Source organism: Leptinotarsa decemlineata, unplaced genomic scaffold (assembly GCF_025532065.1).
Source record: "Leptinotarsa decemlineata unplaced genomic scaffold, Ldec_3_MD MMD2_tig00000576_RagTag_RagTag, whole genome shotgun sequence".
Classification (NCBI taxonomy): Eukaryota; Metazoa; Arthropoda; class Insecta; order Coleoptera; family Chrysomelidae; genus Leptinotarsa; species Leptinotarsa decemlineata.
In genome coordinates this window covers 6,064,656-6,208,834 of record NW_027412551.1, presented here as the reverse complement: position 1 = coordinate 6,208,834, position 144,179 = coordinate 6,064,656, and the positions used below count along the sequence as shown (strand labels likewise).

The window sequence follows — 144,179 nt, the reverse complement described above, 5'->3', positions numbered from 1 at the left end:
TTTCTCTACTCAATTCGTATTCCAAACATTTGTTATGGAATTGAATCAGATATCATTCACATGATTTCTACACAATATACTGAATGAAAGGTAAAGATTTCACTCACATGGGCTCAGGGCTCTCAGTACCAATCTGAATAATATCATATATAATATGAAAAAGTGTGTTTTCTCATAATCTAATGATTCTATAATAAACCGATGTAGGTCCTCATACTGTTTCCAGTGGATAGACCAACCAATAGAAAAACGGCTTCGAATTACCTACAGTGTTCCAAAACATTTCACAATACTTGAAACTTTCTGGAATGTTTCACAATGATATGGGATATTCATTCCAGATTATTCCCAAACATTCCAGAATATTCGAGTATGTTCTGGAAAGCTCAATACTCTTGAATGTTCTGGACTATTTCAGTAAATTCTGGAAAACAAAACTTCAAATTCCTGTATCTTCAGAAGCACGACTTCCAACTGAAAGCAGACGTCGTCTGACGAACTTCATGTTTCCGAGCATTTCAGACAATTTCCGAACACTCCAGGAGGTACTAAAATGGTTCTATTCGACATACAAAAAGCTTTTGATAAGGTCTAGTATGCATGCCTTATCTGAAAGCTTATACAGAAACAAACAGATAAATTCGAGTCAAAGTCATCAACTCATTTTCTAGCCCCCTAACAACCGAATACAGGGTTCTCCATGGCTCCATATTAGCCCCCGTACTATTTCTAGTCTACGTCCACGATGCTCCCACGTACAAGAGAATACTGCAATATGCAGATGACACTATACTATTCACCTCCGCTCCTAACACCAGACAATTACAAAGACAAACAAAATACATGATGAACCACTTTACACTCTCGTGCAATAAGTGGCGGATCAAAATCAACCCGACAGAAACCCAGACAATCCTCTCTAGACATCCAAATAACTCAAACCGACCCCAACTTAACGCCAATAACTGGAACCTCAGGCTTCTAGGAGAACCCCTCCCGCTCCAAGACTCGGTGACCTACCTAGGGGGTTATCTTCACGAGAACCATCAACTGGAAAGCCGACCTGAGAGATATCCTTGACAGAGTCAGATCAATTGAAATACTGGCCACCCCCTGGACGCCCCGCGGGGGTCCAAGGAAGATCCCCAGGAAAAAGTACCCATTTCCCCTGCCAGGCTCCTAGGAGCCCTGGAGGATATCCCGGAGCGGTTCCAGTACATCCTTGAAGAGTTTTGAAGAGTTCTCGCTGGCGATCAGGTAAAAGACAGCTCACGGCCAGAGGAGTGGACTGGAAATAAATATTTCTACCTATTCCACCCAACCCATTATATCCCGAACCAATCAACAAATCACCCGGACAACCTCACCAAGGATAACCCAACCCATACATAAAAACAGTAATGCCCAAGGAACGAGAGAAGACCTACTAATCCGACCAAGACAGTGCAAAAGCACTGTAACCATACCTAAATACCCAACAGTAAGTACTAGATTAGGCTACAAACAAAAACAATTATTTTTTTTTAATTAACACAGCCCCTGAAAAAGCACAAGTCTACAGCAGGGCACCACATGAAACACATGTAATACTAACTTACTAACATTAAGAGAAAATAAACGTATTCGTAAAATCTTATGGAATGACCTACAATACCTTCAAATAGAACTTGTTGGTAGGCACTATTTCTGTTTTAATTTACTCATTGAAATATTTTTGTTCAAATATTCTTAGTGTTCTTGATCATTACAACAAATCAATTCACTTCTCCATAGATTTTAAGTCTTTTATTACCTTCTCAGGCAATGAAAACTCAAATTAATGACCAGAACATAATAATGTGAATGTTCCATAGTCAACTGAAATTTTCACGATGTTCCTGAAGGCTCCAAACTATTCCTGAACAATTCAGCACATTCCAAATTATTTCGAACGTTTCTAGAATGTTCTGGAATATTATGGAATGCTTTCGAAATATCGCGAATTTTTTGGACTGTTCTAGAACTTCTAGTCCTTCAAATTGAAACGAAAATCTTCTTTATGAATAAGCTGTTGTGACATTGCGAAGGAAAAAATGTGAGCATATTAATTCTGCCACATTTGCGACCATGCTATGATATTATTTCATAATCGGAGTTCAAAATAGTTCAGTAGTCATTGCGTCGTCTACATTTTTCAATTTTACATTAATTTGAAGGCCAGTGGATTCAATTTTAGTTCCACAGAGCTTTTTCACAGTAAAGCCCAATTTTCCGTTTTCCGAACATTGAATCCAAACGCGCCGTATGATTCTTTAACTCCACTGACCACGATTCGTTAACGAACAGTAACCGCCAGTCACAGATCTGAATTATGGCTAACTCTGTTGTGCGAACTATAATCAATTAATTAGGATCGCACGGTTTGATCAATCGCTGGTGCATAAACAGCGCGTTGCTGCAATATACAGCAGATGTACAAACCACACTGTTTTCAAATTAACTCCCAACATACGTTAGGTTAGCTGTGACCGCTCTGAAATGTGGATATAGGGTTATAGATAGACTTGCCTGCACATAACCCCGAAATTAAGAAGGGTGATGTGTTTTGCGCCATGACTGTTACATTCGATTATCTCTTCTTGGCACGTTGTCTCTCTCTCTTTCTCTCTCTAATTCGATTGCCAATTGAGTAGTTACAATGCATTTTCATATATTATACCCAACGAAAACAATATGAGAAAAATATGTGTTTTGAAAATTATTATTTTTTGGCTTACACTCTTGACTTACAAGTCAAGTCAAATTCTCGCTATATAGAATTATTAATTGAATTAACATAATAAAACAACTGACCGTACAGACGTACATAATTTCAATATCAGAAATGAAGGGCCTTCAGAACGGAATATTTTAGATGGTCATTTGACTACCAAATATATTCTATGTGCAATTATGTTCTGAATATGATAATAGCACAAAATGTTGAAAAAATCGGACAACTTTTCAAAGAATATCTTCTTGAATCTCAAATTTATAAGAATGTTTTTTTAGTTTTTTAGTTTTTTTTTTCGTTTTGTATTATTACACACGTCTGTTTAGGGTTGAGTGGAAAGATATTTTATGCTGTGTTTACCCAACAGAAACTAAACTTCGCCCTTCATTTCTATATGAAAACTTAAATTTTAAAATTCATTGAATTCTTTCGGATGTGGAAATAATAAAGACGATTTTTTTCAACCGTAGTTTGCGCTGGTTAGGACCTATCCCCCGAAGCCTCGATGCATTCGGGAGGGCGCGTCAGCATTATCAACCAACGACCACCCCCGTACCGTGGGGTTAGTGATCATTGGGTCCGAGAATCATGTACCCTGAGCAAGCGCAGTGAGCCAAGAATGACAGCCTTCTGCATCTGTCCGGCTAAGATTTCTGCCTTAGTGCGGCAGGCCGGTTTGATTTTATGATTCGAGAGTAGGCATCATTCCATCAAGGACTCCAATATTCAGAACAACCATTTTGATATAGTGCTCTCGATAGAGTCTGCGGAGTTCGAAGAGAAAATCTCTTTGTCTCCTCTTTTCGGATGATATTCGTCTCGCCAGGAGCTGAAAACTCCACGACAAATATCGTGCCGTAGATGGTTATCTAGTACTCTTAGGGCCGCGTTATGTCGATGGATATTGGCCGAGACCGCATATGCTGGACATCCTGATAGCAAGTGTATTAAGGTCTCGGACGCCTCGCGGTATGCCCTGCACCTTGTATCAGAAACCTCTATTTCCATCACGCGACTGCGGTAGACCAAGGTGATGGATACACCATCTTGGCAAGCCATAATAGACCCCACAGTTTTCGACTTCAGCCTACTCGATCTGACCAAGTAGTCTGAGATAAATTGTAGACCTTCAGCATTTCAGAAAATGATTTGAAGATGAAGGGATTGCATAAGATGAGCAAGAAACCGATATTACACTTGTGCCAGCGTTTTTTTCATTTCTCAAAGCAGTTCTGATATGCACTTGTTGGTATGTCTGTGAGTTCTCTGAGCGATTCGGTTTTTATCGTCTCAATCGTCGCAAAACGCCGTCCTTTCATGAGTATCATCAATCTTGGGAACATAACGAAGTCGCAGGGGGCCAAATCTGGTGAATGAGGTAGCTGAAGCATGATGACGATGTGGCTTTTGACCAACAAATTACAAACAAGCAATGAAGAGTGAGCAGGTGTATTATCGTGATCCACAAGCCATGAATTGTTTTTCCACAATACCAGATGTTACCTTTGAGATAATACTGCTTATTGACCGTGCGACTATGTGGCAATAACTAGTGATGCACAACGCCATGGTAATCGAATCAAACGGTGAGCAACACTTTGACATTTGATCGGACTTGGCCTGCTTTTTTGGACTTGGTTCTCCTGGGACGATTAGACTATGGTTTCGATGTCAGAACCATATACTCCTGATAGTTACTAGTAATCACCCTTTCAAGAAAATCTGAATCGCCGTTGACGTCATTCAATAATTCCTGAGCGATGTTCATGCGACGGTTCTTCTGGTCAAAATTCAGCAGTTTTGGATCAAACAACATTCACCTTCTTGACCTTCTGTGAAAGGCTTTTACCACTTGTCAACATTTTTCTGAATCAGAGTACAATAACCGTTTTGTAGCAGAAAATCACCGAACACGCAGAACATTCTAACTTGTATGCCTCTCTCCAACAAACTAAATATGCCAATCAGCTGAAACTATGAACATAGGTTCGATATGAAAAAATAAAAAATCGCCAATTGAATGTACCTAGCCCGCAATATCCTTATTTTCTGAACAGTCGATATTTTATAATAATAATTTTGTCAAATTCTGATTTCAATCTCAGAATTAGTTTGGAGTCAGAATTCACAATTTTTCTCTTAAATATAAGAAAAGCAGCTATAATAGTCGTATAAATATATTTTACCAAAAGATACATCGATTCACAATTGAACTTAACGAATAAACCATCACCCGTTTTCCAATCTGGATATAAACAAATATTTTTTGATAAAATCACCATTTTCCTGAAAATCGCGAAAAACAATTTTTTTTTGAGATTTTTGACCTTTGACCTCAAATAAATTTTTTTCCAGGCATCCCAATCATTCGGAATTTCAAAATCTTATTTTTAACAATGTTTTGAACAATTACACGCATTTGCAGCTTGTTGTAAATTTATGTACCTTCACTCTTATTTTTTAGTCTAATTTGACCGGAATATAAATGAATAACACTGCTTTCGCCTGGCTCGTTCGAGTTGACTGACAAATTCCCATCCAATCTCTCGGGCCTTGCGTATTTTCGGGTACCACGTTTTTTTCCACCCATGTCAATAGCAGTTTCTTACATAAAATTGATTTGTGACTTTCTTCACCTTCGTTGAAGGTACCTACTACCTAATTATTTCTAAATAAAAATTGGTAGTTGTGAACGTACCTTTGTTTGAGTGAATTTTATCAAAGGTCATTATTACTAGTTACAAGCACGGAGTTGCTATCGAATTGTATGATGTTTGTAATGAAAAGATAAACTGAAGAAAACTAAGTATAATGAGTGAAAAAAGCTAGGTATGAATCTGAACTTTTTCATTGATTAATCAATTTAACACAATATTCATGATTACGACAAATTCACCGACTGATTGGATATTTTGTATTACCCAGTAACTTTTCAGTGTGTGGACATGTACACATTTTAAACGATAAAACTTGGTTCACTTACCTTTGAATATTTTTTGAAACATCTTTTGATATAAAACAAATTTGTCTTTGCTCCTCTTTACCATCGAAACCCTGCATTATACAGGGTGTAGCATGAGTACGTTAGAATAGAAACGTATTCCCGAGACAATTTCAAGAAAAAAATTCATATAAACTTGTGGCCGGAAATGCTTCATTTCGGAGATACAGGGTGTTGAAATCAAATTCTTTGGTTTTTTAAAAATTACTTTTGCAAAAAATAAGTTATTTGCACGACATTTGGTACTAGGGTTTTTATGACGTAGAAAATCATAATTTCGTTTCAATTTCCATGTTACATCTAGAGGGCGCTGCGTACGCTGTCATTATTTATTTCGAATTCCCCTAACTTCTTTGACAGTAAACTTTTGGTACTTTTCATGAAAACACAGCTTTTCAAAGTGGGAAAGGTACACTTCCCCAGCAACGCTGAAAGTGATCGTTTTCGAGATATTTACAATTCTCTACATCGATTATTTATCATCTATAATATATTATTATCTATATCGATTATTTAGCTTCTAGGGCGCTAAATGCTGGGAACAACAGAAATCAAGTATGTGGTAGATCTCGTCAATTCAAACAAATTTTTGTTAAATAAATGTTCATCGAAAAATAATTTGTTTTCGAAATAGTAATTAATAAAATTTTTCAAATCATGGTTGATTTTTGTCACAAGTTTTTTTCAATTTCAGTTATTTGTATCTCTGAAACGATTAACTTCTCGATAAACATTCTATGAGCAAATTTCATTTATTTTGACGAGGTTCATCACAGACTTAGGTTCAGTAATGTTCTCAGCAACTTCACATAGCGCCCTAGGAGCTAAATAATGTGCATCGATATAGAAAATTGTAAATATTTCAAAAACGATCACCTCTTGCGTTGTTGAAGAAGTGTACATTTTCCACATGGGAAAGGTGTGGGAATTGGGTTTTTTTATGAAGATTACCAAAAGTTCACTGTCAATTTGAAATAAAAAATGACAGTGTACGCAGCGCCCTTTGGATGTTACATGGAAATTATTACGAAATTATGATTTCACAAGTCAAAAAAAGAACATGGTTATCAAATTCCGTGAAAATTACGTATTTTTTGCAAAAGTTATTTTCAAAAAACGAACAAAAAATTCAATTTCAACACCCTGTATCTCCGAAACGAAGCATTTCCGGAAACAAGTTTTTAAAGACATTTTTCTTGAAATTGTCTCAGGAATACGTCAGCCTGTAAAAGAACTAAATAAACAAAAATCTGGTCAAACCGTCCTCTCGAACCGTTCAAGCAACTCCTGTTTATTTATAATTGTAAACTACGTATTACTCGTTTCCGCGACAATAAATCACGACTGGCCATATTTAGTTTACACATATACACACTTACATGCTTACTAGACACCCGAAATGAGTTTGTTTAGGGCTTTCATGCATGATTTATCCCGCACCTCTTGTCATTCGGGCAGTAGGTCTCGAAAATTTATGAATTCGGCTAGACGTGTCAGCAAAAACGAGAAAGGGTTCAGGATTTTTGTTTGTCATGAGTTTTATAAATTACCTCTCATACACTCACTGCTACTGGGTTTTATTCGATAAAAAGGGTCTCCTGCGGCTTCCAATCGATTGGGTTTAGAGAAGAAAAGACGGACTTGATATTTACCAGCGGATTAAGTTGACTGTGGGGTGTATTTATAGATAAGTAGTCGGCACTAATATTGAATGATATCTCATAGACTACTGTAAACAACATTGCCTCGTTCAATAAAAATATTTTTTGTGTCACTAAACTTTCATTTTTTGTCTCTTGAAGCTTCCGTTCAGTGGCGCCTGTGATATATTCGTCTATGGAATATGCAAACCAGATTATAAAAAATTGAATTGGTACACTTTTGTATCTTACTCCATATTGTTCGATTTCTGTGAGAAATAAATTCATTGAGGTCAATATTATGAAATTTCAGGCGTGATTCAGTCTAAATGTTTCGATTTTTTTTAACGATAACGATCAAAATATTCTGTTCATTCCATAAAAATTACTTTATTGGTCCAATTATCAGTCTTTAGATTTTGGATAACAATTTATTTGCGTCAACAACGTTCTAGAATGACTAAAAAGGGTCATAACTGCTGACGAATCATCGATCAATCAATCGTCCCAATAAAAGAGCCCAGAAGAAACAAGATCAATCCTGGCGTAGTGCATCAAAAGTTCTTGCCACATGGTGTACGGTCAATAAAGAGTATAATCTTGAAGTTATGCGCCGCTTGCGAAAATCAATACTAAGAAAACATTCGGTATGATGAAAAAACAATTGAGAGCGTTTGTATCACCACAGTGCACCTGCTTACTCGACATTGCTTGTTTCTAATTTTTTTTACCAAAAACAACACTGCAATCATGATTCAGCCACCTTATTCACCAGATTTGACACCCTACGAATTTTTTCTGTTCCGAAGATTGTAGAGATCCATGAAAAAATGGCGTTTTGCGATGATTGAGGAGATACAAACCGAATCGCTGAGAGAGCTCGAGGTCATACCAAAAAGTGCATATCAGAACTGCTTCCAGAATTAGGAATAACTGAAATTGCTCTTAATTCAAAAGTAGCTATTTTTCTCGCTAGTCACCCCAAATTGTCAATTTTCATAAACAAGTAGCAAACATTCGGGAGTATTTGAAAACATTTCAGATCATTCCAGAATAATCCAGAATGTTGTTGTCATAGTCTCGATCACTTTGTGAAATTCCGGGTTATCCTGATCATTATAGAACGATCAAGGAATGTATATGGTATAGTTGCTATCTTCTTCAGTGAAGAAGGTTACCTACTGTTTTCATCAGAATGGCTTGCTTTCGAAGACAAAGGAGCTGGTAGTTTCGCGATCAATGATCAGATTATTCTGAATCAAGAGACTTTTATGGTGTGGTATCTCTCTTTCACCTATACATAAACAATGTTTTCGTTACCATCTTAAAGACGTGCTTTTGAAGATACAATCTAGAATAATTGAGGGTATTCGAGATCACACCACAATAATCTAGAATACGTCAGTACATTCTCGAATATTCGGAGATAGCTTGTTCGAGTGATGAGCTATTGAAGAAAATAACTTTTGTCTATTTTCCTAATTTTCACTGCGTAACAGTTACTTGAAAATAGTAATAAACCGAAACCGGTTTATTAGACCATTCAAATAATAAACTGAGTAGAAATTAAACAAAAGTTATCTTTTTCATTCTATATTTGGAGATAGTCTGGAAAGTTTTGGAATATCCCAAATCATTGTGAAACGATTGGGAGTTATATGAGCGGTAGCCTCCTTGTCTCGATCTGAGAATTTGATTTTCATTTTTATTTGAAATGCGTGCTTTCGAAGATTGGAAGCGCTTGAAAGCTTAAGAACAGTTCAGAATATTCGAGATTCTGTCTCTTTATCTGTAGAGTAGGGAGGGTGAGTGTAGGCCCACAGCACTAAGGCCACATGTGACCCATTGTATATCCTCCCGACGAGTTGTCCTCCTAGGTCATTGTCCAACTTGTCCTTTCCAGGAAGGTGGACAGGTCAATAGGAGACATTTCCTTTATATCGGCAGGTGGAGGCCAAGACTCGCCGAACACACACTCTTATTGACGATAACTCTGGACACTCGCATAGGTCATGCCTGACAGTTTCATCTTCTTGTTCACGCATCCTGTCTGAACATGTGTCCACAAGCCGCATATTATGGGGCTAGTAGACTTAGTTGACAGTGGCCAGTCAGAAACCCTACTGTTGAGTGTAGATTTTTCCTAGTTATCGCCAGATACTTCTTCGGCGACATCTTCCCAGGGTCGCTCAGGGCGATCCTGGGCGATTACATCCTTTGGTTCCATCCCATCTCTTTAGGGATTGAGCATGGGTGTGACGTTTGGCTATTTCTGCAATTGTAGAAGTCATCAGGCCGTAGATGCAACAATATTAGAGATTATTGGAGAGCATTCCAAATGAAAATATACCGAAACACACTGTAATGTTGTGGAATGTTCTGAAATCGTCTGGAAGATTAGGGAACATCCTAAAATGAAGCGAGTAATAGAAATGTTATGGAACATTGTAGACCATTCGAAGCATTTTTTGTATAGCTGGAGCTACCCATCAAAGTTTTTTGATTTGAAGCATATTTATTTCAGTTGAAACACGATATAATATCAACTTTCTGAGCGAAGCAAGTATTCCAGTTAGTTACAATAATAATTCTGTTCATGATGAGAATTGTAGCTCAGTGTGTAATATTCATTGGTACCGAGGAAGCTACGGTGTTAGCGAATCGCGTCTGGAAATGAATATGTTTGTGAAAATTGTGTAATTACCAACATTATTAATTATAATTACACAATTTCCATAATGAATCTTGTTTAACACGCGTTTCGCTACACGATGGCTTCATCAGTTGGACTGGTACATCACACTAAATTTTGACATCATTAAGTTTGATATTTGTCCATTATTTTCTGCATGTTGTGGTCAACGTTGAGATAGTGATTGTTCTCTAAAGATGGAAACCATAGGTGGAATTGATTTTCTTCAGATGTTCGAAGATCCTAGTTTTGAAATTAATTTCTGTTCAAACTCTTGGACATGATCCACATGCTAGTTTGTCGATCCTGTTATCTTTGTTCATTAATGACTTGTTGTTTTTTATGATGATCCCGCGAATCTTCGCCCGATCTCTCTCATTCCAACTATAGGAAAAGTTATCGAAAATACGTCTGACAATTTTCATACAACACCACAATATTTCAAGGGAAAGCCAGTTTGGTTTCCTGAGCAATAAAAACACGCACGATGCCATCTTTTCGTTTCTTTATGATATTTACTCAAAGTTTAATTCTGATAGTGTAGCAGCTGCGGTCTTTTGTGATCTTTCTAAGGCGTTTGATTGCGTTGATTATAAGATCTTGCTAGGAAAAATTCACCAATACGGCTGCAGATAAATGACGCTCAAATGGTTTGAATCCTACCTTTCAGGAAGGAATCAAATGGTAAGGAAAACAGGACTTTCAGAAAAAAAAAAGGTAATTTTGTATGGTGCCCAACAAGGATCAGTTTTGGGACCCATCTTATTCTTATTATATGTCAATTCCATTGCAAATTTGAGCATTTCTGGAAATTTCACTTTTTTTGCTGATGACACGACTATATTGTGTAACAATAAAAACTCAAATGATTAACACAATGCAATATCTACTGATATGAAAAGAAACAAGGATTTAGATGTGCTCTTGATGACCTGTCATTCGGCGATAACTTAGTGATCAAGTTATCAAGAACGAGACTCAATCTAAATCTCTAGGTATTCACATTGACAACAAACTCAAATTTATTGAGCATATTTAACAACTTAAGAGAAAAATTTATTCTTGATTTTGGGAATCAAAACTGCCAGAACGGTGTATTACGCCCTCGTTGAATCCCACCTACGTTATGGAATACTGTTTTGGGGAGTATGCAAGTCATCAGCACTTCTCTCTGTATTAATACTGCAGTATTAGTATTATCAGGTATATGTGTAAAATTAAACCTCGTGATTCAAGCAGACACAAATTCGCTGAGCAAAAGATTTTAACAGTGATTGCTTTGTTCATTTTGAAAACGGTTTGCCTCATTTACAAAAATATGTCTCTATTTGAGACTTCATGCCATTCTTATAGCACCTGTTCTACCGCGTTGAAATTGCCAATTCCTTTAACAAATTTGGTCAGGATTTCTATTTATTACAATGTGGTCAAGATGTTTAATCACTTGCCACCAGATATAAGACAGGCAAATTTCACCAACGAAATGTTTAGAATAAGAGTAAAACCATTTTTGGCTGATAGACCCTATTATAAACTGCAAGAGTTCTATATTGACAAATTTACGTGACAAAATGTGCATATTTGATTTCAGGTTATATAAGATGTTTGTTCATATTCTTGTTTGGATATAAATGTTTGTTTGTCTGGTTCAATATATATATATATATATATATATATATATATATATATATATATATATATATATATATATATATATATATATATATATATATATATATATGTTTATGTCTATTATATAAGTGTTGATAATATTTAAAAAAAAGTCTGTACACATCCATGTTGAGACAAAATTTCGATGTTGAACTATATACATATAGTGTATGTTCTAACTTTACTTTTTTGTTGGTGTTTTTATATTCACATTTTATATTTCTATACTTACATTTGTATGTATTTTTCACAAGCTTTGTCCACAAGATTTATTCTTAACGACAATAAAGTATATTATTATTATTATTATCATGTTCAACTAAGGAGTTACCAGACTCATATACTATATAAAAAGAACAACAAGTCAAAAACAGATAAAAATAACAAATACGGGGTTTACAGAATCACATGTGGATCGTGTCTAAAAAATATTACAGGAAGGATTTCAAGAAACTTCAAAATGAAAAACGATGAATCTGAAAAAAACCAAATTCCACCTATGCTCGAACCTTTTGAAGAACAATCACAATTTCAACATGGACTTTGACACAATACATACAGATAATGAAAGACAGAAATTAAACCAGCTTGAATCTGGGGAAATCAATAAACGTCAACATTAAAATTTCCTTTCAAACGACCAACATGAAGTTATTCACTCACACTTTAAATTACCTGTTTTCCTAGAAATACTCTTGTACTGTGATTGTTTCCCAGAATCTACCTGTTTCATCAGAATTTTACATTTATCTAATTAAGTTTTGAGATTACTTGAAATTACCATTTTAACTGATGGAGCTACCGTGTGGCGAAACGATTCTCCAATAATATGGCTATTATTGGTAATTTTCACCAAGTTACAGGGCTAATGAAACAATAATAATGATTATTTGAATAAAATGAACTCAAACAAAAATATATTCTCAACTATCAATTTCAATCATTGAATAGGTCAGTTCAGAAGCTTGAATTTATTTTCTCACGCAATACTTCAGATTTTTACATATTTATTTCAATTAAATGGCTTTCGTATGGAAATACGTTGAATAGTTTTTAGATTATCGTATTCAGACAGACGGAAAAACAAACACAGTGAGGTTCTTCATATTAAGTATATGTTTTGAATTCTTTTCTTTGGTACTACTAATATTATTGCAATTTTCCAAGGAATTTTTCGTTTTTCGGGAATAGAATACAGCCCATATTAAACTAGGATAATATATTTTTCTGATACTTTCACGGAAAGTGACTTGGCACATTTGATTCCACCAAGAGCTGGACATATAAGAAATTCGCAACAAACTGTGGCTGCTCATTGTTTTGAGGTTCAATTCAGTGTACCTAGAACTTCACTGTTTGATAACTCTTTCATTTGAAGAATTGCGTTCGAGTGGAATAAACTTCCTGGGAATGTTTTTCCAAATGGAGTTGATCATCATCGATTCAAATCCAATGTGAATCGAGACTTTCGCACAAGCATAGCTCTGAGAGCGCTTTAACGATTTTTATGTAGTGCTTGTGTTTTGTCATTGAAAGAAATATATGAATAAAGTATAATTTTCAGTATATTTCAGAAGTTATAGTAACTGAAAATAAATTGAATGAGAAAAACCTGAAATATTTTTTTCAATTACTTAACGTACGCCTATAGTGTATGAAAGCTCATGAATTCAAAAAATCACTACAGACTACAGGATGGCATCATTTCAGCAGTTTTTCGTTTAAACTTATCATATCTTCATACCTTTACCGTACAAATTCAAAATAACTGTTGACAGAATTGGGTTGAATTAATATCCATGACCTGCTTCTTCAACAATAACCAGTGATCTCGAACTCTGTCCTTTTTCTCTTAAACCCTCTGCAGAAATAACCATTTTCCAACAAATTCCCTTCACCGTACCACAGAGATATCGTTCAACCATAAATTTCCACAATAAATATAAGACTGAAGTTCCCCAAGCAATATATCACTTAAGTATCGCGTGTCGTGAGAGTATTTTGTAGAAAATTTTCTGAATACAAAGTTCAGGTTGAGTTAGAACATTTCCAAGGCCGTATCACGTCTTCGCATAGATGGACACTATGATGGATAGAGCTGGCTGAGACAAAGAAGTAATCTTGAGAGCTGAATGTAACCATTCATCTTGGTGACCACGGACTGTCTACGTTTCAAACAGATCTCTATTTATCTGCGAGTTAAGTCGGTTAAAAGTACGTTGCCGCTCCAGTGAATTGGTAAATGTGAGGTTGGACGAGAAGAACCTGCCAGGAAATCGATTGCAAATGGGACTTTCTTGTACAGGGGTTGTCACTAAAGGTCAGATTTCTTGACTTTTTTTTTTATTTTTGATTCGATTTGTTGACACTCAAGTTGTCTCTGAGGGTAATTCGTTTCAGATTAAACACAGCAAAAGTTTGATTCGCCAGTATCTGATGGAAAATTTGTTCGATGTAATATGAGAAGTAGCAGCAAAGTATTTCAATTAGCCAGGGCGATACATCGAAGAAGGGTACTATTTCCATCATAATTAATAGCAGATAGATATACAACTTGTCGACAAAGGGTGTCATGTATATAAATACATGTAATGTTAAAAATATATAAAATGTTTTTTCTCTTCAAAGACTATATACTATTCAAAAATAAAGTGAAGATTAAAAATTACAGACAAAAAAACAATCAAAAATATCAAAGATGACAAAAAACAACACACTTTTAAAATAACATGACATAAATCTTAATATTCATCGTGATATACCGAATGATTAGAATTTGTATGAAAAATACTCTTCCAAACCGTAGAAGCACTTTCCCACAACAAGGTACTTTACTGATTTTCAAAATTTTTTAAGTTCATTAATTGATGTAATATATTTTGGTAGATGATCATATATTTTTGTCTTCTTCTATAGATTTGAGACTGACTAGTCAAAGATGTTGTTGGCAGTGGAAAGGCAAGTTTTTTATCACTACGCGTAGACCTTTCTGTATGGCTTTCAAACTTTTCTTTATGTTTGTGAAGTACGCAGACAATATCTAGGATGAATATTGCAAATATTGTTGATATTCTATTTCTGTAGAAAAGTTGCCTACACGAGTCACGCATCTTCAATTTGAATATTCTCAAAGCTCTTTTCTGGATAACGAATATACTCTGCATCAAAATCTAGCTACGTGAGTCCCAGAACGGAATTCCATACCAAAGATGAGTCTCCATTAGTGAATAGTAAGCATTTATTGCTGCTGAAAATCCGATATAGGTTCACGAGATATGACATTTATGGCAAAGTAACTAGAAGATAATTTCTTTTTTAAAGCAGTAATTTGCGTATCAAATTTTGAGTTACTGTCGATGTCGATATACGAAGAAATTTAGTTACAGGCTTACTTTCAATCATGTGTTTACCTAGTACCTATTGCTTGTTCTAAGTCCCACTTGAATGTTATCAGATTTGTTTTAGAAACATTTAGCGATAGCATATCCGATTCACACCATTTTTTTATTTTTTATAAATGTGAGTGGACAGACCGAGTCAAAGTATCAGGATCTTTATTACGCCAAAGTACCGTAGTGTCGTCCGCAAACAAGGTAAATGCTCCAGATATATCAGATATCAAGTGGGCCATATCGTTAATATAAAGCAAGAATTAAAGAAGATTGGTAGATGAAAACGAATAACTTTTGGAAATAGTTTTCATTGTGAACAAAATGATAAATATTTTTGGGAGAGAATGGTTTCGGCATCCTTCTTCTCCATCTTTTTCATTGTACAAAGACGGAGTATTTGGGAGCCAAAATTTGATTTTCTCAAAGATCAATCTCTTTTCGAAATATACCTCTTTCAATTCAAATGAAAATTGTGTTCGAATAAGAAGTAAAAAATAACAATTTGTGGTATTTCGGGTAACGTAAGATACGTATCATTTTACAGTTTATAGAACTTTTCTGCCTAGTTTCTCAGCTGAGTTCGATTCGAATTTGGCCAGATATAATAAATTATAAATTCAAAATGGCGGAGAGTTGAAAAATTTTAATTTCGTCAAGTTCACATCGATTGGGCTGAGAATTGGCATGAATATGTCTTCCACTACTCTTTACTCATGAAAGAATTTGAAAAAAATTTTTTGTCGAACATAGCCAAGGTTCGTAAATAACGAGAAAAATGTATCACATCCAAATGAGGTTTTGACAATTTTCATGATTTTCCACCACTTCATTTGAAAAATAATCTATCCTAGCTCAATGAGGAGCCAGGATAATCTCTTTTCAAAACTTTCCAGCTTTTTAGCATGTTAGGTTTGTTGGCGAGAGACATAAAAGTTAAAAGTGTTTTGCGGGTTCGGCGATTTTCTGCTATCGAAAAAATAGATCAAAGAATTTGCATTATATTTTGTGTTAAACACTCGAAATGTTGACAGTGGCATGCGGTGATCGTTATCCGAGTCATAAATATGTTTATAAGTGGTACAAGCTTTTTATCGAATCGGGAGGATTTGACTGACGACATTCGCCGATGAAAATGTCAAGGTAGTGAAGAAAATTGTTATGGAGAATCGCTTGTGCATCTCTCAGGAATTGTTGTTGTTAAAAGGGTCATAACTGGTGACGAATCATGAGTATATGTTTATTATATCGAAACCAAAGTCCAATCGTTCCAATGGAAGAGCCTAAGAGACGCAAGATCCTAAGAGACGCAAATCCTTGACATTTGATCGAACACAAGTTCGATCAAATGTGCGAGAAGCAATAGGAAAATAAAATGGTATTGTGGGAAAACAATTCGAAGTTTTTGCATCACGATAATGCATCTACCCCCTCGTCATTGCTTGTCCATGACAACACCGTAATCATGCCTTAGCCACCGTATTCACCAGATTTGACCCTCTGCGACTTTTTTCTGTTCCAAAGATTGAAGAGACTGATGGAACGGCTGCGTTTTGCGTTGATTGGTGAGATGAAAATCGAATCGCTGAAAGGGCATACCAAAAAGTACATATCAAAAATGCTTCAAAGATTGGCAAAATGCTGGCACTAGTATATTATATTTGGACGGAAAGACTCTGGGGAGGACAAATAGAAATTGAAGAATGAGTGAAATATTATTTGACAAAAAGGGAAATTCACCTTATTTTTTTAACTGACCTTGTATACTCAAAATGGAGAATGCGCAGAAATTAGAGATGTCGTAAGGGAACTTCCACACTGACTCAATTTTAAAAATGTATAATTAAAACGTTGCAGCGGTTTCTTGTTTACTTGAAATTGAGAACTATATTAATATAATGCGTTATTTTGGGTTACAAATTTGATGGGCAATTACCAGTGAAAATAACCTAATAATTTGAGCCCTATGTTGGTAGTGAAAAATTAAAAAACCAATGTTGCGTTTTGAAGAAAATGAAACTAAATTTTCGACAAAAAAAATCACTAATGAAATTCCTTCCCACATCTGAAATACATCCAGGATGCCAAATTTAATGATACTCTGAAGTCGCTATTTAGGAACTCTTGCAATATCTTTTCTGAAAGAAATACTAAAAATAATTTTGAGGAAATATGTTCGATCTGAAAGGAAATTCTGGAAAAATTTAAAAATATAAAAATCCAGAGCTCCAAAAAAATAGATTATAATACGGAATATATCAATAATAATAATAATAATAATAATAATAGTAATAGTAGCCTGTAAAGTCGTCAGGAGTTCGGATCCCCAACTCTGCGTGGTCCGTGACTATGAGAGAGCAGGAATTGGAGCATTTCTCTTTAGGGCAGCTGCCCAAGCAGCTGATGAACTCGGTGACCACAACTCATCGAGTTGGAACTTGTTCAGCAAAAAGCTCAGATAAAAGCCGCAGAGATCACCTTACTTCTGCGGAAACACTGAACCCCTCAGTTTCCGACTTCAGGTTCCTGACACAAGGTGCAGGGCCTGCCGCGAGGCGCCCAAGACCCTAATGCACTTGCTATCAGCATGTCCAGCATATGCGGTCTCGGCCTATATCCATCGACATAATTCGGCCCTAAGAGTGCTATATTACCATCTACGACACTCTTACGGTATTGACGAGACACCGGTGTTGCCCTACGCTCCAGGGGATAGTGAATTCGTTGTGGGGAACGAGAAGTGCCGAATTCATTGGAACTATTCTTTCCCCACCCTCAGGCTCATACAAGCTGATAAGCCTGATATGGTCCTTCTCGACCACCAGAGCGAAACGGTATTTGTCGTGGAGTTTTCAGCTTCTGGCGAGACGAGTATCGTCAGAAAAGAGAAGGAAAAACGGATTAAATATCGAGGTTTTCTCTTCGAACTCCGCAGACTCTAACCAGATCACTCTGTCAAGATGGTTGTTCTGATTATTGGAATCCTTGGTGGAATGATGTCCTCTCTACTCTCGAATCTTAAAATCATACCGGCTTGCCGCACTAAGGCAGAAATCTTAGCCGCACAGATGCAGAAGGCTGTCATTATTGGCTCACTGCGCTGGCTCAGGGCACATGATTCTCGGACCCAATGATCACTTACCCCACGGTGTTGGGAGTGGTCATTGGTTGATGATGCTGGCGTGCCCTCCCGAATGTATCGGGGCTTCGGGGAATAGAGCCTGACAAGCGCACACTACGGTGAAGAAAAAACAAATATTACACTTGTTGAACACTGTATAGATATATAGTATATAGTATATAGATAAATAAATAGATATAGTATATAGATAAATAAATAAGTACCATTCTGATCATTCCCATATTGATTTTAATTCAAGAGCCACCGGTAGACAGCTGTTTCAGCCTATTGAGCATCGTCAGTACCGAGCAGGCGGTCCTCGATTGAAGACAAAATGTGAAAAACCAAGAAAATAGAAATAACGTAAACGCAAGCGAGACATAAGTGGAACCACCTATTGGTGTGACACCCAAGTCAACTTGCCAAGTTTTTATGTCAGTGTTGGTGGTTTGACCAATCAACTGACAACTGAGTTGGCAGAAATTTGGGAAGCTAACCTAAACTTTTGTCTTCAATCGAGGACCACCTACCCGGTACAGATGATGCCCGAAGGCTGAAACAGCTGTCTACCGGTGGCTCTTGAATTGAAATCAACATGGGAATGATCAGAATGGTACTTAGTTAATTATCTTTTGATTTTCATGGGATTATTTTCGAACAGTTTGAATGCATTAACCTTTCTCGATTTTATATATATATATATATATATATATATATATATATATATATCAATTTTATCGAGAGCTACTATCAAAACTCGCCAACAGTGTAGCAGTTTCTTTCATTGAATAAATTTTTTCAATTTTCTTTCAAATATGCAGATATTCATTGAGTCATTGATAGAAACATTTAGCTTGTTATACAGTTTGAGTCTAAGGTATAGGTTACTCTTCTGATATAGAGAGGTTCGGCGAGGATTCGCTATCAGCAACCCTCTAGCTCTAGTTGTGTATGGATGGTCTTGTTGGTTTGCGGTAAATTTTTCTATATTCTCATAAACGTAAAGACACATCTCATATATATACAGAACAGCAACTGTATTTCCAGCCTTCTAAATGAGCTTCCGTCATTAGGTATTATTCTGACCACGCGCGTTTGTAAAATAAATACTCTTTCAGCAGAGGAGCTCATATCCCAATTCAAGATTTCATAGCGCAATTAACAGTCAATAGTTGCATAATACAGATTTAGGAGAACCTCTCTTCCACAGTGATTCGACATAAATCTCAATGCTTAACAGTTCTTTCGTAGTTTATCACATAGTGAATCTATATGAGGACTCCAATTGAACTTATGATCTAGAATCAGACTTAGCATTTTTGTTTCTGGGTTGGATGTCACCTATAGTTGGCTACATATTTTAAGAGTTCCGCTGGTGTTTTGCATTGTGAATTTTACTAATGCTGTTTGGCATATTTAGTGCTAAATGGTTTTCATCAACTCATTTCATTATTTTCTCATAGATGGATTCTGTTGTTTTTGCAAGTGCTATTGAACACGATGAGTGAACAAAACATTTGTATCGTCTGCATATGCAACTCTATGTACCTTCGAAAAATTATTTAGGTATTGTATCAAGTCGTTCGCATAAATAAGAAAAAACAGTGGTCCGAGTATAGACCCCTGTAGAACTCTTTGCTTGCAACTGACTGTGAATACCTTGGATCATCACTGTTTGTGACCTGTTGTCTAGAACCCCATAGCGATGCATTTTCTGGATTAGTACATAGTGATCAACACAGTCAGATGCCCTAGAAAAATCGATGAACAAACCACAAATTTGTGGTTTGTTATCTAAAGCTATTACTACGTGTTCTACGAAATCATACAAAGCTATTTCCGTGATTTCATTTTGCATGAAATCATGCTGGTTTGTCAAAAGTAGTTCATTTTTGAGGAATATTTATTTCGTATAACTCGAATATACTAGAGAGAAGACTTACTCCTCTATAGTTCTCATAGCTATTTGAGTGTCATTTTTTGAAGATTAGGGTAACGATTGCAAATTTGAATTTTTCAGGAAACATTCCTCGTTCCATGGAAAGATTTGTCAGATAGGTCAAGGGGTACACTATTTTTTCCATGCATTTTTTCAGAAGATTGTTTAAGACCTGATCATATCATATGGTCCAAATCACATCAAGTTTGGGCACAGTGCGACTATATTTTCCATAAAATTGATATCATATTCTCTTTGTTCTTTTGCTTTCGTTAAATGACTAATAAAATTGTAAGCCATGTCAACACATGGCTACCCACAACATAAATACCCGTAGAAGGAAGAAATTCAGTTTGACGTCATGCTTCAGACCACTCTGTAGAAAACATAATCGAATTTCATCTCTTGAAATCTGTGATAGTTTGTGATGAAAGCAGCGCTAAATTTCACTCGAGTTGAAATGGAATCTTCTTTCAAAGTTCATTAATTATTCTCCTCACTCATGAACGTAAAAGATCTCTAGAATATTAATCATACTATTAGTCTCATACATTCATAAAACTGAAGCGAGTTTCAACCGAACTCATCAAAGCCCTCTTTGTGGTTCGTAAACAAGCATAAACTTATTCTGAGATATTGAAACATGGTGCTTGCCCTGAAAAATTGGTGCAATTAGCACAACTATTTTTAGCCATACTCTGCTCCACAGACTCATCAGTCATTACTTTGACTTTCAATTATATGTGATAATTACTCTATAAACAGCTTTTGTTTATGTCTGCCGCTACACATTCGTTAATGAGTTTGAACTTTCGGAATTTTACTGATGGAATTTAATGATGAAGTCATGTGTTTTACGTAGAAATACAGTGTTATATTATTCTTTCCATGGCAATATTGCCAAAGTTGTTTAAAAATCGTTTTTCTGGTGTATACAAGCACTGAATTATTTTTGGACGTCTTAAAAATTAATTCATGAAATTCATCGATACAAAAATATTTTCAAAAATATATTGGTGTTTCGTAGATATTTCAATTATTCTTATGAATACAGAGCTGTAATCAAGATAGTTTCGACACGTGATGCACCGTTTGGAAACTTTGGTGTAGTATTGAATATTACTGGAGTTTCATTCCAACACCAAACCGTTAATTCTAACACCTCCACACGTGTTTCAATCACCAACTGATCATCTTCAAGTTTAATCTTTCTCTTGAAGATGATCCCTTGATGACTGAAACACGTGTCGAGGTGTTGAAAATAACGATTTGGTGTTTGGATGAAAAGGTTGTCGTTGTCATGAATGTTTCGGTTTCATAAGGGACTCCTCTCTTGAGGAGACAACTCAGTTGTTTCGTGGCTGCACCACCAAACCTTTTTTTAGGTTTAGTTTTTGGATAAGGAGTTGGAGAGTTGAGAAGCTCTCGCTTCTGATCTAAATTTACAGGGAGATCAGTTGGAATCATAAGCTTGACATCCATCTCCTTCGAAGACTCAGCGTCAGAAAGAATTCATAAGTTGACTCTGTCCATAAAAGTCCCACGAGAAGCTAGGGAAAGGCGGTCAATCACGGCAGAGCCCCGCATTACCTTGACAAGGCGATGCTACGACAAGAGGGCTCCCGGTATCTCGAAGGTTCCATAAAGACAGATCTCAGTGACTCAGTATCGGCACGGATATACAGACCTTAGGATTGAGCCATCGTTGGGATGCAATTCAGTTAGGGAATAACAGAATCACAAGTGATTTCATCATTCCCGTATCAAGCGGGGTTACGTGGAAGCAGACATCCGATGGCCGGTTTGGTCAACCCCTACATCCCAAACCAATGCACTCGCCAAAAATAGCATGCACAATGAACAAAGACACAAGATGAACAAGGACAGCTAACCCGCCATATCTTACCTATAGTAAGTGGGAATACTTGAAGACTAGTTATAAATCAAATAATCTGAAGGTAAGTCTTCACTTACCTACACAGTAGGTTCATGAACTGACATCTATCAGAAAACAACTACTTCCCTGGCTAATAACACAAAGAACGTTGGATTATATCCGACAGGTGTCACTGTCCTATATCAACTCGAAGTCGTTTTCTGTCCCTTCATGTTGTTATCCATGGGAAATGTTGTTTTCTGATAAGGGTCAGTCCATGAACCTACTGTGTAGGTAAGCGAAGACTGGCCTGACCGAATTGTTCCTTTAGATGATTTGATGAATGTATTTGTTTGTATTTCGGACTGCACTGATATATGAGAATTCTCCTTCAACAATCTGTATTTGAATTTAAAAAGTTGTAACAAAAATACATTAACACCTTTCGAATACGATAAATAAACGGCAGTCTATCTCTAGCAATCTGAAACTGAAAATTATGTTCAATATTGAAAAATAGATCTGAGGAGTGGCTCCCATAGATTTTTCGGAAATATTCCTGAAAATTATGGAGGCAGAACTTTCAAAAAGCCCATCTCTCCCATTACATAGGCGAGAAAGGGTTTATTATTTATTGTTGTTTTTTGAGAACGACACCAAAAAAACTCAAATAAAAACATTACTGGCAGTGTTCAACAAACATTTTTTGAAAAGAAAAATCTTTCCTACGAAAGTTATACGTTTTTTACGGGCAAACTAATGTCTTTCGAAATAATGACACAATTTGTGACGGATCTCAAAAATACAGCACGGTCTTGAGAATTTGGTGACTTAAAGGAAAGCTTCGTTGAAGCTAATTTCACTTGTGGTGAAGTTTTGTACGCTGTCTTTTCAAATTATAAGGTGAATTTTCATTTTTCTCAAAAAATATTCATTTAATCACCAACTCCAATTTTGTCCCCTTCGAAGTAGTCCCCTTCAGAAGCAGCTCTGATATGTCCTTCAGCTCTTTCAGAGATTCAGTTTTCATAACCTCAATCGTCGCAAAACGCCTTCCTTTCATGGGTTTCTTCAATCTTGGGAACAGATAAAAGTCGCAAGGGGTCTAATCTGGTTAATACGGTGGTTAATGCATGGTTACGGTGTTGGTTCAGGCCACCAAAAATTTTGTATTGCTTTTCGCAAGCGGTGCATAACTTCGTAATACTACTACTTTCTGACCGTACGACCATGTGGCGCCTAGTTCACATGTTAATCGAAGGAAACAGTGAACAACCTCTTGACATTTGATCAAGTTTTCTGGGCTTTTCCATTGGGACGGTTGGACTTTGGTTTCGATGTTATAACCATATACCCATGATTCGTTATCAGTTATGACTTCATCAAACAAGTCTGTATCTCCGTTGACATCCTTCAACAATTCCTGAACGATGCTCATGCGACGGTCAATATTTAGCAATTTTGGAACGAACTTTGCTGCCACACGCATCATTTCCGAAGAAATTGCATGGCATGTGTCAACTGATATGCTGACATCCACAGCAACTTCTTTAATAGTGATTCAACGACTCTCCACGATTTTCTTCAGTTTCTCGACATTTTCATCGGTTGTTGATGTGCTGGGCGTCCAGAATGAGCGTCATATATTTTTTTGACCTTCTGTAAAGGGCATGTATCGATTGTTAACCTTTTTCTGAGTCAGAGGACAATAATCGTACGTTACCGTCAACATTTCAATTATTTTTGAGCACAAAACATTTCCAACTTTTATGCCTGTCACCAACAAACTAAACACGCTAAACAGCTGAAACTGTGAACATATGTTCCAAACAAGTACACCAACATAAGAAAATATAAAATCGCTAATCGAATGTTCGTACCTCGCGAAATTTGAACCATGGTTTTTCGACAGTCTACGTATATCAGTCGAGAATCAGAAACAACAGTTTGATATCATTACCCAATGAAGCTTTCCGTATAACTAATCCTAGGAAAGTACAATCAGTAAAACAGTGCTTGAGTCTCAATTCTACTAACAAAAGACAACAACAAACCCGACAAATCAGGGGGTTGTCTATTATAGTTCAATTTACATTTTTTGACATATTTACTTGCTGTGCCGTACTTCCGGATTTACCGACAATGCCCACGACTTTCGATTGTTAAATAGGACATCCTATATATGTTTACTTATTTCGATCGAGAATGACATTCTGAATCCAACAATACTTCACTTGTCAATATTTGACAGATAAAATCATTTTTTTTCCAATTTTATTTTTTGATCTAGAATGCCATGGATCGTGTAAATCGCTTCATTCTTGATCAAGTAACATTTGAAAACTACGACTTGAGGTTATGACTTCACAGTCGTTTTAAGAATTATTCAAAAGTCGCAAATATGAATTTTTCCAGTTAACTTGATTTTCTCAAATGGAAAGGGGGTGGCTCGTCGGCTTTTCGAGAAAGATCATTTTCTTACGAATAATTTGATACCACCTTAGAGAATCACCCGGTATAGTAGCATGTTTCATTTAAATTTCAAGAGTGAAAATATTCAAGGGGCTTGTAGATTCTGAAACGAACAAACGTAATGATTCATGATTTGCGTCCCTGTCAATGAATGACGTATCAATGAAATTCAACCTAGACAGTAGAGCCAAAGCCAATTTGATATCACTAGATGAATTGCGAACTATAAATTTCAACCTTGAAATGACTATAATGAATGAAATCCATTTGAAATAATTCACAAATGATAATGTGTCTTGCCAGTATGAAAACTAGTCAAATATCTTGTAATTTTTTGTAGTTGAATAGTTATCAATTCATTCTTGGTTCACAAATATTCATGTAAATGAATTTATCAAAACGGATTGATGTTAATAATAGGCACGATCAAATTTATGAACCAAATAAATATATAAAGTTTCTAAAAATTCATGAAGATAGATTCATGAGTTTAGGTTGTCTGAAAGGGAAATATCAAATTACATTAAATGAAAATGCGATACCTGTCGTTCATCCCCCTAAAATTTCTTCAGTTGATTTAGAATAAAAAATCATTCTGAAAATTCATGGTCCTTCAGAGTGGGTCAATTCAGTGGTTATCGTTGAAAAACTAATGGTTCTTTACGTATCTGCTTCGATACAGCTGATTTGAACCGTATAATGAAACGTAAATATTTTCGACTGCCTACTATCTGTACCTTCAGTATATCATTTATTGGATTTTGTATTTCGATTAGCTCAAGAAGCGTACAATAAAAGTTTTGTAGTATTTTTGATTTCAAGATGTCGATATATATGTAGATGATATGAGCTGTTTGTTCAAAATATAAGGTGAATTTCAATTTAAAAAAATTTATTCATTCATCATATATGCCGATTCTATTTTTTTTCGTTAGAAGTAATCACCTATATATATATAGATAGTTCGTTTCTTTTTTCATGTGGTAACATTGCTATATTCTAAACCGTAACAGATACGAAGACGATTGAATGGGAAGAAAATTAATTGTCATCGGAAAGAATACAATTGTCGAAGAAAATTTACGTGGACTCTCGCCTTTCTCGAGTTATATGCGGAAAATGCTGTTTTTCTTTTTCTTTTTCGAATGGAATTGTTATTTCGGAGATTATAGAAAATGGAAAAGGAAAATGTTATTGTGTCGAAGTGTACTATGACGATGTAATGATAAGTATTTGATAATACGTTTCGTGTCAACATGGCCAACATCAACTTTTTTTTCAATTCGGACCTGCCTTTTTTATCACAGATAATGATAAAGCGATAAATTCATGATCTAAGGGTATATCACATTCGTAATTTTTATAGCGTTTCATTAAAAATAACTACCATCATCAGTGAAAACAATTTTAAACTACGGTCCTGTCGTTACTTCTTTTGTTAATTGTTCCGATTTCTTCAAAATATAATAATAAATATTCAATAAAACGTTTCGTGTCAACATGGCCACCATCAACTTTTTTTTAAATTCGGACCTGTTACAGATATTGATAAATCAATAAATTCATGATTCGAGGGTATATCACATTCATATTTTCCATAGCGTTTCATTTAATATAAGTACCATCATCAGTGAAAACAATTTTTGATTACGGTCCTGGTTAACGACAGGACCGTAATGTTTCGGTTTCTTCAAAATATAATACAGGCAACCCAATAAATTTGACAGGTAGTTACCCTAACACAATGAAAATTCGTACTTTTTCGATTTGGAAAATTTTGTATTGCCGTAATCCTTCTTTCAAGGCTTATTTCTTCCTCAAAAATTATAATTCATAATATTGTTATAATTCTCAATCCTGAAAGTAACTTAAATATCAGTTTGTGTCAAAATTTGATTGTTGTATAACTTGGTATGATCAAATATCATCTCAGTACATTTACGTTCTTAAACACGTAGGCTTTGCTTGGTTTCTATATATGACAGAAAAAATTAATGCGTTATTGATATATGTTGAGAACTGTCAGACGTTTATGAACATATCAAAGAAGTATTCAAATGATGAAAGAACTGATATGCTATTAGGTTATGCAAAATCAAATATAAATCCTCTTTTGGCAGAAATATGTATTTTGAGCTATACTCGAATCGTCGTATTCCGAACATCCAAATGTTTAGACGATTAGAAAGAAATTTGAGGGACTATGATGCATTTGACAGAAAGAAAACAAGAGAATGTGTGGTTACTGGAAGTGTGAGGAATCAAATGAATGTTTTGGATAAGCAAATATTACCACATAAAAATGTACATAGTGAGAACGTCTTTTTTTAAACTTAGGATTGGCCAATTACAAAAGTTATGCTAATAAAGATTGTTCTTTACGAGAAATTGCCCACAAATTGGGGATTTTGTTGAAATCTATCAGAACTATTTTGGAAAAAAACAAGTATAAATGCTACAGGATACGCAAAGTTCATCACCTCAAAGAAAATAATATGGACGGACGAATCAAAATTCACCAACAATGGTTGGTTTAACAGAAATATCCATTATAGGTGGAATATTTACATAGGAAAACCAATTTCCAAAAAAGCTTCGGAATAAATGTTTGGTAAGGAATTGTGGGACCAAATATCCTTAGCCCATTTTCTTACGATGATCATTAGAATAGTGAAATGTATCTTCATTTCTTATTCAGATGAATTGCTACTGCCGTTTTATCGAATATTTCTTATTACATCGTTACAGTACACTTTCGGATACAATAACATTTCCCTTTTCCATTTTTTGGCAGCATTTTTTGTTTTCCCCGTATAACTTGAGAAGGGCGAGGATCCCCGTAAATTTTCGTCGACTATTGTGTTTTTCCCGATGACATTTACCTTTTTTCCCATTTAATCGTCTTCGTATCTGTTGTGGTTTAGAATATAGCAATGTTATCACATCATAACAGAAACGGCCTGTAGATATAATACACTTATGCCACTGGTTTTTCCAGTCCACGAAACAGTTCTTATATGCACTCTTTGGTATGTCCCTGGGCTTTCTGAACGATTCAGTTCTTATCTCCTCAATCGTCGCAAAACGTCATCCTTTCATGAATCTTTCCAATTTTGAGAACAAGAAAAAGTCACAGAAGTGAATATCAGGTGAATACGGTGGCTGAGGAATGACAACGGTATTGTTTTGGCAAAAAAATTAGAAACAAGCTAGGATCGAGTGAGCAGGTGTATTATCGTGGTGCAAGTGGCGCAAAACCCCAACATATTCCTTCTTATTGACCGTAGAACCATGTGGCAAAATGAACAATGTCACAGTAATTGAGAAAAACAGTGAGCAAAACCTTGACATTTGATCGAACCTGGCCTGCTCATTTTCGTTCTTGGCTCTCCTGGACTCTCCACTGAGATCAGTGGAGAGTCCAGGAGAGCCACATTATTTGGTGAAGAACATTATACTTATGATTGGAAAAGAGAAGTCTGACTGATATAAATTGGTTTGGCTTCACTGCACGAACACCAGGATGATATTTCCAATACAATGAAGGATGTAGAAGTCTTGGACATATACATAAGAAATTACAAGAGAAAATTATCTCTGAAGGTGTTATAAAGAATTTATATATCAAACATATTATGTTTTGTTTTGTTCGGTTCTGTTTTTTCCGTTAATCAGCTATCGCCCCCATACGGACAACTCTCAGAAGTTGAGAAACTTGTGCGAGCTAAGGACTAACGAGGTCTTACCTTTTAACGTGTGATTCCTAACACATTATGAGAATATTATTATGTACGACCTATAATAAATTTGATTGATGAAAATTCGAATATGATTTCTTTCAATAATAATATTTTCATTTGGATGCGCAACACTCCGTATATGGATGGAATTACATCAAGAACTCCCAAAGTTATCCGGAAGTCCTCCTCATTTCCACAACCATGTCATCGTCAATGTCCTGACGACTTTCGCTTCGAACGAGGAGAATGAGGGAGCAGAAAAAGAAAAATTCACCATGTTTTTTATCTTGGTCGATTCGCTATTCAAAGGCCGTGCACAAGAACATGTTTGGAATACAAAGCTCGAAGAGAATATTACCAGATATAGACCGCAGCTCAGAAGTTCACAGCTTTTCATCACGTCCTCTATTCATGTGTCGGCTGATCACGAGATCCCTTGTACTCTGAAAAGGCCAGTTCGGGTGGGTTGATGCGATAGAGTTTTTCTGAAATCTGCGGTAATGATAATTGGTTCGTTTTGCGTGACAGGAAAAAATCACAGTGAGTAGAGCATCGGAAGGAGACAAACGTAATTTCTGGGAGCCAGCGAAACAAATTTCAATAATTTGAGACATTACTAGTCAATACCTATTTTCCTAAATTTTGAATACAGCCTTTGTTACTTGCTGATAACTATGCAAGTGAAAAAAATCTTCGCAACTAGCTTAGTAATTTTTGAGATCATGTATTACAAATAAACATACAAAAACGAATACTTTTCATAAAATTAGTTTGAATAGAAGCAAATTAAAAGGAGCGTTTTTATTTGACACAACACTGAATTCAATTATGTTCGAAAAGCTTTGTTTTGTAGCTTTGCAGCTTTTCAAATGAAATAATAATAATAATAATGATAATATTAAGATTTTAGGATTCTTTCGAATCTTAAAATCATACCGGCTTGCCGCACTAAAGCAGAAATCTTAGCCACACAGATGCAGAAGGCTGTCATTCTTGGCTCACTACGCTTGCTCAGGGCACATGATTCTCGGACCGAACGATCACTTACCTCACGGTGTGGGGAGTGGTCATTGGTTGATCATGCTGGCGCGCCCTCCCGAATGTATCGGGGCTTCGGGGGATAGGGCGTGACCAGCGCACACTACGGCGAAAAAAAATAATAATAATAAGCCACACACTTGCAGAAGGCTGTCATTCTTGGCTCACTGCGCTTGCTCAGGGCACATGCTTCTCGGGCTCAATGATCACTTACCTCACGGTGTGGGGAGCGGTCATTGGTTGATAATGCAAGCGCGCTCTCCCGAATGTATCGGGGCTTCGAGGGATAGGGCCTGACCAGCGCACACTACGGGAGAAAAAATAATAATAATAAGTTTATATACCAAAAAAATGTTACTACATAATCAACACTAGAATTGATTGTTATTGAGATGTAAATAAACATTGAATTCCCACTAAAACCAAAATTGCGTGTGGGATTTGCACAATTAAATTTATGTATTTTTTTTCATATTTACAATATACAATGGTTTGAATTGGTCCCACTTTGTTAATTTTTATATTGATTCTTAACATTTTGACACTTGTTTTAGATATGTTATATTATAAAAACCAATGCACCTGACTACGATGAATTTTACAGTATACGAGAACAGTAAACAAACAGTTTGTGAATTATTAGAATTGACAAACTATATTGATCCATATAAAATTTATTATAATATATATTTTTTTATATTTACAATATACAATGGTTTGAATTGGTCTCACTTTGTTAATTTTTACATTGATTCTTAACATTTTGACACTTGATTTAGAAATGTTATATTAAAAAAACCAATGCACCTGACTACGATAAAGTTAACAATATACGAGAACAGTAAACAAACAGTTTGTGAATTATTAGAATTGACAAACTATATTGATCCATATAAAATCAAAATATGGATCGATATAATTTGTCAGTTCTAATAATTCACGAATTGTTTGTTTACTGTTTTTGTTGATTATTAACTTTAATCACAATTATGTTTCTCTGATATAACAATAATTATAAGGAGAGGAAGGTTTCGACTTTCTACTTCTCCATCCTTATACAAAAATAAAATGTGGGAATCCTTCAAAGAAAGCAGATAATTTCAAAATAAAGTCTTTACCAAGATATGTAGATCATGCAAAGACGTAACTTTCAGACATATGTCTAAAAATACCCATTTCGAAACAACTACTTCCATATAAACACTGAAATACACGAAAAAAACTGCCACGACGATTGTTCAGAGCACAAACTGAATAGAAAAAAGTGTTTTTTGTTAAATTCAATTTTCATATAAAAGTAGTTGTTCTGTTTTTCATTTCATTTAACTCAATTGTTATATTGAGGAAGTTGTTTCTAGAGGGTTTTTTCTTTCAGTTTTATGTCTGAAAGTTAAAATTACTTCTTTGCTTAATTTTCACATCTTTCTAAACAGTTCATTTCGAAATAATTAGCTTTATTTCCTTCTTTGGAAGATACCCACATTTTTTTGTATGAAGATGAAAATGTAGAAAGTCAGAATTTTTTTTCCCAAAAATTATTGTCTCCCAAAAATATACTTCTTTCAATTTAAACAGAATTCTAATGGCCGGGATAAAATCAAATGAGTGAATAATGAATGTCATTACGTACTGTCCTTGATGTCATGAGTAGATTTGACTCTTTTGTGACACGAATTCATGGCTACTAGTAGTATCAAATTGATTTTTAGTGAACCCTAACCTTCAAAAGTCAAGTGTGAAGACTTCACAGCTGGAGGAATATTAGTTTGTGGGAGAGAACATTTTGAGTGAAGGAACTTTTGTTAGTTTGAAGAAAATGGATAAGAAGGAATTACGTGTGCTGCTGAAGCATTGCTTTTTGGCGATTCTGTTGAAGACAAGGCTTGGCTTGATGAACATTATTCGGAAAACCGTTCGTTGAGAAGTGATTTGCTGAGTTTCAACGAGATAAATTGAGCGTGTTGGACATATCTTGCATGAATATTTGGGTATGCGAAAGTTCTGTTAAAAGTTGGTGCCATGAAGCGAGCTGAAAATCAACCAAAAACAACTATGAGTTCATGATTTTGAGCAGTGTTTGAAGCTGTTCCACCATGAAAAAACTCGAATGTATGCATACAGTGTGTAAAAGCCAAATAGGATAAATTCATTATTTCGGTTACCATACATATTTTAACAAAATCCCAAAACATGTTATATTTAAATCATAATTTGACATACTTCAACGGAAAAATGCTACCCCTACCTTCAACCCCTCGTCGTATGACAGGTACAACCCCCAGTTTTCTTGATGAGGAGTATATGCTTGTGATATATCGTTTGAAACGTCGCTTTGTTCTCTATTGAAAAATCTTATCGCTTTCAAGTTCACTGCAACAATTAGGATAAAATAAATCAAAATTATGTGGTTACCGAAATTTGATAAAATACACTCAAAACTTATTGCAATATACTCAAAACTTATTTCATGTTGAGGTATTGTAAATACCAAAGTGAGCAAAAACTATAGCAATGTTCTTTATAGATGGTATCTTTTAAACAACTGTAAATCATTTCCGTGGCAACGTTAGTTTAAAACGCCTTATCAACTTGTTTTGTATGTTACAACATCAGTTGTCAGTATTTAATTGAATTTTAAGTTCGTTGATTTCAAGTCTGACGAATGGTTAGGTTAACAGAAATGAATAAAATAACAATTTTACAAATGATTGGTTACGGAAATAAAATCCGAACACAACAGGAAGCAGCTCGCCCATTTCATGAGAAATTTCATAATTTACCGCCCATATCTCAAAGACAATAAGCAAAATAGAGAAGAGTTTCTCTAACTTGGTGATGTGGGGCAGATAAAAAAGCAGCTGCCAATGCAATGAGTGATTAACTCAAATTAGATAGGATGCCTGGGTTTGAGGAAAACCCACATATATCGAGTAGACAGGCATCCACTACATTCAATGTTAGCCATACATCGATAGTAAATAAGTTAGAAAAAAAATAAAATGCATCCCTATAAAATGATACTTACTCAGGAGCTCATGAAAGACAATTTTGATCGAAGAACTTATTTTTGTGAACAAATGATGGACATGTTGGATTACAATATCATCCAATCAGAAGACGTTATGTTTTCTGATGAGTGTACTTTGTCTCTTAATGGTCATGCTTATCGGTAAAATTGCCACTACTGGTCAATGAAAAATCCTCACTGCATGAGAGAAGAACACTCGCAATACCCTCAGAAGGTTAATGTTTGAGCAGGGATCGTAGAAAACTATATCACTGGTCCTTTTTCCATCAAGGGCAACTTGAATGGCGATATTTATTTGGACTACTTCTAAATGATTCCATGTTTAGCAAATTTATATCCTGATCCAGGAAATACTCAAGTTCCAGTGAATACGATATGGTTTTAGCAGGATAGAGCACAACCATATTACTGAGTTGATGTTCTCGAATATTTCCCAATCGGTGGATAGGGAGGCGAGGATCGATTGAATGGCCGGCGCGATCACCTGATCTTTCATCAACAGATTTTTATGGGGATATGTGAAAAGTTATGTGTACAATACTGAACCTGCTGATTCGAATGACTTAATAGAATGCTTGCAATCAAGTTGGCCACGCCTGATACGCCAAATACTGTTAGAAAACATGTTTATTTCAGATGAGGATGTTGCCAAGACGTTCGCGGTGATTATTTTGAACATCTACTTCGTTAACATTCATAGTTCTTTTTCGTATTCTCCATTTCATTACGTTTCGTATTATATTTTAGTTTTTGAGTGTATTTCATCGAATTTCAGCAACCACGTGATTAACATTTATTTTATTTTATCGGTAACACAAGTCAATGAAAACGATGGCAGACGTGAATGAATTGAGCTTCGAATTGTTTCCGCATATATCGTATTCTCCAGATGTGGACCCCAGCGACTTTTTCCTGTTCTCATACCGCAAGAGAGTGCTCACTGAAAACAAATCAGGGTCGATGAAGAGGTTATCGTCAAAACTGAGGCCTGTTTTGAGGCTCAAGACAAATCGTGGTATGAAAATGGTATCGAAAAATTGTGTGACCGCTTTAATCGTTATATGGCCCTCGAAGGCAATTTTATTGAATGACGAAATCAAATTTTATCAATTTTTTTTTCTATGTTGGCCTACGAACTTCTCAGCTTAAATGTTATTTTGATTTACAATAGCTTCCTCAAATGTTTTCAAACTGAAAACACTTCAAAAAGCTTTTGTACAAATACATTGCAGAAAAAATCAGTGCTTTGCCTTATGGTGTTATCAAAAAACGATGCTGATGAGGTGGTAAGACAAGTGACTTGACCCGAAACTTTGAAGTGCACAATTGAGGACTATAGTGTTCTATGTGAGTAACATTTTATATTTATATTATATTTATATTTATATCGATATCATATTGTGAAGAATTTCTATGAATGATATCTGTTTCAATTCCATAACGAATTTATTCAGTACACACTGAATGGAGAAAATTGACTTCCGTAAAATTGAATATTCATGTGAGAGTAGTTATTTTGGGTTTCTTTCTTTCAGTATGTATCTGGAAAACACTTTTGTGTATACCCTACTTATCTTTATGAATCGTTTTAATTTTAATATTTTTTCTTCCTGTCTCTTAATTTTAACATTTTGTGTAGAATGATGGAGAAACAAAAAGTCATAATGATTTTTCCTAAATGATGTTCACACTGTTGTGAGATTTTCATATAAACATTTTACAAAACTTCAAAATGTGTTCATTTTTCTTTCAGTTGTATTTATACCGATATAATTTTGAACTCAAGAAAAAATATTGGATAGTAAATCATGTATGTGAAAATCTCATAAGGGAGTGTTTTTCATGCCTTTATCATGGATTCCTTCAAACAAATAGTTGCTATAGGTTTGAGTTGTCGCTGAATAAACTTTCAGAATAGAAAAGTATAGAAAAAAACTCCAACCAAAACTCATTTTCATCAGATTAGAGCGAAGTCATTATCGACTTACTGCAAGAAAAAAATGATTTAAGCCGGCACGCAACGTATATGTGTGGAAAATTACAAAGTCATTCAACGAAATTAATTGGACCCTTTATATTTCGAACTGTGAAAGGCTAAAGGGAAATAAATGAAAATGTGTCCCATGGTGCTGCTGACGATTGAGTGACGGACGTAAATGTATTATCATTATTGTGTATAGTTTAAAGCTTTTACGAGTAATGTAAAGTGCCGCGGAGGGCATATTTGCCCTTTATAAGTTTAGCAATTTGTGTTTTTTGTTCCATTTGGTTAATCACTTTTTGTATCGCATTTGATGAAATGAAATTTCAGTGTTGGTTATAAGTTCATATGACGATGGAAATTTATTAGGAGTATATTATTCAATGAGCCTTGCTCATGAAAATGAAATTTGTTGACATGTGTCGAAGGCGAGAATATTATAAATTAAAAGGGAGAAATTCATTCTTGAGAAAGTAAGGTTTTGCTTCTCTACTTCTCCAGTTTCACTGTAGGAATCAGAGAAAGGAAGAAAGCAATTAATTTCAGAATAAACTGTACACAAAGATGTGTAGTTCATGCAAAGAAGTGACTTCCAGACATACATTGAAAGAAAAATAGGTAAAAAAATTATGTTGAAAGGTTTAATTAAAAAAAAGAAAATAGTGATGTACATAACGTATTAGACTTTAAAAATCAAATCGGAAAGTCACCATTGTCCTCAACAATCTACGATATTGATCAGATAAAACAATAATGAAATCATTAGCGTAACCTGAGTGAATATATGAATACTTTGCCCAATGATTTTATAGTTTTTTATCTGATCAATACCATTGAGGAGTGTGATGTGAACCTAGAACCTAGAACCTAGAACCTTCCAAAGTATTCTTTATATTTTTGTATATTATCTACATCATTGTTACTTATTTTCAATAAAACTGTTTAGAATAAAAACATTTTTTTACTTATTTTATTTTCAAGTTTTCAGTTATCAATTCAGTTACTCAATTCTTCTCATCCTGTTCAGTTCCTCAGTATTACAAGGTAATATGTAATCCGCCATTTTGAGTGAGCGCACTAAAGGAGCTAGGTACCTAAAATAGAGTCACTGTCCAGAACCCTCCTGTGGGGTAGCGAAAGCATGTATAAAGACATCCATAAACTCATGGATGCAAGTCGAATCGATAGATTGGTGGAATGAGCTCCCTAGAATGAGGCTGACGAAAGAGTTCATAAAGAAACCATCGCTCAGATTCACGAAAGGCCTGCTAAACCACAACCGTTGCGTTGTGAGGGTAGCCTTACCTGATTTTTTCATGAACTTTTCCCAGGGAGCTAGTGATAATCTTGTTACACCCACTTAGTACACTCAGTTATGAGGTATCGAAATCGCAACATTTCGATAAATCTCACGTAAACCTCTGTAGGAAGCGGGAAGTATCAGATTGAATGCTGGAATGAGGCTCTGTTGGGTAGAGGGCCATTAGTTGACACCAACGGGGGCGCCTCCCATTGGCCTGTCATGAGTTTATGAGGTGTGTTTCACCCTGTGGACGTCCTGGGGCTCGATATTGAAATCTCATCCTGCTGATCTTCCTCTTTCCTTTACCAACCCTCCCAACCACTCCCGTTTGTGGCAGAGATGTAAATATTTTATATATACTCTGTACATTGGACCTAAGAAAAATAGGCAATAAAGAATTTTTGGTTTGTGGTTGGTTGTAAGGGTAGAGGTGGGTCTACTAACGGGGCATAGCTGGCTCAGCAAACATATGAGCACTATGGGTCTGATAGAAGAAACCCAATGCAGGTTCTGTCAAGAAGAGAAAGAAACCGCACTGCAAGTGTTTTGTGAATGTGGAGCGATAACAAGGTTGAGATACGCAAGATGCGGGGAAGAAAAACCGTAGGCTGCCAGCTATATGGAGGGGTCAGTGTCAAGGCTATGGAGTCTCATCAAAGAGATCAAGCTAGACAATAAGCTCTAACAACCAAGGAGCATCACAATAGAACTGAAAAGGTCGCAGTTATTCAGGCAATGGGCTAGCTCCTCGAAAATCTAATCTGATCTGATCCACCATTTTGTGGCTGCGATCATCTTAAACTCGCATTTTTTCTAAATATTCCACTATTCTACTATACAGGGTGTTAATTAAGGATGTACCATAAATCCAACAGACGATTCTTTAGGTAATTTTAGAATGAAATGTTCATATTAACATGGGTCCGCAAATCCTTCGTTCTCAAGATACAGGGTGTTAAAATAAAAAATAAAAAAAAGTTATTCGTAAATATCTTGAATACCCTTTACCTAATTTTGTTGAAATGTGGCAATAGTATTCATAACAGTGAGGAGCTGATTTAGCCCGAACGTGCTTCAATTTATTAGGTCCAGTGGCGTCTCGAGCGGGATTTGAACGAATATTTTTGACTTAAAAATGTACGCCACTGACTTTTGTGCAATTTTTAATACTTTTTTGGATTAGGCAATTAGAAATACAACTTTTTTGTATCTTGAATTGTTTTCGTATCTTGCTTACTTTTAAAGAAAAAAAAGTAGACCTAATTGCATATCCCTGGACCTCACAAGGACTAATATGCGGAATTGTTTCCAATGGAAATTATTATTTTTACAATTTTTCATTACTGATTATGTAACAATAACAACAAATATTGAATAACATTAACATCTAGACTAACGAATTGCACTAAATTAAGTGTTGGAAATGACCTTCTTCGGCTTCAATACATCATTGAATTTCGCACTCTTCTGAAAATACCATAAATAATAATCAAGGGTTGCCTTGGAAAACGATTGCATCAGCATTTAATAAACAACTTGAGAGTTGTTGTCAACTTCATAAGCTTTTAATTCAAAATTGTCATAGAAAGTGTGTTTAGTGGTTATTTTTCCAACCATTTTTGTAAAACATGGTTCAATTTACTAACAGTGAAATGACAGCTATGCATTTCTGTTATGGAATGGCTCACGGAAACTCGAATGCTGCAAGACGCAATTACCATGAAAGATTTCCTCAGCGTGTAGTGCCTAATAGAAAAATTTTTTCATTGCAGCTGAAACAGGCAGCTTTAAAAGATCGACGGTTGTCATTGAGAGGCCTGCAACGGTACGAACAGTTCAAATTGAAGAAGCTGTTTTAAATGAGATTGAAGTAAATCCTCATACCAGTACTCGGAAAATAGCTGAAGAACTGAATATTACCCATGTCACAGTGTGGCAGATTTTAAGAGCCCAGCAGCTAGATCCCTATCACATGCAACGTGTGCAAGCTCTATTGCCCAGAGATTTGCCTGGAGGAGAAATCCAGGTTTCCTGAGTCGAATATTGTTTACAGATGAAGCTTGTTTTTCTCGCAAATCAATTATTAACTTCCACAATAATCACATTTGGGCCGAAAATAATCCACACGCCTTGATAAAAAATAATTTTCAAGAACAGTTTTCTTTCAATATTTGGGTTGGAATAGTCGGTGACCATCTCATTGGGCCTCACTTTGTCCCACCTAGACTTAATGGAAAACAATACCGAAGTTTTTAGAATTTGTTTTACCTGGACTTTTAGAAGAAATTCCAGTCATGGTAAGATTCTGTATGTGGTACATGTACGATGGTGCTTCACCACACTTTAGTGTAGTGGCATGGCAAGTTTTGGATGGAAATTACCATAATCGCTGGACTAGAAGAGCATGCCCACACCCATGATCACCTCGCTCTAAATGAATCCCTTAGATTATTTCCTTTGGGGACACCTTAAAGCGTTGGTATACAAAACTGCTATTCAAAGTGAAGAGGATTTACGGAATAAAATGATTAATTCATGTGACATAATAAAACATACGCAAGGTATTTTCAGAAGAGTGCAAAATTCAATGATGCGGCGGCTAGACGGTTGTATTGAAGCCGAAGGAGGTCATTTCCAACACTCAATTTATTGCAATTCGTTAGTCTAGGTGTTAATGTTATTTAATATTTGTTGTTATTGTTACATAATTAGTAACGAAAAATTGTAAAAATAATAATTTCCGAATTTTCCTATATTATTCCTTGTGAGGTCCAGGGATATGCAATCAGGTCGACTTTTTTTTCTTAAAAACTAAGCAAATAGTACGAAAAAAATTCAAGAGACAAAAAAGTTGTATTTCTAATTGCCGAATCCAAAGTAATAATGAAAATTGCACAAAAGTCAGTAGCGTACTTTTTTAAGTCAAAAATATTCGTTCAAATCCCGCTCGAGACGCCACTGGACTCAATAAATTGAATCACTCTCAGGTTGAATCAACTCCTTAATGTTATGAATACCATTGCCAAATTACAACAAAATTAGGTAAAGGATATTTAAGATATTTACGAATAACTTTTTTTTTATTTTCATTTTAATAGCCTGTATCTTGAGAACGAAGAATTTGCGGACCCATGTTTATATGAACATTTCGTCTTAAAATCACCTAAAAAATCGTCTGTTGAATTTATGGTACATACTTAATTAACACCCTGTATAAGCCCTATCATTCAATACCCATATTGAGGTAGTTGTGAAAAAATATTTATTTCGCCATTTTGTAGATGCGGCCATCTTGGATTTACAATGATACAGAATATATTGAATTGTATTTTCATCAAAACTGAATGTTTGTACCAAGTATCGGATCAATCTGTCAACATAAAGGGAGTCAGACTTCAATTACTAACAAATAAACAGGGCAAGCTAAATAAAAGTATGTAATAGAAACCCTCTCGAAGCAAGGTTATTTTGAAAGTATTTTTTCTTTCGTGTAATATCCTACTTCTTCTATCATTTACTGAGAATATTTTTCCAAAACTTTCATCTCGACAAATATAACTCATAACAAAATCACTTTTCATTTCAGATCTCGTTAATCTCAAAAATATACATAATTATTCTCCAGTCTGTTATTACATATCGTAAATAATTTGCATTTCAATCGGAATGTCGTTAACCTGCAATATAGCGCTCAAGATTATTACTTTGATTAGAGATTGCGAATTCATTATCATCACAACAACTAGAAATGAGGATAAGTAATAACGAATTGCTTTTCAGCACCTAGCTATTACATAAATTCAGCATGTGGATATTGAAGCTTAACACGATATGTTTGGATATATAGGTACCGTGTGTATATCAGCCAGATGAAATCAATTTGATAATAATTCAATGAAGGCGTTTTGAGAAATTACTCAGACTCGTCGACTGGTATTAATTAAAGGTTGCGCATTTTTCTCAAAAAATATTTATACAGGGTATTTCATGTAACAGATACCAGCTTTCTATTTTGATGACAATACCCGGTAAATCATTATGTTTCTGAATTTATGGTAAACATTATCCTCATGAAAGTATTGGATTTTAAAAATATGATACAACCCATTCCTCAACTTACTCCTCATCAGCTCAAAAATTGTTTTATTGGCTTTGACAATTTTTATGTTTTTCTTGATTTTTGTGCCTATTCCTGAAATCTTTCTGTTTCTCAGAAACTCAATTACAATTGCAAAAGTGGGTCATCTGAACTGAAATTATACAGGAACACAAATTGGAGCCATGTTTCAAGGTGAAACAAATGAATGAAATTTTCAACCTGAATATTTTTTTTCAAAAAGTCCTACATCATAGGGAAACGATAGAAAATCTTTTTTAATTTTCTATTTTCTCAATTTGTGAAAGATACATTGCGGAATGTAACAATGAAAATAGAAATAATCTGCAATATTTTTTGATGTGGAACATCTATAGCCGTGCTTACAACCGATTGCTACCGTGGCAGCGCATGCCGTGGCAATGGGTTACCATGCGCAAGCGACTGCGCGATTCTCTTTCCATTAGCTTTGCTTTATGCACTGAGCTCGGACACTCATAAATGGCTTTCCCATAATATACATAACCTGTGTTTTACTATATCAATGATTTTTTTGAATAATTAAAAATAAAATAAGTTCGACAGTGATAATTAAGAGAGTGAAAGTAAGCAAGCTTCGGCAAATAAAGCAAAATCACACTACGATACATTATCAAGTCATCAGTAGATTATTTATATTTTTATATTTCATAATTGAAGAGTGCATTTATCTGTGCATTAAGCATATAATATGGGTAGAAAGTCATTTTAAGTTCAATCAGGTTGGAGTCTAGTCAAAAAGCTCCTTGCAGCTTACAAAAAGCTGCAAGGAGCTTTTTGTAAGTAGGACAAATGGGTTCATGACTAAGAGGTGGTGGCGGTATGAAAGTCCTCAAACATCAGTACCGCCCTTCACGGTGTACCCCTACCTGGCTGGGATGGGTTGGATGAAAAATTGTTCACCCATTAACGGAGGACATGAGGCCATCATTCGACAGAGTGTCGGGTCCTTCTATATCGGGAGGGGGTCGTCTACAGTATAATCAATAGCTTTTCTATCTAACGGGTTTTCGTGAGTTTCTGCGAAATCAAAAACTCGCCGATTTTTTGATTGAATGGACTGCTTGATGGAAGGCAGCTGCAAATCTCTGCAGATAACTTCATTCCGTACGAACCACGGAGCATTCACAATCCCGTGTTAGGAATCACACGTTGAAAGGAAAGACCTCGTTAGTCCTTAGCTCACACAAGTTTCGACTTTTGAGGGTTGTCGTTCGTAGGGATGCGATAGCTGGTTAACGAAAAAAGCATATTTTTTAAATCATTGATTGAATAATATATAGATTGTTTGTTGAAAAGTTAGTATTGACCATTATTATATGGAACATCCTGAATATAAAGTTCTAGTTGAATAAAATATGAAACTGAAAATACCAATCAACGTGTTCCAGGATTTTTTGAACACGTTCTCATTTTATTTATCATCGAGTTCATTCCATTTGGCAGTATATTAGACACATATATATTCTGAATTATTTCATTGTACGGGGGTGCTCTAAAAAGTTTCCGACCCAACAAAGATATGAGACATCTCTGTGCCCCTTCAAATCAGCGTTTTTCCCTGCAAAATATTAGTTCACGAACGTGTTTACCTCTCAATTTGACGAAGTAACTTGGAGCTAGATCTGGTAGGTGATGCGGAAGGTCAAGCAGTTCAAACCGTAATCCGTGGATTTTTGCCATGGCAACCGCTTAGGTTAAAGACGGTGTGTTGTCTTGGATTCTCTTTTTCTGATAATGTAGTTGCAATTTCTGCCTTCAGCTACGCCAATAAAACGTTGAAAATGTTAATTGGAACACATTTTTGTTCTAACAGCAAATTCGGCACCCAACACCCGGCTAGCTTTCTCATACCTACATGTTGATTTATTATGTAACAAAGATATTCTTTCGATATATTCCTATCCTCTGCTATCTCTCACTTCAATTTGTCGGTCGTCTAGCATCATTTGGTGGACTTTGACGACGTTTCTGTCGGTAGTAGTAATTTTTGGACGTCCCGAACTTTCATCATCACCAAGCTCTTACGTCCACTTTCAAATTCATCTGTCCGAAGTATCACTGCGGTAAATGATGGTGCAGAGTCCCCAAACACAGAATCCAAATCATCTGTGATTTGCTTTGGCGTATTGCCTTTTAAAAACAAATATTTATTGACAGCTCAATACTCGATTTTGTCCATTTTCATAAAAACACTCACTCAAACGATTGTTACATAACAACTGCGCGTCCAAAATGGCTGAAACTTCGACGAGTAACTGTCAACAAATGAATAACAAAACTCATTAGCTTTTATTATTTACCAGTGATGCTATCTTCATGTTGGGGTCTGAAACTTTTCAAACCATCCTCGTATTTTCTTGAGAACAGAACTCATCCCCGAAGAGCAGTTAGTGTTCCGGGAGAGACGTAATAAGAACTTCCACAGATAGTCTGACTGGTCCACGGGGTGTAGGAGTTTTTTCACCAGGGAATGAATTCCGTCGTAGGCCTTCTGAACATATAGAAAGCCTTTAACACAGACTTAGTGAAAGGCTTTATTAGTAGAAATGTGGAGAATTATTGATACGCAGATAATAATTGGGATTCAGAGATATTTGAGTATAGCTGGAAATACATATCAATACTCTTTCATTTACTACGTTTTGAATTTTCATGAATTGCATCTAGTTCAATTTCCAGTGAATTCGTTTGTTGCACAAATTCAGAGGAAATTTCTGTGTAATTCAATGTTCATGATGAAAAGTAGTTGTTTTAGATGGTTTGACACTCAATATTTTAGATATAACTAGAGTAGTATTTTTTTCAATGAGCATAAGAATGCGGGCAATTTTGTAACTCCTCCAGTTCCGTGTTAGACTTGTTTTCAAATAAGATGGTTGCTTTCGAGATTTTGCTTCAAACATAAAACATCTTACCGAATAGTCCACGCAGGCAATCTTTGATAAATAAATAGTAGAAACTTGATTTTGTATCTCATTTTCGAAACTTTATTCTTCGTATATCCCTTTCAGTGGAAGAGCTTCATTAAGCAAGAGCCGAGTCGATCCCTCTACGAAACCCTTCTTTACTTGGAAGGATCGATCGCAGCTTGAGAAATGGTTCTTATGCAGATGATGTGAAACAATTTCTTTCTTATGAATCAGTAGAGAGTTGTCTTGAAAATCTGGAGAAGAAAATTGGATTGGATAATTTAGGAAATACTTGCTACATGAAAAGCATTTTACAAGTGTTGTTCATGACGAAGAATTTCAAGAACGAAGTTTTAATGATGAACGAGAACGGGAATGTTCCCTACTTATTCATCAAACTCAAACACCTGTTCATGCAGCTGCAGTTTCGTAAGAATATATCATCTTTCTCTCCAACCGATTTCCTGGAGTCTTTGAAGTCCACTAGATACTCGTTAGGACAACAAGAGGATTGTTCGGAATTCTTAAGGTTCTTGTTGAATACTCTTCGTGAGCAAAACAATAGCAAAATCAATACTCCTGACCGCTCTGGATTGAATGATTCCATACAGTCCATCTCATCTTGTGTTAGTAAATCTTTTTCTGAAAAAGTCGTCACTTGTTTACTTTGCAGTAAATGCTCAAGAGGTAGTGAAAGCTTATGTGAATTTCTGGAACTTCATCTAGCGTTTCCTAATATGACTAATAACCAGTCCGTGCAAAGTGTATTGTTTAATCATCTGAAAATGGAATTTTCAACAGATGATGATCGACTGTATTGCCAAACATGCACCAAACTAACTGACTGTTATAAAAATAAGTATAGCTGAAGCACCAGTCAATCTCATATCTTCAAACAAGAGTCAAACTCTGACGGAAGCAAGAAACTCTTTCGAACGTTCGAAATAGATGAACATTTCAATCTAGCAGACCACTATTATGATATTCATGCAGTCATTGTTCACTCTGGTTCTGGCATTGAATTTAGTCATTATTACGCCTTGGTCAAAGATGAAACGGACTGGTTTAAGTTTGACGATAGTCGTGTCAGGAAGTGTTCTGGCGATGTATTGAATCTATTGTAGCCTCTGGAGACACCCTACATTTTGTTTTATCAGATAGAAGACATTGGCAGATCAAAATCTTCAGACAATGTGGTGCTGCAGATTTTTCCGGGTTTTCCTGCAGCTGAAAAAGCAAATGCGCCACTGAAATCAATGAAGTCGCCCTGGAGCGCCATTTGATTTTTATTGTTGTTTTTATTTTTATCGTTGTTTTATCAAAACTTGACAACTATCAAATATGTCACTTTTAATGACAGTTATAAATTACGTACTCACCTCGATACTCCCAACGATCATAGATCGGACCATCGTATCAGACTAAAAAACGTAGCGTTCTTGAAATGAATAGTCACAGTGCTACAGATTTTTTCTGGCTCAGAAGGAGTCTTCTAATATTTTATATGAGTTTATTAGTCGGTACTCTGAAGGGATAAATTGTATCAAAATTTTATAGTGCTCTACCGAAAGCTAGTATTAGAGTTAGCGTAGAACACAGGTTAGCTCAGTGGAGACGAATGGTGCGTGTTCCCTAAATAGTTCAACTGATGCGGCCTGATTTTTTGAAAGGGGCAGATTGTTCATATTACACGACTATACGAACTACACATACTAATACCTAGCCCTCTAAGTAATAGGGATTGAAACAAGTCTAATTTATTCATATAAACCAGTTATATTGAAAATGACTGAATTTTTTCTGAGGAAATAAAACAAGCACTACAGGAAAATCCTTGAGGCGCTTTAGAGCGGTGCCTGTGCAAAAGTATTGCACAGGCACCGCATTGGATTTGAATCGCTGGAGATTAAATCCATTTTGAAAAACTTTCTCAGGTAGTTTATTCCACATACGCCGTTCCCCAAATGAAAGAGTTCTTAAACAGTGAAGTTTGAGGTTTACTGAGTTGAACCTCAAAACAATGAGCAGCCACAGTCTGTCGCGAATTTCTGATATGCACCGCTCTTGGTGGAATCAAATGTGCCAAGTCACTTGAACACTTCCCTTGAAAGTGTCAATAGCAGAGAGACAAATCTCCAACCTTCCTTCGATGTTCCAGACTATCAAGGTTGCAAGTGATGTTTGCATCTCCAATGAGGCGTATGACTCTTTTCTTCAAAGAAGGTCTGATCTGGGCTTTATAAAGCATCAAAAGTTGCTGAGGTGTGTACAGTTTTCTGGTTCGGAACAGTGTTCCAAGCTTTTGGGAAGCAGCCTTTGCAACTTCAGCGACATGATTGTGCCGAAACATATTGGTGTCCAATCCCCAATAAACTTATCGAAGCAGTAAGCGGAATTATCTGACCTGACATTACTATATCCGGTTCGGAAACACTTATCTCTTTGGAGAAAACTGATGCCTGGATTTTGGTCAAAGGCCTCAGAAATATCAAACGCAACAACTCTTGACTCTCCATATTTCTTGATTGCATTATTCCAAATATGGGTGACATACGATAGAAGATCGCCTGTTGATCTTTGTTTCCGAAAGCCATATTGATGATTGCTCCAGATGTTGACACCTTCCAAAATAACCAGGCTGGTGGCGAAATAAGATGTCATCCAATTCATCAGCTTCTTCCTTTCGATTGCAATCTGGGAGGGTGGAACTGTTCTTCACCAGCTTCCAGGCAGTAGTAGGAACTGTCAGGCATTCAAATTTCTGAATTTTCTTGCTCACGATATCCAACAGCATAGGGGATAGAGAGAACGCTTTGACACTAGAATAATGTACAAGCTACTATTTTATCCAAACCTTTTATTGAGGGTGGCCTCAAAGTCTGATTTCAGCTTTGTATTTCCTTTGAACGAGGAAATAACATCTGAACCAACTCAATAGTTGTCAAAAATGAAATACGGCAATGTAATTCCTAATCATATTAATGAATAATAATCCAACACTCAATACATAAACACCCATAAAACCAATTTTTCCCCATAAACCACAACAAAATTGAATAAACATTACAGCTATAGTTCCACCACGATACAAGTGAAACTCAATTATAATCAATGAATATTTAAAAAAAAACATGTTTCATTGCTTCTCAAACAAATGTTTTCTGGTATTTTTTTTGAAAGTGTGAATTAATGAAGAAAACTCTGGTAGAGGTGAATTATCTTTTATAAGTCTTTATTGTGTGCAGGAATATGATGCATATTTTTCCTCCGAAGATTGACGTTATCTACATCTATCCTAATATAACTTTCCTATATAAATATTCAGGATTTTTTAATTTAAGTATTTTATAGCAGAAAGTGAGAGCGTGTAATTTTCGTCTGCTATACATACCCAACCATCCCGCGTCCTTCAGCTTATGGGAAATTCTTTCTCTCCTCCTTATGTGATACATCATTCGAACACAACAATTTGAACTTTTTGAATTCGACGTATGTCACTACAATATATACATTCACCATATATAATGTCACAGTGATTGAAATGAGACAATTTCATAGTATCGCTCAATAGTTTCTTCACTTTTAAACTTGAGTATATTCTTTGCTGATATACTATCTGCATTTGACTCAAAGCTTCATGTTTCTGAGTATCGTTACTCAATAATACAGCAGAATACTTGTTACAATTCACAAATGAAAGATGATCATTAGAAAGATTGAGGAGGATTTCTAAATCACGATTGATTTTTATATTAGCTTCTCTCAAATTTGAAAACAATGCACAATGAATTTGCGTGTCATCAGCAAACATGTGATAATTGCAATATGTCAGATTACTATGAAAATTGGAAGTATACAATGTATATAAAAATGGTCCCAATACAGTACCTTGTGGAACCATTTGATGAACCACTATGCTATTTGATATTTTGCTTCCTATTTCAAAGCACTGAGTTCGGTTTGATAAATATGATTTGAGAAAAGAACAAGCAGAAGTACTCAAACCAATAAAATGTAAAATTGCAGTTAATATTTGATGATTTAACGTGTCTAATGCCCTAGAATGGTCAATCGATACCAAAACACTCATCACATTTTAATCCAAGGCATACAAAATATCATATGTTTCAGATGCTGAAGCTGTGGAACAGCTGTAATCAGATCTGAAACCAGACTGATTTGGTGGTAATATGACATATATTTCTATATGCACTCTGATCTGTTTTTCAATTATTTTTTCCAATACTTTAGACAAAATAGGTAATATACTTATGCTCCTCATCTGTAACAATTCAGTGGTTTGGAAAGTTCACTATTAAAGGTGTTTCACTTCACAATAGCTCCTTTGAGCAGAAATAATATAAGCTACATGCTTATCAAGGTACTATTTGAAAAGCGTAGCGATGAAATCGTTTCTCAGTATGTGAGTGATGATCTATATTGTACGTAAAACTGGAAAAATTTTCAAATCATTGCATCGAGCCCCTAATACATACCACACAACCTGATCTGAATTGAAATATTTTTGCAGTAACAAATAAAACAAAAATTCAATAAATTAAATAATTTTATTAAATTATGTTTCGAACAAGCATTAAGATATCATTATTTACAGTATAGTGCTTTGGAATCATGACGAAAATACATTTTCAAACTATGTACATACTATTTACAAATTATTACGACTTAATTAAGATATAGGAATCAGAATCTCAAAAATTGGATGATATCAGACTCAAACGTTTTACCATAGACGAAGTCGATAACATTGATACATATCTGACATCTATGCATTATATCCTTAAAATCTATAAAATCGTTGTAAAAGAAATATTCACTAGAAGTTTCAAAATTCAACAATATGTTACCCAATTCACAACCTTATGAAAACAATATCATCATTAAAAATATAAGCTACATAAAAAGTATTGTGGAAAAATATCGATATTATTGGAAACTGTTAATTATTAACTAACGATGTCTTGAAATCACATTTCTTCATTTCAACAATGATGATGTCCATATTTTTCAGTACAATTTTCTTATTTTCGATAGTGGTAGAAGTATATCTCACCACTGTTGATCTTTGAAATAAAATATTGTTGTTTTAATTTCTGCAAAGCGATCCATATTAATACAAAATCAAAAAAGTGATAAATTATTAAATCATTTTAAATGCCAAATATCAATATTCATGTACCGAGAAATAAATAGATTTGTTGATCGTTAATAACCCTTGATATTTCAATTCATAGAATTTTTTATTCTATATTTAGTTAAAGTTGAAATTCCTAGAAAATGTCATCATAAAAAAGCACCATTTCAATAGTTCACAAGTTTCTTTTTTTCCTTCGCTGAAAGAATCACAGAACGAAGACAATAAGAATCAAGCAAAATTTTGCTAGTATTATCGCTAGTGATATCGTCAACAGAATGAATGCATATGAAGATCAGAAATTCGAAAGAATTTTTGTGGTCTGAATTTTTCAAAAAATATTCCAATGATGTTTGAAGTAACTTCCAGTAAAGACAAACAAACTTGATTAATTCACTGGTTCCAGCTTGGAGTAATCGATCTTTTGGACGACTAAACAATGTGAGCAAATGGAATTGCTTTCAAAGCAATAAGGATGACGTTTCTGAAAAACCATGGGAGCACACATAATCGAATGCTTTGGATACATTTGAGGCTGCACATATGTCGATGTTAAGCATCATGATATCATCGATTCGTCAGTGAACTTGTTTAAACAGGGAAACGAATGAAAGTAATTCTGAAGCCAATCTTTGTGTTAATTGAATACCTAATAACTTGTACCTCATAGGTACTCAATGGTTAGACCCAGCCTTCCCTCAGTTAGCAACAATTGATAGAAGATATCTAACTTATACCTCATAAGTACTCAATGGTTAGACCTAGCCTTCCCTCAGTTAGGAACAATTTATAGACGATATTTGAAGTTGCCCGTGAGTAAAATGATTTGGAACGATGATTGAGGAGATGAATGGTTTTGACTAAATTTTTCTTAGTTCCACGTAGTTAACGATCTCAATGTTGGAAGCCCAATCCATTATGACAAAAATAGGTGACTAAACTGAAGAAGGCCAATGTTACTGATTAATTGCCGAATAATCTGAGAGATATATTTCTCCAAGTGGAGAGAAAATTAAAGGAAAATGTTGGAATACTGATCATTTTAGGTTGATAGTTGTTTTATTAGTAAATCTTCAAAAATTATCTATGGATGGTCTACTCGTGTTCCTCGAAGAAATGAAACTAACTGAAGCTTTTTCACATAGAAAATTATCGTTCAAGATTCTAATCAATTAAAGAAATTAAAAAAAAAACTAACTATTACAGTTCATAGTATGATTTTCACTATAAAGGGATACAAAAACAGCGACACGTATTTCGCTTTACAATAGCTTCCTCAAACATAAACTGAGAGTTACTTCTAAATCACAACCATTTTATACTTTTACCTTTTACCTACTCGTCTGCCTAAATAATGAATCTACCTGAAAAGGTCAGGTATGAATTCATTAACTAAATCAATAAATTTTTCGAAAGTATACCTGTAAATACTCAACCTGTTAGAGAGCAAACGAGCAAACTGAATTGAATAATTCGACATTATTGAATCTGTTCATTTGCAGATAAAAATGGTTACATTTACAGGTATACTTTCAAAAAATTTATTGATATAGTTAATTAATTCATATCTGACCTTTTCAGGTAGATTCATTATTCATGCAGACGAGTAGGTAATAGGTTAGAATATAAAAGGGTTGTAATTTAGAAATAACTCAGTTTACGCTCGAGGAAGCTATCGTATAGCGTTTTTTAATGTGGATTTTCATCAAGTATCGGCCAGTTCTATTCAATTAATTAAAGAAATACATAGGAAAAATAACTCCAGTTACCCTGAACCAGTCTTTGATTCTGAAAAAACAATCATTAGCGAAAAAATCGTCTAGAAAGTATTCATTGAACAAAAAATGACTACTGACGTAGCCTATTTTGTTGATAAAAAAATTATTGAAATTCAAAATCGCCCAGTGTTGAAAGTAAATTATATTTAGTTAATCAAATCAACAAATTTCACAAACTACACTTAAACGATTTGATCTCCACTAACTTTATTGAAAATAATCATAACATGTTTCGCTAAAACATTAGCTTTTTTAGTTAGTGGAGATCAAATCGTTTAAGTGTAGTTTGTGAAATTACTATGGATCTTCATCAAGTAACGGCCGAATCAATCAGCAAATCAACAAATACAACTTATGTGAATAGTTATAAAAAAATGGACATCAATCACTATGAGAATTTCATTTTGAATATTATCAGGATGTATAGTATCTCTCAACAAACTTAAGTAAACAAAACCCGTATTTTACACATTTCACCTATCTATACTATCATATAAAATGGTAAACTTATTCACATTTTTTACACCTATTGTAATAAGCTCATCAAGCGAAAATATTTCCAAAAACATTGATATATCAAGACTAATATGAAATTTGGTAGTAGTCCGTTAGTACTGGTAGAAATCTTTTCAAAGAATTGTATAGAATTTTTAGATGGATTTAAAAAATACTTATTTGTTAAATAGATCATTACTGTTGTCAATTCTTCAAAATGTAGTACATTTCAAACATTCGTCGAATCCCAGCATTTCATCGCTCGTAGTGATTCAGGAGAATATTGAACTTGAAAAATCAGAGCCCAACTGACGATAGGTGTTAAATCAGAACAAATTTTTTGAAACGTACTATACCTGCCAGTACTTTCAAGCTACCGGGATAATAAATACGAGATTCGTTATAAATAGTCAGCCATTTCTCCATAAATAATTAACAATCTGTTGAACAAACCGCTTTCAGTCCGCTGGAATAAATTAGACTTATTCACGAAAATATCACAATCACAGTTCCCTTAGTAAAATAGGGATGACGGGCCTTCTGCTATTCTCCGGTTGCAGTGAATTCGCCTCGATTTCTTGTTACTTCGTGGCAAACTGTAAAAAATGAAAAGTATGTTAAAAACCGAGTTTAAGTTTATGGAACATATAACAGGTAGAATAATGCAACTAAGTACATATTTGTTTCGGTGACAGAAAATGGTTGGAAGATCTTCTTGTAGTTAACAGTGAGTTCCTCAGAAAGAAGTCTGCAATTAAAAATCAGCAATTTGCTGAGTAACCTGGGAGAATTTGAGCATTTTTGACGAATAATTTAACCCACATGGTGTATATAAAGGGGGTATTACCTCGAAAAGTGTTAATATATTCTCCAGCTGTATTACTAAATGTGATGAATGAATAAATTGAAACACATTTTTTTGAGTAGTTACTAAAAAAATTCAGCATCTATTCAGATAATGAAAAAAGTCAGTTCAATTAATAGTGAAAGCATATTTTTTTTACACCACCACTTGTTTATTATACATTTAAATTGAATAGAAGGGGTATAATTTTAAAAAAGGTTACTTCTTGAGAAAGGAAGTTCTGATTTCCAAAAGTAGAAAACCAAAACCTTTCATTTCCAAACATTTATAATACTTGTCAGACATAATAAAAAAATCTTTATGTCAGCTCAGAAGACAAATAATACTCCACAATTTGAATGAATTTTATATCAACTTTGAATATTTTCCGTAAACATTAGAATATATTATCAATATGAGGGTATCACTTCGATCTTGCTGGATATCATGTTTATACTATATTTTCATTTCATGAAACAGGATGTGATACAATACTTTTTCATATGTATCAAGTGAAAACAATTCTTTTTGGATGTTCCGAAGTCAATAAATGAATAACATTTTGTAGGCAAACAGTTCATGAAATTTGATCAGAAATTTCCAAGTGCTTTGCCTTCAGTTACTAAGCAAACAACTGTTGAAAAAATGTCATGAAATCATCTCGTTATCATTAATACACTCGGGCTTTATATAAACTATTTTCCAGGATATTACCAAGTGACAGTCAATGAAGCGAAATGTTAATTGAATGAAAGTTGCTTCTAATTTATTATTATACTTCAAAATGAACAAAAAATATATAACAACTATTGAAAACATTTTCATATTTCTGAAATATTTTTGCGAGGTGATTGAGTATTTGAATGAAAGTGCTGGAAATCACAATATCTATAACTTTATTATACAATCCTCTCTAACAAACATTTCGAATACTTTTAGGAATAGTAGATATTTCATTGAATCAAGTCGATTGGATCAGTTAATTATTATTGTATTTAGTAATTGTGAACTGAAACTGACAAAGGCTAAATGATGCCAGAATTTCGGTATCAGTTAATGGAAAATGTCAATAACTCACTTGATCAACGTGTATTTCATGGGAAGTATATAACATTCAAAGTAATCAAATAATTGTAACAAAGAGTTCAATGGACAGGTCTCTCCATTCGTAATAATAGAATATATAACTTTACAGCAATTGTTGCTGAACTATGATATTTGTTCAGTTTTCAGCATTGTCGGGTTACTTGATGTATATGACGTGATAGAAAAAGATTCGAACTTCAGTAAAAATTACACATGTTGTGAAAAAATTTGATGCAATAATCTATTGCTCTTCGAAAACGTAGAGTTTCTGGCAGAATTCAACGGTAGATATTCAAATCTCGCTATTTTCGAGCCAGATCGCAGTGTCAGACGAAAACCCAGACATGAAAACCTGCAGAACACGGCTAATAGACCCGAAAATATTGGACAATATGTCAGACGTGAAAGCTTACACACCATGATCGAACTTGTAGGTCACCCTGATAACTGCGTGAATTCAATGTATTTTTCACGTTCTTCATCATTAATTTGTCGTATTTTATAATTTTGCCATAAAAAGAGCAAAGAATTCCAAAAATGGAGGCCAAAATATGTCTTCGTCTTCAAAACTGGAAAAATTACCTATAGATGTGAAAGAAGTTTCGAAAGATAAGTATGTATGTAATAGACAGGCTGCCTGTCCTTGTTCATCTATCACTGCTTGAATCACTGTTCATACTGTTTTTGGCGAGTGCATTGGCTTGGGATGTAGGGGTTGAGCAAACCGGCCATCGGATGCCTGCTTCTACGTAGCCCCGCTGGATACGGGAATGGCAGAATCACTTGTGGTTCTGTTATTCCCTAACTGAATGGCATCCCAACGATGTCTTAATCCTAAGGTATGTGTATCCGTGCCGAGAGGATGAATTACACTGGGCCTATCAGCTGTCTGTATGGAACCTTCGGGATACCAGGCGCCCTCTCGTCGTAGTATCGCCTTGTCACGGTAAAGCGGGGCTTTGCCGTGATTGAACTCCTTTCCCTAGCTACTCGTGGGACTTTTATCGACAGAGTAAACTCAAAAATTCTTTCTGACGCTGAGTCTATAGAGGAGATGGATGTCGAGTTTACGACTCCAACTAACCTCCATGTAAATTTAGTTCAGAAGCGAGAGCTTCTCAACTCTCCAACTTCTGATCCAATAACTAAACCCAAAAAAAGGTTTGGTGGTGCAGCCAGAAAACGACTGAGTCGTCTCCTCAAGGTACCTTATGGAACCGCCTTGCGGCGTACGCAGAATCTGTGTTACGTGGAGAAACAAACCCCCCATGAGCAGATTAGCAAATGTTTGTGCTCACGTTTGTGCTCAAGTGATGATTCATCGAAACCAGAGGCGAAAAAACCTGCACGGTTGAATCTAAGGCATCGTCAGGTATAGCTGACGTGCAAAAACCCTCATATGGGAATGTTGTCGCGGATATCAAAGTGGAAATCTTGCACTTTGACTATCCGACTACCTCATTAATGATGAAACAGCAGAGCATATACTTTTTCCGGGGAACGAATCAGGTTTGTAGAGTTCGGCAGAGGCGTACCCTCACCACCTGACCTAAAAGACCACTCATCATACAAACTATTCGGTTTCGTTGAGAAGCTGGGTTTATTTGGTCGAGTGTGAATAGGTGTGAGTCACAATAAACCCTTGCGGGTTGCGGTGGACCTAACCTAACCTATGTGTGCAATGTGCGATGGACAAAATTATAGGATATGGCAATTTACTGAAAAAATATAATGAATTCACATAGTAACTTATCGGGTGAACTGGAAATTTGTCCTTTTTACACCTACATAAAGTCTCCATTATCAGGTTTTCAGATTGGGGAAGGTGAAAATCACCAAACAGTGATAATGACAACTGGAACCTCTGGTGTTTGGGAAAAGTGTTTTTTTAATATAATCTTTCACTAGCGATATTCCAAAATGAATTCTCGTTAATAATCAGACGAAATCGCGATAATAACTTCATAGTAATACTTCGTGAAAATGGTCAGTTATGTAACGATTTCCTAAACGAACGGATGCATAAATAATAAACAAACAGATCCGCAACGCTCGCGTAACCTCATCAATCATGAACGATAAATCAGCAACATTTTGCCCCTCTTTCCTTTCCAACGACCGACAAAGCATTCCTCGTTATTTGCCATATTCTCTATTCAGCTCCCTTCGTACAGGGCAAGTAAATAATGAGGGAAGGTCATCCATCGAATTTCCTGTGCGCTGCAGTTTTGCCAACCGCATTCATTATGGCTCATTGTATAAAGTGTAGATAAACGCAGGCTCACCGATTCGTATCATTGACGCTCACAAAGGGTGTTTTTGACGTGATAACGATCTGGTACGTTACGCCATATGGGAAATTATGGTGGTAGAAAACAGAAAACTGCGACCAGGGAAGGACTGAGGCAACCAACTCAATATCAGATCAGTTTCATTCATCTATAAGTTTGTCATTGAATTGAGTAGTCCAGCTGCAAGAGAACTTGGCCCTAGCATAGCAATAAGAAGACGAATACTGAGTTCTATCAGGTACACCGTAAAATATCAATATTTCATGTTTGAGTTATTAATATTTTAGGATTAAACAAACGGAACCGCAATGAGCAGTAGCAAAATCACACATAGAAAATTTAGAATGACGGGCCATAGAGGAAGCGGCTGCGAGGAAATGACTGAGTCGTCTCCTCAAGAGCGGGGTACCTTATAAAACCGCCTTGCACCAAATTCTTAAGCTACGTACGCAAAATCTGTCTCAGGTGGGGAAACAAACCCCCAATGAGCAGGTTAGCAAACGTTTGCGCTCAAGTGGTGATTCACCAAAACCAGAGGCGCCCTTCACGGTTGAATCTAAGGCATCGTGAAAAAACCCTCATATGGGAAGGTTGTCGCGGGTATCAAGGTGGGAATCTTGCAACTTGACTATCCGACTACCTCATTAACGATGAAACAGCAGAGCATATACTTTGTGCCTGCTCCGGTGGGGACCCAATCAGGTTTTTAGAGTTCAGCAGAGCCGTACTCGGCCGTGCCGTACTCTTACCGTCTGACCTGAAAGACCACTCGAGTGTAAATAGATGTGAGCCACTCACTTTGGACCTAACCTAACCTAACCTAACCTAACCTAGTAGTATGGCAAAATGGTGAGGAGACACTTAACAATCTTCTATTACATCTAAACTCTCTCGACCCAAAAATCCAATTCACAATGGAGCGAGAAACCCAAGGAACTTTATCCTTTTTGGTATGTTGTACAAATGTACAGAAAACCAGCACACACAGATAGGAACCTGAACAAAAACTCTTATCACTAGCCACAACAGAGGGGTAACTAAAACGTTGGTTGGGAGAGCACGACGTTTCTATGAACCTGAAAGTCTTCTTGAAGAGTTCAATTACCTTCAATGCCTTCAAAGGGAACGGGTGCAGAAAAGGAGGATTCGAGCGGGCCATATGACCTATGCGAGAAAACTACATAATGACCACAGAGAGACTGGTCAAAAAAAAAAAAGTTTCCTTCCTTATCGAAGAATCTTAGAGAAATAGGCCAGAAGAAACTATCATATAAATTCCAAGGTCAACTAAGCACCCCAAGAGAACCTTTAGCAACATCGGACGTGTAGCAGCGGATTTTTTGTACCTGCAATAAGAACCACGAAAAGAAACGTAGGTACCCGTTTCTCTGAACACACCGCCAAATCAGCTGTAGCCGAACAGGCTCTCGACAAAGAGGGCACTGACATTATCTCATTCAAAAATACAGTAACACTAGATAAAACTCAAAATTAACATCCAAGGGTATGTTGAGAGGCATTAGAAATTAAAAAACACAGGTACAATTTCATTATAAAAAAAGAAGTAATAAACATCGATAAAGATTGGGTGTCCTTAGAGGCACAAACAAGGTCAGGTGATCCATTAAAAGAAACCAGAGAATTCACAATTTTTATTGAGAATGTGTTTTTTCTCACGGAACTTTAAAAATAAAATAAATGACAAATCGCTAGTGAGAAATTCTATGGATGAAGATGAGTTTATTATGCAAAATAATATTCAAGACAGATTTCAGTGCGATATTTTATATGTGGCCCAACGTGGTGAAGAACTGCCATCTATCTTACATCACATCAATAATTGACTTTTTACTATTGACTCTATTCAGCGACGTGTTCGAAATGCAAGGAAAGGAGAAAATGCATAAAGTCCCAATCAATCCACAAGTTTCCGTATATTTTAGTAATACATTTAAAAAGATTCTCTCCAACGGAAACTAGAGGCAAATTGAATGATGTCATCGAATTTCCTCTAGAAGGATTGGATATGGACAATTTTGCAGCAGAAAATGTGGCTACTTGTTATAATCTATATGCACTTTTAAATCACAGTGGGACTACTAACAGAGGACATTATACAGCATACTGCAGACACCCGTATACTAGCGCGTGGCACAAATACAACGATTCACACGTGTCACCAATTCCACCAAAGTCGCTTGTGAGTGGAGAAGCATACGTCCTCTTTTATGTAAAGGATGGAACAAAATCGCGCCTTTAAGATAACCGAGAGAAAGTTTAACTTTTAGTTTCTTCAATTTTGTAATTTTTTTTATCGTGGTGTTATATAATTGTCTCTATTATTGTGTAATTTCAAATATGCTATTTGTTGTAAAATTATATCACTTAAAAAAAAAAAATCAGCTTTAGAAAAAATACAATGATATCGAAAGACATGTACAAAACGGAAATGAATTAAGTTAAATTGAAGTTGGATTCGTATGATTTCTCCTGATACACTGTAAAATAAATGTATTCATTTACAATACGATACAATGTATACATCTTTATACAATAATAATCTTGCTTCTTCCAAAGTGGGGTAGAATCCACTTGGGCGTGTGTCGCCTGTTTTGTGCTTTTTCTACCCCACTTGAGTACTTCTGTAATAATATTGTTATATGCATATATTATGGTAGAAACAATGGTGCCACATTTGGTGTCACTGCTGACCAAAAAGGCAGACTTGCAAAAGATTCAGTGGAAATTTTGGCGATATAAAACAAAATCCAAATTATTTTGTCTCTACTTGAGTCCTGTCCTGAAAGCATTTGTTAGATAGTAAATACCCCTTTGTGCCACCAGAATTTTACCAAAATAAAAAAGGTTACTATTACTCATTGAGTCTAGATTATATGGATGGCAACGGGGTGAACTTCATAAGGGGAAAAACGATATTACATTTGCATGCCTTATTTGATTTTTGAATTAGATTTGAATAAATTCAAATTGTAGGGTAAAGAAGCAGAATGAGTTATTTCTACCTAATTTCAATTCCTGGTTATAACTGCGATTATTATCGAAGCAGAATACTCCTTGGTATATTTTTTCAGCAATTTATGTCAAATGAAGTTAAAAATCAATGAATAATGATCTATTCGAAATTTATTTCGAATAGATCAATTCAATTCAATCAATCTTATAGAAGGGCAGAGTTGTAAAGTCAGAATTTAAATTTTCCGTGATAAATAAAAGATACTTTCTTCTTGATATATTCGAAAAATTATATGATTCGTTCTGAAAAATACTCAAAGTTGCAGTTGAATGACTATTTTGGAAAAAAGTTGATCTTTCCGGCTGTTTCTTCAAATGATGTTTCACAGTGTTACGGATTTTTTTATGAAATTTCCATAGACAGGATAGACTTCTTCAAAAACAGTTGATAAATTATTAGGAACGTTCCATTAGCAATTTTCTAAATTCTCAAATTTTCACAAAAGCTTTATCCCAGATTGTACGAAGTGTTATTCAAAAATTCTTTACGAAACTGGACACATTTTTCGAATATTTTTGAAACTGAAAATAAGAACGAAAATAATTGAAATATTAAGAAAGAAAAGAAGTATAAATAAATTTCATTAGTATGTTCTCAAATGTTCCTTACTTCATTTACAAATGTACTTAATGTTCAGCTTATTAAATCTAGGAAGAGACCTGAGAATTCTCTCTCTCTCTCTCTCTCTCTCTCTCTATCTCTCTTTGTCGCACCCACTCTCTTTTAACAATTGGACGTTGATGGGCAAGACCATAAAATAATTAAGAAAGCTCCTCCTGCATTTGATAAGCTGTAATGGAGAAGAAACTCGAAGTAGGATTTATTTGTTACAAACATGGGTTCTCAGAGAAAAACGAGTATCTAAAAATTATTTTGTTCGAACAAAATATGTGACTCAAAGGTATGCTTTCGAAAAATGAATTGAATGGAAATTGTTAGCTCACAATTGTCTCACACACCCAGAAAGATCACAATTTATTATTGTATATGCGTCTAGTCCAACACAGAAACACTCGTTGTGTCGGACATTTTATGAAAACCCTCAATAACTAACCTCTCATTGTGCTTTAATTCTATGGAATACAAAATAGGATTACCGATAAAAAAGGGTGAGCATGAATGTTTTGCCCTTTTGTAATACTGTTAATAAAAGTATGAAATATAAGTGACTGCAGTATATAATAGTATTAGCAGTACAATAGCTCGAGGGGAGCGAACAACGCGATTGAAATTTTTATTTGGTTTGTGAAGCGAATCAAGGCAAACATCGAAAGGTAAACAAACCGATATGAAATATTCTCCAAAGTCCCATTTTCTTATTTCATTGCTCAGGAATATACATTTACTTATTCAATATGGATGGCTATCGTCGTAAAAATATTTCTTGAATATCATTAATGTGGTTTAGTTATTCGTAAAAAACGACTTTCAAACTGGGAAATGAAATAGCATCGCCCGCCATATTGGAGCAATGTTTTCTCTAACCTTTTTTCTAGTTGAATTCAATTATTTCTGGATATATCATCATTTTAGTGGTCTTTTGATAGTTATTTCCTAAGAGAGAACATGCATTAACAATAATCTGCCATCAGAAATAATTCTAGGATGATCAAATAGAAAACCTAATATGCTCCGTCTCAGCGGCAATGTACTAAACTGAAATACAACATTAATGTTACATTATGTACAGCAGCTCTAAATACTGGTTGTTCATGAAGTTTTGTATTTCTGACCAACCCTAAAATATTTTAAGAAATTAACTTCAATGAACTCTAACTTTTGACCAATGGAACTCTTCGTCATACTGAAATGCTGATGAATGACCACATTTTGAATTGATTACGTTGACGTGGTTATAATTTACGACTCGATTTCCGTATGGCAGCTTATTGGAAAATTGCCTCACGTGGACTTCTCTCAATTATTACAGAAGAGACGTTTTTTTAATTTGGAGACTGAATAAACTCATTTGGTTATTGCAATATTTTCTCTGAATGGAACTGTTTGCCATAAAAATTGGAAAACAGATTCAAAGTAATTTTTTTTTCATAATTATATACTTGTGTTATACAAAAGTAACCCGGCATAAACACTACTTCCATTCCCACCCTCGAATGAATTCCATGTAACATTATATTACAAAAAAGGACTGCGGAGGTCAGACCATAGAAACGAAGTTGGAACGTAAATGGTGAAGCAGATATCCTGTTTTAAACAACGAACGTTTGCAACTCGAGCGCAATTTGAAATTCCACATCGCATAACATGGAAATATAGTATATCAAATATTCAGTTTTGGATGCAATTACCCCGAACAGTGAAACTAGTAGAATGTTAAATTTATTTTAACTATGAATTATGTTTTTTTGTTAAAAAATTCCTTTTGTTCATAACTGATGATTATAAAACTCCCAGATAACAGGCGGGTAGAAACATACATGATTACGTTACTATAATATTTGATATGTTGTGAATATGATCTCATTATGCGGTAATTAGTAGTTAAGTAGTTATTATAGTTCCTATTGTTTAGAGTATTTAGAGCTGTTATCGAAATATTCGTGTACTTTCAATTTATTGTCGAATGTTGTAACAAAAATCTGTAAAAATTACTGTCTACTTCACAATTATCTGACAATCTATAATCTCCAACGTATATACCATATATAACCAAATGTTAACTACCAGAACATTAACTGACTTATAACAGCACCTTTAATCCACTTGGGAACTAGAGTGGAGATGTATTTGTCTCTTTATAATATTTCAGTTGAATGAAAATTATAATTTCAAACATTTTTTTATGAAACATACTACAGATTTGCCAAAGCAAAACCTTGAAACAACTTGGGCGTAATAGAGCTTCAGCAACTTATAACCAAATCATCTAAAAGAACAAGACCAGTCTCAATTCCCTACACTCTAGGTTAATGGACTGACACCTACCAGAAAACATCTACTCCCCTGGCTAATACCACAAATGGCGCTGGATTATATGCGACAGGTGTCAGTGCAGGATTCATCACTGAAGTAATTCCTGCATATGATATTGTCAGCTTCAGCCTAGTTCAAGAAATGATACTCTGAAGGAATTCAATTTTCAATTATCGGAAATCATCGACTTTTTATTGATGATAGACACTACCTTGCACTGACGAGTGGCCAAACCTCCCGAAAAAGGTATGCAAGTGTGTTTCAATAATTGAAAATTCATTGCGGCAGCTGTATCGTCAACAGTATATGTAGTTGTGAGGGCAGTGATTCCTTTAGGTCATGAAACCGCTAGGTTGCATAACGACGCTGTGAGAATTTTATTTTTTACTCTGAGTTGGTAAATATTTCCGATTATTTTTCATTTTTGTAGTTCACGCGAACATACAGTCATGGATTTTTTCAACGAGAAACACGACCTACTGTAGTCGGTTATTTTGTACGTATTCACGTAACTATCAATATTATATGAACTACTACTTCTGAAAATTTCCTTTCTATGTCGAGAAATGGTGATAAAAAAGTTTGTCTAGTATTTCTATCATGTCTTTTCTATATATGACTTAATTATGGAGATAGTTGGGTTGCTTGTATTTCAAAAGTTTGTAGAAGTAGCAAAGGATATATAGTTTACGCCTGTTGGACATATTGAGCCATTCAATTTCTATAATTTTATGGTGAATTCTCTGCCTGCTTTTTATGCCTGCTTTTTATCTAAACATGGCACATATACAATATCAGAATAGTTGAATTGGGAAAACACTAATCACACAGTATTTTTTCTACAACTTGACCTAAATAGTGTCTATGATTTGATTTATAGCCAGTCTTCAAGTATTAACAATGACCATATGTGAACTGATAACTAGAAGAAATTGTCCTCATATTATGAAATTGGTAGATAAATAAATTACTTCATTAATGAAAATTCGACTGTTCTCCCCACGAAAGATACTTATAGAAATATATAGATACCAAAGAATCTACCGTCTGCAAATCACCAGAATTCACGTCACGGGCTTCTTTCTGTCTGCAATAATATTTGGTTTGATCTTTATTCAGATGAATGAACTTAACTATGAAGCACTGGCCCATGTCAAAGCGAATTTCATTAACATTTCGAAAGTAGATGTGATTCATTCCTGTCCAAATCAATCAGAAATTTGTCTGTCGTCTGCATAAACGGTTATTGGACCGTTACAGAACTTTACAAATGATATAGAACAAGAAAAAACAAGGACCCAGTACTTAACCTTGGAGTACACCAAGATGCAATATACACTGAATGATTATTGACTGTTTCCAATGGCTACATAGTCACTACGTCAATTCGAGTAACTTTTTATCCATTCCCCAAGTGATACCGTGAATTCTTTACCGGTGGATGGTGGATACAATCGAACGCTCTGCTGTCACAGAATACCTCAAAAAAGCATTCGCCGGCGTCAATGCAATTCATGACTTTGAATAAAATGAGTGAATCACAGATATACTCGATTTTCTTGCCTGAAGCCATGCGGATATTGTGTTATTATTACGAAATCCGAGTCGCGAAATCGTGGTAGTATCACCATTGATAACTCAGGAATGGCTGGAACGTGTGCTTCACAAACACAATGTAAATAGGTTGATATGACTCAACTAATAATATAATACACCATTTATTAATTATTAGGTCGTACAAAGTGTCCCGGATCATTTGGTGATTGACAAATGACAATAATCTTTCCAGAAAGAATGATCTAAAAACTCTTGAAATAACTAGAAAGAAAGAATATTTGAATACATCAATTGCGGTTGTGTTTCTGTCACTTGTGATACAGAGTTCGTTGCAGATACTTCGTAAATAGATGACTTGATATTAGTGAGAAGCAATGGATTTAATAATATTGTTTACTCGTGAGTACTAAGAAACCTGTCAAGCTGCGAATTGAACAACTCATGAAAAGTGATTAGAGTAGTTAAATTGAGTCTATTCAACCCAAAGTTGAGATAGTTCCAAAGATGCATGGGGTCATAACCAGTTTCGAGATATTACAACCGCGAAATTAATAGAAGAAATACTCTAGACATTTCCTCAGAACATACTCTATATTGTCGATTGCATTTTGGTGAAATGATGACCAAATAAGCGATGCATTTTCCAGTTTGATTGAAATGTATTTATTATAAAGTAATTCTAATCTGTCTATGCTAGAGGAACTGAACCAGTTCCACAATCATGTAATCTCAATAAAGCCATACCAGTTTTGTTGATGTGATCATTGAAGCTAAAGTTACGTCGAATATGACTCAAATGTCTTCGAACGTCAGACCTCTCGAAAATAGTGTTAACTTTTCGATAGAATGATCTCTGTATCTGTAGAGTAGGGAGGATGAGTGTGAGCTCACAACAGTTAGGCCACATGTGACCCATTGAACATCCTCCAGAGGAGTTGTCCTTCTAGGTCATCGTTCATCCTGTCCTTTCCAGGAAGGTGGGTAGCCCCCCCCCATGACCCCTCCCGGGTTGAGTGCCCTGAAGTAGGAGCTTCCCTCCCAGCTATTTAGCGAGGAGAACCTACTACCCCACTCCATCCATCGCCGCTCTCCGAGCGGTCCTCAACTCACTGATGGGCACTTCAGAAAGATTGACATCTGACCTCTTTTGGTCGAAAGTCAGCCTTTAGGTGCTATTCTTTCGCGTGGGCAGGTCACTGGGAGACATCTCCTTTATATCGGCAGGTGTAGGCCAAGACTCGCCAAACACACACTCTCTTATTGATGATAACTCCGGACACCCGCATAGGACAGTTACATCTTTCTGTTCACACATCCTGCATAGAGTTGTGTCCACTAGCTCCATATATTATGGATGTGTTTTCTCAGTTAACAGTGGTCAGTTAGAAGTCCTACTGTTAAGTGTAGATTTTTCCTGGTCGTCGCCATATTTTGTCGGTTGCATTTTGGTGAAGTGATAAATTTTTCAGTATGATTGAAATTAATGTACGATGAAGTAATTTCAATCTGTCTATGTTAGAGAAACTGGACCAGTTCCACACACGGTAATCAAGTAATTTCAATGAAGCCGTAACAGCTTTGTTAATGTGTTCATTGAAGCTGAAGTTATTGTCGAATATGACTCAAGTATCTCTGAACGTCGGACATATCTTGAAGATAGTGTTACGTTTACGAAAGAATGATCTGTTTACCTAAATTTGGAAATATTGGGTTCGATAACTTTTTAAGCTCCACAACTCTGGTGGTCTCAGCTCTTTTCGAAGTGTAATACAATCATTCGAGTGAATTATTGTGCCCAACAACTTCAAATCCTCTACAAACGAAAAATGTCCAGATTGCTGTCTTTGAGACTTCTTATGTGATAAAATAATGGTTGGAAATATGGTATTCATATCTAACGGACTGTATTCTATCAAATAATTGAGATTTCACGAATTCAAAGAACTGATTTTGAAATATCATTGCTTTGAATTTGGCTAAGAGTACTGGAGTTTCATCCCAACACCAAACCGTTATTTGTAACACTTTGACACGTGTTTCAATCGCCAAGTGATCATCTTCAAGGAGAAGTTTGATCAGTTCAGTCTTCCTCTTGAAGATGATCACTTGGTGATCGAAATACGTGTCGAGGTGTTGAAAATAACAATTTGGTGTTGGAATAAAACTTCAGTAATATATATTTATTTACAATTTTTAACCTATGAAGAAATTCACGTCAACCCACCACTGAAATTTCATTATCGTAATATTTTTCTTGGATTCTCAAGTTCAATCAACTGGTTTCCCTGTGAACTACCTCTAAAATTACAGTAAAATATCTGGCAAGTACTCAACTCGTAAAATTAACTTCAATGTCGAGGCAACTCATCACAGAGGCATTGAAGTATGAGTAAATAATTATAAAGTATCGAATTAATACGTCTTTGTAACTTGATACTTTTCCATCCCATCGCCACCGGTTTGAAGGATGTAATGATATAGGTGGAATGCCTTTTATCAGAAATTCAAGGTAGAGTGAGCACAAACACCTCTGCATCTGACATAAAATGAAATGACTTTTGCACCGTGCGCGTTGAAGAGGAAATCAATTCCGAGCAAGACAAATAATATAACGATCATTTCGTTACTCGTTCTCCGAAGTTATCTTAAGAGGTAATAACATTTACTACAAGAAATATTTCCAGTACCTAGAGCAATATGAACTCTATGAGAAGAGGAATATAAATTCTACAAAGAGAACCTAGATTGAAGATGACTGTCATTGCGATATAAATTAGACTAAGATATCATAATCGATATAACTCATGCATTAGGAATTGCTGCTTTTGTTACATTTACTTACATACTTTGTTTGAAGGTGGTTCACAATGTTTCGTGGTGTATTTCATCAGATCGGACTTCCATTGTCTAATATAATATAAATTAATTTGAAATCCCTGAGAAAAATAAAAGATTAACCGAAAATAACAATTTCATTAAAACAAAAAATTCCAAGGAAATAACATACAAGCTACAACCAGAAAATAGGAATTGAAATAATAATAAAAGCTGAAAATTGAAAAATATTATTAACAAAAATGAAAAATGGAAATAAAAATTGAAAGGTTCCAAACCAAGTTACGTCACAATGTTTCGATTGTAAGTATCCACAATCGTCTTCAGGTGATAACTGTACTTATTCCTCCGAGATCTGACTATTTATAGGTCATTCGGGTGCTTTCACCTTTCACCTATCCCCTCTTTTCTCTTTCCGCTTCATTGGTTTTACGGGAGATGACCGTTTGGCGTAACTTGGTTTGGAATCTTTTACTTTTCATTTTTATTTTTCATTTTTGTTAATGATATTTTTCAATTTTCAGCTTTTATTAATATTTCAATTTTAATTTTACGGTTGTAGCTTGTATGTTATTTCCTTGAAATTTCAGTTTTTTGTTTTAGTAAAATTGTTATTTTCGGTTAATATTTTATTTTTTTCAGGGATTTCAAATCAATTTATATTATATTAGACAATGGAAATCCGAACTGATAAAATACTTACATATTCTTGTTTTTATTGATTTCTGATTCTATTTTCCATCTACAATCTGATTCCTGATTAATTTTCTTTTTTTTTATTCGAAATATTTCAATTCTCTGTTTTGATTTTGAACTTATACTTCCACGTTAACTTTTGATCACAAGTCATAACAAAGCTAACAGCTGACTGAAATATTAGAAGTAATGTACATGTGTGATATTTCTGTGTGAAACTGTACTATTATCGTAATTTTTCTTTTTATACTATGGATCCTATTTCCAAATTGATAGTCAATACTAAACGTTGAGTACCAATCTTCCATAAATTAGGCGTATATAGAATTTATTGTTCACTGCTTCGTTCAGTATGTTGGACAAAGTGGTAGGAAAATTGAAACGAAAGTTCTTGAACATATTGAACTGATTGATAATTTCAGAAATCTACACTTAGATGATTATAACACAAAACGTTCTTTCTCTAATCACATTCTTAATTACAACGACAGTTTTGATATCGATTCTGTTTTATATATTTCACATGTTTGCCAAAATGACACTCCACTCAATTTTTTTGAAATTTTTGAAATCAACTCTGATTAGTAACCCCAATGTTATGTCACTTAAGGAACAAGTACAGTTTGATTGCAAAATGTTTTTCAATTCCTTTAATTTCAACTAAATTTCCCCTGCCTTGATCTTCCATAAACCCTTATTTCATTTATTTTGTTAATATGGTTGTACAGTTGTTTGGTGGTCTGCTCCAGTTTGACACCTATTCTTATTTCTATTTAGGGGCGATAGATGTCTCACATGGTGGTGCTGATCGGGATACTTTTTCATCCAACCTTACTGATCTCCCATTTGAGCTGATAGGATTACTTTTACAAATTATTTTACGAGCTGGCATGTATAGATGATATGGTATCTGTTTGCTCAGAACACGAGTTCTGATGTGTGGTTCTGATATGTGTGGTCTTTCTTCTGTTGTGTTCTGTGTTTACAGGTCTCTTGTTACTGTTCCATGTCATTTAAACTTTACTTCTTTATAAACTTTTCACAGTTGATTCTCCTTTCTCATCCAATTCAGTTCGGACCTCTTTCATTAAAATTCGCTTTCATGTGAGGTTTTTTGATTTTGATGACAATTAGGTTCTATGCCTCCCATACTAAAGACATTTATAGCTAGGATGTTATGAATTCCCTCCATATTATTCTCCATTATAAAATGTTCTCCCCCTTGTAACTATTTTCATACTTCAATGTATCGACTACTGTTATGTTGTTCTTCTTTTATTGTAGAATTTTTGAATAGTTAGTTGATGATTAACCTATATAGGTTCGAAACATCCCGTGGGCTGGGCTACATATCGGGCGCATCCCAAGGTGGCGGATATGGGAACGGCCAGGGGACTGAGGGGCCGTGTCCGGGAAGCCAATGTGATCTTATCGAACGAGATCGCCAGACTCCTAGTCATTGGCAGAAATAAGTAGGGTGGGGGGGAACTGAAACTCCACGTGAGCCTTTGCGAAATATGTCACCATGGACCAACCTACCCAAGCTAGGGTGTGAGGAATCGTGCCGACAGCTGAACGGCCGCAGGGTGGTATGCGGTTACGAACGATCCCCTTGAGGAACTAGGCGAAACCTCATTGTAATTAGCCTTCCTCTGGTGATGCGGGGCTCTGCTAGATGTGACCAACTCTTCCCTTGCTACTTATGGGAACACACATGAATGAAGCAAACACAAAAACAGACACAACAACAACAAAAACCAATCCCGAGGCTGGACAGAAGTGCTCACATAAATATATGGGGGTGGCTGGGGATGAACAGAAATGCCCACCCCAATCTATCTATCTGAATCAGGCTGGACACAGCAGCGCACTTGCGGCACCGAGGCCAAAAGGAGAAAGAGAGTCAAAGAGGCAAGAAGGGCAGCAACCACAGGTGCACCCTTTTACTCTTCCACTGCACCTCCAACAGCAAGGACACATCCTGCGACGGGTGCCAAGAGCTCCGCCTTGAATAAAGGCAAGGAACCGGCTGCCCCCGCAGGAAAGCGCCCTCACGCGAGCTCCTCCATGGAGGGAACCCCAAGAAGGTTGAAGAAGCCGCGCAGCGACATATACAGATACCATTCCAATATCTGAGGGTGAGAATAAATTGTGGAGGCGACTTTGAGTTTTGCTGCATCAAATAACTTCAAGGAGCAAACAAGGGTCAATCCAGCGGTGCCTTCAGAAACTCCCAAATGGTTGAATTAGAATCGAGCAAACGATTTACTTAGAATGGTGAAACTAAATAGAAAGCAATGTTATACTCCTGGTTTGAGCGAAAGTGGCGAACAAATGAACTTTTACTGGAACTATGGAGTGCTGATGTTGATATGTTTCACCATGGAAATGAATAACGAGACTTTGAGCGTAGATGGATTGACTGAATGCAAGAAAAAATCAAGCGAACTCAAAAAAGGCTGACGCGAAGGTCCTGGAAATTTTTGCCTATTTCAGTTCATCATGATGCAGACAAATGAAATCAGAGAGATATTAGTTCAAATTAGTTCATTACAATCAACCGACAGTGCAAGTTTTATTATTACTATAAAGTGGTTTTCAAATATATATGATGGAATTGGCCGATACTTGATGAAAATCCATAACGTATTCGGAACACAGTTTATTGTGAGATTTTCACTGAACAGATGTTTAGTGAAAATCTCACAATAAAGTGTTTTCTGAAGTGTTTCATTTTCCATTCTACTTAGAATTTGCGATCATTTTCCTTGTTGTATATTTTATGTTATACGGTGAAATTTCCTCTGAATTTGAAGCAAATATCGATATGCTCTTAATGAATTGCTCTCCCTTTGAAAAGCCGTACAATTACTGGGAGCTTGAAACAAAATGCACAGAAAATACCTATCAACCAGCTGACGTCAAAATAAATCGAGAGTGGAGAAAACCTCGGAACGTTTCGCAAAGTAAATATGGGCCCGAGGGTCGAAACACATTTCGCCATTAATTCGCCTTTGTCTGTACGAACCGGCCTACCAGCCCCTCATTATTGCCAATTGTTTAGGCCAATTTCATTGGCGTACTTCTGTCGAATTGTGTATCCAGTACGATTTGTTCGTAACGCAGAATATACAATTAATTAGAAAATTAAATATAGAAATGTTTACGGTGTCGGGAATGAGTCTCGCTTTGTTCAGTCGGTTTTGGCAGCGGAACTGAATCGAGTAAGGTCTTGAATTAAATACAAGTTCATTTTGTTGGTTGGTAATTTTCCGGGGAGGCGGAAAGGACTGTTGTAGAAATTACGAGTGGGAAATTAGAAGAAATGTTCGTGATTTCCGTTATTAGCTTGATTATACTTCAGAAAGTAGGAAAACGAGTTTAAACTTACAGTTGAATCTACTGTGAAAAACAGATATATGAAAATTTCATGGAGGAGTGTAACGACTGGAAAAAGTATCTCCTCTTATATATTGATATGATTGTGTATGACAATAATACTTACAGTGCATTTCCGTTACAAAAATATGGTAATGGTGTGGAGATTTAATGATTGGAATTATCAGAGCAAAATAGTTATTTATGTATCAAGGGAATTAGGAGGGCCTTAATTACCGATGGCAAAGTTTGCGTCCCGAGGGCCTCTGGCCCGAGGGACAGCAATTGCCTGAGGTTATTAAGGCTCATTAATTCCCGTGGTACATAGATAATTTTATTTCTGACCGATTTCAATAAAATTTTGTTCATTTTTGAAACGGAAAAATGTACCAATTCATTACCTTCCCGGTATATTTGAATCAGGTACCGTTGATTATAGTAGAGTTTTCTTGTTGCTAGGTTGTTGCTATGTTACTTGTTTATAAACAGAACTTTGTTATCAAGCTGTGTTTGCGGTGAAAACGTGTTTTCTACCCCAAATATAATGGAGGATATTTTGAAAAAAGCTGAACAAGCAAGAGAATCATTAATTCCATCGAAAAGTGAAGCCGTATACCAAAAAGAATACAAGATATCTCTGGACTGGCTGACACGGAAAAATGTTATGCCAAAAGATGTCACTGAAACTGTATTTCTGGCATATTTTCAAGAACTGGTAAGGAATTTTTTATGTTTTTCGGTAGATTTGGTAGTAATTGTGTTTATTCGTTTCAGTCAGAAACGTATAGTCCGAATTCTTTATGGACTAAATGGTCAATGCTAAAATCGATGGTGACTATACATGAGAAACGAGATATCGCCAAGTTCAATGAACTACAGGCTTTTTTGAAATGGAAGAGTAAGAGTTATAAGCCGAAGAAGTCTGCTGTTTTATCTCCTAAAGATGTTATCAGATTCCTAAAGGACGCTCCTAATGATATTCATTTATTGCATAAGGTAATTTTTTTCTTATTTTCCTTTTTGTGTGTATTTATTTCCTTTTTTTTGTTATAGGTTGTTTTGATTATGGGTTATTTTGGAGGATGCAGAAGTCAGGAACTTTTGAATATGAAGATATCGGATATAGAGGACCGGGATTCCGTTATGGTAGTGAACGTACCGGAAAGTAAAACTGGTGTATCGAAGAAATTTACAGTTGTGGATGAAAAAGAGTTCTCCGCTTTGCCTTTATTAAGACTTTATATGTCTTTGCGTCCTAAAGGTATCGAACGATTTTTTTTGAGATTCCGACAAAATAAATGTACATCTCAGCCAATTGGAAAAAACATGTTTGGGAAAATCCCCAGCAAAATCGCAATGTATTTAGGATTGCCAAACTCATCTTCCTATACGGAAAATTGCCTTCTGCTACTGCTCTAGCCAATGCAGGAGCAACTATGACTAACTTAAAAAGACACGGAGGTTGGAAAAGTTCCACGGTGGCGGAGGGGTATTTGGAGGATAGCATCGAATTGAGAAATAAAACGGCGCGTATGTTGTCTACTTTGTCATCAGAAGAGGCAGGTACCTCGACTGTAGTGAACAGAAGTTCCAGCCATACAAAAGAAGAAATTGTTTCCAGTGGCGGAAGTAATTTTCAGGGAACATTTCAAAAATGTACATTTATTATTTGTACTGACGTGAATAAATAAAATATGGTTCAGTTTTCATTTCTATTTATTTTTACTTGTGAAAGGTAGAGGGAATTATAAAATCTATAATGTCCCAAGGGAGTTATGACCCTCTTTATTGATAGCGTAACTATGACGATATAAGCTTATAATATCCCGGTCAGAAATAAAATATATTTCACTCCCCCCTAAAGATTTAATCGATTCTAGATAAACTAGAAAAATATACCAAACAAATATTCAATAATGATATATCTATTGACAAATTTCGCTTTGAGCTGGTAACAGAAAATATTGTTTATACATGTATTTCAAAAATGAAACTTAGAGATGAAATTAATATAGATATGCTACTTTTTTGCTGTCCTATAATAATAATAATAATCGGCTTTATTCATCGAGTAATTAAAAATTAAACACACTGTAACAAGATGGAGTAGTTGAGTGCCAAAAACTTTCTTTCTCAGTAATTTTATGTTTCACACCCTGTTTCATGTATACTCAAAGTATTTTTTTCGGTTGATCATTTTGTTGTGAGGTGAAAGTTAGAAATGTTTTTTAAATATGTAGACTCGAAAGGTTATGATTCAACCATAGGCTTACATCGCCTAGTATCTTTGTATATATTTTCCCAGGACTCCCCTGTGATAACAATGCCAGTGTCCTCTAATATAACATGAGATGCCCTTTGAAGTTTTATATTGTATTTCAACTGTTTATCTGAATAAGAAACAGAATCGGTCCTAGTACTGTTACTTGAGGAACTCCTATTTTGACTTCTGTACAACTACTGAATTGGTTGTTGATTTCAATTTTTTGTACTCTGTTAGTTAAATAGTCTTCTAACAAAAGTGTAGTTGGTTCCCGTATACCGAGGCATATGCTACGGTATCGGAAGGTTTGGTAAGGCCCAGGAAAATCGTCAACAGAGCTTTGTATACCATGAGTGCATTCAACAATAAGTCAAAATTGATGGGTATCATACTTTACAACATTCTTCCCAATGAACTGAAAGATATACGTCTGGGACATTTTTTCCATAAAAAAAACTAAGATGATTTCATTACAAATGATGTCCTATGATATCAAATAATATTTCCATTATTTTTAAAACTTCAGTGTGCTTTTCAGTTACATGTTATTTTACATATTCGTCCTGTTTGTTTTGATCAACTATAGCTTGTTGTTAGCTCGTTTATGAATTGACAAATTCTATTTTATCACATATTGATTGTTTTTTAATTTAAATTCTATTATTTAAAACCTGCCGTGTTTATTTGGAAAATGAAATTCGAGTAGGCATTTCAATTTATTTTTAGTCAGATTGATGAATGTTCATTAGAAAATAACTTTTGTCAGATATTAAAGATTTTCACTACGATTCATTTCAAACCAATGAGATGATTTTTAAATACATTCGAGACACCCTAACACCGTTCGCTTAAGAATGGTGCCGTAATTCAATATTGTTAGTGAAATTCAATATGAGCTCTTTAGTTCTGAACACTGAAAAGTTGGAGGAAGTTAGCAGCACGGCTTCACCATGATGTCAGAATGTCATTCTTCCAAATTGTGCATTCTGGCTGAAGTGCGAGGTCTAATTGTGCTGCACACAACGTATTGAAGTTCGTACAAAATTCAAAATTTATTCCGCAAATTGTATGGACACATGAACTGACCAGATGAAATAATGAAGGTGGAAGATTCGAGTTGAAATCACACTACTTCACTCTAACTCTCTAACACAATTGCCCAGTGCAAGAATAAACTTTAAATATGGGGGTGATTCTATAGAATCTTTCTGAAGTTGGAAAGTTATTTCAGCTGTTCAAATCTTGTCGGATTTTAGAATTCATTGATTGAAAAAACGCAATACAAGTAGAAGTGTCGAAATTGTCAATGTCATAGAAAATAAATAATTTAAAACTTCTATAAGAAATTCTTACAAAGATATACATGTACAACAATTTCTTGCGGGTACAAAAGTGGACAAACAATAATACTAAAAAAACTATTTTCAAAAATGTCCAATGCCTCATTCACCTATTATGTCTGTACCCATATTCCAAGCAGTTGTTATGGAATTGAAAAAGATGCATGCACATGAAACTTTTAAAAAATACTAATGCAAAATTACAATTATCACAAGAAACATTTTAAGTGCTCGAGTAAACTTCTAGAAATTTCAAATAAAAAAACAAGTCTTCATTTTATCATCAGCATCATTTTGGATAACTTTGGTATACGTTTCACCCAATATCTGTTCAAAAATCTGTTTTTCCATTAATCAGCTGTCGCCCTATTACGAACGACAACTCTCATAAGTTGAGAAACTTGTGCGAGCTGAGGACTAACGAAGTCTTACCTTTTAACGGGTGATTCATATCATGGTAGAATCCAACTCTGTTTTCGATTCACTAATGAAATGAATACAAGGATAAATAACACTCAAGATATCGGATACTTCCCTTGAAATAAATTCGAGAAGTCATATCAGCCTATTGAATATTTCCCAGGTACCGCTGTCTACTGGCCCATAGTGATGTGAGCCGACTACAATTATGAATGAAATAAGTAAAAAAAATTGTATCAAACTAGAAATTAATGAATAATTCGGATGGTCCTAGGTAGCAGTCAGCACACTACTCTCCTCAGCAATCTACGGTATTGATCAGAAAAAAAAATCGTTGGGCGTAGCTCAACCTGGGTAAATATGTAAATACTACGACCAAAGATTGGAGTTTAAGTGGTAGAACAAACCTGTAGTGTTCTACACTGCAGTGTTGAGAGAATCATGTGCCCGAGAATCATGTGCCCTGAGCAAGAGCAAGAGAGTGAGCCAAGAATGACAGCCTTATGCATCTGTGTGGCTGAGATTTCTGCCATAGTGCGGCAAGCCGGTATGATTTTAAGATTCGAGAGTAGAGAGGACATCATTCCACCAAGGACTCCAATAATCAAAACAACCAAATTGACAGAGTGATCTGGATAGAGTCTGCGGAGTTCGAAGAGAAAATCTCGATATTTTATCCGTTTCTCCTCCTCTTTTCTGACGATATTCGTCTCGCCAGGAGCTGAAAATTCCACGACAAATATCGTTTTGCTCTGGTGATCGAGAAGGACTACATCAGGCTTATTAGCTTGTATGAGCCTGAGGGTGGGGAACGAATAGTTCCAATAGATTCGGCACTTTTCGTTACCCACAACGTTACCCAATCCGGTATATTATTATTATTATTGTTATTTTATTTTCATATGACCATACCGTAGGTTGCTGAGGAGAGTGGTGTAAACTGATACCTAGGACCTTGCGAGTTATTTTTTAGCTTTTAGTGCATCACTATTATTATTTTCTTCAAAAAAACCGTTCAATATTAAACATTTTTTTTATTTATTTTATTTTCAATTTTCTGATTTCCAATTTTGTTAGTCAATTCTTCTCATTATGTTCATTTAGTGCCTCAGTATAACAAATTTTATTTCATGACAACATGGAAAAATATGTAAATCGTCATCTTCTAGCTGCCGCCATCTTGGATTTATAATGATACAAACTTTATTGGATTGTATTGGCATCAAAACTTAATGTGTGTACCAAATATCAGACTAATCTGTCAACGGAACAGGGGTCAAACTTCAATTACTAAATTTGATCCAAACAGGTCAAGCTGAATAAAAAAATAATAAGGAAGCAAAAGTGTTTCGTTTTCGCCCTGAGTAATTGTCAACAAAATTTTGAAGCTCTTTCAATAACCGTTTCAAATTCACATAACTTTTGTGATTGATTCTCTATTTTCTATTCACTGGCTCTATTTTCTATTCACTGGTCAGAAAGTCAAATGAAATGTCATTATCATAATCTAAGTGATACCCTCAAAATGCTCACAAAACTACCGTGGATTCATTTGCTTACAACTTCTTGAATTTTGAAGTTTGTGGAGTGCCAGTAATCTGAAAAATTAGGTGTTGATTGATGTATTATTGCTACGTCCCTGACTCTTCTGAAGTACCTCTTCTGAAGATAACGACTTTTTTATCCTGACGTCAATTCCTATGGCAATGTGTAGAATTCGTAAAATATGGCTAATATTCCAATGAGCTTTGATTTGCAAAGCTAATTGGAATATTTTGAAAATTAATTCAGACCTTAGAACAAGGAAAACGATGAGTGAACTAGTGAAATAAAATAAATTGCAATTGAAGCATAGATTTCGGTAGTGGAATTCAGTTACTGAATGAAGGTATTTAGTTTGAATGATAGTACAATTTTTTTATTGTATCGCATATACATGCGAAGATGTCATTATCTCAATGGTGGCACTGGATAGGCTTGTAACAGTATTTAGGAATCATGTTGAAAACCTCGTTTTCATTAGTATCTCCTAATTATTTTTATCTCACCCGGTTTCTATGATTTTTCCACTTGCTATAGAGTGGGTTCTAGGAATTACATCAGGAAATGCTCTTCGAGAAAATGTTATTTTCATGAAATACTAATTTGTTGAGTGGAATTTCTGTTTTTACCATTTTACCAAGCCGGAAATAATCCAGTAATGAAATTCTCGAGATGAGTGGAAGAACAAAAAACAACGATTCCCTTCTTTCAGATTTAATAAGAGATCAAACTAAGCGTTGAGAAGCTTCGTATTGAATTATTTTCTCGCTGCCTCAGATATTGGAAAGCGTGGAAGAAAGATCAAGTATTGAATTAGCTTGTCGATGGTATTCTGGCTGCAAAGGGCGTGCGAACAGATAAATGAACGAAGTATAAAAGGATGAGAAATTTAAAACAGCCACTTGTGAAAAATTATTGCTGAAAGAATTATGACGGAATAATTAGTTACATATTTTTTTATAATGTATGTAATGGATGACAATCAGATAGATTGTTCATAAAAAAATCAGCTTTGGGTAATTCTGGATTATTCGAATTATAAGCAGCACGATACATATTGGCACTGCTCTAGCAGAACTTTTTTTTTATCATGGTTTCACATCAGATTGTGACCAATAATAATAACCTTCAACAAAATTCATGGAAAAAAAGTATGTCATCATCGACATGCGACATTAACCTTGAAAGTGATTCACTACGTAAAACAAAACCAGCGCAATTCGCAACTTTGCTTCATTACGAGTGCAACGTCTGTTTGTGAGGCAGCTTGAAATCATTTAGCCGCGCGATAGTTTCAATTTTGTTATGACTCCAAAGATATGGGTTCAAACTGTGAAAGGCAATAATTATGTCCATGAAATTCTTGACGTAACTGACATGTTCAATTCAACAAGGCAACACGGATTGATATCGATTCCGTTCGAAAAGCTTTTCAAATTAGTTCAGTTTGTTCTAGTTTATCGTATTCAAGCAAAACGACAGACAGGCACGGTGAGAAGACTTTGTTTTATGATTTATATGGATAATTTATGATCAATGAATATTTATGAAAGGTCTACTCTTGGTTCTTGTGGACATTCACATAAAATGTTCATAGTATTTCAGTTAGTGATATATGTAAACAATGACAGTTGTTACTTGTGAAAATATCCCGTTGATAAGATCCTTCTTATTGAGATTTGTGAGTAAGGTTTTGTTTAGTAACTACTGATGAACTGATATGATCCACAAGTCTGCGCTATACAATAGCTTCCTCAAGCCCTTGAGAAAGCTATTGTATAGCGAAACACGTGTGGCGGTTTTAGTAAAACCTTTTGTTGTGAATATCATACAATAATCTGTATTAATTAGTTTTATTATGGATTTTCATCAAGTATCGGCCAGTTCTATTCAATCTTTGGAAAATCAGTATAAACCCTGACAAAAGTCAGACAGTACTGTTCAACCGAGGGCTGGTACACGCGGAAGGAAACGTCATCTTCAACGAAAAAGAGATTCTGTGGACCAACGGAGTGAAATACCTGTGAGTCACGCTCGATAGAAGACTAACGTGCAGGGCCCACAGACGGCAGAGAATAGGGCTGGCGAGAGCCTCCCCACAGAACCTAAATTCGATCATAAGTCGTAGAAGCAACATGGGGCTCCACGTAAAACTGCTGCTAATCAAGACCGTACTGCTCTCAATCTTCCTGTATGCCTGCACTGCCTGGGGCCAGCGTGCAGCGACAAAAATACTCAATATCCAGACGTTTATGAACGCTTGCGTGAAAGCCGCCGTAAACGCTCCAAGATATATACCAAATAGGTTCAGATACCGGAGCCTGCACCTAAACATCTATTACGTACACGCGTATGTTAGAGAACACGCCGAAAACGTGTTCGAAAGAGTTCGACCATACTAGTCCAGCGCTTCGGGATCTACAAGAAGCGCTCAATTGGGAAGACCCTAGATTCCGAGAAAGAGACAAACACAAGCTGCAAAAGGAGCAGAACCAGAGGCCCCCCGAGAGTCGCTGTCAGGCGGCTCTGGTAAGTATAAAATTCATATAAATAGACCTTACAATTATTTTTCAGATACACAAACACTAAGTCGCGACCAAAAGACAATTTTCCCCGGTTAGATTGAGGGGGGCCCATGCAAAAATTACATTCAGTAAAGTCACGATAAATAAAACAGACGAAGAAAGTACAAGCACCTAGAGGCTGACTTTCGACCGCAGTAGGTCAGATGTCAATCTTACTAAAGCGCCCATCAGCAGAATGTGGTTCACACATGAGTGGGATGGATGGACGAGATTCTACCTTCTGCACACAGTAACCGTGTGGGGTTACACTCAACCACTCAACCACTCAACCACTCAACCCAAAGGAAGGCATGGGGTAGACTTAGTTTAATCTTCCTCTTGAATAAGATCACTTGGTGATTGAAACATGTGTTGAGGTATTGGAAATAACAGTTTGGTGTTGGGACAGAACTCCAGTAATATTCATTACTACACCAAAGGTTCCAAAAAGTGCATCTCGAGTGTATAGAGTATCATGGATTACACTTGTGTGTATATCAGGAACTTGTTGTCAACACTAGGTTCGAGATTTCCTGCAACGAGAGGGTAGTTGCGATTCATCACCGCTCCTACTCTCTGAATTGCCAAACTTATATACTCTCGGAAATTCAAGCGCTTGTCTGGGATAAGTCCAAGGTATTTAGGACTTTTCTGTTCATCCACACATTTTCCTTGGATTGATACTTTCCTGAAGATCTTCACATCTGTGAATTTCGTCGTAAAATTGATGAGTTCAGTCTTTGACTGATTTATCTTCATCTTATTAATCTACATGTATGGTACAACTAACCTGTCCACGTGAATTTGCAGCTGTGTTGTTGCCACTTCGCTAGAGTTTGAATGCGCATATATCGCGTATAAGTGTCGATTATAAGTGGGGAGATAGACAGGACCCCTGCTTTCATTGACAACTCTGTAGAGTGTATTCTAAACCTAAATTTCCGGTCGACCAGACAAAAATGTAAGATTTCCTTCAACATCAGATAGTAAGTACTACAATTGAAGATTGTAGTACTTGGCAAACGTGATATAATCCAATTGTGAATATCAAAAAAAAAGATCGAACAATAACTTGTTTCTACCTTCACCTCCCAATTTCAAAAATAGAAAATGTTCACTAATTGGAAATTTCAATAGTGACATCAATGACGGTCCTCCAATTACCAGTCGTAATATTCAGAACATTTATTCCAAGTTGGCTGGCTTATGCCAGCAGTTTAATAATGTAGAATCCGTTTACCCCGACCGACCCTTTCTTTCTAAGCACACTCATTTCCCACCGTGAGCAAAAATTAGGTATGAAATTAGTTTGCCAACCCGTCCCACAAAAGGCGTACAAGATAAAAAATAAGAGAAGGTTGGAATTAAATCCGAAGTAGGCCATTAAATTTGGGAAACGACAGTCGAACAACCAATTTACTCTCTTTTTAGCATCGTCATAATTTTGATAGTAAAGTTGAGCGAGCCAGGCAAAAAGCTATTATTCTTGAGAAACTTCTTTGAAACTAACAACCGCTGGCAGTGCTTTGTCTGTGCTCGCAACGCCAACTTGGACCATAACAAATTTTGTTAAGAAATTCCTTTGTTTAGGATCCGACAGATGGATTAAGACAAGTGCCGCTCTCACACAGCAGACAAGATTACTGCAATGTTTTTCTTCCTTTATGCTATTCAGAAGTTTTGGCTCACGCAATTTCAATTTGGGAACCAGAAGAGAATTGTTCATTCGCAAATGCAGAATTTGTTGAGAAGTGGTTGGCCCACGTTAGGGGAGACCGGGGTTGGAAGTCACAATTTTTGTATTTTGCATTTTCAGTAACCTTTTTTATAAATTTTACACGACTCTACAAAATAATTTTTGCTCTTTGTCCTTAAGTTTATTTTATGATTTTCTGCTGAATTATGAACAAAAACGCTTTTTTAATAGTTGTAGTAATAATACTCATTTTTTATTTTTTTATAAATTTTATTAATTTTGAATATATTTAAAAATACCGCGCGGTCAGAGTAGTGTTTTAACTTAAAATGTCGTCGAGAAAGTGTAAATATGATGCTGATATATTTTATTGAAGTTCCAGATGTGAAATACGAATTAAATACATCTTACGTTTTTTGTGAAGCCTACAAAGCATATTTTGACGTTACATTACGGAACCAAGACAAGGCATAAGCTCCACATGTTGCTTGTAGTTATTGTAAAAGATGTTTGGAAGGTAAGAAAATTTTGATCAAATGGTAAATTGAATATAATAGACATATTGATTTCTATTTCCATATTTTAGATTGATATCGAGATGAGAAAACTTTATGAAATTTGCAGTACCAAGAATCTGGCGAGAACCAAAAGACCACAATAAAGACTGCTACTTTTGCATTGTGAATCCAAGCAAAAGACGTGGAGGTAAAAATGCGAAACCTATCGAATATCCAGTCGCACACGAACTGACACGACCAGTACCTGAGCCACCGAATAAATTATAACAGAAAAGTAGCTCATCTCTAAAAGTAATTCCAATAAGGAGTTTTTACCGACACCAGAACAACCAAAACATCATTTCATCACTACAGAAGATTTCAATGATTTGATTAGAGATTAAAATTTGCCAAAAAATAAAACAGAGCTTTTAGGCTCTCACGCAAAACAGTGGAATTTGCTCGATGAAGTTAATATCACGGATCGGCGGATAAGGCATGAAATATTCTCAACATTTTTCACAAAAGAAGATGGACTTTGTTTTTGCAATGACATAAAAGATACGTTTGAAGAAATTCGCATACCTTGTGTTCCTAGCGAATGACGATTATTAATTGACAGCTCCACAAAAAGCTTAAAGGCTGTTTTATTATACAACGGAAGTGAATACCCATCTCTTTCAATCGGTCACTCGATACATCTTAAAGAAAATTATGAAAGTGTTGAAATTTTGCTTGAATCTGTAAAGTATCGCGAGTATAACTGGCAGCTGATTTGGAGATTTTAAAATGGTGGGATTTTTGATGGAACTTCAAAGCGGATATATGAAGTATCCGTGTTATTTGTGCTTATGGGATAGCAGAGCGGTTGCTAAGCATTATACTCAACGGTCATGGCCTGTAAGAACAGAACTTTGTGTCGGCAAAGAAAATTTAAAATTTGAGCCAATTGTTGATGTGGAAAAAGTGTTATTGCCACCTCTGAACATTTAGTTAGGTTTGATGAAACAATTTGTTAAAAAACTGAATCAAACCTCAGAAGCTTTTGAATACTTGAGAAGTTATCAGAAGCAAAGGTTAAGGCTGGGGTTTTTGTTGGTCCGCAAATCAGACAGATTTTCGGCTATGAAAAATTTTCCAACCTTGCTGAATCGTACTCAAAAAGCAAGTTGGAACAGTTTCAAAGCAGTCGTTTCTGGATTTTTAGGAAATAACAAAGCCGAAAACTACTGAAGAGCTAGTTGAAAATATGCTGAAAAAATTTGAGGACATGGGATGCAAGATGTCATTAAAAGTACATATGCTGCATGCTCCTTTAGATAAATTCAAAAACAACATGGGAGCGAATTCAGAAGAGCAAGGAGAACGTTTTCACCAGGATATTATAAGCTTCGAACAACGTTATCAAGACCAATACAATAAAAAAAAATGTTAATTTAAATGGTTTCATTTTCAATTAAAAATTAAAAGCACAGATTTTGAAAAATATCGTTCAGTTTCATAAATAAAACAGCAAACTTTTTCATGCAGTATTTTTTTGTCTAATTACGTGAATTATCAATGATATTTTTCATCAACAGATAGTATTTTTATACTCATTTAAAAAAATATTTTTTTCCCTCCAACATCGTTCTTAGGGAAAATATAAATTCTTTTGGAAAACAAGTGAGACTTTTTACCTCGGGCCGGGGAAGGTTGTCACAGTATCTGGGGCAAGTAGTCGCATAGGTAATTGAGGAGTATAAAAAACATACAAATGAATATGTACTAGGATAATATAAGTAAGTAATTATATTCAAAAAGAGAAAAAAAAGTACCGCATTTGTAGGGAAAAACATATTTGCTCCAAATAAATAACTTCCTTCTGGTAACTGAAATACCAAAAATATCCATCAGGCCGCAATGCTTGTGAACTAAAATTACCCATCCTAGCAAAATTATATTGAGTCAGTCTAAAATTCAGTGAATACTCGAAATCACAATCATGGTAAATGTTTTTCAAATATCCTTGGGAGACGAACAGAAATTAATACTTGTATCTTTCCAATCCTTTCTTCTATTTGTTGGTGAAGATTTGCCTATACCTTAGATAACGTTGATGCTATTGCTAACATAGTGTTGCTTACCTTTTCGACAGTGAATTTTTTACAAAACCATGTCAAAGTGCGATAATAATTAATCCTGAAAACACTTCTTTTAGAGCACGCAATATCAGTGCCTGTCGAAAGTCGATCAGACTTTCTCTTACGATGCCATGACATTTCTATGATTTTTTCTAAAACAAACAGAATTGTATGTAGCAGAAGCTCAAGAAGCCAACAAAAATTACAGCACACATATATGGTGTTGGTTGTCACATGTGACTACCAGCCCCCGTCAAGTTGAGACAACCAGCCCCAGAACACATTTCAAAATAAAAACACCTGAAATAACTCTGAATCGATATTCATTCATGAAAACAGATAGTGATATCGTGAGCCACATATGTCACATAAAAAATACATGAAATGATGTATATCTACGGAAAATTCTAGTATGCTCATGGTACTCAGTACAATTGCACAAAAATTTACTTTTGCCGTCCGAAAAAACAAATATACGTATCTCCCTAACACAGTATGGGAATGAACTGAAGTGACGTTAGAATGGAGATCCTTGCGATCCTTCGATTTTTTTCGAGAAACTCTTTCGTTCGTTCAATTTTTCAATATTGCCGCTGTGACAACCAACCCGTGAGACAACCATACCGGATCTCTCCTATATCTTATTACAATAACTGAAAAATAATAGGCGTCAACGAACAGGCAATTTTCGGAAGTCGATGATTTTTGTTCTAGTTTTGTTTTTTTATTATTTGAAATCGGAAATCTTTTGAAGTAGGCACATAATTATTAATATTCTTCAAGAAATATATATAGTACCCATATGAAAACTTCAGTTTTACGAGAATTTTCGAAAAACTTTTTCGTGTATTAATTATTTCAACAAGAATATGTCAAATATTCATATAAAAGATTCAGAGACAAATAGAATGTGTCCATTGAACAGGAGGGAACGAAGCAGCACCTTTGATGTGATTTTTTTTCTTCTTTCCTTTTTTTTATAATATTAGTTCTTTGAATTGATTTGTATTTCATGATTGTTTCAAATTTCATTATTTATTGTAATATTCAATATTTGAAAAAATATTTTACTCTTCAAAAAAATTGATCGTGGTTAACACCATAGTTGTGTAATTTGTAATATTGCAGGCTTTTGAAATAAACCGTCGTATACAAAAAAATAACTACCAGAAAAGTACGAACGTTGTGTTTGACGGAAAGAAACAATAGGAAAAATCGAAAAAGTTGATAGTTTATCTTCCAAAAATCACCAGATTTCTCCACCTACAAGCTTCATAAAAATTAAAAAAACTCTGTTTTATATTGAACAAATCATAAACACACAACCCTAACAGGATGTTGCCCAACCCAAATCAATGAAAATATCACTGGAAAATTATCAGAGAATTAAAAATACATAAAGTACAATTTTACGATTCCAAAACTCAACTTCATTATTAAATTTGCCGGAAACTGATACCACCCTTGGGTGTAATTTGAAGTGTCAACTGTGGAGATATGTTGAAACGGAAAACGAATTAAATTGCAAAAAGGACAAGGGACTCGGTTCTCAATTAAATTTAATTAAAACCTCCGTAATTTCTATGGTAATCAAACTTTTCGTCGAGAGTTCATATTGCGCCCAAGGGTATTTCGTGCACTTTGGAACATTTAATTCAATATTAACATTCGTTTTAGTGATATTAGTTCTGGAACCTTCAGGGTTCCGTTTCAGTATCTGATAATATTATGGACTGTGCAACGCTTCTAGGTACAGTTCAGCTGAAAACAATGTCACTTGTGCTGAGCAAAAAATTATTTATACGTGACAAATGAAAAAACTGCAGTGGGCAAAACCATTTTTCTGAACTCCCGATGTTGCAATTAATGAAATTTTAACTCTTGCCAAGTAAACAAATCGATCGAAAAACCAAGCTGAAATTTACAATTATATTGAGCAATAAGACGTAAAATCAGATTTCAAGTAAAATAAAGTAGGAATGAAAGCAAACAAAAACTATTGAGAAATTAAACAATTGATAATAAAAAAAAATTAAAAAAATCTCAGGGTGAGGGTGAGAGCATGTACCTAACCGAAGCTCAGCTATATTAAAACGTACGATATTATGAAGTAATTATTGATACTGCTGATTTTTTGAGTAGTTCTTGAAATGTTGGTTATTGCCACTGATAATTTCGACTTTCAACTGATTGATCAATATAAGTACCTACATTGAATATTTTTTACTCTGGTTGACGGGAAATTTTTGAATATAGTAATAGTGGGCTTCAACTGAAAGTGTTCTGTGTCTACTACTCTTTCTTCTGTATATGATTTGCCTAATTTCATCACCTACAGAGATCTAGTCGTGTTTGCTGATATACGTTATTAATTATCACTGAAAACGCTACTGAAGGAGTGTAAAAAAGCATTGAAATACACACAACAGTGGTGCTTGATTCATCGACGAAATTTTCATTCCGCGAATATGAATATTTGAAACACTGACCATAATAAGCTTTCAGGTACAATCTTTGATGATAAATTCACATGGTCTCAGCAAATGAACAGAGTATGCAAAAAATGCAACCATATATATTTGAAAAAATATGTTCAAAATATGTTTTATCCGTTAACCAGCTATTGCACCCCTACGAACGACAACCCTCAGAAAATAAATAACCACGAAAGGAATTTCTGGCAAAAACATAACAATCTGTACTGACAGCAGACAAGCCTCGAACCGACAAGTGTTACCTCGGGGTTAGTACTAGAGTGCCACCAAGATTTAGCCAAAGCCTCGGTAGATAATAATATTATCATGAGATGGGTTAAAGAGCACGACAGGGGTAAAAGTATTCGCATTTCCGACCCTTTAGCCAAGAAAGCGGCTGGACTAAGAATTTCAGGACCCAGTGGCAGCTACGGCCTGATGACTAAAGAGATGGCATGGAATCAAAGGATGTAATCTTTGTAACCTTGGGAAGCTGGCGATGACCAGGAAAAATCTACGCTTAACAGAAGGATTTCTGACTGGCCACTGTCAACTAAGGCCTCGATAATATGGAGCTAGTGGACACACCTCTATGCAGGATGTGTAAACAGGAAGATGAGACTGTCAGACATGCGAGGCCCGGAGTTATCGTCAATAAAAGAGTGTGTTTTGGGCGAGTCTGGGCCTACACCTGCCCATATAAATGAGATATCTCCCAGTGACCTGTTCACCTTCCTGAAAAGGTGTATCTTCAGTTGGGAAACGACGCGAAATTCTCCAAGATGTGGTTTGGGAAAGGCCGAGTTCTTGTGAGCGACACGAATTCCACTGCCTCAAATCCTCCCGCAGCGATGTTTTTAGCAGATCTTGCGTTTCGTCGACGTACGGGTGTTGGAGTGTTGATCGATCGCTTACTGGACTGTGGACTCAAATTTATCCACCACATTGCGAAGAGTCCTCTTGGTAGGACGATTATGGCAACCGTAAAAGGTTATAGCCGCCAATGGTGATTTGGCAAAACAGATTGGATAAATGACAACAATTTGACAGATGTAGCTTCAACAAAATGGCCATTATCAATTGTGGAAGTCCCTGCTGTAAGACCCTGTATAACCGCTTATATGACATTCTCGATATCAACATCTTGTTCATCACTTCATTTTGTCGAGTCGAATATATTTTCTCTAAATCAGTGTTATCTTCCTCCACAAAATCTGTTTTCAAGCCTTATGAATGTATTATTAATTTTAAAAGCCTTTCATTTTGATGTCTCCATCCGGTAATTTTTCGAAGAATTATTTCCGACCCACGGTCTTGTTAGCGTTCTGGAAGTGGGTTGGGCTTATTCCAAGTGCTGATACAAAAAACAATCCACTTTAAATTCATCTACTTATACTATTTCATTTCTACGGCCGCAATTCAGACTAATCCTAATTTAAATTGTCAGTGGACCACGCCCCGTATTTAAATGTACCTGTTGAGGAAGATGGAACGGCAGATTATCAGATGTAGAAGTCAGTAGCAATTAACACTGAGGAAGCCTTGTTGCCAAGTGTGATCGAAGCGCATATCGCTTCAGAAATATACAGATGTAGAGTTCAATTTTTTTATTGGGAATTATTTGAATGAAAAAGTAATGTCTGAAAATCTACGAAATAATGGTAGCAGTTAATGAACCATTATGAATTCATAATGGTAGTCTTTATCATCTCCTGATGATGCTAACTTGGTGAGCGAAACGCGTTTCGAAATACAGGTTTTTAGGAAAAAACTTATTGTCTCTCATTTATCTATCATTATACAAAAATATATGGGAAACTTTCAAAGAGTGGAAGAAAGCAATTGAATCAAAAATGAAGTTGTTTCAAAAGTTATTTTTTCGTGTAAATCACGAATCTTCACAACTTTGTAAGTTTCTCACTACTTTTTGTATAAAGTTAGATAAGTGAGAGCCAAATAGCTGTTTTTCTCAAAAAAAAATATCCCTTTCAATTGAAACAGGGATTATGTTCCATTATGGCAAAAGTCTATTTCACTCAGGATCCGATAGATATGAATATATAACGATGATAGAAATGTTAATAAATAAAATTACATTGGAAAAACATCGTTTTTGTCAAAAGTCAAAAGTCTTCCTTCATTTCAAAAAAAATACATTAAGTGTGAATCAGAAGAAAATTTGTATTACGATTTCAACAAAATTCAGTTAAAAAACAGAAATTGTTTTTTTTGTAGCTCCATTTTTTGTCTTCGCCATTGACAAGTTCAAATATATTTGAAACAGATTATGGTAGATTATATATGAAACCTTCTGAAAATGTCATATTTCACTGAATGCTTGCTCTCCTCTTATAGCAGTATAATTGAAGTCTTACTCAATAAATATATTTCTCGCGTTCAAATTATGGGAAAACTTATACCGTAATTTGGGGAACCCAAAATCGGGAAATTATTAAATAAAAAAATACAAATAACTTCATGAACAGAACGTGTATTATTGCAAAAGAATACGTTATCACACTATCAAGAAAAGACACTATATATCCACCCTACAAATAAATTAGGAAGAAGGAAAAATATTGATTTTGGCAAATTTTGAACTATGAATAATTATGGAAAATATACTATGTGCCCCCTCAAGCATATTCATTTCCTTCAGTATAAATAAATGAACTTCATCTTCATCCATTGAGATTCTATATCAAAATAGAATGAAGCTTTTTATAAATCAGGGTGGAGAAAATATATAAAATTTCTCGATTAAGTAGACATTGAAGCAAATGAAAATATTGAAATTTAGTGTTTTCGTTGTGATTCTATTGAAAATTATGAAGCAATCTTACGAGTCCCTTCCCTTCAGAAAGTTTTTAATTTCAGTTCACAGAACTCTCTTGGAAATTTACAAAAATAGACTCCTCAACAGATTTTCATTATAGTGTCTACTCAACCACGCAAATGCGTACCAATTCGCAATACATATAAGAACCTGCGGCACTGATTTCAATGTATTTGACAATGGTCTGGTGGATACTGAAAGAGTAATTTGATGTGCAATACATTCCAAAACGGCCGAAAACCAGCTTCTCGTTTCAGTGTCAAAAATGTTCGAGGTAATCTCTCTATTTTGAATCAGATTAGGATATATCACAGATTTGTAATAAGTGAATGAACTGTCATTTCTTAATCATATAAAATATGACTATCGATTTTCTGATGTATGTTTTAAAACTTCTATTCCATATTTGTTAATGACCCTTTTCGTCATCTGATAACTGTTTTCAGTTTTCAGTAAAGTACCATTACCTAATAAAACCTCTGACATAGAATAAGTCCAAAACAAGTATTTTCCCAGTCTCCATAAATGCAATACTTTTTTTGACGCGCTTTTCAGAAGATGAATAAAACTGTTTCCTTCGTCTTCAAAAACCATCCTCATTTTAACTTCTTTATAAGGACCGGAAAAAATAAATCACGTAGTATAAGTTACCTTTTTTGGCTACTCTTAACCAATGTATCTCTCACGGCTACTGATTTTGCCTTATCTTCAACACAAAACAGCAGTAGAAGTTTAATCGTTATAAATTTCTTATAATAATCATAGATTCGAAAAAGGAAAACGAAATACTAATATTTCTTTTATCTTACACTTGCTCAAGTAAAATTTATATCCAAATTGTAACTTGTATGTTTTCAGAAACATACCAATATCCAAACAATCGTTTTATCAAACTATAAGTGTCTGGCATCACATTCAAGCTGTGTAATTGACCTGACCTCTGCTTGCCCTCCATGTTGAATAACGTATTTCTGACTATGTGTTTAGTCTCAATAACAGCAATAAAGTACGTTTTGTTTTTGTAATATGAAACCCAGCGTGATACGAAACAATTCTAAACGGCTAATTATTGAACTCGACCTGGTAGAACATCCTATAAATCCTCCGGTTATCGTCGATCTAGTGTAGCTCTCTGTCTAGAGAACAATACCAAAAGATCTGCGTACAATGGTCTATATATCGCTCTCAAGCAGACACCATACAAAGCCGTATGCCCACCGAACAAGTATTCTCTCATGTTTTGTTTTGTTTACATAATACCTACACCCCGTCCCTCGCGTTTCTTGGACGAATGCATTAATTGGTGTATCACTTACGAAACGTTGTTTTCTAGAAGTAGCAGCCTGCTTCTTGAGAGTGTATATTTGTGCCTCGACAAAAGCTTTCAAGTGGATCCATTCAATTTATAATGCTAGTATTGTGTCACATAGGAGTACGTATTTACAGAATATAATGGACTTTCGACATATTTACTCATTACATTTTCTTCAACTCCATTAAAAAAATACTTCCCATTATCTTATGGGCTTCAATTGTCATATATGTTGTTTTTGTTTTCAACAGAGTCGGTTGAAAATTGACAATTACTTGTATTAACAACAAAACTTTCAATGATCACAATTGTTTTGTTAATGTTATCAAACATCTTTGAATTTATGTCAACAGTTTGAAAATGGCATTTAATCTTTTTTGTTTTGTCTGATTAAAACTTTCTGGAATCCGGAATGTGGTTGTATATTCACCTCAATCCCAGGATCTTGAATCTCCTGAAACTAGTTAGAGACCAATAGAAGAAGGGTTTACCCACAAAATATCCGGTGGTTCAAAATTTTCGATGTACTATCTAGGATGATTAATGAATATTCGAAATGCAAAATACATAACTTTTCTCAAGATTGAGAAAAACTCTTGTAGCTGAAACGAACATTGGCGGGTGACTTTCGCTTACATTTTCATTTTGATCCAGTTCAACTAGAGAAAAGTTCTAAATTTTTTTAACTTCCATATATTGTGTTCATGAACATTGTTTCTGGGACTGTAAGTTTCAGATAAGCCCTCAAATAATAAATTGCGGAAGTTTGTACTATTAACTATGGGACGATTTAGTCCAGATACTTTTGGAGAAAAACCAAAAACTATTTACAAAACTACTTCTATGCTCTTTAATTCTTTGGGAAAATGTTCTTACAGTCTGGCCAATATACAGTTTTGGACAAGAGACACAAGTCAGTTTATATACTTCTGATATATCCAACAACGGAGTTTTGTCTTTATTGTTTTTAATAAATTTACTTAGATTATTATTCGTTCTGTAAGCTACGTTCACGCCTTCTTTCTTCAAAAAACGGGCAATATTCCTGGTTGGTTCACCCAAATATGCCAATGTCCTATAACTGACGTTATCGCATCTTGAATATGGGTAGACCAAGTCCATGGCTTGCTTTTGAAGTTTTTTGGTAAGATGGCGTTTATAATATCTACTTTATAACCGTTATTAACCGCGATTTGTTTGATCAAATTCAGCTCTTTCTGGAACTCTCTATCAGATTCCACATTTGCAAACCACCTTTTAGCAGAAGGACATGAGTTCAATCACGAATATGATGTAATACATTTAGAAGAGAAGAGTTTGAAACTCAATCTTCTAGAATGTTTAGAAATTAATAGATTCAGGAATTCGGGTAATTTACTGAATGACCAATTAGAATTATATAACTCTCCGTTACTGAACATTTTTTCGAATGTGGAAAATGGAACATAAGCTCAGGTAATTAAATTCATTACAAACTTAGGTAAAAAATCAGGTACTTGAAATTCAGGTACTTCAAATTGTAGAATAAGGTATATATAGCATTTAATGTGTAGAATTAGTTATTAAGACACGCCCGAGGAAGCCATTGTATGGCGAAACACGTGTTGCGTTTTTGTAAAACTGTCTAGTGAAAATCACACAATGAAGTGTTTTTAGAATACGTTAGTTATGGATTTTCATCAAGTATCGGCCGATTCCATCATATATCTATACAAAGATGTGTATAAAGATGGGGAAGTAGAAAGTCAAACACTTTCTTTCGCAAAAATGGATCTCTCCAAAAATATGCATATTTCAATTTAGTAGCGATATATATTGATGGTTTTATGATGCTAAATGAAATAATATATGATAAAAAAAATATTTCAGTTCGAAGCTAAATGTAGACAAGTTATTGTGCAGTGGGTGGTGCGAATAAATTTTGAAAATTGTATTACATTGTTAAATGAATTTATTGAAAAGAGTTCACGTTCAATCATAACAATTTTGAAATCAATTTGTTCAATGCAATGCATTGTTTCAATTCGATGATGTATAAATTATATTCATGGAATCGTTAAAAATAGGCGAATATAAATATTCCCTACCAATACAGCTTTTGCAAAAATTTACATCATTTATTCCTTTCGACAGTGAATGAGGTCAAACTTGCCAAACAAAAAGCCGTTTGGCGAAATTTAATGAATCCCGCATCAATTGGGGATGATGTCGAGTCAGCTTGTTCATTTCCCTCAGAAAAGACATCTGCAAATTGACAGAATTAGCATATGAAAGGTTTATATTGTGGGATACTCTTTGTTGAAAATGTTTGCGGTCCAACGCAATTCGAAGTGAAGAACGAAATATTTTGTGAGTTTCGGCAATTTTATGTTGAATTGTGGTCAAACACCAAAGGATATTTCATTCTTCGAGAATGAATAATTTATTTTTAGTAATCGAACTAATTCATGTAGTTTGATAGTTCGTACGGGAACCTCCGGCGGAAAAATGAATCTGTTGAAAACATTTGTTTGAAGGTGATTGACAATGTTTCATGATGAATTTCATTAGTTCGAACTTCCATTGTTTGATATCATATAAATTGATTTGAAATTCCTGAGAAAACTAATAAAAAAGAAAGAAATAAAAATAGACACCTGATAATAACAATTATTTAAACGAAATAAACCTGAAAAATTGTGAAATAAAATACAAGTAAAAATAGAACGATTGAACAAAAAATTAAATCGAAAATAAAAAGTTGGATTGGAACTTCTATTTATTTATTCATTTTTTTTTTGTTCAATCGTTCTATTTTTACCTGTATTCTATTTCACTATTATTGCATTTCAGAATAATTTCGCTTGAATAATTGTTATTTTCAGGTATTTATTTTTTATTATTCCTTTTTCAACAGTTTTTTTCAGGAATTTCAAATCATTTTATATAATATCAGACAATGGAAGTCCGAACTAATGAAATTCAATATTGAAAACTTTTTTCCAACACCAGAACAAGAATTACGATTTCTCGATGCTGTTAACGTTTTTCTTTTTATTTTTGATAACTTTTTCTTGTTGAATCTCATTTCATTATGTACAGAAGTAATGAATTTCACGAAAAAAATATATAAAAAAGGTTACTGTTTTGGTGAAAACTTCTTGACTTTCCCCATCTTTACACAACAAATGTAAATGAATGAAGTCGCCCCGGAGCGCCAATTAATTTTTATTGTTGTATTTATTTTATTCTTAATGTCATAAATTGAAATACATTAATTTGCAAATGTATAAAAATTTTTAACAAAAGTAGGAAGCAATCAAGTTTTTTTTCACAGGACTAATATCTTCTATATCTTTTTGAATGGTTGTATGTACTGCCATAGTGACAATGACAAAATTGTATCTTTCGGTGACAAAGTTTTACTACTGGGCAGAAGATGCGTGTTTTAGTCTTTTGGAATTCAAAAAAGTGCCGATGGGATTTGGAGACAAGAATTTCGACACGAAACGAAAGTGCAGTATAATGATAACCGATATCAATGTAAGTGAATTTTTTCCATTAATGATACATTTAATAAAAATCTCCAAGAATCGGATTTCTCTTCGCAAAACACAAAAAGTTTATATCAAACATCCTCGAAAACGATATCAGATAAGGCAGTTCACTGGAAAAATGTATCATTCGAGTCTTCGGTCTCATTATACGCCGGTTTATATGAATTTTCCGTTTCTTCCTCCCATGATATTTCATGTTGTATGCCATAAAAATAAATTCTGTGTGTATTTTTATTGTGGAGTGATATTTCAGAATTCGTCTTGCATGTTGTGATGCCAAGGCAAGAAAAGCTCAAAAAACAGGAGTGGCTAGTGATACATCATGACGTTTAAAAAGATTTCAACAGAGAAAAACCAAAACGGTTGGTTTGGCTCAGGCAATAGCTGAGAGTTATTGAAATGGTAGTGATTTTTGCAACTCTCCACTCAGTTTTTGTGTATTGAGCTTTGTGAGTCGAGACATTTTTAGGTCAGTGAACATGATCATGCAAATTTTTTATTTATTTCTCAATATCCACTTGTAGAAGTAATCTTCTGAATAAAAATTGAGTTGAAGCCAACAGTTGCTTGATGAAAATATAAGATTAATATGAAAAAAAAAAACTGTAAAAATTCTCTTCCATCAAAATAATTTGAAATTGTCTGATGTGATGTGTGTCCCTATGTGTCCTATTGAATAAATTTCGATCAAAATATTTCTATTTCACACCCCAGTGTCCAATTTTTCATTTCTTAAGGTTTTCATGCCAATATACCATTTTCCCAACTCACACTTTTGTTGTATGAAATGATCAATCTGACATTTGGGATTTCACTCCAACAATGAAATTATAATCCTTTTCCTATTAGACTTTAATAAAATCAGATTTTTGAGACTCATAGTTTTATAGGAACCTATTGAATATATATTGAATTTTATCGTTTTTTTCAAAATCAATTATTACTTTTCAATAAAATTCGCATATTCATCAAAGATGATTTGGTATAATTTGTCAGGGTATTATTAGTTTCTCCATGAAAAAAAAATTATTGCCAACATAGTTATAGATAATAACCATGTGCTAGTTCTAGGCAAATCGCCAATAAAAATGATTAATAGTAGCAAACCAAGGATGCTGCCTTGAGATATACTTAGGTTTTACCCACAAACTGGCATTTCCACTTACTCTATGTTCAGATAACTTTTTGCACAGCAGAGAGTCATCTGGACAGGTGAAAGTTACGAAAAGGTTTGGAAATAGTCCAAGATCTATATCAATCATCTTCAAGGCTTCAACAACCCTCTCCACAGAAGCAAAACAGAAGGGATGATTGACTTTTTCAGAAAATCATTGAGTAGCTTAAAGCAAAAAAACTATTTGATTGTTGAAGGCTCTTTCAGAAAATTTGGAAAATGAAGATATACTATTTACAACTGAACAATATCAAAAATCATCAGACACCTATATGTTTTTGGGTTGCAACAAATGTTTCTGAGTTTTCTTCTGAACCAATTCATTCAACCTTTTTAGAGTGACCTTTAAGGTTACCGGAATCCCGGAACAAACAAAGACATAACATTAATCGATTTGATTACTGAAATTTCATTGGAAGATTTATCCTCTGGAAAATCACAAAGGTATAAAAATAGTTCATAACGTTTTTGGCAAAGTGATAACGAAAAACTATTGAAACCTGTTTCTACAGGTAGAATTTCGGTTACGATTTAAGCGAGGCATAACTGCCTGGCGTGCGATTAGTCACAAACATCGCACGAATCGACGTAGAAGCCTATATTTATTTGTAGTGGCGCCACAATGAAACCAAATAAAACGTCATTTCCATATATTCTGGGTAAATATGGGGCGAAATTGAAGTGCCGACTCGGTGATTTCCTATAACAACGGCCCAAAATACATTAAAGAATGAAATTCCGATAGTCGGTTGCAGAATAACCATATATGTTGTTAGAAATTAATGAAAAAAATGTTAAAACAGAATACTCTTAATCCAGTTGACGATGTAATCGCATAAGGACTATTACTGGATGTTGTGCTGCAAATACTATAAATCATCTGGCGATTACTTTTTAGAGGTGAAGCACAACTCTGCACGGTTCCATATGAAGGACAAAATAGGGTGTTTTAGAACTATGGGACAAAACTGATAAAGATTTGAAAGCAATAATGAAATACACACTGTTAATTGAACTATTCAACTCATATGGAAGCAATTAACACCCATGTAATGTATACTATTTTGAGACATATTGTCACGGGTCTTGACGTTGGAACATAAAAAAACTCGATTTCCAGGCATACGTGGAACTCCAGCGTCAAAACTGTTCGAGAAATTATATTTCTGACAATAATGAAACATCATAAGCTGGAGAGGTTTTGGAGTCCTGGAGTGCCTGCTGATGATAATATATGTCAAAAAATTGTTTAATTTTGATTTCTATGAAAATGGTTTTGTTCGCTCCTGATACCACTTCATGTTATGATGATAATATCATTTATCTAGAAGAAACTGATTCAGTTGCAAATGAATGATATCGAATTGAGAGTGAAAATCACTTACATCAACAGGTTTTGGGTTGGCAAAAACTCGTTTGTATGACAATTAGACAAATTACGTTATCCCCCTCAATATAATCTTTTATTGATTTACTTATTTTTCAGGAATGAGAAAGTAATGTTATAAAAAAAATAGTAATTCATTTCCAACACGAGTACCCAGTTACAGGAAATGCTATTATTACAGAGTATTGAAATAAATATTAAACATATTGAAATATATATAACTGGAGTTTTTTCCCAATACCAAATCATTATTTTTAACACCTCGACACGTGTTTCAATCACAAAGTGATCATATTCAAAAAGGAAGATTGGAACTGTTTTAATCTTCAATATTATTACTCTCATTCGGTATATCTTTCACAAATTGATCATATTTTCAAAAAATTATTATGAGTCATAGACAAAATATAGTATTCTAATCGCATGAAATGGTCAGTATCCCTATTGGATGATTTGGAAACTCCATTCCCGCGGGAAAAATACATTTCTTGCTTGATCAATAATATACTAGTTATTTTACTTCATGATTGTTCAGTTATCCCATATTTTGAAGTAATGCATAATTACGGTCTGAATTTATTTTTTCAAACTTCTTCACTCAGTTATATTTACGAGGTGTTTTCTTCACTGTTTTGAATCAGAATTATTGTGGCACATAATAAAAAAAGGAACGAATGTTACGAAAACGTTTCATAGACACTAATAATTTGTTACTAATTTGAATTCTTCTGATCTATTACAAATACCATGATCTATTTCATGATCTATTCTAATATGTTATGTACTTGGTTCATATGTTACTTTCTCAAAAGTAAATCTTTGACTATAAGGAGGTTTCCTGAAAATAATTTTTATCACTTGTTTTTATGTAGAACTGATAACAACAATGTTGTTGTTATATTTTTCATCCGTGATGGAAAACATATTGAAATGGAACTTGATTATTTGCAATTAATAACTAGTTTTGGAACAACGACAATTTTACTGTCTGATCAGTCTGTGTAATCTGCCGAAAAAATCATTAAAAATATTTGAAAATTGGTCTTACTGTTCATGCTCCTTCCTATATACACTATCTTCAATCAATTGAAAAAAATTAAAAATGTTTTATATATAAACGACATGATTGTTTCAATTCTTTTCTTGGGAAGTAACAGTTAAATTCAACCCATTTCTTTTTCGATATCACTACAAAAACTCATCTTAAATGCTCCGGTTGAACTACTTTTCAAAGTACCAATTACTGCTTGAACTCAAATTATGATATAATTGTGTATTTATCTCAAAAAAGTCACGACTGAAAATTGCCTCTGAGTTCCCCAATGTTTTTCAACACGAAAATCATTGAACTAATGCGTAGCTTCCGTTACTTGTTAGACGTTCTCGTCTAACGAATATTCATTTAAAAGTCGTGCACGCTAGTCGTCTGTTTTTGTTCACAAACTTTTTGATGGTTATAATGATTCCGAGGTGTTAGGTTCTGGTTTTTTTCGAAAGTTGCTCATTAGTACCAGTAACGCGATAGCTTATTCCGTAATGAGTTCCGACACATTTTTTAGAGTCTGCAGCTAATGGCTACAAATGTGCATTTTCGAGTAAATTGTAATATTAGTTGAATGATTTCAATTTTAGGGAGAATCAGGCTAAATAGTTATTTGTGATGGATTCAAATCGTAATATACTCATTTGGAAAAATGGTTGAACGGAAGAAAGAAACAACAATATGTATTCTGGAGAACCACGAAGTGATATATTGATGCTGCACAGGAAAACATCGACAATTAAAGTCATTTTTCCAGCTACGAAAACATAAAATTCAACACAGAACTAGAAACTAACAAATCAGTTGAACTTTTTCGATTTCACAGCAACAAACATAATTTCGAAATTCACCACAAATCAACCCATGGAAATACAACTATTAACTAATATGCAGATCCATCAGTATCCCTATGTATACAGAAAATTCCATTATGGAACTAAACTTTATTGAAAAAATTGGGGTAGATGTCAACGCATTCGAAACGTTCAACTTTAAGGCTGAATTCGACCGATGACATAGGTTATGATGGGTTTGGGGACCGCTGTGATTTGTGGCTTATTCGCATAAACCTGCGACTTGAGAAAACCCCACAAAAAAAAGTCTGAAGGGGTCAAATCGAACGATCTCGGCGGTCAGTTCACAACAAGTAGTTGGTGTCCAGATCATCCAATTCAGGCCAAAATAAGTTGGCAATCATTGACCTATGGTGCTCGTTGAGAGTGATGGCCTGGTCCATGTCTTTCTCAAAGAAATATGGACCACTGACCTCGGCAGCCCAAAATCCACACCTTACAGGATTCTTTGAACACCCTTGTATCTCATGTGGATTGGTATCTTTCCAAATTCGGCAATTTCGTTTTTTCTCGTTCCCATTCATCGCTCATCGCTGAAGATGACTTTTCGATGAAAATTAGATTCAATTGCCAACTGCTCCAGAGCCCATTTAGCGAACACACGTCATTTTCTATGGTCGTTAACCTTCAGTCCTGGGTCACTTGAATTTTATAAGGGTGCAGGTTCAAGTCGAAACGCAAAATTCGTCAAGTTGTGGTCTGCGAAAGGCTGAGTTCTTCTGAGCGACGCAAAATCGACTGCCTCGGATTATTCTGCACACACTCCCAGACAGCGGCGATGTTTTTGGCAGATCTTGCGTTTCGTCGATGTACGGGTGTTGGTCGATCGTTCGAACCAGTTGGCTTAATACCCATTTTGATATACAATTTCATCAGTAGCACGTGTTGTTGAATTATATATCCATCCAGTGTGATTTGGTAAAACAGACTGAATAAATGACAGCTGATTCGAAAGATGTAGCGTCAACAAGATGGCCGTTATCAATTTCAAAGTTCGGAATGCCATTAAAGAAGACTACTTCTGAAACATAACATCAACATAGCATAACCTTGGGTATTGGGCAACAAATCAGATATCTACAAGCAAACATATGGATGGCACCCAAAAGAACTTCTGGATATTTCTAAATGAGAATTTCAGAACATCAAAATAGTTTCAAAATGAAGTAGACCAATTCAACTTATGTCACTTTTCACAGAACAATTACAACAATCACGAGTTCAATATGAACTACGACATTTCACATACTCGTACATAAAATAAAGGACAGAAATTAAACACGCTGAAATACCTATAATTCAATAAAAAAACAGCAACTCTATCTATTAAACTTGAATTCCCAAAATTCCTGCTTACCTACAATCAATATTATAATGTGATTACTTTTTTAAATCTATATATTTTCAGGAAATAAACATTATTTACCTACAAATCTGATTGGGACTAACCCCAATCAGCCAGTCACACAGTGCAAAATGCTTTCTGAATGAAAACAAAATAATAAGTGATTGCCAGTTTGGTTTCCAAAAGCAAAAAACAACTTCCGATGCCATATTTTCATTTCTTTACAATGTTTATTACAACATAAATGACAAAGAAACAGTGGCTGCGGTCTTCTGTGATAAAGCCAAAGCATTTGATTGTGTGAATTATGAAATTCTTTTACGGAAACTCAGTAGATACGGTATAACTGGAATAAGTCTTTAGTGGTTTGAGTCATACTCAGCAAATCGCACCCAGATGGTCAAAACCACTTCATACTCAAATGAAGGTAAAATTACTTGCGGCATCCCACAAGGTTCGGTACTGGGTCCACTTTTATTCTTAATTTTCATTAATGACCTATCGTCTATAAACATCCAATGAAAATTTACTTTATTTGCTGATGATACTACAATTTTATGGCATGCTCCTAACAACCATACGTTGTATGAAGTTATTGAGAATGACATCACAAAAGTAAAGGACTGGTTTGACTCAAATCTCTTGAGCTTGAATTTAACAAAAACAAAAGTAGTGTCCTATCGTTGCCAGATTCCAGCCGTACATCTGAATAATATTCAAATTGAGAACGTACCAACTTCTAAATTCCTTGGCATGTTCGTTGACAATAATTTAAAATTCAACAAACATGTAGATACTTTGAAATCGAAGCTCTCCTCTGGATGTTATGCAATACGAGTAACTGCATTAGAGCTCGGATCTGCAGAAACTACAATGGTTTATCATTCCCTTTTTGAATCCCATCTTCGTTATGGTATTTGCTTTTGAGGTGTGTGTTCTACCACATGCCTTCAATCAGTATTACTAATACAGAAACGTGCAATACGATGCATATGCAAAGCCAAGCCTAGGGACTCTTGTCGGCCTCTTTTTGCCTCTAACAAAATCCTAACTGTAGTCTTCATAGTTATATATGAGACAATTTTCCTTCTCTTCAAAAATAGGGTATTGTTCAACAACTTGGACGCGCCAATGTATCAAACCAGGCAAAGATTCAGCTTTAAATTACCGCTGCCTTCTTCGACCCTAGTTGAAGATTCCACCATTTACAATGGTCTCAAAATGTTCAATCACCTTCCTCAAGCTGAAAGAACCATAAATGACTTTAAAGATCTTATGAAAGAGTTGAAAGACTTGCTTTCTGTGAGACCTTATTATAGCTTAGCAGAATTCTACGATGATAATTTTAACTGAGAAGACTACGGTATTTTATTGATTTGATTTTATTCAATTTAGTGTAAATTAATATATTTGATTTTATTGACCATGTTCTTACATCCTGAGCGTTTGTTATTATTAACATGTCTCTTTTCAGTTCATGTCATCACTTACTTTTAGTGATTTTACTTTTGTGATACTTTTGTGATTTCAGGTGTATGTTATTTATATTTCGCACAAGGCTTTGTCAATAAGAATTTATTCTTCAGAGAATAAAGTATATTTGAATTGAATTGAATTGAATACGTGAAACTTTACAATGAACTGAAGGCAGATCCAATACTAGGAATGCCCGTGGATAACACAGTTCCACAGCACAACTTTCAAAAACATTTCAACATCATCATACCATGTAGAGATGACTGTCAAAACGACCCACCGGTAAAAGCGGAAGAAACTTGGTATACAGATGGCTCAAAGGCCCAAAAACGAGTGGGAGCAGGTATATACCGAGGCTGAGCAAAGACGAGAATTGCACTCAGCCTCAGATGTAATGCAACTGTGTTCCAGGCAGAAGTAGCGGCCATAGAACACTGTACAGGGGAAGTAAACAGAAAGAAGGTCACAAATAAAACCATTGCCATTTTCTCCGACAGCTAGGTGGCAATTAAAGCGCTCAGCTCATTTCAAGTCTTCTCAAGAGTGGTGTGAAGCTGTCTGAGCACACTCAAGGAGCTAAGTACCCCAAATAGGATAACTCTTGGGCTTGGGTACCCGGACATGAGGGTCACAAGGGCAATGAGGAAGCTGATGCTCCAGCCCGTGAAAGCGCATCCAAGGCTATGATTGGCTTATAACCATTCTGCAAGGTAGCGAAAGAATGGATAAAGAAATCCATAAACTTATGGATGCAAGCCGAATCGATACATTGATGCAATAAGCTCCCAGGAATGAGGCAGGCGAAAGAGGTCAGAAAGAAACCATCGCCCAGATTCACGGAAGACCTACCAAACCACAACCGTAACGTTTTAAGGGTAGTGGAGGGTCTACTAACGGGGCAGAGCCGGCTCAGGAAGCATATGAGCAATTAGGATGTGACAGAAGAAACCCAATGCAGGTCCTGTCAAGAAGAGGAAGAAGCCGCACTGCATGTGCTCTGTGAATGCGAAGCGATAGCAAGGCTGAGACAGGCAAGATGCGGGGAAGAAAAACCAGATGCTGCCACCTATATGAAGGGGTCAGTGTCAAGGCTATGGAGTCTCATCAAAGACATCAAGCTAGACAATGAGCTCTAAAAACCAAGAAGCACCACAATAGATCTGAAAAGATCGCAGTGAATCTGGCCATGGGCTAGCTCCCCGACAATCTAATCTAATCCACCTAAAAATCTCATAAACTACACCTCACGATTTGATCTCCACAACTCTATTTGAAAAATATATTACAACATATTTCGCTAACACAGTAGCTTTATCAAGTGATTTGAAACGCTGAAATCTCTGAAAAAAAAAATAAAATTAAGATGATTTTATTTATTTATTTATTTATTTATTTACAGTCGCATCGACCTCTAGGGTCATTAGCGACTTGTCGATATATTACATGGAAAACAAAATTAGAGAGTATGTAACAAATTGGTATTTCTGAGGAAAGCTAATAGATTATTAATATCACATTCATCTCCTAATATGTCCTTTATTGATGGTGGGAAGCCATAAGTTTGTCTTTCATTGTGATATAGCACGCACTCGGTGAGAATATGTTTAACACTTTGAGGACTATCACACACTTCACATACTGGGGGATTTTCTTCAGATAGTAGGTATCCATGGGTGAGACGAGTGTGGCCTAGACGAAGACGAGATAAAATGACCTGGGCTTTTCTTTCATTGGGGTTGTTTTTCCAAGGAGATACTGACTGTTTTATCTCATGAAGTTTTGATTAGCTACAAATATATAGCTCACTTGTAGATATTTGTAGCAGATCATTTAAATTTTATTTGTTCTTTCAGAGATTTCATTAGAATCATGTTAGGCAATGGATGTCCGATCTAATAAAATTCACCATGAAACACTGCCAATCACTTTCAAACGCATCTTGAAGTTCATAATGTGAAAATCATCACGAATAAGCACACAGTAGACGACATTTTGGAAAATATGCAGGTCAAATCAATTCAACTGAATAGTTGATTGCTGAACTGCTGAATTCTCTAACGTGAAAATTAATTAAACCCAGGAAAACTTTTTCAATACACCTTAGCAACCAACTAAAAATCAGGATATATCATCTGAAAGGTTATCTGAATCCATTCAAGTAAAGATACCGCCCCTGACTGGTGTATGAAGGTAACATGATTCACAAAATTAAATCTTGTCAAAAGCCGAAATCAGTCATTCTGTACGTACGGCATATTTACTCACCCCGGAAGCGGATCACTCAGTACTTCAACACAACCAAAACGGACATCATTTAAATTCCCGAAATGCAACAAACTCACACTGACTACCAAACTGGCACCAATGTATTCCCCAGTGTGCGAGGAAGTCATTAATTTCAAATATTATGACAGACGCATAAATCAACTGGTTTAATACCACATGAAAAAAACATTTTTCGTTATTACTCGTCGATACGGTACGTGATAAAATTTTTATATTCGAAAATTTGAATCTAATGAAGCTATTTGGCTGGAATTTGATGCTACACCTCCTCTTGAACAAGCAATAAAACGGCGCTGACTTAGGCTTGTAAGAATTAATTGCATTGGAACCGACAGCTAAATGAGATTTGTAAGACATATCAATTTGTACTAAAAGAACATTAATCCCGGGTATTGACTTTTACAACAGAGAAATAATCATGAATAGTATTATGTAGGTGGGGGGCCTATCAATTAGATAAAATTGATAGAAAAACATTTTGTTCTAAACATTCTTTCACTTACATGTATAAAAAAAGGAAATGAATTACGCAATAACTCACCAACGTATCAGTAGAATATCATGCAGTTTCAACAGCTTCCTTTTGAAGATTAGTACTTACTGAAAACGCGGTGAATGCAAAAATACTAGTGCCATCTATTTGTTAGACCCGGGACTTTTCAACCCATATAGCATACAGAAATTTCGTAACAAAGTTTTAGTTTGTATGAAGTTGGTTGACAATGTTTCATGATCAATTTCATAAGGCAGGACAATTAAAATGGAACAATGTGCTTGTTTCATGATTTTTGGTAACATTGCCACATCGTAAAATTCACGGATTCATTTGATATTGAAAGTGAAATCACTTTCGACAAATAAATCTGAGAAACAGGTGCAAGAAATGCATTGGATGGGAAAATTAATTATACATGGGATCCAAGTAACCCAAAACGCAATGAAAACTTCATTTTAAAAATATCTCCGACAGTAGACATTTCTATGTTGATATCACAGAAATGGGAGTGAGTGTATATGAACCCGTTAATATTATTAAATATTATTAATATTATTAAATTATTGAAAAAACTCTTCACATGAATTGAAATGTACACAAAAATCATGGTTGGAAATGACTCAACCTACCTTTTATAGAAGGAAACGTTCTTCAATTAGAAAATTGTAACAAACGAATCGAATTACAACAGTTTTATTCACACCGAGTTGACAACAATAACAACAAAAATGTCTTCTGTCAAATTGAATCACTACATTTTATTTGTGTGATTGGATATTATAGACTAATACAATTGGCAACACCGCTGTAGACAAATTTAAACTCTTGCTTCTCGAATTGTTCTTTTTTCTGCAAATATAAAGAGACCTTTGGACCGATTGGGCTTGATAAGTGTAATATACCCCTAAATTGATCATTCTATAAACGAACCAGTAACGTTTTCAATAGCATAAGACAAGTCTATTAAAATGAAATGAAAATTGAAAGATTTCAAGCTGAATTACTTCACCACGCGTTTATATCATCTTTGGGTGATGACTACTCAATATAATTGTTATTTTCAGAAATTCATTTCAATTTTATTTATTTGTCTTTCCAGAGATTTCAAATCCTATTAGACAATGGAAGTCCGAACCAATGAAATTCAAGGTATTATGTCATATAAATTGTGCAATGTAACACATTGATGGGTTTGGTTTGACCTGAAATTGGTTTCCGTTAATACATGTAAATGAAACTGTGTTTTTGAAAATGTATTCACAAAATCAACTTATTTTTTATTTTTACCAGTCACTGTACAGTTCCTATCTTCTGATTGTTTTCAAAGCGTCACTGTTGGATGGTCGTTTTCCGTTTGATTTATTACAGTCCACTTCTTCAATGAGAAGACATTCCAGTGATTTAACTCTACCTAAGGCTACGTATGTTTGACCAGCAGTAAACAGTTTTTAACCTAAATAGATGACGGATTGCCATCTTGAATCCGCCATTTACCTAATCTTTGCCAAGTTATTACCCTTCAAAATTGGTTTGGCGGCCATTTTGTTTCCCAATATATTTCTTTGAACCGTTTTTTTGTGATATTCGTATATGAGGGTGCATAGTTCACCACCTATGGAACTCATAACTCTGGTTTATCCGCCATATTCGATGTGAAATAACGTCACTTAGTTTACCATGCATTATCATCCTAACCACATAAAAATATCAGTTGAGGTTGATTTCTTTAAAATTAATATGCAAGATTTCATCCGAACAAATATACAAACATTGAAAGTTGAATAGTTGTAGTACAACGACATATAATGTTTCCCTACTCACTATCGGCCGTGTTTAGTGACATTTGAAACACTTCTTTTTCTTCAACGAATTCACAATAAAATATCAAATACTCTAAGGAGAAGTATTAGCGAAATATATTTTTCATTTTCATTATTACAACCGTATTATTTTCCTACTGATTTATAGATATCTCAATAGAACTAGTGGTACTGGGCTGGGTAATGCATAGAACATTTGAACTCACCCTGTCCTCAATAAAACCAACCTGGGAAGGAAGTTAAAAAAAAGAAAATCATTAATATCACCATTAACAAAACAAAGTCTGTGTGAAAGCCATTTTCCAGTTTTTTTTGCCATCAGGTTTACTGCGGTTGATATATCAAAGGCACTGTAGTAACGGTCGCAGTGCTCGAGTTGCAAGTAGAAGAAATCGCAAGTAGGGTACCGTCTTTCACGAAATTTGCATTCGCAACTCAATCTAAATGTATGGAGTGGAGCGATGAGTGAAATAATTTTAAAATAAATTTTGGGAAGACTACAGTTATGGTTATCGGTAAGATAGACAGATACGTTCAAGTTTTGGAAGGTAAATTTATCAAGAGCAAAAGCAAGGCTGAAATGGAAAAGGGGATAAAGAATGCTTATAAACTTGACTCACTAAACAACGCGTTTAAACCAGAAATATCCAGCAATACAAAAACTACTTTATTCAATACGATATTCAAATAAACGGAAGCGAAAGTTGAATTCTGGTCGGCAGTTGACATGAAGTACCTTAGGACATTACCAAAAGTACCAGACCTTCAAACAGAGGTTGTCTTGGAACTTTCGAAAATCAGTCGGACGGGCAAACACAAGACAAACAAAATGGCAGACGAGAAGCACTGAAAACGAGGGCACGGTACATGGTAGTTGAGTATCTGAGGTGAACAGGATTCTGTTTTGCTAAGGGAAATAACGCTGAATAGAAAAAAACTTGGTGAATACTGAGGTTTCCAAAAAGAGCCGTCGTTATGATCGGATACCAAAAATATCCTGGAACAACGAACGCTGATTAGCAACTTAGCTACGGTCTATAATTACTCCCACAAGTAGTGTAAGACTGACTTAGACTGCTCGATTCCACGGATACAAACAACCAATGAGGGCACTCCGATCATTCTTTCCGCGAGAGGGCGCTGAGGGGCGTGTTGTCGTGCTCCTTTCGTTATTAACATATGGATAAAATCAATTTATTCGAAATGTGTGACGAGGAGTTGGGAAATCCTTCAATGAAGGGGGGTGAAAGCCAAGCGATTCTATGGCGGAACTTATTAAACAGTAATGGGATAAGTACCGCAACCTAGTCAGAGCAGATTACTCATGTTTGCTAACAGAAATGTTTGTGAATGTTACAGGTGTTACCATTTTTGAGAACTAAAAATAAAAAATCTGTAAATGAAAAGTTGAGAATTTCGAAAATACCAAGATCGCAATATTATGAAGAGGTACTAGAAAAATTACATATTTGAATTCTCCATTATTTCCTTTCTTCTTAGATAGATTGCTTTTCCAACTCGTAATGATTTGTAATGACTCAATGAGCCATTCGGCAAAGAAATTTGTGATCGGAGCTACTCATGAATCCAATACGTTCTGAACACCAAAGTCATGCTAAAACCTAGGAGAACAAATTCGAAATTCCTAAAAAAAGCCAGAATCAAACATCTATATTTCAGGTACTTGAATAGATGTTTAAATGATGAACTGTCATCTCGACCTTTCGCCCTTCGGCGCCCTCTGACGGCTACGCCGACAATGGCCCTCATTACAGCAGCAAATCACCTCTCTAATCACTTAATATAATTAGTGATTAATTCATTTATGGAACAACTTCTTCATGAACTTAACTTGTTTAGACAGTTCTGTTCAACAGTGGCAATGAAGCATTTCCATTCAAATTTAACAGGTTAATAGTTCATATACAAGAAATTTTAGGAGAGTTAGTAGAATTCAACCTAATAATTTGAAAGAGAATACAAAAATTGAATTTCTTTCAGTCGAGCATCTGTCTTTTTTCGAAAGAACTTAAAAAAGCAACAAAGTTCAATTATGTGATCGAGGGAATCGGATGGTGAGCACGAGCGATTTGGATAATTGAATGAGTTGTGAAGTGGTAAAAAATTTTAGTGCATTTCGATGCAATTAAGAAAGTATTAATTAAAAGTTCCCAACCGTTTCATTCCGGAACTCAATTATCTTCAAAGGAGTTTAATTTCGGGGAATGAAACTAAAATTTACGGCGAATAATTCCATGATCCGAGATCTGTCATCAGGAGAAATTTCGCTCATTCCTAATGGATTTTCTGAGCTCATTTATCATTCTCCAGGTGGATTTCCTGAGAATATAATTGCCTCTTAGGCCAACAATGCTTTCCAGAAATTCTCCTTTTCGTGTAAAAAGTGCCCGAAATTATATCGTTCATTTCATGAGGCCAGGTTATATCTTCGCGAAATTCTTAATACATATTTATGAGGTGCGACAGTTGAGAGAGTGTATATTTAAGCAATTCCAGTTTTATGGAGTGTTTTCACTCTCATACTCAATTTGGGAATACATTTTCCATTACCAGCTTAGTTAGGGGTATAGGAAGAGTTTGTGAATTTTTGTTTTTCTGTTAATTAATAAATTTTATTCAAATGTTGAATCGATTGAAATTCGTTCAGTTAGCATCATCGAGAGATTGCTGTAACTATCCAGAAGAATTGTATTAGCTATAATTTCAGAACAGTTCAGAATGTATTGTAATATTCTGGAATGCTGTGGAATATTCAGGAATAATCTGGAACGTTCTGGAACTCCCCAGGTCCTTGTGGAATATTATAACCAAAGTATTTCTTAGATATCGTATATTCAAAAAGCTTTCCAATGACCATATTACTCATTTTTTGAACTTCGAAGTGGGTAAAATATGCTATCCTCGAAAAATACGCTAATGCCATCACGGACTTTTTATGAACCTATGAAAAAAGAACAATACGTTGTGAACTATTTTACAAGGGTGGCTGAATATTTGACCTCTGAGCCATTTTTTCAAGTTTGGAAAAAAAATAATCAGAGGGGGTTGAATCTGGCAAATAGAGTGCATGAGGTAGCAATTCAAACTTCAATTAGTTGAATTTGGACATTGCGATGATGGATTTGTGAGCTGGTGCATTATCTTGGAGAAATATCACATTTTTCTTGGCCAAATGCGGTCGTTTTTGCTTGATTTCCCCACTTGAAGGTTGCAATGAGTTTGTATAATACGTTGATAGTTGTACCTTTTTAAAGATAGTCAATGTCAAATTATTGCTATACCGATGCCATGACCTTGACTGCAGATGAAACAGTCCTCGCCTTCTTTGGAGCCGATTCTTCCTGTTGAGTCATCTGTGTGTAAAGTAATGGTTCATCCATGGATATGAAACGATGCAAGAATTCTGCTTTGCTGTTGTGGAATTTTTCAAACATTCCATTGAAACATTTTCACGACACTGTTTTTGGTCGAGTGTGAGCAAACACTTGTACACAGCTTTCTCATGTCCAAATTTTCAGATAATATACGATGTACCGCACTTTTTGAAACGCCCACTAGGTCTCCTAGCTCGAATGCACTTTCAGTCGACGCGACGGTCATTTAACACCGTTCTTCACCGTTTCTGGAGTCGTCACCCCATTTGGTTGACCACTGCGATGCTAGTCTTGGCAGCAGTGCCTAGGAGCAGACTCACCCAGAGTAGAGTCCAGTTCAGCTCTTATATTGCTTAGAGGGCTTTCAAATGAAAGTTAGGTACCATATAAAAATTAACAATTTTCTTTAATCTCACAAATTCACCGAAGACGTTTGCTATTGATGGGTGACAAACAAATACTAAACGACGCAGCGTCTTCAAATTTGAAACATATGGTTTAAAGATTGTGTTAGGAATCACACGTTAAAAGGTAAGACCTCGTTAATCCTTAGCTCGACTTCTGAGGGTTGTCGTTTGTAGGGGTGCGACAACTGGTTAACGGAAAAACAGATTTTTAATACAGTGATATTTTTCAATCAACCACTGCCATCTCTAGGTCTGGCCGGGTACTTCTGTACCACCCTCGTATTATATCTGAAACCGTAATCCGTTTCAGATATAATATCCGTTTGCCTAATGGCAGTGTTTTTGATGCCATCTCGCAGGGTAGCACCACCACCCCTGAGTTTTCATGTACAACATCATCATATTTCAACGAACTCACTGAACATTTCAACCTCCATTTTGTATCATTCTGTCCGCTGTCGGTAGTGTTTCAGTTTATCGTTTTCAGTTAGATATGTCAGGGACTTGAGTTTATGATTTTTTTTTGCAACAAACAGATTCAAGAAAAAGACTATCAAAACTCAATATAACAATTGCTTTGTTTATAATTATGCTTGATGAACAGACACAAAATTAGTTTCATTTACATTTGCTAATGAATTTGGACTTTCTTTGTATGAGTCACCGGTTTGATTATACTGGATGTCGTCTAATTTTTCCCTCAGCAAAACACTCAATGTTTCTATATGGCAGATGTAATGTGAGAGAAAAAAATCCCTTCAATATTTTGAAAGGAGTTGGAGAAGCTTTCACCAGAAAAAATTTTCTGTATTTCTGGTAGATTATTATATCAATTCCGAAGAAAAATTGATAACTTTCAAAATACTATAACTGCAATATGTTTTCTTTGGTATTTTCATAATATTCTCTGGACTGATCTGTCTGTCTGTCTAAAATCTGTTTTTCCGTTAACCAGCTGTCACACCCCTATGAACGACAACCCTCGGAAGTCGAAACTTGTGCGAGCTAAGGATTAACGAGGTCTTACCTTTCAACGTGTGATTCCTAACACGGGTTGGACGATAGCAAGTGAAGATCGATCGTTCAGACTAGGACTTGAACCACCGACCAACACGGCAGTCAATTCGAGTGAGTGAACAAAGCACCCACGCCGAACCGCTTGGCTACCAAATTTGCACATTCACATTTTTGAAATAACTGATTTGAATAAACTATGAATGTTGAAATAACTGATTCGAATGAACTATGAATATAATTCTTCATCAGAATCCTGACATTTTCAAGGGCACCATAAGAACGAGCTGTAGTATTAGAGATGTCTGAAGAAGATGATATACACCGAAACACGTTTTAGAAATTCGTGAAGCGTTCAAATCACAATCGACATCGAAAACTACACGGATTTCCTTCAACTCTTGCCGAACTTCTGAAGGAAGGTTGCAATCCATCCCAGCTTATAGATTACCTAACTGATATTGGTTTAATCAATGGAATTTAGATTATATAAGATCAACTGTATCTATTATTTACATTTTTATATTTACTATGACATGTTATATGCCGTCTCTAATAACCAGAATGGTTGAAGGGACAATAAACAACTTAAATTAAAAAAAAAGAAAAAAATTCAGGCACAATCCTCAAGAAAGTATTGGAAATTGACTGATCACTTCAATGAGTAGATTTTCAAAATGTTTGCTTTCTTTTTATTGGAGTGAAAAACGTTCGATTCTCATAGAAATTTCATAAACTCCACCTTACGATTTGATCCCCACAAACTTAATTTGAGTAATATATCACGATATGTTTCGCTAACACAGTGATTTGAATATTACAAGTCGCTCCTTACGCTAATATTTATTTACCACAGGTAACTACAATTGGGACTTCCTCCATCAAATTACCTAGAAAAATGTTGTCAGTGGACAGAAGAGATACCTGAGGTATCTTTTCAATTATTATTACCTGTAGCATATTACCTCACTTCTACATCAATAATAATACTTTGTCGTTTTTTTCAATAATGGTTATCTATTCAAATACAGTTGGTTATTCATTAGCATGTTTGAATTTTTAAGTTTAATAATTTCCATTGATTCCAAATGATTCAGTTTCAAACATTCATCTTCTATGTGTAAAATTTCGAACTCTTGATTACAGATACGATTTTATTCTGAAAGATGATTTGAATATGTTGAACTTGTTTTCTTATTCACATATCTCATATGATGTTCCCTGATTCGATTCCTAAATGTTCTGCCAGTTTGACCAATATATACCTCAAGACACGTTCCACACTTAAATTTACTCACTCCTGATTTCTCGAATTTGGATGTTTTGTGTTCATTATTTTTAACTAACTTTCCCAACATATTACTTATTCTATATACAATTTTAATATCTCGTTTCCTCAAAAATGAAGCCACTTTTTCTATTTTTTGTCTAAAATACGTTAAAGCTTTATAATTTTGATTTCGAATATCTAACTTATCAATAGGAAAAACGTCTTAAATCGCTTTTGCGTAGATTTTTTTGGAAAGTATCTTGTTTATTAATTCGGCTTTGAACCCATTGTTTACTGCAATTTACTTGAAGATATTGAGTCCTTTATTGAAATGTTCTATTGAAAAAGGAACATTGACCAATCTGTTATTCATGCTATCATAAACTGCTACTTTATGTTGATATGTAGAATCGTAATGTACAGTAATATCCGTATAAAACGGTTTGTGATAAATTGAAAAATAATATGTTTGTTGTTCATTCTACTAATTGTTAAGTCCAAGAAATCGATTGAGTTGTCTGCTTCTACTTCAATAGTGAATTTAATGTTTTCATGAATTTTTTTAATATCCATATGAAAAGTTTCTAATTGTCTCTTAGTAGATACCTGTAACAGATACCAAAACGTCATCCACATATCTATGCCAATACCAGAAATTCTTATTCAAAGGTGTAATTTATGAAATTACAATGGATCTTCATCAAGTAACCGAATCAATCAGAAAATCTCATAGCAATCAGTTCTTTACAACAAACTAAAATACCCAAGATTATTATCCGGGAACACATTCTCTCATACATTAGTTTTCTTCGGTAAACAGTCTTACTTAATTTGTTCCATTAGTTCATTATCCATCAACAATCAGGAGTCTGGTTCTTCCCCTGACAGAGATCCAATTACATACCCTGCCATAAAATGTGTATTCCAATATTCCCTTGCCTTCTTATGTCCCCTGTCACAGGCGCTGTCACACAAAAAGTCTGAAATTACCATTTGAAAACAAACCGATAGAAATGTCATTTCACTCAATTCATGCAAGTTCGCTATTATTCCATAGCGATCTTGATCTAAGGTTACAGAAGTTCTTCCCCTGTATCTTTATTGTGTACGAGTAAATCGGTGTATTGAATGAGGGCTTCGGTTCTAGATCTGGCCTTTGTATTTGAAAATCGAAAGGTGGAGCATTTGCACCGTATTTTTCACCCTTGGTTATTTCGGGGGTAGAAGAGAAAAAAAAAGCATAGCGACAAGAGGCTGGAATGTCCATTTAATTAAGATAAGCGTGATGTACGAGAAAATAGTATTTTTTTTAATTGTGCATGAAAATATCCCATAATGTTCTTAACTATTGAAAATATTTATCATTGTATTGTCGAAAAATGTATTTGAATCAATAATAATCGTTGAAAATTCAAAGAGAAAAATTTCACATTTATATCATTATTTTTCAAGATGATAAAAACTTCCATTGAGAATAATTGCATGATTGAAATAAATCATATTACCAATTTTAGGATTAAAGATGACAATATTATTTTCTACTCCGTAGATGAATCGGAGAAGAGTGATTTGATTTGGCTCTGAATCAACTACCAGCTCATAGAAAACCTTATATAGAGAAAATGGTTTCAGTTCAATAATGAAATTGTGATTTTTTTACATAGATTGATAAATTGACTCAACGATTTGAATTCGTTCAAAATAATTTCAAAATTCAAAGAAAATTCAGGTTTTTGTCATTGCGATAGTTATTAAAAACATTTCTATCAAACTGTGTTCATTGAAGTCATGAACTTTTTTTGTGGCAATGAGATTTTGTTCAGTTATCAGTCCAAAACTATTGTGCTATTTAGTTTTGTGCTCGTAAAAAATGAAAATATTTTAATAACGAATGAAACTAAGCTTTTATCATAAAAAATGACTTCCACTTTTCAAATACGTTAAGATATGCTCTTACTGAACAGGCCAAGTAATCAGTCTGACTATAGCTCTTCGAACCATGAACGATAGATGTAGGTTCGAAGAAAATCTCTACAGTGATACAGTTGCATACTCAGGCAGATAAATCAACCTATCTAGGATCCTATGCGATTGTATTTCAGGTGGAAATCTACTTCAGTGATTCGTGTGGGAAAAAACTGGCAAAAACCACTCTCACAAATGAATAAATGGAATTCTAAAATGGACTCTAGAAACATCTGCCGAAAAAACCTTTCCTAATTGAAAAATTTCTCTGATCTAAATTTCTGGCCACACAGGCTTGAAAGTAAAAAACTGGTGACTTCCTTGCAAGGGATGGATCTGTAATCTGTTTCAACTGTCTTTGTATCGCTTCAGATATTTGCTAAACAAATAATGAACATCTGTACCGCAACAAGAGTTTTTCTAAAGCAGAAATCTATCGGAAAAACTTTTTTCACGCCAAAATGTAAGTACTGTCTCTTATTAGAAGACGGCTAATGACTGGAGAATACCAGAACAGAAGAGACGTACACTTGCAAGCCTATGCAGGTGACCTTGTCAATTTGGTAATGACCACATCGGGAAGGGTAGTTGGTGGCATCGTTCAAATAACGTTAGACAGGGTTTATTGAAGGTTCCAGAGGTAGCAAATAGTCTCTCTTACCAAGAAGAGAAATATTCAGAGTTGACGTTATCCATCAGAAGTGGAAGTGAATATTGAGGGACCATCCTTCGTTATCCGAATGCTCGAAAGCAAACAATTCAGATGGAGCTCCCTGGTATACAAAGACAGGCTTGCTATTCCTGGTGGCTTCTCTACCACACCCTCAGCGGCCATGGAAATTCTTTTTGACCTAACTCCACTTCACATATTTCTGGAAAGAGACTAGATGGACAAAATACTGAATCGTGTATAATTCTAGTGACATAAAAAGAGTACATGCTACCAGATAAGTTCACTTTAAATTCTGGAAAACCGTATACAACATGAATATCTCCTGCTTCTATACCAAAATCATTTTATTTGAATCGTTTTTAGCAACTATCTATTAAAGCCAATTTCTGTAGAAGCCACCTCTGATTAGATTGGTTTCATATCTCAAAAATGATTTCTCCATTTTTCCAGAAAACCCATCAATTACTTAGGTTATTCGATTTATTGTAACAATAGAAGGAATTATTCAGGAAGCTCTTTATAAGTTCCCTATAACAACAGCCAAGACAAACTCATACATGAGCAATATCAGCATCCATTAATATTTAATACAAGAAAGGTAAACTACAGCAGAAGTACTCTACAAACAAAAAACGACAGGACCGGAGAAAGCCGCTGGATTGGAAGCGGCTACGCCTAGTTGGGTCGGTAAATATTTACCAAGGAACTCGAAGGGGACATTATTATGCAATATGAATATATTCTTCTGCGGTGGAGGCAGAGCACTTCATTTTTCTTTGAAATTATGGCATAAAAGTTATTTGTAGCGAAGAGGAATGCGTGACTAGAATGTGGAACGGGTTTTAGGGATTTTCTGGTAATGTCGAAATCGTGTATAAGAATGTTCGGAGGCAGAGGAGCGGTTGTGCCGGAAGGAAGAGAAATCAATTTTTCAGGCAGGATGATAAAGTGACATTCACTTTGGCATAGTGCTCATTTCCATGGAAATTCGTTCTGTTCGCACGAAATTGTGTAGATTGATAGAACCTTGGAGGTAAATCATATAAAATACGGCACTCTCGCTAGATATGAATCAATTATATACAGTTTGCCCGTGAAAAACCACACACTGTATCAACTAGTATTAATTCAACGCTATGTGATACAATATGATTCTACTTTTTTCAATCAAAAATTAAATTTCGAACTTTTGGGTATATTAGGTGTAGAAATGATGGAATTTTCAAAAGTGATATATTCCATTATTCTCATTGATGATTGTTATGAAATGAGATAATGCATATGGTACGATAGCCTGGTGAGTTGACGTGGTGGTCGACTCACTCAATCGACCACTGTGTGAACGGGTGGTTGAAGCCGCGAGGTCGGATGATCAATTTTCACTTCCTATCGTCCAACCGTGCTGAGTAGGACCTCGTTAGTCCTTAGCTTGCTCAAGTTTCGACTTTTGAAAAGTATAATAATGATATTCGGCAAAAGGAGGGCTGCGGAATTTTCGAATGGATACACTTTCTCTTCTCAGAAGCCTTTCTGATTGTACCCTCCAAGATTAAGAATTAATGCGCGGGTTCACTATCACGATGTGAAAACAGTAACCAAATTTGCAAGCGGTAAGTTTTCAAACCTCCCGAATTGTACTCTAGTAAGCTACAATGTTGTCTTGTAGAAGAGCAAAAGTAGCAGTGAGAATAATAATAATGATAATGATAATACAGCCCCTTCTCTGCATGGTCCGTGACCATGAGAGAGCAGGAATTGGAGCATTTCTCTATAGGACAGCTGACCGAGCAGCTGATGAACTCGGTATAGTTTTCGACACTGAACGAGGTGACCACAACTCTGTCACCGAGTTGGAATCTGTTCAGCAAAAGGCTCAGATAAAAGCCGCAGAAACACAAAGCTGCGGAAACACAAGGATAAGCCAATGCATGGGGTCTTCTTCAATAACATTATCAAAGCGCCTGACCTTCGCTTTTCTCAGGTCGAGTGGGCTGAAGTCAGAAACTGAGGGGTTCATCATGGCTTGCCAGGATGGTGCCTTCAACACCTTAATCTACCGCAGTGATGGGTATAGAGGTTCGTGACACAAGGTGCAGGGCCTGCCGCGAGGCGCCCTAGACCCTAACGCACTTGCTATCAGCATTTCCAGCATATGCGGTCTCGTCCTATATCCATCCTATATCCACCATCAAAGGCACTCTTACGGTATTGACGAGACACCAGTGTTGCCCTACACTCCGGGGGATATTGAATCCGTTGTGTGAAACGAGAAGTTCCGAATCTATTGGAACCATTCACTCCTCACCCTCAGGCTCATACAAGCTAATAAGCCTGATGTGGTCCTTCTCGACCACCAGAGCAGAACGATATTTGTCGTGTAGTTTTCAGCTCCTGGCAAGACGAATATCGTTAGAAAAAAGGAGAAAAACGGATAATATATCGAGATTTTCTCTTCGAACTCCGCAGACTCTATCCAGATCACTCTGTCAAGATGGTTGTTCTGATTATTGGAGTCCTTGGTGGAATGATGTCCTCTCTACTCTCGAATCTTAAAATCATACCGGCTTGCCGCACTAAGGCAGAAATCTTAGCCGCACAGATGCAGAAGGCTGTCATTCATGATTCTCGGATCCAATGATCACTTACCCCACGGTGTGGGGTAATAGATATTATTGAGTGTGTATGATATAAATCATAAGGAGGAAATTCGTGGCATGACACTCGAAAAATATGGAGGCAAACCGCGGAAGTCACGCAGGTAGCTATAGCTGCCTACGTGGTGATGTTAGATGATGCCTGGGAATGCTGGGTCTTCTAATTGAAACCACAAATGTGCGGTTGGCTCCTGTTGGTGACACCGTGCATATGTGATGTTTTTTTTTCCATTTTTGGTAACCAGTTGTTGTCCACCTTTGCAATTGGCTGCACCGCGCTGATGAGGCCAATAGCCAGAAACACGTGTCCGCGGTTTGCCTCCAATATATATATATATATATATATATATATATATATATATATAGCCAGTAGCAATATATCTACTGAATACGAATATCAAATAGGTAACGTAATACAAATAAATCATTTAAATAATATATTTATCATATTTTCCAGAGAAATTAATATTGTAATAAATGAGTGAATTCAAGAAGCTGAATACAAAATTTTTTGATTCATTCATATATTGTATTAATTTTTCAAATAAAGTTGAAAATGAATAACGATATCGACAAATTTCGGATTTTTTCGCATAGCTTCGGAAATAAAATATTTCAGTTATATCAAGAGTATGTTGATACCCTTTGAATCACGTCCTTTTTTTGTCAAACATCTTTGTACCCTTTATGGTTTCCTAAATCCCATTAACAGAAATCCCTATCTTGGACTAATTGTATAGGGTGCTAAGTTAAAGAAAATCCACTTTAATTTTTCTTAATGAAATGATGAAAAATAATAATAATAACTTTATTCAGAGTGAAAGAAAAATAAAAGAGGTTATACATGATTGATCTGAATAAAATCCACATAGTTTCAATATGGAGTGGTTGAAATAAAAAAAAAACCGTTAATAAGAATGAACACTCGTACTCAACTCTTACTTTCTAACGTCTAGTTCGCTGAGCAGCTTGCAAATTGTTGTGACATAAAGCTATTAAAGTTTTAATTATACTCTCATTTCATTAGTAAGTGACAAACTTTTAAAACGTATCAATTTTTTTGTTGGGTTACACTCGGAGATATGTTACCAAGTTGAGATAGAAGTTTCCATTTGATTTTGAGGAGTTTAGTTCTAAGGGCAGTTTGAAAGTACTTCTCACACGAAAATAACCTGATCTGCTGATGATTGATCTGCTCTTCAGTCCTCATGACATCTTCCAGATCTAAAGGTAACTGAGTATCTGTGAGAAGTTGATTTGAGTTCCTTCGGAACGTTTGTGATTTCAACAATTTGGCTTGATTATAAGGGCCCTAATAACAGCGCTGTTTTTTCCATCCCACTGGTTTTGTAAAAATTTCAAATTTAACGTGTGAAACCAACCTCAGCCCTATACAGGGATATTTTTGTCAATGAATAATCAACTGTTTTTTGTGTGTATTTATTACGTCAGATTCCATTATTCGACCAAACAGATCTAGCGAATGAGCCCACTGTATTGTCACATCAGTTGTTGAGTTCACGAGCATGTAAACTGTTTTCCCTTCTTGGAAAACTTTACGAGTTTTTTCAATGATACCATCAGCATCATAATTGCCAGAAGCTTCAAACCAAGAAATATATTAAGTTCAATCCAAATAATCGGAATTCAAACATAATCATGAAACAGGCATGCTCCATAACATATTTCATTGTGAACAAATCATAGTATTCCGTTCCACTTCAAGTGACTACTTCGAGATAGGGGAACTTTTCCGCTTCATACCTTTCCCATAACTGTCGTTACCAAATCCGGGCAGTCAATAGTGCTTCTCTCCACACCAACCCTCGAAACTACCCCTGTGGAATTCTGGCACGAAAAATTCGAAACCGACCGGGCGACTACAACGGCTGGCGAAAACCGATATACTATCGTCCTGGTGGCACTTGTTCTCGCGTTTTCTGTTTTATATGGTTGTTTCCTGCATAGCAGACATTATATTGTCCCGCGGCATTTGGCGCTTTCTCGTTGAATATCTGGAGAATTATGTGGCGGGCGGACAGTGATAGCGAGGCAGCCGTTCCGTGTCGTAGATTACAGGAAGCTTCATCCTGCTGACCTCGGAATTTGACCTGTTTAATAGTGATCAACGAAAGCATCTACAAGAATAAAATTTTCTTCAAAATCAAACAAAAGACGGTTCTGTAGTTTCATAAGTAAAGATAAGGCAATAAACCTTCTTCTTACAGAAAAGTCAGTTCCTAAGAAAATTGATTTTGTTGAACATATTAATGAAGAAACTAAATGTTGGAAATCAATCAAAGGTTCCATACTTCAAGAGTCCATTATTATGGATGTTATTAACATGAAAATGTAAATAATTATTAGAGTATTCATAAAATATAAAGGTTTTTTGAATTGAATTTCAAAAAAGTTATCTTGAATTGATATGTGTGATTGATGACTTGTTTACTTTATGGTAATTCATGATTACTTTATTCATATATCTGAATTACAATAGGTTAAGGACCCAGACACGTTTTGAAAAGTATTTGAAGGGCGTAAAAACACTCGGAAAATATAAAACATGAGTGGAAATCGAATGCGGATTGAGGCATTGAACAAAGATAGCTTTGGCACATGGAAACTTCAGGTTGAATCGGTTCCAGTTGAAAACAACCTATAAGGTTATGTAGATGGTACAATTGTTAAGCCAAATATCTCAGCAAGCACTCATTAAGCAGCAGCAAGACCATGAAAGCATAAGTTGTTTAAGAATCACACGTTGAAAGGTAAGACCTCGTTAATCCTTAGCTCGCACAAGTTTCGACTTCAGAGAGTTGTCGTTCGTAGGGGTGCGACAGCTGGTTAACGGAAAAACAGATTTTAAACAGATTTTTTTTAAATACAATGACAATTAAATGTGAAACTCAAATATCCAGAAGTTGAGTCAGATGAATAAGTATCCATGCCAGTCCTTAATTGGATCCTTAATATATTTGGCTGTTTCTACGAGAGCAGATCTAGCTTATACCGTTAATATGGTGAGTCAATTCAAAACAAATTTCAGTGCTGAACACTGGAAAAGGTACTAAGCGGGTACTCAGATATTTGAAAGGTACTTTTGACTATGCACTGACATTTGGAAAAACGGGAAAGAAGCTTGTTCGTTTTGCTGGCGCTGATTGTGGAGCGTGTCTTTGCTCAAGAAAGTAGTCACGCCCGTATGGTGAAACAAGTGTGGCGTTTTTGTGAAACTGTTTAGTAAAAATCTCAAAAGCGAATGTTTTTTGAAGAAAAGGGAACGGTTTTTGAAGAAAATGTAATTTGTGTTCCCACAATGAACCGTGTCAAAAATGCTACAAACTTGAATACAGTATATTACAAACCCTTGTCATATCATTAACTTTAAGAAACAAGAGCCCAAAGTATTTTTAGGGATATGCTGAATACTGATTACGCCAGTAATCGACAAGGAATTATTGTCATACCATTTGCAAACAAAATCGTATCATATCTATCTACAAACATATGCACAGATTTTCACAATGATCAATTTTTATCCCGGTTGAGTACCTACCGGTTGATTTTATCATTGAGAGCTGAGATGTCAATTTATTTCATCTCTAAAAACACTCTACAACTCAGATAATTAACTTTGATAGAGATGCAGCAAAGTAACCTATTAAAAGAGCAAGTTCCACAAGAGTAAAATGAGTTTCTGATACCACTTTAAGAATGGAGTTAGCAAAAAGATAACTACCTAGGTAGAATGAAAAAAAAAACAAATCACAAGTTTTCTATAAATAATTGTTTATGGGTATACCTACATTTTCAAATCAACGATCGATTAATATGTATGTAAAAATAGCCGCCTAGCATGTGTCATTATTTTCATTATTTTACTTCATTATATTTTCATATTATATTATATTGTCATGTTTTCACTGACTTATACGTCAATGTATCACGTCGATTGAAACCTTCAGCAAATTTTGAATCAACAAGAAATAATGTGAACAATCCAGGGAAAAATGTTCTGATATTGTTTCGGTTAATAAAGTTTTCATGGATCTTTCGAAAAAGGGAATCTTAAGTGAATTATTATGGCCCATTTACCGGATACAAGTCTGACGTCTGTCACTCTCCTTCCACAGAAACCTTTTATCAGAAATTATTTCCTTCACAATGATATATTGGGACGTCTCCAAATAAAATTAAAAGGTTCCACTCTTTGTCACCAATCTCACAGGTTTCCCTACTTCCCCATCAGCAGGGACAAATATAAGTACGACAATGCCAGACCGCATCGTCTTCTAACACAATAGACGTCTTTGAGAAATATCAAAGACACTTTTCTAGGGACGGGAATAGTTATTTGTCCTTTGTTGGAGTGTCCAGGTGAGTTCACCTGGTCTCATTCCGCAATTTGTATATTCGTTGAAATTGAGTGGCGGTCAAAGGACCGGATGACATGAAAGAGATCCATTTTACCTGAGTTAGTGATCACTCGAAGACGACAGATGCGATTATGTCTTTGTATTATCCGCCAATCTCATCTAGATGATATGATTCCGTTCTTTAGACGTCTAGTTACTGATCAGGCAATTTCGTGCGGTGACAGATTTTCTGACAAATACTTTCATTCTTCATTTACGTTTTTTTTACTCGCAAAAACAGTAGCACTGAATTTTATTTTTTTTTTGTATAGACTGAAAACTCAAGGTGATACTTTATGAAGCGGTTTTGAGATATTATCAATATTCATTGGGAGATTCATTGTGAAAACACGAAACCAATGTATTTGAGGGTCGTGTAGGTACTAGATCTAGGGTTTCAGTTGAAGAATAAAGAGATGGTACTGAGTCTACATCCTTTGAATGAACTTTCCTAAAACAAGGATTTTTTGCAATAACAAAAAATTTATTGTTTTCACGGATGAAGTTTTAATTTAGCGTTGGGAAAAGCAACTGACAAAAACAGTGTCTAACTTTATATTTCCTTTATTTCACTGTAAAATGTTATCATCCCCATGATTAAAACACAGTATTCTGAAAAACCTATTTGCAGTGTGTATGAGATTTATCACTACACCATAATTTTGATCTATCTTCATTCAACATAAAGTTTTGAAGATATAAAAAATGGTGAAGGAGTTTACAGTTTCTGCGAAATTTTATAAACACTTAAGGAAACAAATTTTTTGGCTTTCTACTACTCCATCTTCATACGAAAAAATGTGGATGTAACTCATTTTGTGGCATAAAGTCGTAATTTATGAATGAATTGTTTGGTTTTTCTTTAATGTTATCCAAATTGTTACTGAAGAGCACTAAGGTAGGTGTCTTACGACGAAACATCGATGTCTGTCAGTGAGGATGACAGTATACCATAAAAGTGAAATTTTTACCTTTCATTTCGTATATTGTGTAGTAATCCAGTGAATGATATCTGATTCAACTCCATATCGAATGTTTGGAATACAAACTGATTGGAGAAAAGTGTTTTTTGTATAATTCAGTGTTCGTATAAAAGTATATGTTTCGAAAGAATTTTTCATTCGTGCAATTCAATGTTTATATGAGAGTAGTTGTTCCAGGAGGGATTTTCTTCCAGTTTATGCCTGAAAGTTACTTCTTTGCATGATCTACAGATCTACAGTATAGAGATATCTCTTTTGAAATTCCTCTCTTTGGAAGATTCCCATATTTTTTTGTATCAAAAGAAAGACAAAAAAGACAAAAACTTTCTTGCCCAAAAAATGAGTTACTTCTTAAGATATAACCCTTACGATATTAAAATACGGTTTCATGAATGGAAAAGAAGTGGAAAAGTAAAAGATATAATTTGAGTCCATAATTAAGAAACTTAGCGAAAAATACATAAAAAGAGAATCTATTCTGGTAAAAAACAATGCATAGTAGTTGGAAGTTTATTCAACACGAATATTGAAATTCCTTAGAAAATTTCCTGTTAACTGTCCTTTGGGTACATAGTTATTTCAGCATTATATGGAGTCATATACCTACTGTTTTTATTGACACAATTTGACACAATGGATAAGTGAGAATTGTCAAAAAATACTGATGCGAATTTGTTTCTCAGAATTTGCAGGAATGATAGTATGTCCCACCAAGTTTCAAGAATATACTGAAAGCATCAACGAGCAATTGTAGAAGATAACAGCGCGTATCGTATTCGAACAAGTATGGAGATGAAAAACATGAAAGAAACATCGACATGAGTTACCAAAGTTGAAAAATCAGATCAGAATCAGGTGTGGCAATGAAGCAGAGTGAACCAGTGAAATAATTGTAGTAATTCAGTTGTGTTGTTGATGAAAATGGCTCAATTTGTTTAATATTGAGCTGAACCAGTAGTTTATATAGTTTGAGATTTTAGAAATGTAGTTTGAGAGACGTATTTGTAGTTTAAATACCTTTCAAGGAGGCAGGTGGCTTCGAAACTGTTTATTGAGTTAACTGTAGAATCTGATTGAAAATAAAATCAACCATGTTCATCGAACGAAACAGTTTTGGAATAAATCAGGCGTGAAATCAAATCTATACTGGGACTATAAGTTTTATTGATAAATTAGGTATGCCTTTGAAGCGTATCAATGGAATCAGGTAAAGCACGAAATTGTCCATCCATATTATACAGTGTAACCAAAGAGTCTGCAACATTTAGAAATTTTTCAATTATGGCTTCATTCGAAATTTGACTTTGGCAAAAATCTCTGCTACGATTGAAAGGAAAAAAAATGTTGCAGGAGCGGGTTTATTCCCCAAGATGTTTTTTAAATACAGCATCTGCATATGCAAAGTTTTAGCTGATTTTCATTTCTTCTTCTTTTTTGTAAATTATGAAACAAAACGCGAGCAACCCATACGAAACTCGTTAGTTTTGACAAATGTTCATTCCAGATACGTTTTCCTCAGAGAAACCCTATATTGAATGAGTTTTTTTCTACAAAAAATAAATAGGGCCATTGAAGATTGATCACAGGTGAAGCAAAGTTTATGTGTATACTATCCACAATAAAATAACTCTTAATCTATTTTTGAAAATCAGTTGATATGTTAGAGTAATACACATCCATACAAGTTCAAGAAACAAGTTCAACAGTATAGAGGCAAATTTTCTATTCAAAATATCATATTTCGTATGAGAATTGAACGCATATAAAATTTCTCTTTTTTAATCATTAATAAACTATTTTGACTCTATTAAATTGAAATATTTCCTCAATTTGTTACTTTTAGATATAAACTACTAATTGAAATTTTGTAAATGGACTGAAACTTGTATTAAGAAACACTTTCTCGAGTACTTTTCTTTGTTATTCTGGAAAATAATTCCACTAGAAATATAAAAAAATCTCATATGAAGCGGACTCTACTTTATACTGTAAGTAATTAGACAGATATACAGTTTCCTACTTTAAAATAATTTCAAATATTAGAGAGAGAGAGAGAGAGGAGGGAGGAGAGAGAGAGGTAGAGAGACAGAGAGAGAGAGATAATTGAAGGATCGATATCATAGAAACATCAAATTCCAATATGTGAAACTAAGTTCGTGAAGATATGATATGGCTATGTTGAAACATGTTATCATTCAGGCGACCCATTCAAAGTCTGTTTTTTCTAACTTTTGATCAATTTAGTACCATATGTGGTAAATGAACAAATACTGGAAGCATAGGAGGAATCTATGAGAAATACTGCTTCCACAACAGAACAAAATACTGACACTTGACCCGCGTTTCGCTAACCAAGTTGGCATCATCGGGATCCAAGTGATGAAACGCGTAAGCAAAAAAGCGCCTCGAATGATGGTAATTTATTTTGGTGTGACGAGAGTATTTTCAAAAAATGTATTCTACGCCAGAAGTTCCAAACCATCAGCTAAAAGAGTCTTCTCAGTTTTCCGAGTCTAGGATAAGTCATCATATTGATGCAAACAGCGAACAGAAGATATTCAGTGAAATTCAGAGAGCCTTCTTTATTTACAAACGTTGACGTGGAAAATGTGATCAAGGAGAATATTTTTGATGCGCAGATGTGTAATTCGATGAGAGAGGAATAATCAAATCAACTTTTCTCAGGATACATAATAACAGGTTTTTGATGAGGATGCTTAGATGAGTGTCTACAAATTTTAGTCTATCAGATTTATTCTGGTGTCTTCTGTCAGACAAATAGCTGGTGTGCTGAAGGGCGACTCTCTCATATATGAACAGTATTTCAAAGAAATTACAACTTGATCATAATTGGGCATCAAAAGTTCATTTCGAAATACTTTTCCAAGTGTTTGAGAAGCTGACAGCAACGTTGATCATGCCAAAATATATTGTCATTTAATTTGATAACAAACTAGTTGATGAACACAGTACTGGAATTCGTTACTCAGAATCTTTGAGAAATGAAGCCTGCATTTCCTTAGCATTGAATACTGTTGTCTCACAGATAGATAGAACATCGATATAGTACTCGTTAACTCTAAAGTAATTGCAATGGATTGCTAAGAATTCTAACATTGAAAATATATTTTTGAAACCAAACTATATAATTTTCAATTTTTTGGCTCCATGAAGATGTCTGTTGAAAATTATCCACCATAATGTTACTTCAAATATTCTCTATTTTCTAACAATTATATGCTTTGGTCGGTCACATTTTTCTGGCAACACTGGCTTCACATCTAGTAGACTTCAATTTATTCTAGACGCTGCGCTTCCTTTTGCTTCTTCCCCTAAAGGCATCCTCCAGTTTTATGACCGGTTCCCAATTTAGATCTGATAATAAACGGCCTATAAATTACAGCGTATCTCTCATAAAAATCGATAGGATAAGCGAGATTTTCTGAAATTGGTAGAAAGTAGATTGAACTACTGCTTAGGTAGTCTCCTGTAATGGCCATTTAATTTGAACTAATTTATAGCTTTCGACTGATAGGAACTTTTAACTGGCTGAAAAACGTTGTTTAAATTGATTCGTTAAATACTTCGGTTTCGGTATGTAGTTCAGCTGTTTAGAATTCAATGTTGAAATGTCGGTTGCCTCAGGTTGGAATGCTTATTCATTAAAATTTGAGATAAATGCAGCAATCCTTGATTATATACCATCTATGTCGAAAGCACCTAAATTCATCAGTGTAAATCGTTTCGACTATTATTCACTTCCAAAGACATGTGTTTCCCAAACAAATATTAGAGTTTGGTAAATTATAATACTCAACAACGAATTGAATAATCAAATTGTTACTTCAACTAGAGTGGTGAGAAATTATTTCAGAAAATTGTGGAATTCGAATATAATCCAAATAATATCCAAATATAATTTCATCATCAAACATTTTGCATTACTGTAACATTTTTTCATCACTGTCAAAGTACATTTTAATATCTATCACTGGATACAATTTGGTTATGAATAATTGATTGACATTACTCTATCTGTACTAATATAAATGTAAAGGTTTGTGAGGATGGATGTATGTATGTATGTTTGTGGATATTTCACGCCTAAACGACTGAATGGATTTAGATGAAACTGTACAGCGTATACAGCTTATACATTAGAATAACATACAGGCTACAGTTTACAGAGGTTTTGTGTAATTTTGGCCATAATATAATATATTATGGTCAAAATAGTATCAAGTAAGTCTGAAAAATTCTTGCTCCCTGAGAGCTATCTTGGCGTGCGATGCCTAAACCGTTAGAGTTACATGCAGATTTAGTACCGTGATATTATTTATCTTGAATAGTTCTAAATAAAACTGTAGTTTAGTTTTCTTCTTGAAGATCTAAAGACTAAACTATAGTTCAGTGTTCCTCTTGAAGATGATCACTTGGTGATAGAAACACTTGTCGAGGTGTTAACAATAACGATTTGGTGTTGGGAAAAAACTCCAGTAATATTCATTACTACATCAAAGGTTCCAAACAGTGTATCACAAGTAACTAATTGCTGTCTTTAGTTTCCAATAGATACATACGTAAGCACTTCTTAAGGAAAACATCCTATTTTGGATTTTGACAACGAGAAAAGGCTAGTAAAGCACATTCTCAAGCTTGGTGATGTAGGATTTCCTTCAAATAGGCAAGCCATACGCATGTTAGCTCATCAATTTGCTGAAAAGCTGGAACACAATTTCGACCACGAAAACGAAATAGCTGGAGGTGCATGGATCAGAAGTTTTATTGAAAGAAATCTGGAGCTGTCTATCAGACAAGCTGAAGGTTTATCCGTGGATAGAGCCGAAGGTCTTAGTAGAGAAGAAGTCAATAACTTCTATGATCTTGTGATCAAAGAGGAAGATAAAAACTCTTCATCTTTGAAGATGATCACTTGGTGATCGAAACACGTGTCGAGGTGTTGAAAATAACGATTTGGTTTTGGGAAAAAACTCCAGTAATATTCATAAGTTTATACTTGTGTATTCATTTCTAATGTGTGACTTCACCATGGATTTCTTCGTGTATTTCAGTTTGACTTTCTGCATCTTGCAAAAGGTAAGAGAGTATAGAGAGACGTGAAATTGGTGGCAAAGTATCCTTTTGAGTAACATCGAAAATTCATTCTACCTATTTTTTTTCAAAACTGTTATTTTGGAAAATATATCAACTCGTTACGATAAACATGGGACAATTTTCTGTAGAGAGGACCGTGGTTACTTCCAAATTGATCGTTACAGCCTTGATGAATAACAAAGGCTGAGAAAATAAAACTTTAAGTGGCTGGTAATAATTTGTTATAAATCTCAATAAAAGAATATAGACAAGTTATAAAAAGAAATAATGACCACATTTCAATTCTAGACGAGACTACCAATTGACGGGTCGTTTATGGCGAGTAAACTTCGTTTATTGTTGAATGAAGCACTCAGTATTTAACAAAATGAAAACTGAATATAAAAGAATTTTCTTGAAGGCTTTCTTCGAATAAATATGTTTGGAAATAGAAAACGAATATTAAAAATTAAAAGAAATGTTTATTAAGATCATTCGGTTTGGAACTATAGGCGACTATACTATACTATACTATACTATAGGAACTATAGGTTAATTGCTCGAAACGTTACGTGGAAAACACAGAACTATGTAATAAAGGAACCTTCAACAATTTCGAAATTAATAAAATAAATAACAGGTAATAGGGCTCAAATCAACTAACGTTCATATCGACATAGGAATGGAACATAGGAATATCAGTAAACTAATATTCACGAGACGTAACTCTAAATGAAACTGGAAGAAATGGTAAATTCTACATATGGAAATAGTGAAGAAGATAATGTGTAAGCCGCTATTTTGGTTTTCATGACTCGCTAAACTTTCTGAATCGGTTTATTTGAAACACAGTGAACTATAGAAATTCGAACAAACTAGAGAAAAAAGAAGATATGATGAAGTACGAGTATCAAAAGTGGTAAAATGTTCAAGACTCATTTGATCTACTATGAGATTTATTACTGAAAAGAAAGTGCAATTGTTACAACTGATTTCTTTTCAAACACAATAATATTTTTCGACTAATTTAATCATTGGATCTTCGTAATTGCTCAAATTTGAAAATCTCTTTAAATTCATCATAGAATGGTATATGAATATGTATATGCACAATATATGCTATATGTTATGCACAATTTATGTGAATGTATATTTATTAGATGGTTTTGGATCGAAGCTAACGACAAACGAACAGCCACAAAATATAAGACTGTGTGAGGCAGTATACATTTGTTTCATTTCAAATAATATCGCTTGTGCAAATTTTAGGAATAGAACTATTTATGCTTCCTAACCGAATCAGCATTAATAGAAATACACAAAATAACCATTTCAGCCATAATAGAGTAGGCTCATTTTGTAGATCATCAACGGTTAGAACAATTTTTTCATAATTATTGTTAAGAAATTTTCAGTTGAACCAGTCGATAACACAACTGTATATCTTTCGTTTCAGAGTTTGCGAAAATTTATGAGTCTAAAATGAAACTAATCGTTCGTAAAACTGAAGATTTTCTTATATTGAGTGAACCATCCAAATATATTGTGGTAATCCGAAGTTCAGCATTCTTTCTTCACTTAGATTAGGTTAGGTCCACAGTGAGTGGGCCTATTTGACCCTTCATCGCAACCCGCAAGGATTTATTGTGGCTCATACCTATTCACATTCGGCGAAATAAACCTACCTTCTTAACGAAGCCAATTATTTTGTATATTACCATCTACGGCACCCTTGCGGTATTGACGAGACACCGGTATTGTCCTACGCTCCGGGGATATTGAATCCGTTGTGGGGAAGGAGAAGTGCCGAATTTATTGGAACTATTCGTTCCCCTCACTCAGGCTCATACAAGCTAATAAGCCTGATGTAGTCCTTTTCGACCACCAGAGCAAAATGATATTTGTCGTAGAGTTTTCGGCTCCTGGCGAGACGAATATCATCAGAAAAGAGGAGGAAAAACGGATAAAATATCGAGATTTTCTCTTCGAACTCCGCAGACTCTATCCAGATCACTCTGTCAAGATGATTTTTCTGATTATTGGAGTCCTTGGAGGAATGATGCCCTCTCGACTCTCGAATCTTGAAATCATACCGGTTTGCCACATTAAGGCAGAAATCTTAGCCGTACAGATGCAGAAGTATGTTATTCTTGGCTCACTGCGCTTGCTCAGGGCACATGAGTCTCGGACCCAATGATCTTACTTACCCCACGGTGCGGGGAGTGGTCGTTGGTTGATAATGATGGCGCGCCCTCCCGAATGTATCTGGGCTCCGGGGGATAGGGCCTGGCCAGCACCTACTTCGGTAAAAAAAAATAACATTATTCGTTTTTTCGATCATTTACATGATATTAGACATGTCATAAATGAAAAATATATGACCTATTTGTTACTGAAAAAGTTCAATCCTCTGTATTGGTGTTAAAAAATTAAACGTCTACGACAGGATTCAGTATGAAATTGTCATTTTTTATTTTTCGAAAATTTTCGAAAAATGCAGTATTATAAAAAATCCTTCAACACAACCTATTTTCATGCTGAATGTGTGTTGATTTTAACTATGCCGCCGCCTTCTTTCGAACGACAAATCTCAGTAGCCGATACACGTGCGAGCTGAAGATTAACTAGGTCTAACATTTCAATGTGCGATTTGTGGTATGTGTGAAACGACACATACTGAAAATTGAAACTATCACAGTTGAAATCCATCCAACGTGCACATAGCGACTGACTGAAAAGTACGACTAACTACATATTTTTAATATGCGATTCACTCTTTAGTCCGTTTTCCTGAAAGAATTTCCACATATCCGAATTTATTCTTCACGATCGAGTTCGTAAGTTATCTCACTTCGCGGCTTGAGCAAAAAAGAAGTCCTGGCAACGCTGCCAATAAAATCGAAGTCCGCACACAATGGTGATCGTTACCGAAACTGATCATTTTACTATCTTGCCGGTCACTTCCGTTTCTACCCGGAAATAGACTTGGTGTCGACGGAGAACGTTCGAATAAAATCCTCGGTTGACCAAATCAAGTCTATTCGATTTTCCCGGATTGTTATTTTACTCGGATAACCCGTGTTGGGAAATCGGAACCTCTTTTCATCTGTCACTGCGTTTACTTATTTAATTCTGCTCATTGAGGTGAACGTGCAGGAAAAGAACGTCGGAAAATATTTTGTTAGGCTGAAAGTTGGGTGAAATGAAAACAAAAGAAGCACTTCAGGATGGGAGGTGAACTAAGAAACGTATTTCATGGAATAATCTTTAAGAAAATGAAAATATACGACCTGTCATGAAACTTCTGGTAATTTACAGGTATGTTTATCAGACAAACGAAACGTACAGAAATAAATTGTTTTGATATAATGTAAAACAGTAATCAGGGTGACAAAAAACCTTCGAAAACCTATTCCTATTGAAATGAATTCAAGTCAAGAATTTTAAATAGAACCCTGTATATTTCTCATATAATTTCATAGGACATGAAATTCTTTTTATTATCATTATCACGCTTTCATTAGCTTCACCTGTATGTATGTATGTTTGTAACTCTCACGTTCGGGATCTGTCTTTGACAAAATTATCAACATTATTGCTTGATCTATTCGCCGGTAGATGGCGCTGTACGTAACCTCCTTGATATATCGAGATTATTGCTTGATCTATTCGCGGGCAAATGGTGCTGTACGTAATGTCCTTGAAATATCGACATTATTGCTTGATCTATTCGCGGGCAGATGGTGCTGTACGTAATGTCCTCGATATACCGACATTATTGCTTGATCTATTCGCTGGCAGATGGCGCTGTACGTAACCTCCTTGATATAATTCGAACTCACTTTACATGTATTTCTTCATTTGGGCTGCTGCCTTGGGCTTGGTAGCTGATTTTCAGGCTCCCTCTCCGGAATCAGAAAATATCAATGGTAATTTTTCTAAACAATATACGGCTGATTGATCCCAAAGTTTAGATAAAATAAATCTAGTTGAAAAAGACTAAAAACACGCTTTTATATCATACGAAACGTTATTGTTTTAGGCGTATTTTGAAAAAATTATTTTTAACTTTTCAGTTCGATGTTCTTTAGAAGCGTGTTTTTTATTTTTTCAAACTATATTTATTTCAACGATATAACACATTTACTTTCAAAATGATGAAGTAGACATTCAATATGGTGGCTCTCTGGCGACATCTCTGAAAATATGAAAAAACCCGATATCGTAATGGAAGTTCACTCGGCTTTCACTGGAACTATCAAGAGTTACTATTTTTTTGAAAGCCATCGACTTTTGGAATTTTTTCTTGACGTTTTACTAGCGAGTGACTAGCTTCTTCAGAGGTTTATACACCCGAGTTTTTCTCCGGAGAAAAAACTCAGGAAAATTTTCAAAAATAGAACAAATCATTGTAGCTTCATAGCTGAACCGTTCTTAGTTTTTATTCTTCCATTTGATCAATAATGAGATATGAAATATGTCAATTATATTCACGTAATTATATTGATGATAATGATAATACTCAAATGAATTAATGGATGATAAATGAAAAAAATATGATATTTCAATGAAGAATCATAATCTTTTATAATTGCAACATCATGTTATACCAGAAAAAATAATATATAAGTACCTAAAGGATTTTCATTATGAAAAAAGTTATTGAACTCAAAAAGTTGAAACGGCACCAATCAATTGTTTTTTCATTTCTAATTATTTTCTGTGAATGTCTGCAATTTGACTTTATCTAATAACAACAAGGGTTTCAGTCAACTTGAACCAGAATGGATACAGATGTGTGCGACAAAAAATTGATGCCAACATAAAAATACAATTCACACTCCTACAAAGGATATATAAAATATAACTGCGTTAGAATGCACTCTATTTGAACAGAAAGTGCATTGTTTATCACCGACACGTTCATGGATTTCTCCACATTTATTTCATTTTATACATTAATCAACTTCGGGACATCACAGAAACGAATGACTGCATGACAACTATACGTAAAAGGCACAAAGATCACAATGAATGATTATTCATAGTCATGGAAATATAAAATTATCAGATAAACATGAGGCCGTAGAAGTTTTTACTACTTTGACTTATTCAAGTTATACGAAATATGTTGAAAAAAATGTTTATATATTCATCGATGACTATTTTGTCCTCTCCAAAGTAGCCCCTTCAGATGTAATACACCTGTGCCAGCTTTTTATTTCCATTCCTCAAAACAATTCTAATATGCACTTTTTGGTATGCCCTTGAGCTCTTTCAGCGATTCGGTTTTCATCAGCTCAATCGTCGCAAAACGGCGACTTTTCATCTTCAGAATAGAAAAAAGTCGCAGGGGGTCAAATCTGCGGAACACGGTGGATGAGGCCACAATACCACAAGACTATTGACCGTACGACCACGTGGCAAGAACTCCTGATGCACAGTGAGGAAAACAGTGAGCAAAACCTTGACATTTGACCGAGCTTGGCCTGGTTTTTTTGGTGTCTTGGTTCTCCTGGGTTCTTCCATTGGACTTTGATTTCGATGGCATGACCATACACCCATGATTCTTCACCAGTTATGACCCTTTCAAGCAAATTGGGATCACCGTTGACGTCATGCTACGGTTTTTTGGGCAAAATTGAGCAATTTTTTGAAGAACTTTGCTGCCACACGCTTCATGCCCAACATTTACAAAAAAATTGCATGACATGAGCCGACCGATATACCGACATCCTCAGCAACTTCTCTTATAGTAATTCGATGATTTTCCATAACAATATTCTTCACCTTCTCAACATTTCCATCTATTGTTGATGTACTGGGACGTCCAGGGCGAGCGTCATCATTCACATTTTCTCGACCTTCTGTGAAAAGCTTGTACCACTTGTAAACATTTTTCTGTCTCAGAGTACAATCACCGTATGTCCCTGTCAACATTTGAAGTGTTTTTGAGCACTTAATTCCATTTTCCACACATTATTTGGTGCAAATTATTTGATCCATTTTTTCGGTAGCAGAAAATCGCCAAATACGCACAACGCTTTCAACTTTTATGCCCCTCTCCAACAAACTAAACTTGCTAAATACCTGAAACTGTGAAAGTATGTTCGAAACGAGTGTACCAACATAAAAAAATTGAAAAATCGCCAATGGAATGTACGTAGCCCGCGAAATTTGAACATTGACCTCAAGTTTTCAAAAGACCTCGTAAAGAGTAGAAGACAATGTAACACGGAACAGATCTTCGAAATCATGTAACTATATACGACCGATGATACATTCAAAAGTACAAAAGTACTTTGGGATGGCTCATCATTTTGATTCAAATGAAATTCTGATAAGAACCAAACTATGTTAGAATTATTTCTTTAAAAGTTTTGATAAATGCAGTGTTTATTATACTAAAATTTAATTTTTTTCAATCTGACGCGTGAAGATAGGTTCATTTTCAAGTAGTTTTCACCTAATTCATAATCTTTCTTTTGATGGTTTTTGTTTGCTCCACGTTGAAAAAACTTCACGATTGAAAAAATCGGTCATCAAATCCAAATGATTCAACTTCAACCAACAAAAAAGTGAACCTTGATCTTCAGTGTAAAATTCACCAACAAAGCATTCAATGTCATTCCTGGTTTCGAAAAATATAGTATCAAAATAATTTTGAAACTATTATTGAGATGCTGCACTCTAAAATTTTACCATCAGAAACGACTGAAGTACGCACTGTTTAAATTAAACAAAATGTCGTTATTTGATCAAGACTGATATTAGGTAATTTCAAAGCCAACAAATTATATCATTCGGGTCAGTGAATATAACTAAATCACGTTATTGTAATTTTTTCAATTGTTTTTCATTACTTTCATTTAATCATCGATAGAAGTGATTTCGAATCACGTTAATAAATTTGCCGCCGAACAAAATTGGTAAATACGTTTTCATACATAAATAATAAATATCATGGAATTCAATGAATACCATTTTGCTGGAAAATTTAAATGAAATTTCAGCGTTGTATATACAAAGAGAGAGAAGGGAGAAAAGAATTGGGGTATGTGCGTGATGATTACATAATTACACATCGTTTGTGAATACTTCCGAAAACCATGAATAGAAACTTGTAGCGAAACCGTAGAAATAAATAAATTTGACGGGAAACTAGGTAATTTTGAGCGTGGTGAAAACGTAGATTATCAGACTTTGAATATCGTCAAGTGTCAAGTAAATCTATAACACACTTATTGAATATCTATTGAAAACACGCGTTTCGCTAACCGGGTTAGCGTCCTCAGGAGATCACTATAAGTCATAATGATCTCCTGAGATAATATAGAAAATAAGAAGAAGATAGTCAATAATTTTTTTTCACCTTGTGGATTTTCATAGATTTCTTGGTCCTTTCATTTTGTTCTGAAGATTTTGACTAACAATTGGATATTACTTTTAAAGACAGGTTGACATGAAATAATTTGCCGTTTGATTTCTACTTGAATTCACATGTATATTGAAGATTTTATTTCAATAATTCAGAAATCGATATGATAAAATCAAGATCGTTGATGAAGGATTTGAAATATATATATTTGACTTTGATGCTTTGGAAGTTTCTGAAGTCATATCCAGAACCAAATAGAAAAATATACCCTAGTGATACTAAAATACAGATTGACTTAAAAGTGAATCAAATTGATTGAATATATTTTTCAATTCTCCAACGACATCAAAATTTTCCAAAACATCTGAAAATTACTCCTTTCCAGATGTTTGCTTTTTATTATTATTTGAAATTTAGGTTTATGATGATCCAACAATATGTATGTTATTTTATAAAAAATTCAAATTTGTGATAAAAAGTAAAATTATATGACTGACTGCCTATATCCAACACTCTGTGACCAAAGGATAGGTTGGGTTAGGTTGGGTCCAAAGTGAGTGGGTTTATTCGATTCCCCACTACAACCCGCAAGGGTTTATTGTGGCTCACACCTATTTACACTCGACCAAATGAAACCAGCTTCATTATGAAGCCGAGTAGGATGTATGGTGAGTGTTTTTCAGGTCAGATGGTAAGAGTACGGCTCTGCCGAACTCTACAAACCTGATTTAGTCCCCAGCGGGGCAGGTACAAAGTATGTGCTCTGCTGTTCCATCATTTTTCAAACGGAGGCGACACACACTGTCTTTCGACAGTACGAGTCTCTGCATATGATCATTCAAATGATAGTGACCTGTAAGAAAGCCTGTTTAACATCGTAGTTCGTCCCTACAGTAGCCCAACAATTGTATGGTATCAAGCTTCGAAGGGTGAATAAACGCCTTGGGGTGAGCCAATTCTGGAAGATTCTGCCAGAAGTCCATAAATCTTTTTGCCATCCAGATCTTTCAAATCATCTAAAAGAACAATTCGTTCAGGCCAGTCTCAACTCCCTACACTGTATTGGACTGACACCTATCAGAAAACAACTACTCCCCTGGCTAATACCACGAAGGGCGTTGGATTATATCCGACAGGTGTCAGTGCAGGATTCTTCACTGAAGTTATTCCTGCATATGCTGTTGGCGGTACAACTGCCGCAATAGATTTTCAATTATTGGAGCACACTTGCAGACCGGTTTCGGACTGTTTGGCCACTCGTCAGTGCAAGGTAGTGTATATCATTAACATAAAGTCGATGGTTTCCGATAATTAAAATCAAATTCCTTCAGAGTATCATTCCAAAAACTACACCTCAACGATTTGATCTCCACAAAGATTGTGGAGATCAATTTTTTAAATTTACTATAGATCTTCATCTAGTAACGGCCGAATCAATCAGAAAAAAAAAGAGTATCATTTCTCAAACTAAGCTGAAGCATACAGCAAATAATAGGTTTGTCGTCGCCCCATCTGCCTGTGAACGAGGTAACCAACTGCATATCCAAAATTTGCCCAATTCCTCGTATAAGGAAAGAAAACTTTTCACATATAGTCAGTGGGCATACTTCAAGACTGGCTATAAATCAAATCATTTAAAAAAACAATTCGTTCAGGCCAGTCTCAACTCCCTATTTTTAAAACCTGAGCGTTCGTATGCAGATGCATATGATACGACTTTGTTTGCAATGGTTTTTTCTCGACAACGAATATTTCTTTGAAATTACATCACAATCAACTTGATTTTCATATGAAATAGTGATTAACTCACCATTCATTATTTATCAATTGAAATATTAAAGACTGCCGATGAAAAGAAATAAAAAAATAGCGACAATATATAATATTATGCACATAAGTTTGTATAAAATAACAGGAGATAAATCCTCATTTGGAACAACTTTTTACACAAACACATCAAATTAATTTTGTGCTTGGAACATTAGTTCTGGTTTTGGAGTTGTTTTGAGTACAAACTAAATGGAAGAAATTATTTTTTTCATTCAACGTTCATATGAAACTAGTTGCTTCAATAAGGCTCATTTTCCTGTGTTTAATTAATTCAAGTGAGTATTGGAAAGCATCCAATTCATGCGAAATATTTTCGGTATTAAGCTCGATTGTTAACTGTTATTTTTATCAATACCTATTTCATATATTCATAGAATCGATATTTGAGTAAACTTTTTTAACATTCTAATCTTCTACACAATGCTTAAATTTTGAAGTGGATATCATTGTATACAAGGGGACCTACTACATCCTTTTTTTCTTGATATAAGGTACTGAGAAAGAAACAACATGCAAACATCATTTGTTATTATAAGTGATATTTGACAAAGTAATTTTGTTATTTTGGAAATTTCAAAATTATCCACTTCAATTGTTAAGCCTATGATATGAACAAACGTACATGTTTTCTAGGGAAAGAAATTTGTTATCATTGTTGTTAATTTGAAATGCTTTTGAAATGAGTGGATGAGTATACAAAAATATCATCCAATGATTAGTTTCTGGATATACGTTGGAAAATATCTGATTGAGATTAAAAATTGAGGTGTTTTCAATACAGTGCACAGCCTCTTCATTGCTATTGCTAATCCTCCAAACTAAATAACTTTCAGCATCCTACTAACTTAAAAATTCAAATACTGAATTAATTTTCATGTCCAAATAGCGGCTGTTAAGTAATAAAATATCTTTCATTGGTTTTTAGTTATTGAAAATTCATATATCAGTAGATTCACAAAATGTAATTTGTTTCCAATGATTATCTGGATGGAAATTATCGAATAATAACAAAAGAGTATCAATGTTTTTGAAGGTATTTCTGCAATCATATCTCCAAATATGAATTTAGGATGATTCCACATGAAACAGTTCAAATACAATAAGGCATATCCTAGGCGATGATATTTTCTCAATAATTCATCATATTTGAGTCCAGTAATCTGTGTTGAGAAGGATAATCGCAGATGTTCAGTAAGTGATATGATATAAATTCGATTATAAATGAATATGAAGATTTCAGTAAAAAATACTGCAATTTTGTCAAAATATTGGCTCCTCTCACGCCTAATAGCACTCTGTACTGTTTAATTGTGTTTCAGTTTTTATTTGAAGATTTTGCAAAACATATCGATAATTCTTCAAATAGAAGTATAAATTATTCAGAATCTGTTTAAAAAAATCTGTTTAAAATGATTATTATTATAACATTTTTTCATTTCATCAAAAGAGAATCATTTCTTCAAGTCCTAGAATGAAGCCGTTGTTATTGAACGCAGAGAGAATTCCACAATAAATGGTCACTATAACTCATATCTCATTTGAAACCTTATTGATTGCTCATACGGAGTTAATACATACTAAATATTACATGAAACAAAGAGCTCACCTGCTGAATAACATCCGCTACGCCCACAACGGATGTGGCATTGTCCTTGTATCCCTTGGCAAACTGGATGAATGCTGCAAGAACGGTGGCAGCTTTCCAGGAGGCGGGGGAGGCGGCAAGTCCGGACTCCGGGCTCGATCCAGATGCGAGGGAGTTGCTGTTGCGTAGATGTTGACAGATGTCCTCTGATGCGAACAAGTCCTCCTCACGTCCGGCATCGAAAACTGAAGCTTTTGCCAGAACTGTCTGTCACCCCATTCTATCACTATATTTGTCTTCAGATATAATCGCAAGTCAGGATCCAAGTCTCTGTGAGGCAGGTCCCCGGTCACTACAAAAATAAGTCTACGCCTCCTGTCTTTGAGCACCTCGTGTAAAGCGCTTTTGAATTCGAACCTACACCATTCGTTTTGTAAAAAGTTTTTGGAGAGTATTATTATGGTACGACGGGATGATTCAACGGCTTCTATTATCGTATCAGCTACGTACGCTGATACGTTGAAGTCCCTGTAATGTAAACAGAGCCGGTATCCTGAATCACTGGATTCGAGTCCAGGTGCTAGAATTTGACTGACGAAAGCCTCGTCCTTCACACTGTAACTAACGTACGCGTCGAAAAGTCTGTCTTTGTCTTGTTGCTCTTCGAAAGCTGTGGTTTTGTAACACATCCTCAGTCCACATCTTGAATAAATCCACACCCGGAGTTCCCTGCGGTAATAAAAAACCCCGCAGACAATCACAACACTAGCAATGAAAACGCACATCGTTACCATGAGTAAGGGAAGGTAATCATTCATAACTTGGGTTTCCATTACGGCTCGATTGCTTCCAGGAAATATTTCTACACAAGAAGTGCCATTGACTTCTGTGATGTGCGGTCCTAGCGCTTTGGTTACATTGTTGTACATGCATGATATCTTCCTTCCATCAACTACTTTTCCGTGGTTGACATGCAGCCACGATTTGAACTTCGCAACATATTGACAATCGCACGACCATTGGTTTTGTGCCAGTCCGATTTCGACGAGATACGGATTCTTAGCGAACTGCCAGACTTCAAAAGAATACAATCGATTGTCGTCCAAGCGCAAAACTTCCAGCTGCTTCAGTTCCAGAAATGTTCTGTTATCAATGGACTGTAACAAATTGCTTTGTAAATACAGCTCCTTCAAATTTTCCAGATTTGTGAGTTCAAACCCCAACAGCTCTTTGATGCGATTATTCTCCAAGTGTAAGATTGCTAACCGTTTCAGTCCACTGAAGGTATTATTATGGATCGCTGCTATATTGGAGTTATTAGCGAAGAGAACTCTCAGATTTTTCCGACCGATGAATGCGTGACTGGATAATTCCCCAAAGTTGTTCCCGTCCAGATAAACCTCAGTGGCGTCCATGGGAATCCCACTGGGCATTTCCGTGTAATCCACTCCTGAGCATTCTACCACGTTGGCTGACCAGGATTGATCGTGATAGCAAGTGCAATTAGTGGGGCAGGTCATTTCACAGTCACATGCGTCGAAATCACAACAATGACATAGAGCGAAACAGTGCGTTTTGTAAGTACAGAGAAACTGGGAGGAGTCAGCTTCTATCAAAGGCAGATAAGTAATTTCTCGATTGTATAAAAGTTTGCAGTATATGCTGTCCAAATCCATGACTCGAGGATGCTGTCTCAGATGGTCCAGTGTATTTATTCGTTGAAGCCACTCCATGGTGCAGTCACACTGAAACGGATTTCCACCGATGTAAAACTCTGGCAGTGGTTTCTCTGGATCCACAGGGGTTAATCTGAGTGCGTTAAGATCCATACTCGTGATTTGATTAGCATACAGATCCACCCTGGTCAAATTAGTTTTTTTCATGAAAGTATGCGGCTCAACTTTGGTAATGGCATTATCGTTCACGAATAGTAGCTCAATTCCACTTGGAATGGCTGCAGAGTTGATGGAGGTGAGTTTGTTGAAGCTGGCATCCAAAGTTTGTAAGAGAATTTCGTAATCTAAGTTGTAGTGATTTCCAAGTTCCGCTACATTGTTTTTATGCATATCCAGCCACTGCAGGCCGTGCGGAATCAGAGCATAATCAAACCATTCGATTTGGTTGTCAGACACATTCAGCCACAATAGACTCTGGATCTGAGGAAAGAGACCGTTTATATCCGTCAGATTATTTGCGTCAAGTCTGATAGCTTGGAGATTTTTGCTATGCAGGAAAGCTCCTTGTTCCACCTTACTTATTCTGTTCCTAGCAAGGTTTAAAATCTGCAACGCTGGTAAGTCTGCGAACACCCGCTTACTGATGTTTTGAATCTTGTTCCCGATGAGCCTCAAACCGTAAAGATTACTCATTCCCCTGAATCCAGGATCGTCTATGGAAGCGATCAGGTTCTCTCCCAAATCCACAGTTCTCATCAGTCTCATATCTTTCAGTGCTAGTGGCACGGATTTCAGTAAATTCCCGTTTACATTCAAATCCTGTAAGCTGGAACAATTTCTGAAAGCCTCGGGGTGAATTCCTTCGAGTAAATTATTATCCAGTGCCAATAACGACAGAACATAAAGACCGTTCAGGGAATACGCGTCGAGATACGTGATTTTATTAAAGGAGATAATGAGCGTATGCAAATTATTCATTGGAGCAAATGTGTCTGCTGGAATTGTTTCCAGGGAATTGTGTTCTAGATTTAAAATTTGTAGAGTATATAAGTCTCTGAAGAAAGACGGATCCAACTTGGTGATGCGATTGTAGGACAAATTTAATGAAACTAGACGAATGAGGCCAGAAAAAGTGTCTGCGTTTATCCAGGCACTATTCAGGAGATTTTTGGATAAGTCTAATGCTAATAACTGTTCCAAGTTTGCGAACAAACCAGGCGCTAGAACGCTAATCGAATTGTTCTGCAGATAAATTTCTCGAATGGTACTCACAGTATCTTTGAACAGTTCAGAAGGAAGAGCCACCACTTTGTTATTAGACATATCGAATATTTGAAGCGATTTCAGCCCGGCAAGTGCTTTGTCTGCTACCATGGATATCTCATTATTATGAATGTATAATTCGCGAAGCCTTCGAAGTACACTGAAACCTTTCGAAGGTATCAAAACAAAATGGTTGAAGGATGTGTCTAGTACCTGGATGTCCAAACTGCAAGGATGCGTCAAGGTCTTTGCTGTTTCCTTCTTTTGTTGCGAATGATCATCTTCAGCTACACTAATCAAAGGTTGCGGCAGACCAGGGGCTTTTTCCCGAAAACCCAAATCACTCACGTCTTGCAGGCGATTTTCACTCACATTCAACGACACCAAATTCAACAGGGGACAAAAAACATTCTCGGGAAAGGACCATATATTGTTACAGCTCAAATCCAGTCTTTCTAGCTGTCGCACTGGCAAGAAGCAGTCCTTGGCAAAATCGAGATTCATCGCAGGCCAGACGGTGTTGTGCGTTCTCACTGTGAGATTCCGTAAGTCACGTAGACCCAGAAGTGTCCCCGAGGGCCACCGTCCCAGCTTGCAATGCTCCAACTCCAAAGCTCTCAGTTTCGTGAGGTGAACAAAACTCTTATCGTCTAAGCTGCTTCGCGACATTATTTCGGGATTACACTCTATCCTCAAGGAAGTTGTATGCTCCGATGGGATTACGCTGAAGTTTGTCGTGTCGAATTCGCTGTTGATAGTCCGTAAGTTACAGGTAAGAGCTACTTCGTCCTGGCCTCCTGCTGCTGCTGGTTCTCTGATCCACCACTGACAGTCATCAGGAGCTTCGTATCGAAGAGGTTGAGATGAAGTATCTGTCGGTAAATAATCGACTCCACGTGATGAGGTGAAGAAGAAAAACAGAACTATGGAGATGAGAGTGGAAGACATTTTTCTCCGCAGAGGTTGTCAAAGTTGCATGGTAAGACACAGACGAAGTTGCGAAAAACTGCGATGTTTTTTTCGAATCACTGTCAAGTACGCACACCCTAGTTCATTGACTTATATTTTCAAAGTTTTTTAGTGAAACGTGTCATTTAGTTCACGATTTATGCAATGCTTTGATTTATTCCTGATTTCACGATTTGATATCGTCCCGATTACGGAGTTATTCACGAGCAAGAGTGTCGACCGACCGCACGAAAAGCCGATAACATACTGACGTAGGATGCTGGTGGCAGCGACGTCCATGCATGAGAGACAAGCTCGTGACTTTCGGAGTTTTCGTCCCCACGAGGGCAGCCGAGGGTCTCCGGTAATCGCCGAAAGAAACTTGCGCCCCGCCTTAAGCTTAAAGCGCCACTTTTTCCGAGAAACTCTACAGCCCCGTGGACTTTGAGCGGAGTCACTCCCTCGGAAAAATCGACGTTTGTAACTCAAGATATAGAATACGTTCAATCTAGCGGACAATTGGTAATGCTCGATTCAAATGCAGTAAAAAAATTTCAGATCCAATTATTCGGGCTGAGGGGAATTTCGATATTGGATCGAAAGGAGCAGTGCTTTGTGCTTTGAAGCCGAGGATTATACTTACACGGCCGAAGCGGCGGAACGATCTCTCAAACCAATCTGTTGCGTGATTCCCTTGAAAGGATCAGACGTAAAGGGCAGCGAATGTTGGGTTGCTCGGTTTCGGAATGTAAAATGTTAAGCTATTAAGGAAGATCGAAATACAGACAGATTTCAGGACATTTCGTTGATGCCGTTACATTATTCAAAAACTAATCATGCTCAGCGGATATTGGCTAATTATTGATTTAGTTGAAAACCAGTTTGAGGAAAGATCAATAATTTCGTACAATTTTATTAATTAATTTCCTAGTCCATACTCGATGTTGTACTGGAAACTCACTTTACACTCTGAGGCTTTTAAAAATTGAAATGGAGAGCTTACGTCGAACGATAATGACTTAATGAAACGTCAAGTTTGTCATGTTGGATGAGGTTGAAGTTTATATTCAGTAAATAAAGACATGTACATTCAAAATATCAATATGAGAGTGTTTTCATTAAAAAATTTTGAAGATGAAAGCTTCACACCTAACTTCGATGGATTGTATATTGAAATAATTTGAACACCATCATCAGCTTTTCTACTGCTTGGCGCTAACTCATTTTCAATAACGTTGATCGAAAAAATTGTATTCATAATATCATTTTCAACATCTTCAACAGACTTCATATTCTCTTTGAAGCTGGAATTGAATATAATTTCAATGTGAAATAAATACGAAATCGTACATAATCGAATACTTTCAAATTTAGGGGAAAAGTTCATGCACTGATATCGTTATGAACAATATGATCAGTCCAATGGAAATATTAAATTGAACAATGCATCTAGAAATAAAAGTCAAAATTTCAAGTATCAGTCTATTAGTTTCAGAAATAAAAAGTGATGGAAGAGTGATGATTGCAAACCAAAATTGAAACCGATTAAAAAACTGTTTTTTATTCTGTACTTCTCTACCATAAACTCCGTTCCTTCTCAGAAAAAACAAAATTGGAATATATCGAACGTATATCAATTCTGATAAAAGAAAATTGAAATTTATTGACAGCCACTTGTGAAATTTAGGACATTCTTCAGCTCAATCGACAATTGATATAAATTACTCATAATGCCGAATAATAATGTGAACTGTCCTTAAGTAACTTTCATTTTTCAAACTACCATCCCATTATTTTGTAGCGTTTGAAAAAGATTATTTCAGAACAAATACAATATCAATCAGAAATACAGTATTTTTTCAATATTCTTGAAAGATCTGAAAAGTTCTATTGCAATCTGCAATCTCAGATTTTTTTTATCCAATTGAAGATATGTTATATTGAGTCCCAAAAATAAATCGAATTTTTTTCGAAATTGGAGGAAATTTTGAGTTTTTTTTTAAATTCCTCGTGTTCAAAAATTTCGAAGGTGATATATTCTACGTGAGAGTTTCACCTGTTATAATTGATTAAACTTTTGCTAGAAGATCAACAAACTGAGGAATGTTGCGTTACGTCCTTCAGAATCGAATATCTACTTTCATAATCTGTTCAAAAACTTTTTTTCCATTTACCAGTCATCACCCCCTCACGAATAGTAACCCTCAGAAGCACAAACTTGTGCCCATTAAGAATTAACTAGATCTTTCGAACCCAGGGTTTTTTGACGTGTAAAATCATAATTTCGTAATAATTATATGGAACACCCAGAAGGGGGCTACGTAGGTATGCTGTCAGTATTTATTTCAAATTGCCCAAACTTTTTTGACACATAACTTCTGGTACTTTTCATTGGTAATAAATTTCGTGCAAAAAACTTATTTTTTGCAAAAGTTTTTTTCTAGAAACGAACAAAAAATTATATTTCAACACCCTGTATCTCCAAAACGACTTTTTTTTCTGTAGAATGTCACCCACCCTAACTGTGCAAAGGTTGTGTAATGAACTTCCGGCGAAATTGAATCATGTGTAACATTGAAAGCATTCATACAATGTCTTAGATAGTATGATAATAATAATAATAATAATAATAATAATATACTTTATTGTCATTAAGAATAAATCTTGTGAACAAAGCTTGTGAAAAATACATGCAATAGTAAGTATAGAAATATAAAATATGAATATGAAACACCTACAAAAAAGTAAAGTTAGAACATACATTATAGTTCAATATCGAAATTTTGTCGCAACATGGTTGTGTACAGACTTGTTTAAAAATATCAACACTTATATAATAGACTTATAAACATATATGTATATACTTATATATAATATAACATAAATAAACACACCCATTGAACCAGACAAACAAACATTTACATCAAAACAAAAATATAAACAAAAATGTTATATAACCTGAATTCAAATATGCACATTTTGTCACGTAAATTCATTATTATAGAACTCGTACTGATTATAATAAAAATGTTTTTACTTTTATTCTAAACATTTTGTTGGTCAAATTTGCCTGTCTTATATCTGAGGGCAAGTGATTAAACATTTTGACTCCATTGTAATAATTAGAATTCCTGATCAAATTTGTTGAAGGAATTGGCAATTTCAACGCGGTATAACGGGTGATATAAGAGTGGCATGAAGCCTCAAATAGGGACATATTTTTATAAATGGGGCAAACCGTTTTCAAAATGAACAAGGCAATCACTGTTAAAATCTTTTGTTCAGTGAATTTGTGTCTGCATGAATCACGAGGTTTAATTTTACACATATACCTGCAGTACTAATACAGACAGAAGTGCTGATGAATTGCATACTTCCCAAAACGGTATTCCATAACGCAGGTGGGATTTAATGAGGGCGTAATACACCGTTCTGGCAGTTTTGATTCCCAAATTTATTGAAGTTACTCTCATTGCATAATATCCAGAACAAATTTTACTTTTAAGTTGTTTTATATGCTCAATGAATTTGAGCTTGAATGGTTTCATTCGTGATGGTGGAAATTTCAAATCAAAAAAGAGATATCACCTTCGTCATAATGATTCAATTTGTATGTATATTCATTGAGCTTGACATTGAATTTGTAAATGAAATCATTTAATTTAACTTGCTTACCATAAGGTACAGATGAAAACATTATATTCGTATGACTACACTCTTTGATCCTACTCTTGATTTCTCTGAATGACGGATATTTCTTTGATTTGAAGTCATTACAGCCTGCAATAAGTATTATGTAGTCATTGAGGCCGAAATTCATCAACAGCTCAACAACATCTTCTATCACATTGAAAAAATAGGCCCCTGGTTTGATGACAGTTTCTATGGTGAACTCTTCTCCAATAAATTTGTACATAGATTTTCTCAAGCCATAACCTATTTCGTCACATAAAATGGGGATTTTTGTGATTGGAATGAACTCCCTGTGATTCACTTCGGAAGTGGCTGTTGATATTTTTCCAATATTGACCATTTTTTCTCTAACAATTGCCTGTGTTTCATTCTTCTTGGTTTCAGGCGGGTATTCATTATTACTACCTTCATCAAAAAGGACCACCGTCCCGGGTCCGTATAGTTGCCTGGATTGAGATATTTTTCACATTTTGAACTGTTTGGATAAACTTTGTTTCAGTGCATTTACGAGTGTTTTCCTGTAACATCTATAGCGTGTCTATCTCATTATTAGCCCTAGTAATCAATTCTTTTTGTTGCTTGATAATTTCGTTCAATTCATGTTCCCTTTGAGTTACTTCTTTTAAAAACATTTCATTTTCAATTAATAATTTTTCAATATGGGCTTCTTTCAAGGT

General features: G+C 35.2%; 2 protein-coding genes and 1 pseudogene across 3 annotated transcripts; 2 read left to right on the top strand and 1 right to left on the bottom strand.

Moving 5' to 3' along the window:
* Nucleotides 1-49,964: 49,964 nt before the first annotated feature.
* Toll-6 (Toll-like receptor 6) lies at nucleotides 49,965-140,189 on the bottom strand. The gene is made up of 2 exons (XM_023157429.2): nucleotides 135,944-140,189; nucleotides 49,965-50,714 (listed from the first exon to the last, which is right to left on the bottom strand). The coding sequence occupies exon 1, from the start codon at nucleotides 139,807-139,809 to the stop codon at nucleotides 135,961-135,963; it is 3,849 nt and encodes a 1,282-aa protein (XP_023013197.1). The 5' UTR covers nucleotides 139,810-140,189; the 3' UTR covers nucleotides 49,965-50,714; nucleotides 135,944-135,960.
* On the top strand, nucleotides 68,971-70,606 carry LOC141481930 (uncharacterized). Of its 2 annotated transcripts, XM_074174310.1 has the most exons (4): nucleotides 68,971-69,488; nucleotides 69,548-69,769; nucleotides 69,827-69,947; nucleotides 70,202-70,606. In XM_074174310.1, the coding sequence occupies exons 1-4, from the start codon at nucleotides 69,318-69,320 to the stop codon at nucleotides 70,462-70,464; spliced, it is 777 nt and encodes a 258-aa protein (XP_074030411.1). In that variant the 5' UTR covers nucleotides 68,971-69,317; the 3' UTR covers nucleotides 70,465-70,606. The 2 variants fall into 2 exon arrangements, with proteins under 2 accessions (XP_074030411.1, XP_074030413.1); XM_074174312.1 differs by having other exon boundaries at nucleotides 69,827-70,606.
* LOC141481964 (uncharacterized) lies at nucleotides 78,928-79,700 on the top strand (annotated as a pseudogene).
* Nucleotides 140,190-144,179: the final 3,990 nt, after the last annotated feature.

Bases quoted from the DNA above. Each gene is read 5' to 3' on its own strand.
- Toll-6 (XM_023157429.2), bottom strand. From the start codon at position 139,809: ATGTCTTCCACTCTCATCTCCATAGTTCTGTTTTTCTTCTTCACCTCA.
- LOC141481930 (XM_074174310.1), top strand. From the start codon at position 69,318: ATGGAGGATATTTTGAAAAAAGCTGAACAAGCAAGAGAATCATTAATT. The intron at 69,489-69,547 runs GTAAGGAATTTT...TATTCGTTTCAG, and splicing joins TGGCATATTTTCAAGAACTG to TCAGAAACGTATAGTCCGAA. The intron at 69,770-69,826 runs GTAATTTTTTTC...TTTTTGTTATAG, and splicing joins ATATTCATTTATTGCATAAG to GTTGTTTTGATTATGGGTTA.